The 142,295-nt window shown below is 39.3% G+C and overlaps 10 protein-coding genes and 1 long non-coding RNA gene across 21 annotated transcripts in view; 6 read left to right on the top strand and 5 right to left on the bottom strand.

Annotated features, from left to right (window-relative positions):
• Positions 1–5,145, bottom strand: part of LOC120426016 (spastin) — a 74,051-nt gene extending 68,906 nt beyond the window's left edge. The window contains exon 1 of one of the 2 annotated variants that reach the window (XM_039590690.2): positions 3,943–5,145. In XM_039590690.2, the coding sequence (XP_039446624.1) occupies positions 3,943–4,567 (625 nt within the window). In that variant the 5' untranslated portion in view covers positions 4,568–5,145. The remainder of the gene's footprint in view (positions 1–3,942) is intronic. The other variant, XM_039590691.2, reaches the window with a different exon arrangement.
• A 5,279-nt stretch (positions 5,146–10,424) lies between these two features.
• On the top strand, positions 10,425–11,301 carry LOC120426015 (39S ribosomal protein L11, mitochondrial). 3 transcript variants are annotated; one of them, XM_039590689.2, is made up of 2 exons: positions 10,425–10,560; positions 10,627–11,301. In XM_039590689.2, exon 2 carries the CDS (start codon positions 10,642–10,644, stop codon positions 11,230–11,232), a length of 591 nt encoding a protein of 196 aa, XP_039446623.1. In that variant the 5' UTR covers positions 10,425–10,560; positions 10,627–10,641; the 3' UTR covers positions 11,233–11,301. The 3 variants fall into 3 exon arrangements, with proteins under 3 accessions (XP_039446623.1, XP_039446620.1, XP_039446621.1); XM_039590686.2 differs by having other exon boundaries at positions 10,618–11,301; XM_039590687.1 differs by having other exon boundaries at positions 10,435–10,560; positions 10,613–11,301.
• Positions 11,298–12,459, bottom strand: LOC120426014 (ribosomal RNA processing protein 36 homolog). Its single transcript, XM_039590685.1, has 2 exons — positions 12,143–12,459; positions 11,298–12,083 (listed from the first exon to the last, which is right to left on the bottom strand). The coding sequence occupies exons 1-2, from the start codon at positions 12,305–12,307 to the stop codon at positions 11,379–11,381; spliced, it is 870 nt and encodes a 289-aa protein (XP_039446619.1). The 5' UTR covers positions 12,308–12,459; the 3' UTR covers positions 11,298–11,378.
• Positions 12,460–13,078: 619 nt separating this feature from the next.
• LOC120426010 (mediator of RNA polymerase II transcription subunit 27) lies at positions 13,079–19,481 on the top strand. The gene is made up of 5 exons (XM_039590682.2): positions 13,079–13,358; positions 13,416–13,679; positions 13,741–13,828; positions 13,883–14,104; positions 19,223–19,481. Exons 1-5 carry the CDS (start codon positions 13,180–13,182, stop codon positions 19,355–19,357), a joined length of 888 nt encoding a protein of 295 aa, XP_039446616.1. The 5' UTR covers positions 13,079–13,179; the 3' UTR covers positions 19,358–19,481.
• On the bottom strand, positions 19,460–36,843 carry LOC120426009 (retinaldehyde-binding protein 1-like). Of its 2 annotated transcripts, none has more exons than XM_039590681.2 (3): positions 36,586–36,843; positions 20,380–20,584; positions 19,460–20,318 (listed from the first exon to the last, which is right to left on the bottom strand). In XM_039590681.2, exons 2-3 carry the CDS (start codon positions 20,555–20,557, stop codon positions 19,489–19,491), a joined length of 1,008 nt encoding a protein of 335 aa, XP_039446615.1. In that variant the 5' UTR covers positions 20,558–20,584; positions 36,586–36,843; the 3' UTR covers positions 19,460–19,488. The 2 variants fall into 2 exon arrangements, with proteins under 2 accessions (XP_039446615.1, XP_052564042.1); XM_052708082.1 differs by having other exon boundaries at positions 20,380–20,579.
• Positions 36,844–42,112: 5,269 nt separating this feature from the next.
• Positions 42,113–43,497, top strand: LOC120426022 (formylglycine-generating enzyme). The gene is made up of 2 exons (XM_039590696.2): positions 42,113–42,263; positions 42,330–43,497. Exon 2 carries the CDS (start codon positions 42,334–42,336, stop codon positions 43,345–43,347), a length of 1,014 nt encoding a protein of 337 aa, XP_039446630.1. The 5' UTR covers positions 42,113–42,263; positions 42,330–42,333; the 3' UTR covers positions 43,348–43,497.
• Positions 43,498–53,865: 10,368 nt separating this feature from the next.
• Positions 53,866–55,062, bottom strand: LOC120426002 (uncharacterized). Its single transcript, XM_039590668.1, has 2 exons — positions 54,912–55,062; positions 53,866–54,853 (listed from the first exon to the last, which is right to left on the bottom strand). The coding sequence occupies exons 1-2, from the start codon at positions 54,958–54,960 to the stop codon at positions 53,913–53,915; spliced, it is 990 nt and encodes a 329-aa protein (XP_039446602.1). The 5' UTR covers positions 54,961–55,062; the 3' UTR covers positions 53,866–53,912.
• Positions 55,063–65,387: 10,325 nt separating this feature from the next.
• On the top strand, positions 65,388–118,807 carry LOC120426000 (juvenile hormone esterase-like). Of its 5 annotated transcripts, XM_039590666.2 has the most exons (9): positions 91,410–91,959; positions 92,021–92,577; positions 92,643–92,837; positions 100,825–100,947; positions 101,002–101,303; positions 101,755–102,464; positions 102,522–102,700; positions 102,756–103,039; positions 118,215–118,807. In XM_039590666.2, the coding sequence occupies exons 4-9, from the start codon at positions 100,912–100,914 to the stop codon at positions 118,414–118,416; spliced, it is 1,713 nt and encodes a 570-aa protein (XP_039446600.1). In that variant the 5' UTR covers positions 91,410–91,959; positions 92,021–92,577; positions 92,643–92,837; positions 100,825–100,911; the 3' UTR covers positions 118,417–118,807. The 5 variants fall into 5 exon arrangements, with proteins under 5 accessions (XP_039446593.1, XP_039446594.1, XP_039446595.1 ...); XM_039590659.2 differs by lacking the exons at positions 91,410–91,959; positions 92,021–92,577; positions 92,643–92,837 and adding exons at positions 65,388–65,544; positions 76,643–76,908; XM_039590660.2 differs by lacking the exons at positions 91,410–91,959; positions 92,021–92,577; positions 92,643–92,837 and adding exons at positions 65,414–65,544; positions 76,749–76,908.
• On the bottom strand, positions 70,536–88,031 carry LOC120426003 (uncharacterized). 2 transcript variants are annotated; one of them, XR_005606629.2, is made up of 3 exons: positions 87,893–88,031; positions 87,639–87,829; positions 70,536–70,967 (listed from the first exon to the last, which is right to left on the bottom strand). It is a non-coding gene; the product is annotated as an uncharacterized LOC120426003 (long non-coding RNA). The 2 variants fall into 2 exon arrangements; XR_005606628.2 differs by lacking the exon at positions 70,536–70,967 and adding an exon at positions 87,182–87,581.
• A 1,772-nt stretch (positions 118,808–120,579) lies between the features above and the next one.
• Positions 120,580–123,350, top strand: LOC120426013 (zinc finger protein 225-like). The gene is made up of 6 exons (XM_039590684.2): positions 120,580–120,736; positions 121,013–122,102; positions 122,161–122,436; positions 122,493–122,864; positions 122,917–123,124; positions 123,185–123,350. Exons 2-6 carry the CDS (start codon positions 121,031–121,033, stop codon positions 123,270–123,272), a joined length of 2,016 nt encoding a protein of 671 aa, XP_039446618.1. The 5' UTR covers positions 120,580–120,736; positions 121,013–121,030; the 3' UTR covers positions 123,273–123,350.
• A 1,997-nt stretch (positions 123,351–125,347) lies between these two features.
• LOC120426006 (uncharacterized) lies at positions 125,348–140,841 on the top strand. 2 transcript variants are annotated; one of them, XM_039590672.2, is made up of 6 exons: positions 125,348–125,713; positions 125,820–126,295; positions 126,780–127,820; positions 127,878–128,199; positions 131,883–132,461; positions 138,632–140,841. In XM_039590672.2, exons 2-6 carry the CDS (start codon positions 125,852–125,854, stop codon positions 140,053–140,055), a joined length of 3,810 nt encoding a protein of 1,269 aa, XP_039446606.1. In that variant the 5' UTR covers positions 125,348–125,713; positions 125,820–125,851; the 3' UTR covers positions 140,056–140,841. The 2 variants fall into 2 exon arrangements, with proteins under 2 accessions (XP_039446606.1, XP_039446607.1); XM_039590673.2 differs by lacking the exon at positions 131,883–132,461 and having other exon boundaries at positions 125,352–126,295.
• Positions 140,842–142,295: the final 1,454 nt, after the last annotated feature.

Below are 142,295 nucleotides of genomic sequence, written 5' to 3'. Positions count from 1 at the left end.
ATCGGTCAACGCTTAAGCCCTGGGGCTGCGGCAAAGCGAGTTCTCGTAGCATGAAGTGGTGTCCATAGTGCTTATAAAAAGGAATGTATACCCAAATTTTAACTAATGCACTAGGATCAAATCATGCCCCTTGACTTTACAAGGCCCAGGGAGTTACATACAATTATTTTTGAAACACAAATAAAAATACTAATTTTATTATATAAGAATTTTAAAACATCAGAATTGTTTGGTCTTGAAATCTAAGAGATTTCAATGTATAGAATTTTAAGAATTCCTAATTCTCGATTTTTTTAATTTTAGAATCATGAAATTTCCGATTGCTTACTAGAATTTTTGAATATTAATATTTTAAATTTTCAAATCTGATTTTTTTTTTAATTTTGGAGTCTAAAAAATACAAATGTACAAAATATGTGAAAATTTTGGAATTTTGAAATATTTAAATTTCAGATTTTCAAAATTTAAGTATTTTATTATTTAAGAATTTAAAAATTTCAGAATCCCAGAATTTTTCAAATTTGGATATATGACCCCTAGAGCAAAATCAAGATTTTTTACGGTTTTCCTTGCCATTTTCTACAGAATTGACCAAATTGGATGGAATTTGAATTGGAGGCAGTAAACAGCTTAAATAACACTGTGCAGGAAGAATGAGATCATTTCATTCATTTGATTTCGAGAAATTTCAATTTGAAGTGAAAAACTAGTGATGCTCTGGTGCAACCATGGGCGTTAGAGAGTTAAAATGTTAGAATCTCTGAATTTAGGAATAGGGTATATGGCCCTATTTTGGACCTACTATGCAAAGCGTCAACACATTTCGCATGGTTCTCAGGAACGGTCTAACTAATTTGGCTCGTTTCAGGATTGTTTTGTGCCTTAATTTATGCTTAACAAAGTGTACTATTGTAAATTGAAAATAATTTAACCATTTCATTGTAATAAGCATTTCAAGTAAAACATTTTTTGGATGCTTTTTGGACTTATTGAATGTATTTTGGAGACATCGCTGAACCTATTTTGGACCCACACTCTGATTGGTTGAAATTTGGACAACTCGAATTGCGGCGTGCGGCGGCAACACGCACACTTACAAAAAACTCGGTTTGATAAACCAAAGGGCCTATCCACGATTGTAATTTGGAAAATATTTATTTCAGAAATTAAATAATTATGATAAAACAATGGATTTTAATTTGAAAACGTGTTTTAATTATATTGAATGGAATCTCACGCATCTTTAGCAGGTCTCTGTCCTATTTACAATTTGCGTATTCTTACGACCTAGTTGTTCAAGCATTAGAACATAAAAGACAACCCGTTATTAGTCGCAATAAAAACACCTTAACATAAAATTAAATGAATGACAGAGATACATAACAAGTTACAATGAAAAAAGGTTCTAAATTTTACGCAGAGTTTAAGTTCAAATATGATTAAACAATGAAGAAATTTTAAAGGGAGATTATAGCTTGTAACTTGTTGTGAAACTTTCTCATCTGTCATGTTAAACTTTACAGTTGCTTGACAAGAAGTTTAACTAAATGTTGCACTTTTAAAAACAATGTAATATTTGAAAAAATCTTTGTTTGAATACCAGGGTGCCTTTGATAGTCATAGTTTGTCTTGTTAAAAGCAGATTTGAGGTGTTCAAACATTATTTTTACTTCGAACTTACCATCACTTAGGTTGCTGATATAATTTTTAAGAAAATCATTTATGTCAATATTTAGTTAACTATGTTTATAAGCTTTTTAATATAATAAATATAAATATAATAAATTTTAGGTAAAATTGTTAAATATTCAGAACTTTGCCTGAAATTCGTTAAAACTAGTTTTGTTTATTAAAATATAGATTTATATTACATGTTTATCTAAATTCAAAGAACGAATCAAAAGTTATTACATTTTATATTCATTTTGTTTAAATGAAAATGCCTTTAAATTAGGAGATTTTTTTTGAATTATGTTTCAAAAACAAATAATATTTAATAATATTTATTATTTACAAACTTATTTTACCTTTTCCTAGTAGAAGATTGTCCGAAGAATCCGAAAATGCATTCCGTTTTACGATTCAAAATCATGTTCATAATGCTATTTATCAACATTTTCTTAATTATAGTTAACTAACTTTTCAAACATTTTCTTGAAAAGATCTTCATGAGGTACTTTGAGCACTTCTCTACCAAGGTCAGTATGATTCCATACCATTCCGTACGTATTTAATTTGTACTCTTCATTTTGCGGAAAAATCTCAAACCTAACAAAGTCACCCCGGCTATCAAAGTCACCCAGATTTACGGTAATCAGATATGTCTTAAACCATAAAATTCATAAAGTTAACATCGAAGATTTTTATTTTTCTAGCTGGTTCAATTGTTTTTCTAACATGATTGACACGGTAAAATCTAAAAGTGTAATTTATTATAAGCCAACGCTGGCAATTGTGGAAAAATACGTTGTACCTGTATTTAAAAAAATATATATATTGAAAAAAATTTAAAAATATATGCAGCTAAATTGGTGATAATGATGTTAAGACAAAAATAAATCAACATCAGTTTAAATTTTGGGATACTTTGCAATCGGTCCTTAGAATTATCTAAATCTCTATCATCAATTTGCATTTTTATCGTTTAAAAAACATATTTTCATTGTTTCTGTTAATCATTTGCTTTTTAAAGCTTAGATTTATTTCAAATAATTACAGTAAAGGAATGCAATTCAAAATATTAAATTAAAAAATTTCAATTAATGTCAATGAAATATCGAAATAAATTGATAAACAAAACTGGCAACACCTCTTTATACATGTGTTGGTGATAGCCTTGAACCGACGGCAAAATAGCTCCAAAAACTGATCCAACGTGGCTGATTTGAAAAAATATTTTGAATTGAGTTTTTTTTCGATAATAGAATAGTTATTTCAATGGTTTAGTGACGAAAAACATAAAAGCATTAAATAGACAACAGTTACATTGCTCGGAAACCGGATGAAATTGCTTGGTTTCAGTGCAAAACAGAAAAAATCATCAAGGTGTCGCGAGCCAAATCCGATAAGCAACGATGCCGGAATATTTGGACCTAATCGATGTGCTAGGAAAATGGTAGGAAATAAAATTGGCATTGGAAAAAGTGGCTGAAAAAGCGGAAATAATCAAAAATGTTAACATTTTTGGAAGAGGTAAGCTACAAAACGATCCTGCTTACACTTTCTGTTGGTTGGATTCAGTGAATTCGTACTTTAAAAGCCTGAACTACCTCGATTAATAAAAATAGGTCCAAAATAGGTACTAGGTCCAAAAAAGGGTCATATACCCTATTAAAATTCAAAGTTCTACAGTTATAGAATTTTGGAACTCCAATTTGGAATTTGAAGAACTTTATGATATCCAAATCTGAGGTATCAGAAATGAAAAAAAAAACATGATTTCATAATTGAGATTGAAGATGAGATTTACAAAATTTTAGAATGTTTCAATTTTAGAAATTTTGGATTTAAGAATTTTATTGTTTTCAATGTGAAACGTATGGCTTGTCTCGAGTCGAGTAAATATTAAATAAATAACAAAAGTTATATTTGTCGCAGACGCAAGCAGCAAGCGAGCGATCTGTTGAGCCCAAAAATGGATTCTAGTGGACAGGAGATTTGCTGTTAACAAAAGTTCCCGAAGAGTATGCAGCGATTTGGTATTTTGGGATTTTTTTCCCGCAATTCATAGAGTCTGAGGATCTGATAATACTGTCATGAGATTTTGAGGCACAAATATATATATTTTTAAAGTTATTCTGGCCCTTTTTCGAAGCAACATAGGTTGTCGAAAGTAATTTTTATGATCTGAGTACAATTACATGAACGTGAAATAGGTTCCAACAACTTTCAACTGGATTAAGTTAAGTCAATTTGAGATACGACTTGACATTAGCAACTCACCCTCATTCTCCTCGTCGATCTTGAGCGCCTTCGAGATGTACTCGAACGCTCGCCGGTGGTGGTGCTTCTGCTTGGCCAGCAGCGGATCGCCCGGTCCCACCTGACTTCCACTCGCAGACCGCTGGACGCCACTCATGTCCCGGCCCTCGGAGTTCACCAACACCCCACTGGACGAATACTGGAGCGGGTGGTGCTGCTGGGGATCGTACTGATGCACCAGCGGATTGTTGAGCTGTGGATCGAGCTGGTGCTGGTGACTTTCCTGCTGCTGCTGCTGGTGGTTGATGACGATTTCCAGACCGCAATCCTTCTTCACCGGCCGGTACACCACTTTGGTGGTAAAATTATAAATGTAACGGAAAATGATAAACAGCTGATAGAGCAGCGAGCGCACTACGTTGAACACGAAAATAACTGGAAACGAAATAATGTAAAGGTTCTGCTTGTGGACGGTGTCACATCGCATCGGGGCACCGGACTCGGTTCCGGTCAGGGTTCCCGATCCGGACGAGCCTTCACCGCCGCCTTCGTTATCACTGGCGTCGTGCTGTTTGGCGCTGTTGGTGCGGGATTTCTTACTCGGCGACTTGCCAGCATTGCTCAGCGAGTATTTGTTGCGAACCATCAGAGCTCGGAGTTCGGTTCCGCGGTCGCTCCTGGACGGGGTGGCGTTTGTTGTTGTTGTTGTTGGTAGAATCCGATACACCCCACAGCCTACTGCTGCTGATCCTGCAGGCGACGCACACCCAAGAGAAAACCTCTTCCTTCTTTCCCTTTTCCCCCAGCAGAACACAATCTTAGCAGGCGCAGGACGACCACGACGATGACAGGCAAGGATGAAAATTCTTTATCCTTGACGACGGAAGCCTTTCCCAGACACACACTACAGCTCTTTACATTATCACTAAACTCTTGCACTACACTACAATCACTTCCTTTTCTCACAGAGAAAAATCAACCAACAAAACAATTTTCTTCCTTTTTTCCCTACAAAATTTACAAAAAAAATTTTCTCCCCCAAAAAAACGCCTACTGCGACGAGGAGGAGGACCGCGACGGCGGAAGGGACATAATTCTACGAACGTGTGTGACAGGACACCACAGAACCAAGGAGCAAAAAATCGAACCCCGTTGCTTCCTAATAAATCCGGGTGGCGCGGGGGGAACACTCCGGAACCGAAAATGAAAAATCTCGCCCGCCTGACCGTCGTGATTGACTGCTCGGACACTAATGACGAAACGAAGCGACGACGACGACGACGGTTGACGTTGGGAAGTGTCTCTCTGGAAGACTGCTGTTGCAGGAAGGGGATGGAATGCTGAATCGAAGGAGAGTGAACGGGAAAGCGAGTGAAAAAGTTTGAATGTTTTGTTTCGGTTGCGCAAGTTGTTTACCTGTGTGGGGTGGGGTGGGGTTTGGTTGGGGGGTGGAACTGTCAGAATGGGAGTCACAGTTGATTTTACACTCTCATCAAAAATAGTTCAAAGTCAGCAACAAAAATATTGCGTTAATTTTGGGATCATCTAATCTCGGTTGAGTTTTCACCCTTTTTGTATGCTATAAAGACAAACAACACACAAAACCAAGCCTGCTCCGGTGGAATCGCTGGTGGCGGTTGGACTCGCAATCTAAAGGTCGTCAGTTTGAATCCTGGGGTTGAATTCTTGGGCTAGTTTGGGTGCTCTCCCCATTTCAGCCTTCGGACTCCTTGGTTCCATAAAATACGCATGCGTTTTCTAGTCGTTCTTCCTGTAAGCCATCCGCAACCTCTTGACAAAAGCCTGGGGGTCGTGTTAAAGTGAGTGGTTTGTTTTTGGCTTCGTAATAGTAATAGTAATTTTATTTGGCAACGATAGTAAGACTTTTTATCAGGGCTTCGTCCGCTTTCTTAACAACAGCAGAACTCACCAATATCCATCCATCCAGCTGGAAGTAGGCAAAAAACCGAAGCAAAAACTTCTTGCCTATTCATAACCTGGAACGGATCTCGTCTCCCACGCACTTACCATTTTGGAAACTGGCGATGATCCGATGATTCCTTTGGCAGGCATTGAAGCATTGACTCTAAATATTGCCACCGGCACTGCATCCTCACCCGATTAACACTTGTCCCGGCCATCTGCTTCTAGCTTCAACCGTTTGGCCACCATCTCATTCCGGGTGCAGCCTTCGAGAACAAGCTGAGCTCTTTGATTTCCTGACGGCGCTCATCTTCCTCACTGTTTCTGGATTGCTGTCGAAGACTTTTTCTTGCCTCGGTTTGTTCTGTACATATACATTTTGAATTTTTGATTTTTTTTCCCCACACATTTACTACCCCTGATCGCATAAATGTCCCATATGCATTTTCATCACTTTTGAGTTATTGATGCAGTTTGGTTTAAAATCGTGTGCACTTTCAGAGAAGCCTAAAACATCCAGTACTTTGTTCTAGAAATCAGGAGGAAATCCAGTTTTTTCCTTATGAGTGCAGTGTGAGACAAACTTGCAGTGCGTTTTTCTCAGCTTGCTGTGCTTGCACATGGGGCATTTATGCCAACATGGGCAGTTTCGCAAAGAAGAATGAACAAAATTTATTGTATTTTTACGTATTTCTTTTATTCCAGCTAGAGTCTGATCAGTCTGATGAGCATTGGTGTGTTGGCAAGAAAGAGAAAGCAGTTTTAGCGTTTGCTCTGATGCGAAGATGACTGAAGTGAGGAAGAAAAAGTTTTTTTTTGTTTTGATCGGTTTAAAAAAAAATTTGAAGGTAAACGGCAAAATCTAAAAACTGGGTGTCAATTCCGGTGTCCGAGAATTGGGTACTAAAGCCCTATGTCAATTTTTATGTAGAACGGTAAAAAACACGATTAAAAACCATTTCTGATCACTTTTTTTCATTTTAATGCAAAAAAAATAATGACAAGACAACATTTTTTCGATGGATCAACTATGGTCCCCTTGGAACGAGCTGTCAAGTAGGAACTTTTCTGTCAAGAAGGACCGTGAGGTTATTTTTTCCAAATTGATTTAAAAATCCATTTTAAACTCTTTGTGGTCGTACAAAGGGTCATTGTACTCAGAAAAATAAGCTTTATCGCTGTAAACAATAATATCAGCAATCTAAGCTTCATTTTAGGACCCAATTCACGGAAATATTAACCTCCGGTTCGAAAATTTGGAAAAAATGTTCGTTTTTTCGTGTTCTTCGTGAGTGGCAAGGGTTTAAGTGCGCGCGCTTTCACTATTTTCTTTTGAACTAAAGTGCTTGGTGCGGTTGTGGTGGGTTCCTGCGATGTTCCTGCAGATTTTATGATGACCTGTAACATCCGACGGGAGTCATCAATTGGGTACTAAAGTCCTATGTCAATTTTTATGTACAACGGTAAAAAACACGATTAAAAACCATTTCTGATCACTTTTTTTCATTTTAATGCAAAAAAAATATTGACAAGACAACATTTTTTCGATGGATCAACTATGGTCCCCTTGGAACGAGCTGTCAAGTAGGAACTTTTCTGTCAAGAAGGACCGCGAGGTTGATTTTTCCAAATTGATTTAAAATTCCATTTTAAACTCGTTGTGGTCGTACAAAGGGTCATTGTACTCAGAAAAATAAGCTTTATCGCTGTAAACAATAATATCAGCAATCTAAGCTTCATTTTAGGACCCAATTGCGGCTGAACGCCAACGCCATGATCGATTTGGTCAAGCCCAATGCAAGTGCAATCGCTGCCGGTGCTGCTTTTCGGGTGAGAAACTTCCAATTGGAAATATGGAGCAGCCGTTGCTGACTGGCTACGCTGTTCGCTTTGTAAGCGAATGATGCTGGGTTCGATTCCCATCTGCTCCAAACGATAAAGTTAAGGAAATATGAATTTTTGAAATTCTAAACATGAACGAAACATCAAAGTCGCTCTAACCGGGGTTCGATCCCCCGTTCTTTCGATTGGTGAATTAGGAATACTACACACAAAAAAATATTACCGTAATGACAAAAGTAACTAATTTTTGATTTAAAAAGTTGCTAAAATTAGTTTGAGGGAAAGTTTTTTTCTTGTTTAAAAAATGAAAACTTTTACTGGTAAAGTTTTGGAAAATCTCCTTACTAACTGATTTAAAAGTCTTAACTTTTAATACGATTGTAAAATTTCTTTCATTTCGACGTTCTCGTGTAACCGTGTATGACTAAGTTTCAAATGTACACAAACACTTTGGTGGGTCTGGTGGTGCTGGTGATTCTGGGACGCAAAGCAAAGCCGACCGCGGCAGCAGCCAGGAATCGGACGCGGAAACCTTCGTGAGTCAAACAGCAGCAGCGGAACGCCTTCGAAGGAGGGTGGTGCGGGTACGGGATGAGGTCAAGTGCTCAAAAAGGACAAGGCGAGCTTCCTGCAGGAACTGCAGCTGTTCCACGACCGGAATGGGTAAGAAGGAAGCTTGGGTGTTTTTGTGGGGTTTGTGATTGATTTTGTTTGTTTTTTGTAGGATGGGAGGTTGGAATGTGGATTCGCATCGGTTGTATCCGGTGGTGGTGCCTCAGAATTGGTGATTGAAGGTCAATTCCCGCAAGGGCTGGAACGAGATCATCGAGGAGATGGCGCTGCCGAAGCGTTGCGTGAACAACGAGATTGCGTTGAAGAAGATAAACATCCGGGTTTTGGACAAGTACGAGACAGGTGATTTTCACGGTGAGGAGAAGGAGCCGACGAAGAGGAGGACGACGAGAAGCGGGATAATCGGAGGTGGCCAGAGCGGATGTTGCACTCGGTGCCGGCGGTTTACAACACCGGTGAGTAATGATAATGTGTGCAGTGGCTTGCCAACTTCACTAACTTCCATCTCTTTTAGCAACTAACCGCCCACAAATGCTCATCTCGCGACGGCGCAGCTCCAGCCGAATGAACCTGGACAGCGTGCCGAAAAAATCTGTGTCATTCTCGAAGGAGGATGAAGTGCTCGAAATCGAATTCCGTTCCGAGGGCCTCATCAACCCAATGTTCCGGATGCGCTTCCAGAATCTGGAACTCCCCGTTCAGGCACTTCACTTTCTAGCCGCGAAACGTCGATGTCGCGCGTCGAAACGTCCATCCGGAACTGTCCAGCTTGGGGTCTTCGGAAGTTACCGGTGGCGTACCATAAGAATCGGTACAGCTTGGACTCGGATTTTGGCCAGAAACTTTAAATACAATAACAAAATGTCTTTTTTAACATACTGTTTAAAACTTTTAAAAATAAACATAAAATCAAGCCAAGAATCAAGCCCATTTTTCTGAAACTATCACTGTAGTATTAAATGTTGTTTATTCTTGCTATAAAAGGTTTCTTTTCAAATTAAAAGTAAAACACTTTTACCGATACAACGATTTTGTTCCATAAATGCATGGTAGTATCAAAAACTTTCCAACTTTTAAATTGAAAAGTTTGAACTTTCTACGAATATTCACCAACGCAAACTTTTAATCCAACGAACGATCTTTTTAAATTTAGAGTATTTTTTCTTTGTGTGTATTACTACAAACTATATACGCGCTGGGTCTTTGTCCAGTTGACAAGGGTTCAGAAGTTCTAAATAACGTTTGAATCTGATTGATGCAAACGTTCTTTAGGGCGGGGCTTGTCGATTCAAGCTGAGGTACCTCGCGCACGGCAAGCCTGCGTAGAAATGGGTCACCGAAGCTCGGCAGAGCTAACACCTTCCAAATGCCTATGCGAGTTATTTGCATGTATAGGATGTCAAATCTAAAATACATGGAAACAACTCAATTTGTAAGAGGCGGCCGCGTGGTCCCGTTTGGTTGATTGCACACACACACTCACATTACTTTTATTCCAGCTAGTTTTTGAAAACCAATTAAAGGCTGAAGAAAACCGAGCGAGAAGTGAAGGCAAATAAAGAACAAAAGGTGGCCACCAACACCACCAGCAGCGCCTGTTGGAGTGAGCCAGTGATGCCAGGAAATTTTCTCTATAAATGCTACTTTTCGTGAGTGTTTGCTTAAAATTTCATCAATTTTGGCAGCACTAAGCAGACCCAAAAGAGCGCTGGAAGAAAAAAAAGAACTAAGCTGAAAATAGGAAAATGGGCGCGGCCCAATGCACTTGACTGATTAGAATGCGTTTGGGAAATATTTTTTTTAAATGCTTGTAAAAGGAACAGCATAACTTTAAAAAAAGTGAAAATAAAGAGAAATGTCCACAAAAAGTTGCTCTACTCGTTGGTGTACTTGGTTTTAGTAAATTTCAAGGAACACTCCAGATTATCCAGCATCATTCAAACACGACCGCTTATTAGGCTTAAAATGGGTATATTTCCCTTATTTCTGCCAAGCGATCAGTTTTTTTTCCGAATTTGTTAGCATTATGCTAATGATCTGCATATAAATCTTAGTGTGTAGCTTGAAACTCAGGTTTTGTTGAATTTTGCCCGCTCAGAGTGTAAACATTTTAAAATGAGTTAATTGGTTTAGATTGGTTTAAACGTGTGAAAGATCAGCTGTGGGCTCGAATAAAATTTTAGAAGTTTTACGCATTCTTGTGTAAGCGTGTAGATTGACAGTTCTTAAGTAAATCAAAACAGATATCGTGTTGGTTACACAATTTTCTGGGAGCGAAATAAATTTTCCTTAAACTTATCGGTAATTATCAAAGAATTGAGCTACAAATCTCTTTCATAAATACATTTATTAGCGCAGCTTTTCCAGCCCCATCGCCTCACAATGTCCAAAGCAGCGGGTCGCCTGAAAACGCTCAAGAAAGCCGTCGACAAAATCAACCACACGAGCAAGCTTCGCACTAACATCCCGGCCGGAATGGCCGTCGCCGGTCCCCCGCTCGGGCCAATGCTCGGCCAACGGGGCATCAACATCGCTGCCTTTTGCAAGGACTTTAACGAGCGAACCAAAGATTACAAGGAGGGCATTCCACTTCCGTGCCGGGTGGCGGTCACTTCCGACCGGGCGTACGAACTCACCATCCATTCGCCACCGGCGACATTCCTGCTCAAACAGGCCGCCGGAATCCAGCGCGGTGCGATGAATCCGGGCCGGGAGACGGCCGGTCGGATTACACGCAAGCATTTGTACGAAATTGCCCAGATTAAGGCGCAGGATCCGCCGAACGCGCTGCTCACGCTGGAGCAGATGTGCAAGGCCCTGGTGGGAGTGGCCAGGACGTGTGGGATCGAGATCGTGAACGAGCTGGACCCAGTCGAGTATGGGAAGTTCTTGGAGGAGCGCAAACAGGTCGTGGAGGACCAGCGGAGGGAACTGCAGGAGAAACGAGAGGCGAGAATGCTGCGAATGGGTTGAGGTTCTGGTTGCGAGGTATGTTCCGGGGACATGTTTGTTAGAGTAGCGGAAATAGAGTGCGAAAATTTAGTTTGGCTCTGTTTATGATTGTGAGAAATTTCCAAATTCAGGGCTTTCAGGGAAAGTAATTACAATTTATTCCGATTCTACGTTTCAAAATCCAGCTTCTTCCTGTCCTTGGCGGTAATCTTCCTTCTTCTCTTATCAATGTGCTTGCCCAATTTGCCAGTTTCCTTGAGTTGATCGTACTTTTCGACCAACTCGCGCGCCTTCTTAACGTTCTTCTTCTCGTAGAACGGCCGCTTGCCCTCGTCCAACGCCTTCCTCGCCTCCTGCTTCTCCTGCATGCGCTTCTGGTCCAGTCCCTTTTGTTTCTCAAACTCTCGAATCTGGTTCGACGTCCTTTGAATGGCAATCTTTAACCGTTTCTCCTCGGCCGGATCTTGCGTCTTTTCCAGCTGCTTCTTCAAGGTCTCCAACTCGGTGCCCCTCATTTCGTTGATAAACCCGTACTCCGATCGGAACTTCCTTCCACTGAAGTATCCCTGCTTCGAGTCGAACCGGGGATCCCGCGGGCGTTGTTCATCTGCGCCGTTCTTCACCTTCCTCTGCATTCCCAACGCTGGAACCTTCCGCTTTGCACTGACCTCTTCCGGAGGGCCATCGGAGTCACTATCTGGTCGAGGTTCCTGTTTTCGCTTCTTTTGCTTTTTGTCCTTCGACTCTTCCGGTTGCTTTCCTTTTGTCTTTCCGAAAACGGCCTCGTTGTAAAGTTTGGAACCGATTCGACGTTTCAGCTGAAGCAGGTCCTCGAACGGCATCTGCCGGTAGTCTTTGTCGGCCAAGCGGGGCTGCAACGTTAAAAGTTGTATTAAAACATTCTTAAATTAGGACTAAATGAGCTCCTAACCTTTGATTCATCGCCACTTTCTTCGTCCGATTCGGAATTTTCGTCGGATGAAGCTTCCTCCGCACTTTCATCATCCGATTGGTTCTGCTCCTCTTCCAAATCGCTAGGATCCTCTTCAATTTCGCTTTGTTCGTCCACAGATGATTCATTTTCAGAGGAGGACATCGTAATCTATGTTTTATTTCACAAAATTGATTAAATTTAACAAAAACTTTGCAGGTAAATCAATCTCATCAGAAATCCAAACAAAAGCACCGCGCGATCAAACTATTTTGTAAACAGAACCACGCTGGGAGGACCTTTCACATTTCCACAGTTTATTCGAACTGTCTCGTATGCACGTTAAATTCATATAAGGCACTTTATAATACAATTCGATAGTAATGCTACCGGTTGTTTGCATCAGGACACTGTGACGAGAAGTTCATCATTTTAGGGTTAAATTATATTTTTTCACTGGGCCAAGAAAGCCTTATACCTTTTTAAAAATATATAACATGACGGGTTTCCTTACTACCCTTTTTACAATGTTCCGGACTTAAGCCAAAATTGTTTTTTAAGCACTACTTTTGAAGTACTTATATAAACTTCACCATTTATAGAATGTGACTTAGGCGACCCCAAAACGGATCCAACGAGGCCAGACCGACAAAATCGGTTCAGACAGCCCCGAGATAATCGAGTGCAATTATTTCGATCAACATCCAACCACACACACAGAAATTTGCTCATAATTTCATTCTGAGTCGATCTGTATGTACATGAAGGTGATTCTACAGCTTTTGTACATGAAGGTTCTATAGCTTTTGCTCATTATGAAAATGAGTAAAAGTTACCCAGTTGGTTTGCATAGCATTTCACCCTATTCCATGCATGTTCGTTTCCCCGTGCAAGTCAACTGTGGCAGACAAGAAAAGTTTGACATTTTGCCGGCTTGCAGTTTGTTTATTTACTTCCCTGCAAAAAAGCATCATTCAAACTAGTTTCCCAAATATTTTCACCGCTTTCTGAACCAAAACTGCCTCAAAATTGCGAAAATGAACCTGGAACCCATCAACGGCGCCCTGTCCCACCTGCGGGTGCTCCGCTCCAGCGTCGGCCAGGTGTTCGAGACGCTGGGAAATGGCGTTCGGGCTGAACACGGCGAGGAGGGCAAGGAGCAGAAGTTTCTCCACGAGCTGCAGGAACTGCTGAATGCGGTCAACTCTAATTTGAGGTAAAGTTGGTAAATTACTTTCAGGATTGTTATAATCAACTAATGTGTTGTCTACAGAGAGTTCGAAACGTGCATCAGCGATTTGACGCCGCCGCAGGCACCGCTGAATCTGGCCAACACGGCGTACCTCTCGCTGGAGACCAACCTGGAGCGGCAGGCCCTTTATCCGCACCTGGTCCAAAGCTACAAGTGGCACGACAAGCTGCACGAGTACAGCACTTTTGCGTCGACGTTGTTGCAGCAGAATGCACTTAAAAGATCTTATTATACGAATACTAAGCGACGGAGATCGCTTCCGTCGAGCCATTTGGCCACTCCTCAGTTAGTATTACAATTGATTGGTTTGAAAAGTACAATTTCTTCAAGATATGATTAATTTTAGAACCGTGGACAACCTCATCGGCAGTATTCATTACAACAACATGAACTTGAAGATTGTTCGTCCCTTCATGACTAATGCAATTCTTCACGTAGGTCGTCTCAACTGCTGTTTCATAGCCCGAAATAATCACAATTCAATCTAGGTTACAATCGCTCGGGTTCTCCGGGCGGCAGTCATTCTGAAGGGCCTGCTAATCGAGTGGGTCACCGTGAAGGGGTACGACGAGTCGCTGCTGGACGGGGTGGACGAGCACTGGACGGAATCGCGGCACCAGGTGTTCCGGAAGGTGCAAGACCACGCCCACTCGGCGATGTTGCACTTCTTTTCGCCGACGCTGCCCGAGCTGGCGATCAGAAGCTTTGTGGTGAGTGGGAAACTAAGAAATCGAGTTACATTTTCATTTTGTGGATTATGATATTTTATTTTTAAAATCAATGTTGATTTATAAAGTTATCATTATTTTACCGTTTAAAAATTTAGAATTGACCGGTTAGAATTTTTCAATAAAAAAAAATCAATTTTTTATGCATTAATATTATTTTTAGCGATTTTTTTAAGGACAAATCTTTTTGACATTTTTCCATATTTTTTTTTAAATTAAAATGTTTTTAATTTGTTTTCATTTAACACAGAAATGTCGAATTTGATTTGATAGTTAAGTTTTCCGATTTATAAAAATCAAACTTTATCTTCATTTTTTCCCTAAAAACGAGAATTAAACTAATAGAAAAAAAAATATTTTCTAGGTTGTTAACGATAAAATTATCTAAGCTTGATAACGATAACGATAGTTCAATCGCTATCGTTATTTCGATAATTCTATTGACGATAATCTTATCGCCGATAATAGACGATAGCTCATTTTTTAAATCTTTCTTAAGTCGATTAATTCAGCCATATCATGTTAAATTTTCAATGCTTTTTTTATGTACAAAAAAAAATCACAAAATGCCGTATTTTTTCGAAAGTACTCAAATTTTCATAATTTGCAATATGGACCATCCACAAACCAGGTTGACACTTATGGAAATCTCACCCCCGAACACTCAAAGCGTGTTCTAGCGTGTTGCTCGTACTGACTCAGAGCAAGGGTGAGATGTAGGTGTAAGGGCAGTGCGTGTTCGTCGGGAACCTGGTGCATAAGATCGGTCAAGGGCCGTTCTTACACTGAAAATTGCGAAATTGCGAATTGCGAAAAATCCATTTTAATGCATTAACATTATTTTCTTCGTTTTTTTTTTGAGAAGCAAATCTTTTTGACATTTTTCCATATTTTTGAAAAGTATAAACGATTTTAGTTTGCTTTCACACAAAAAATGTCGAATTTGATTTGATGGTTAATTTTTCCGATTTATATTAAACTAATAGAAACACAAATAAATATTTACGATGACTTAAGGAGCTATTAGACTATGGCAAATAAGCAAACAACCGAACTCGCACTTTTTTTGTGACAATTCTGCAAGCATACAGAGCAGGCAAACTGCCAAACTGTAAAAAATGTTTTTGAGTTTGTTTGTTTGTCGAAGTCTTAATCTTCCTTTAATACTTTTAGTTTACTATTTCTCCACGAAATCAGCCGATTTTGACCATTTTTTTTTGTTCCTTTTTTTATTTGGCTCAAACTTTGTGAGGGCCTTCTCTCTATGACCAAAGTCTCCTTACAATTTTGGCAGCTGGTCTTCGGCAAAGTCGTTGGTACACGAAAACGTTCAATATGTTTTATTATATAACTATTCTAGCTTGTTTGTCCTGTCCCATATTTCACAACTTCGGTTGTTTTCTTGTAAACTTCTCGTTACAAGTTGGTAATTCTGTCTAGTTGCAAAATAAGGTTTCTTTATTCTTTCTTTCTGTGTTAGTATGTTATTCAATGTTCGATTTTATTACATTGTACTTATTCCATTTTTTCTCTTTTTCTCTTTCATGTACCTTGCGAGCATACGATGACCGAAAAAGTCATTGTATCAGCCAACACACGTGTATTTTTCACAAAGCCGCGAAACAGAACAAGTATTTTTATAAGTGCGTGAATAACAATCGGTCGCTGAAGCTCAAAAAAATGTGAGAACAATATCGCGCCGTGGTTTAGTGATAATAAGGCGAAGAAAGTAGACGACGATTCCGCATGAAGAATATAGCGGAAATTATGTGTTAATCGCACAATGGATGAAGGTTTGAAGTTGACACTATCAAAAGGGAATGGTAAGATGCAATAGTAATATTGCTAGGTTTGATAGTGTCAAAAGGTAAGATCAAGGAATAAGGATTATATGAACCTATATTGTCATAATTATTGTATTCACTGAAAATTCTATCCGCTTTCTACCCCCAATGTGTCCTGCACTGGGGTTGCCTGGGGTAACTTCGAGTTGACCTGGGCCGCCCGAGGAATTATGTCGTAGGTGGCTCGTGTACAGGTTCACTCACCTCTCCTCGCGGCAAGGTTTTCCGTAGGTCTACACTCGAACATGCAACATGGGACAGCATAAATCTTCAGCTGAAGCCGGACGAATGTATTCCGAAATTACAGAAATTACAGAAAAAAATCTCGTTTTTTATGATTGATTATTCCTAAAAATATTTTTTTATCGAAAAGTTCACACAATGTTCAATAATATTGGCTAAGCGTCTTTGAATATTGGACCTATGGTTGCTGAAATATAGTCGACTTAAAAAAAAACAGGAGAATTGAAGTTTTACAAGTCTTATCAAAACTGCCTTTTATATCACAGAAACTAATGATCCTATTTTCAATGTTTATAAAATGAAACATTTGTCAAGCTTTCAGATTTTTTCGAAAACGCATTTTTTAAACTTTGGAATTCACATTAATATTTCAAAAAGGTCAAATATTCCTTTTGAAATGTTAGAATTGATTTAAAAATTTAAAAAATATTTTTTTCGAAGAAATCAGAAAATTTCACAAATGTTTATTTTTTTACATTGAAAAAAGAACCATTAGTTTCTGAGATAATAACAATTTTATTGAAAATTGTATGAACTATTTGAACAAAATAGTTCAGGAATGTACAGTCATGGACACTATTTAAAAAAAAAGTTATTTAATCCACCTTTAGGTGGTTTTTTCGTGGCGATCAGACCCGGCCATTTGAGGTTATGTTGAAAATCAACCTTTTTTGTATTCTTCTAAATAACTTTTTTATCATAACTTTTAAATGATAAAATGAAACTGTACAATTTTCCATACCAGGCTGTAGGACCTGAAAGTGAACCGAATGGACCACATCCGGACAAAATTCACTCAGCCAAAGCCGAGAAAATCAAGTACATATTTCGATGCCAACATTTCAAAAAGCATCATGTACACACCATCCTTTTTGAGAAAAACGCATTCAAATGTTGAGCATCCATTTTCAATTCCCATTTTAATATTAAGGCAAAATATGATTTTCTAATGATAACTAACGATGAAAAACGTTGCCTTTATTGATACTTGATCATCCAAATTCAATAAAACATTATTTCCGAAATTTTATTTGAGAAAAACAAACATAACTTCTTTTGAAATCACCAACGTCTCTATCACCCTGCTGTCATTGAGGGGGGCGCTTTGTTATGATTCGTTTTTCTTCGCCGAATGTACATGGCGCTTTTTTCATGTTGCTTTTATTTCGTCACGAGGTTCATGTAGTCTTTTATTTGACAGGTTGACAGGGCTATATAAACAGGGACTGCTAATGGCAGAGATTTTGTTTATGTTACTTTATTTAAAATCATGATTAAACAGACTTTACTGAAGTAACTTTTGCTCATTTTTGGTGGAGAGGTAGCTTATTAGGAGTACTTTCAGAATATGCAATAACCCAGAAAGTGTCAAAATGTACATGATGCCTTTTGAAATGTTACCGTCGATTTTTGATCAACATCCCCACACACGCACAGACATTTGTTCAGAATTTGATTCTGAGTCGATAAGTATAAATGAAGGTGGGTCTAGGAGGTCAAATTAAAATGTTCATTTTCCGAGTGATTTTATAGCCTTTCCTCAGTGAGGAAGGCAAAAATCCAAAACAGGGAATTTTTCAGTTTAAATAAAATTTCATGTTGCTATATCTTGAAAACGGTGCACTTTAAAATCTATAAAGTACTTTTTGATAACGGATGTTTAGAAATTGGATAGAAATTTGTAAAAAAGGTAATATAAAAATCGGCAAAAAAAATCCATTTCATTATTCGAGAGTCAGAACACGTTTTTCAAACGAGCAAATTTATGATGTTTTGACAAAAAATCACAAATTCCCGACATATTCCGATTTGGTGCGGCTTATTTCCCGATTTTTCGATTTGAGTTTGGGTGGCCACCCTGTGTTCCATAAACCATGAAGATTTTTTTTTAAACATCAGACACCCCTCCTTTCCCAATTTGTAAATTGTCTATTCAAAAAAATCTTTTCTGAAAGATGCTATTTTCGAAATTTCAGAATTTTACAAAAAAAGTTCTAATACAGTCCAGTCGATTATCCGATGGTTTGTATAGGACTTCGGATAATCGATTCACGAACAATTTTATTCTATTTTTTTTAATTTTCTTGTTTTTATCATCAAATTCTAGTTCTGCGATCCCATTTTAGTCACCGCCATTTTGGCCGTCATCTTGGATTGAAAAATTCTAAATCACTTTAGCGTAGTTTAAGCTCGACAATCAAAAACATGACAACATTTTTTTTTTTCATGATTCGATTATCCGAAGTGAAAATTTTCCGAGGCCTTCGGATAATCGAGTCTGGACTGTACACTGGCATCGTTTGATACCCATATTGCAATTTATGAAAATTTGGGCATTTAAAAAAAAAAACGTTATTTTGTGAGTACAGTACTAGTTCGGTGACTGCGCTGAGAACGTAGCCAAGTTACCGAATGCAGCTCGCTAATTGGGCTGACCGTAAAATGCATTATATAAGTTGGGTCTTTCAATTTCGGAAATTTCAGCGACGCGTAGCGCGTCGAAAACCCCGTTTTTTTATTTTCTGAAAATCCCATCGCGGATTTTTTTTTAGAATTTCCCTTTTTTTTGTAAATCTTTCCGAGGAATCCGAATAAAATAATTTTCAGACATAGGCGTTATAATTTTTTGAAAAATGTTTTTTGCGAAAATCGTCCGCTTTTTGGACCACCCTAACACGGTAGGTAGATCGCCGTAATGGCCAAACAAAAAATAACGGGTCTAATTATTTCGGGCAAGGAACACCCTGAAAAAAAAAATGCTTTTTAACTGGGTTACAGCCCCGTTATCGAGCGCCCAGTTGAAAAGCAGCCCAGCTAAACAACTTCCAGTTACCGAACGAGTCCTTTAAATACAACTTTGTCGAAGACACGAAATCGATCAGCCAAATTCGTTGTAAAGGTACAGTTTTCTTTTTTTCGAGAAATGGACAAAGTTTCGTTAAAATTAAAAAAATATATAACAAAGGAAATTTTGTAAAAAAAAACTAGTAAAATACTTTATTGCTACTTCCAGACCTGGTTCCGCAGCTACGTGACGCTGTTCGTGGATCCGTGCAAAAAGTGCGGCAAACATCTTCACAACACACTTCCCCCGACGTGGCGCGACCTCCGCACCCTCGAACCCTTCCACGAGGAGTGCAAACAGTGACGAAGAAACAACCTTGGCGCGGGCTATCGGTAAGATGATAAGCACACTAATCCCTTTTTATTTCTCTTAATAATGATTATGAAACTTAACCTAAGGAATACAATTTGAAGAAAGAGAGAGACGATCCAGTTTTAATCGACTTCTAGCTTCCGAAAACTTCCCGCCAACCCGTAACTTCCGTTCTTCTCGGTAGCTTCGAGACATCCGTTAAGATTCTGCTTCAGCGCGCTCACCGCCCCTGCTTTGGCCGCCTCCGAGTACATGTGCAGATTGACGGCCATCTGGTCCTCGTGCAGCAGCGTTGACCGATAGCCCTCCAACTCCTTCTTCCACAGCTTGATCATCTCCGCCATCGGCATCTCGCCGCCGTACTCCTTCGGCAGCAGACTCCGGTCCATGTCGATGTCCTTGATGTCCGTGTAGACCCGGGTTCGCTTCTGTAGCTTCTCCGAAATCAGCGACAAACCCCACTCCATGGCCACTTTGAGCGCCGGGTTGATGTTGCAGCCGTGCATCTCCCGATGTCTCATCGGAATGATCCTCTCTCCGTTCTTCGCGATCCTCACCGCTTCCTTGATCGAGAACAACGTCAAGTACTGCAACCCGATCCCCGTCCCAACCCCGGCATGCACAACCCCACGAATCTGATTCTCCTCGTCGTGCGCCAAAGTCTCATAACAAATTCCGTGAATGCGCAGCATGTCCTCGTTGATGAACTCGTTCAGGTCGAACACGCCCGGTCGGTAGAAGATCACCCTCCGCCCATTGCGATCCCGCTTCGGCAGCGCAAACATGTACCCCAAATCCAGCAGCTTGGCCACCTTCGGATCGCGACAGTCCAGCCGCGTAAACAACTGCCCGTCCCTCGTACGCCTCAGCAAAATGTACCGCTCGATCGTGTCCTGCACGATCGGAATGCTGAACTTTTTCGCCCGCAAAAACTTCAGGAAGAAGTTGGAATCTGAAATCGAAGCACCTCAAATTAGTCTTCTTAAAAAAAAGACAAGTTTAGTGAAACTAACCCATCCGGATCTTGGCGATGCGCGGGTTCTTCTCGGCCCACTCGCGCAGCATCTGGAGGGCGTGATCGCGGCGGGCGTCCGTTTCGCCTAGTTCCTCCTCGGCCAGCTTGCGGAGCTCCTCGCCGAACGGGAACTTGTAGTCTTCGTCGGCGGGCGTGAGCGCTTTGGTGTACTTCATTGTGATGGTGATTCGGTATGAACTGGTCTGTAGAATAACAAAACATTAGAAAAGTAAGTAAAAATTGTCTTTTAAATTGCTCTGTTCAGATTTCTTAAATCTGATAATTTTCATCTCAAACTGTGGGATGATGCTTATTCAAAATAATCAATGCACATCTCAAACTAAACCAAAACATTGCCGAGAAACAGCCCTTCAAAAAACTCTGAATTTACTATACGAAATTCCAAATCGGTGAAGGTCGAGTCCAAAAGTTTACCCAGTTGACAACAATTTGGTAAAAATTCATATGGCAGTGTTGCCAATAGGGAAATATACCCATTTTAAGCCAAATAAGCGGTCGTGTTTGAATGATGCTGGATAATCTGGAGTGTTCCTTGAAATTTACTAAAACCAAGTACACCAACGAGTAGATCAACTTTTTGTGAACATTTCCTTTTACAAGCATTTAAATAAAACATTTCCCAAATGTATTCTAATCAGACGAGAATACATTGGGCCACGCCCATTTTTCTATTTTCAGCTTAGTTCTTTTTTCTTCCAGCGCTCTTTTGGGTCTGCTTAGTGCTGCCAATTGTAATGAAATTTTAAGCGAACACTCACGAAAAGTAGCATTTATAGATAAAGTTTCCTGGCATCACTGGCTCACTCCAACGGGCGCTGCTGGTGGTGTTGGTGGCCACCCTTTGTTCTTTGCCTTCGCTTCTCGCTCGGTTTTCTTCAGCCTTCGATTGTAATGGGTCGTCAATAGTCAAACGTCAAAAGACTTGGCGCGTTTGTTTTTTTGATGGCGCATGCTAATTATTTACATGTTTCTGGTTTATTTTTCAAGCGATATTGATGGTGACTTTCGTGAAGCAGTTAAGCTCTCATCTTGCGTGTGGATGTGTGTGCCAACAAAATGATGAGAAATGGTCTCGCAAAGAGAAATTATGATCAAAAGTTGATCTTTTTGGCCAGTAAGTGGCATACATTTGCGTGCTTACTCGAGGCGGTGCTGTTGCTGGTAAGTTTAAAGCCTAAACAGTATTTTTGGAGCTTTAATCGAGCATCAAACTCTTCATATGACGAAGATAGGTTTTTGATTAGAAAGGGTTTATCCAAAATGGCGGCCAATATGGCGGTGACGAAATATTGAAAAAAATGCATTTTATTATTTAATAGGCAATCAACTATTCAAATTTGACTAAAATGGGGTCGCAGAACTCGAATTTGATGTTTAAAACAAGAAACATGATTCGTGATTCGATTATCCGAAGTCCCACACAATCCTTCGGATAATCGAAACTGGACTGTATCATCAAATTTGCATTAAGAAAGGCTCTAAATCACGTAATGGTTGGTTTAAAAAATTTAAAAGGTATTTATTTTCGAAAGTACGGAAAATTTTACGATAGTTTAAATTTTTTATATTGAAAATTGGACGCATATTTGCTGATTTTTGGGCACTTTTAGAGCTTGAAAAAACCTTTTTTTCAAAGGTCAACTTCACAGAAAAAAAATCATGGTATTGAGCAATTCCAGCTCAAATCAGGAATTTTTCTGGTACTTTTGTACCCGACCCTCTCCGATTTCAATGAAACTTTTTAGACATGTTATCCTAGGCCTATATAAGCCATTTTTGTGTATATGGAGCCAATAGTACTCGAAAATAACATTTGAGAAGGGCGTAAGGTATTTAAATATTTTTGTATTTTGCAATTTAAAAATTACTGTATGAGTGAGCATCCCTACTTGGATGACAACAAACAAGCATTCTCGCGCTGCGCTGTTTTTTTGCGAATTCTCGACGCGATCGCTGCTAAATTCCGCGATTCGTCATCCTGGGGAAACCTAAAGTTACGCTAAACCAGGGCACACAGGATGCGTCCACCCGGACCACGGTAGGATCCATCCAGAAGAATTCCACCCGAGGAGGAGTGAACTTAACCTCACAAAAACTGAGCCTGTACGACGAAGGTCTGCTCAAAGACATACCGCTGAACCCGATCTCAACAAGACTGCCCGCCGTACCGGGCGGTGGCGGAGGAGTTCCGATCGTCGACACGATGAACACCAGCAACAACAGAATTCCACCATTCATTCCCCTGCGGAATGATTTCGATATACTCGACGACGACGACAACGGTGACGGGCAAAACGGAGTGGAACAAGCAAAGAAAGCTCCCAAGGTCAGACTCCCCCCAATCCACGTGATGGACCTCTCGGTGGGCGATGTCTTCAAGCTGCTGAACGATAACGGTTTGCCAAGGAGCGAGGCATTTCTACTCAAGCACACCCGGACGTCTGTGCAGTTTTTGACTAAGTCGAAAGAGGTGTTCGACAAAGCAGTGTCGGTACTGAAGAGTAAGAACGTGAAGTTTTTCACCCACGACTCTTCTGGAAAAGCTCCGTCCAAATTTGTGCTCTCTGGGCTACCACTCGCAGAGGTTGAGGATGTCAAGGAAGATCTGGCCAGAGTCAACATACTCCCACGAGGCATAAAAGTGCTGTCATCGTCTAAGTCTGCTGTTGACCAACATGCACTCTACTTGCTGTATTTTGATCGCGGGTCGACGAAGCTGCAGGATCTGCGAAAACGAAGGCGTTGTTCAACGTGGTTGTTTCGTGGAGGTACTACTCCCGGAGGCCGAATGAGGTGGCCCAGTGCCACCGATGTCAGCGCTTCGGCCATGGGTCAACCCACTGCTACCTCTCGCCTAAATGTGTCAAATGCGGCGGCCAGCATCTCACCGACGTGTGTAGCCTGCCAAGGAAGATGGAGTTGAACGACCAGAACAACTCGAAGTCCAAGCTGAAGTGTGCCAACTGTGGAGGCAGTCATACTGCCAACTTCCAAGGCTGCCCTTCCAGGAAAAAGTTTCTGGATGAGTTGGAGAAGAGGAAGAAGAAACCGGTTCGTCAACCTGCACAAAATCATACGTCTCGGGAAACTTTTCCGAGCCTGGGTCAACAAAGGTCCGGTCCAAGAACCAGCAATTTCCCAGCAGGCCATCGGACCTATGCCCAAGTGTCTGCCACAAGCTTGCCTCCTGCACCAGATGTCGACGCTGAAGGTGAAGGTCTTTTCTCCATCTCCGAGTTCCTGGCTCTCGCCCGGGACATGTTCGCCCGCTTGAGTGGATGTCGCTCAAAGCTGCAGCAGTTCAACGCTCTTACAGAGCTGATGGTCAAGTATATTTACCATGGCTAATCTCAACCAACTTAAAATTGTTAACTGGAACGGCAGGTCGGTCCTGCCGAAGAAACTCGAGTTCTTTGACTTTCTCTCCCGACACCACATCGACATAGCAACCGTGTCGGAGACGTGGCTTAAACCACAACAATCTTTCTTCCATCCTGACTATCGATGCGTCCGAGCTGACCGAGAAAATCAGGACGACGAGCGTGGCGGTGGTGTTTTGATTGCCATCAGGAAAGACATCCACTTCAAGATTCTTGACATCAACACTTCAGCTATCGAGACAGTCGGGATCGAGATACTAAACGCAGCCCAACCGGTCCACATCATCGCGGTCTACTTTCCGGGAGTTCACCGTGGCTCAACGTGGACGACTTTCAAGCGGGACATCAACACACTGGTGAGGAGAACGGTTCCATTCTTTGTAGCGGGGGACCTGAACGCTCGCCATCGCCAGTGGAATTGCCTCAGAGCAAACAAAGCCGGAAACATCCTCGCCTCCCGGGCGAGCTCATCCGACTTCTTCATCCACGCCCCTCTGACCCACTCCTACCATCCCAAAGGAGGTCGTCGGCCTTCCACGCTGGATCTTGTCCTGTCCAACAACTTCGTGGACATGTCTTCGCTGACCGTTGTCAACGATTTGTCGTCGGATCACCTACCGGTGCGCTTTGATGTAAACATCAGTGTACCTTTCAACCAAACGCGCCCTGCTACGCGTTGCTATTCTCGCGCAAACTGGCAGGTGTTCCAAAGAGTGCTGAATGAGAAAATCGACTTGACTTCCCCGCTGGACACGAATCTGGAGAGCCCTGAAGCGATAGACAGGTGCATTGCGATGTTCACCTCGTTTATTATCGAAGCTGAATCAACTGCTGTTCCGACCGCTCATGTGCGATCGTACAAGGAGGCCGAGTTTGCCGAGTCCACTCGACGATTGGTGCAGCTGAGGAATACCCGACGACGGCAATGGTTCCGCACTCGTGATCCGCTTCTCGCGGACATCGTCGAGGCACTTAACGTGCGGATCCGCAACGAATGTACTATAGCCAGGAACCAGCACTTCAGCAACAGCATCCGGCACCTGGAAAACGGCGCAAAGGACATGTGGAGAATCAGCAAGGCTCTTCGCAACAGTGTGAAATACACTCCCCCGTTGAAGAATGGCGACTCCCTTGTTGCTGCTCCGTCGGAAAAGGCAAACTTGCTGGCGGTTAGCTTCGCCAACGCTCACCGTAACACCTTACCCAGCGAACCATCAGTCATAGCCCAAGTTGAAGAATCAGTAGCTCACATCACCGCTACGGACAGCACGACGGCCGCTGCGCCTGTCGTCCGCCCGAAAGAACTACAACGGATAATCCAGTCGCTAAAACCAAAGAAAGCGCCTGGTCTGGACAAGGTGGGGAACATCGTATTAAAGCGCCTGCCACGGAAAGGGATTGTGGTGCTTACAAAAATCGTCAACGCTTGTCTTGCGCTCTCCTATTTTCCGAGTAGCTGGAAGCATGCGATTGTCAGAGGAATTCCAAAGGCGGGCAAGGACGTAACGCTCCCTTCGAACTATCGCCCAATCAGCCTTCTGCCAACGATGAGTAAAATCCTCGAGCGTGTTATTCTGTCCCGTATCGAGAGCCACCTTGAAAGTCGTACTGTCATTCCCCGACAACAGTTCGGCTTCAAACGAGGGCACTCGACAAATCACCAACTCGTGCGTCTTACGCAGAGCATCCAGCAGTCCTTCGCTCGTGGCCAATCAGTGGGCATGATACTCTTGGACGTTGAGAAGGCGTACGATTCCGTCTGGCAGGACGCCATTCTGCACAAAATGAAGCTAGCTGGATTTCCGCAATATATCCTCAAACTTTTGCACTCCTTCTTGAAAAACCGAAGCTTCCAAGTGATCGTCGACGGTGAACTATCACGTCCCCAGCTGATTCCGTTCGGGGTCCCCCAAGGTGCTGTACTCAGCCCGATCCTGTACAACATCTTCACGTCGGACGTGGTGATGGTGAACGGCGTCGAGTACTACATGTTCGCGGATGACACGGGATTCGCCTCCGCCGACAAGCATCCAGAAATCATCATCGAGAAGCTGCAATCGGCCCAGAACAAGCTAGAAGACTACCAGCGGCGCTGGAAGATCAAGATCAATCCTGCAAAAACGCAAGCCATCTTTTTTACCCGGAGGCGAAGTGAACGCTTTCTTCCACAGTCGCAGGTCGTGTCGATGGGCCACGCCGTCCCCTGGTCGGAACAAGTCAAATATCTTGGACTAGAGTTTGACCCCAAACTTAAGTTTGACAAGCACGTCGCAGCATCTCTGGAGAAATGTAGCAAACTCACCAGAATGCTGTACCCTCTCGTCAGCCGACGATCGCGACTCAGCAGCAGAAACAAGATCCTGCTGTACAAATTGATCTTCCGCCCAACCCTTTCGTACGGCTTCCCAGCATGGCACGGCTGTGCTCAATCTCGGCGAAAGAAACTCCAAGTTCGACAAAACAAGCTGCTCAAAATGATGCTGGATCTCCCATTCAACTTCCCAACTGCCGAGCTGGAGGACGCTTCGGGAGTCGAAGAGCTGGACTCGTGGACTTCTCGCCTACTTCGCAATTTCTGGACAAGATGCTCAATGTCAGAAAATGACTTGATCGTCAACCTTGTGCCGTAATCTCTGTGATCTAGTTTGTAAGAAACCCCAATTTTCCTCTAACTATCCCCCTTCTATCAGCAAGAGAAACAGGTTTTTTGTTTGATGTGTTTTCCTGTTGAAAGCTTACTTTGTAACATAAAATTAATGGCATCTAAAGATACATGACTATTAGACATAGCTGCAAGGATCCTCCAAAACTCTATTTAGATCTTAAACTAACTTGATGTTCAAAGCTAAACCTGAAAAATAAACTGAATTGAAATTGAAAAATTACTGTATCTCGAAGCCATTGCGTCGTATCAAAAAGTGGTCAAAGACAAACTTGTAGGAAATTGGACGGGATTTTTTGATTTTTAAGTCTAAAAATTAAATTTAAAGGTGTTGTCACGATTTTTTTTCGTTCAAAATTTTTGAGGAAATAGCCTAAGATGTTACCAAAAGACTGACGAAAAATGCAGGATGGTATGTCTCTCCTAAAAAAATACAAACATCATTTACTAAAACTGTTTTTTTGAAAAGTGGTCTAAACGTCAAAATTTTAAAAAACTAATAGTGGGAATCGATTTCCTAGACAATTTTACATAAAAGTCTCCATATTGACCATTGTCCTATGTCCAATCCTTGGGAAGATACAGCGGTTTTAAAAATAAAATTGATGAAAAAATGGGTTTTTTTGGTGGTTTTTGGCAATTTCTATATGACAGACTTGGTTTTTCAGTCTCGTAAATATTTTTACCGGAAAGCTCGTCCAATTTCCCATAAGTTTGCCTTTGACAGCATTTCAATTGGATGTAAGGGCTTACAGTTATAAGCTTAATTACATTGTTAATAACTGAAAAGAGAATATTTTTTTCAGTGTGGTAGAAACCTGGATAGTAAATTAGCTTACGTAAATATCAAAACGAGTCAAATCAAAAAGCTGTCAAAGGCAAACTTATGGGAAATTGGACGAGCTTTCCGGTAAAAATATTTACGAGACTGAAAAACCAAGTCTGTCATATAGAAATTGCCAAAAACCACCAAAAAACCAATTTTTTCATCATTTTTATTTTTAAAACCGCTGTATCTTCCCAAGGATTGGACATAGGACAATGGTCAATATGGAGACTTTTATGTAAAATTGTCTGGGGAATCGATTCCCACTATGGGTTTTTTAAAATGTTGACGTTTAGACCACTTTTCAAAAAAACAGTTTTAGTAAATGATTTTTGTATTTTTTTAGGAGAGACATACCATCCTGCATTTTTCGTCAGTCTTTTGGTAACATCTTAGGCTATTTCCTCAAAAATTTTGAACGAAAAAAATCGTGACAACACCTTTAAATTTAAGTTTTAGACTTAAAAATCAAAAAATCTCATAGAAGTGGCGTGTATTTTTGTTTCAGTGTATTTTTTTCAGAAAGCCCGTCCAATTTCCTACAAGTTTGTCTTTGACCACTTTTTGATACGACGCAATGGCTTCGAGATACAGTAATTTTTAAATTGCAAAATACAAAAATATTTAAATACCTTACGCCCTTCTCAAATGTTATTTTCGAGTACTATTGGCTCCATATACACAAAAATGGCTTATATAGGCCTAGGATAACATGTCTAAAAAGTTTCATTGAAATCGGAGAGGGTCGGGTACAAAGGTATCAGAAAAATTCCTGATTTGAGCTGGAATTGCTCTATTACATCTGGGAAGGGGTACATCTTTTATGTCAGAAAAAAGGTGTAATTTTACTTCTAGAAATGTGTAATTTTACCACTTTTCTGGTGTAATGCCATTTTTTCAGTCTAAATTGAGGTAAAATTACATCATAAAAGAGGTAATATTCAACCTTCCAAAATTACAGCTTCCAGATTTACATTATTTTTACTGTGTTGGACTTAAGGGTCAAAAGTTAAAGCCATTTTAAGGTTAAAAAGATGCGATTTTGCAATTTTGTTATATTCGTGAATAATCAAGATACAATAAGTTCTTTAGAAGTATATAACAATGTTTTGGAGCTAGGAAAAAAATCATGAACTCAAATATCTCGAAAAAGCGCAGGCCAAATTTGAAGCGGCAATGTTAAAAAAAATTAAACATTTGTGAAATTTCCTGATCTTTAAAAAATATTTGGAAAATTTTGGAATCAAGACTAACATTTCGAAAAGGTCAAATATTCAAAATTACGCCATTTTAAAATGTTAGGGATGATTCCAAAATTTAAACAAAAATTTTTGCCGAAGACACCAAAATCGATCAGAAAATCCGTTCTCAAGATAGGTACCGATTTTTGGATATTTTAATTGCATTTGTATGGACAGCTGCCGAAATGGTATTAAAACTTGTATGGAAGAACAAATTATGCAACATAATTTCTATGATCATAGAAAAAGTACACAAAAAGTTTCATTCAAATAAAAAAATACGAAAAATTAATCGTTGTTTGAAATTTCAGATAATTGCTCAATAGACCTTATATAAAAAAGCAGTTGAAGATTTTTATTTATTTATCGTGATTTTATTCACTTATTCTTGCTAATGGCATTTCCATTTCGAATAGAGAATCGGTTGTACCGGACCCTCTCCGATTTCAATGAAACTTTATAGACATGTTATCCTACGATAAGGTAAGCCATTTTTGTATATATGGAGCCAGTTTCTCTCGATAATGATATTTGAGAAGGGCGTAAGTGTTTTAAATATTTTTGTATTTCGTAATTTAAATATTGCTGTATTTCGAAGCTCGTCCAATTTCCCATAAGATTATTATTATTATTATTATTATTATTATTATTATTTTTACAGCAATATTTAAATTACGAAATACAAAAATATTTAAAACACTTACGCCCTTCTCAAATGTCATTATCGAGTGAAACTGGCTTCATATACACAAAAATAGCTTACCTTAAGCGTCAGATAACATGTCTACAACGTTCCATTGAAATCTGAGAGGGTCAAGAAAAAGTACCTAAAAAATTCCTGTTTTGGGCTGGAATTGCTCTATAGTGAATAATATTAAAATATAACATGACATGACTATTAGCCAACGAAGCCAACAATTTCCTCACCGGAATGCAATTTCCCAACCGACACCCTGACAAATCAATTCCACAATCATTAGAAGTAACCCCACAGCACATTTCATCACCTTTTGCCAAGATTTATGATCCGACTCAAGTGGAAGCTGCCACATTACATTGCCCAACTTCATCGCCACGCTGCAAGGTAGATAGGTAGTACACCTCTAGCGTGAAAGAACTTCTTTTGTTGTCCTGATGATTGACACTGAGCAAGCGCAATCCCCCGCGCTCAATGTCGAAGTCCTCCAAGAACTGCAACGAATGCACCTTTTCGCGCTTGCGCCGCAAATGGTTGCGCAAGAACTCACAGTCGGTCTGTAAACAGTGACTTTGTCATCACCGGGTCACGGACAAGTAGACTTAAGAACTTTGAGTAAGTTTTATCGCAATAAGTAACGGTCATTTGGAATTGAAATTTGAAAAAGTTGTAGTTTCACGACAAGCCGACTCTGGCGCCACAAACGCTTGAAGTGACATTTCAAGCTTCTACACGCTAAACTTTATTCAATCAAATTGAAAGCAAATTTTATTTGCGCGACAGAACAACAGATTGCGCTAGTGATTCCGCTTATCTGTGATCGCGGCTTCACCTGGCCTGTCTCCGGTTCTGGCATTGAAGCCCTTTCTGGGGACCTTCGCGGCACAGGTGACCCATTTTCCCTTTGGTCTTTTCTGCTGAATAATTACTACTCTTGAAACGTGAAGCTTGTTTTCTTTTGCACCGTTGAACTTCAACAGCTTTGCAGACGCATGGGTTTGCAGAAAAAAGTGAAGGTCGCCGGTTTGCAAAAAAGAAAAAGAAAGACACCGTGGATCCGCGATAAAGCCACTTTACGAAAGGGTCATCTGCGCAAGTCGACAAGGTTCCTTGAGGCACGACGACAAAATTGGCATGATCAGGTCTGATAGCCCTTTTTTTCTTTCTTCTCGAAGCTTGAATGAAACAGTTCGGTGGTCATTAAACCGGTTTAAGCGGCTTTTTGGTGGCACGTGTATTTAGTTTTTGATTTTGTTGTTGCTTTTTGGTTTATGCCTATGGAATTGAGAAAACTTGTTCAAGATTGTGACCTTGAGCTTAACCAAAAAATGAAACAAACAAAAAAATGTCTCACGTTTCAACCAACAAAAAAATTATACTCTGTTCCAGTTTGCTGACCTGTTCAGTTTTTTAAGGAGCTTGTGCGTAATAGATAGGAATTGAGCTTTTGGCAGCTGTTTATTATATATCCATACCGATTGGGGTTTAGGCACACTAAACAACAGACTGGTCAGTATATAGGTCAACAGTGACCAAGAGGCAAAAGAGTAGTTAAGCTCGTTTTGTGTAGGTCAATAATTCAAGTTCCGTCAATAAAACGCGATGCTGAAGTTTTCGTTTGCACTTTTCTTTGTTTTAAAGCAAAATTAATTAAATATTACTTCTACAGAAAGAAAAACAGTCCCACCTCGTTTTTAACACAGTAATATCTTCGTTTAAACCCGTTACGTTGTGTTTAAAAAACTTTAACCTAATACCACTTTTTTTTTAAATAAGATACTTGCTCAATCCAGACAGGTTATTTTACCAATTTAGACCAACAATTTTCATTTAAGAATTACGTGTTTTCACTTACTTTGCAATTTTGCTTAAGGAGGTATTCGACTATGCAATTTAGCTTAAGGAGGTATTCGACTATGACAAACAAACAAACTCGACTTTGCAATTTTGCTTAAGGAGGTATTCGACTATGACAAACAAACAAACTCGCACTTTTTGACAGTTTGCCTGCTTTGCTTATCTGCCTGCCTTTGCTTGAAGAAACATCGGCCTACATATTATTTTGCTTTGTTTATGAGTTTGTTGCAAACAAATTTGCGAGTTTGGCAACATGTCAAACACGTAATAGTGCGAGTTTGTTTGTCATAGTCTAATACCTCCTTTAGAGTGTACCAATGTTTTACAAAGTTTTGAAAGCCGACAATAATAAATATTTTGATGGATAAACATAAGGGATGCATGCTTGGATGCATGTGTCTTTCACGAGTTATCTGAATTTCACAAAACATAATTTGAGAAGGTGATAATTTTGACCTTTTCACAAGTTTTTCTTTGTATTCACCCCTAAATCTCAATCGTGTGCTTTTGAAAGTATTTTTTCGGAAAGTTCAGTCAAATTTTGGTTAAGAAGTGTGCCTAAACCACAAAAAAACGTGGGTTTTATAGAAAACCCAGATGTTTGGGTATCAAAAGATCGGAAATGCCCTTTCCGATGCCACATAGATTGACTTGTGAATCGTGGACCAGTACGGATGCCGGCGGATTTTCCGACGACGTAATTCCGGGTTGGTACGAAATTCCAACGAAAAATCTATTCTATCGATACAATGACCCCCAAAACGGTGTAATACTCACTCCAAAATGTTTATTTAGCAATTCTATGGTAATATATTAACATTTAGTTGAATTAAAGTTTGCAAAATTAAGTTTAGATAAGTTTTATATAGAATTTCCAGAGTTATATAAACTTTTATACTAAGTAGTTAGTAAACTTTATATTCAATCCAAATTATTTTTTAAATTAGTCAACGATGCCTATTTGGAGTTGGGAGACTGGATATATGGTGATTTGTCAACAAATAACTTTATTTATGTTAAGGTGTACAAACTTTTTTTGCACCTTTTTTGATTTTTGTAATAGTATTTGTTATATAACTTTTTATAGAAATCATCTTTTCATGAGATTTTTGTAGCAAAATGTTTGGTATGAGTTTCTGAACAAAACGTAGTACTAGGTTTCTGTCAACATTCAGTTGTTTAGATGTTTCATCACAATATGTGCATAGTGCCCAAGGGGTGTAAATACTTTTTTTACATACTGTACAACATTGTACGATCAGTTCCTTACTGGACTCGGTCGTTGGAAACGAACGACGAAATAGGCGGCGCGTCAGATGCGGGATTACAAATGTCAAAATCTCTCCTTCCCTCACTTCGTCTCACCATCCAGCTGCAGCTTTGTTGACAAACAAGCGGAGCTTGTGGTCACATAATGGTGGCATCGAGCCAGAACTAGGGTTGATCACACGATAAAAATCGACACTTTTTCCAAGAAAAATATTATTTTGCCAACATGATAAAATTTAGCTGGAATGAGTTCCGCCGGTGCGCTTGCCCTCGCAAGGCTTGCTTCGATCGGCAGGCTGTTTCGTGCTCGGTTTTGGCGAAAAAGGAAAAAAAGAAGTGAAAAATTGAAAGAAAACCGGCCAGTTCCGCCGGTGCGCTTGCCCTTGCAAGGCTTGCTTCGATCGGCAGGCTGTTTCGTGCTCGGTTTTGGCGAAAAAGGAAAAAAAGAAGTGAAAAATGAAAGAAAACCGGCCAGTTCCGCCGTTGCGCTTGCCCTCGCAAGGCTTGCTTCGATCGGCAGGCTGTTTCGTGCTCGGTTTTGGCGAAAAAAAGAAGTGAAAAATAAAAGAAAACCGGCCAGTTCCGCCGGTGCGCTTGTCCTCGCAAGGCTTGCTTCGATCGGCAGGCTGTTTCGTGCTCGGTTTTGGCGAAAAAGGAAAAAAAGAAGTGAAAAATGAAAGAAAACCGGCCAGTTCCGCCGGTGCGCTTGCCCTCGCAAGGCTTGCTTCGATCGGCAGGCTGTTTCGTGCTCGGTTTTGGCGAAAAAGGAAAAAAAGAAGTGAAAATGAAAGAAAACCGGCCAGTTCCGCCGGTGCGCTTGCCCTCGCAAGGCTTGCTTCGATCGGCAGGCTGTTTCGTGCTCGGTTTTGGCGAAAAAGGAAAAAAAGAAGTGAAAAATGAAAGAAAACCGGCCAGTTCCGCCGGTGCGCTTGCCCTTGCAAGGCTTGCTTCGATCGGCAGGCTGCTTCGTGCTCGGTTTTGGCGAAAAACGAAGTGAAAAGAGTTCAGCGAAAAATATCGTCGCAACGAGTTTAACTTTTTTGCTGGTTGATATTAATAACATTTCTTTTCCGCGTTTTATTTAATGATGTAACACTTAATTCGAGTATAAAATGAAAGATTTTTGTTATTTGCTGTATCGATTCCTGTTTGCTTATATAATTTAGCAGTAGCATTTTTCAAAAAATGGTAGATAGCAAGTAGATTTTCTGTTCGGTCGGCTGTTTGAGTTTAAATTTCTTTCATCTTTTAAATTATGTTTAATTCGCATTCCACACAAAATAAGACAATAACTAGGCGAGTTGCATCCCCAAACACCCGATCGTTTGTTTTTATTATTGAAATAAAATATATATCATTATAAATCCTATTCTTTTCCTCGGTACAGCCGGCTGTGCGAGTTTAACCAAAAACAAAATTTAAACCACTTTTTATCAACCCGCAATACTTTTCGAGGTATATCCTAGGGTCCTACCTTTCTACTAACATTGAGTCCAAAACCTCCCTACAAACAACTATACCCCTAAGGTGTCGTAGGGATCCTTGCGCACTTTAGATAGGTGTTTACTAATATTCCTTCCGCTCCCCAAAGGATAGCTTAGACCCGGCAAGGACCCCCTTATGCCCTGGGCTGTATTACACACTCATCAAAAGATGAAGACATGGTATCTCCCATGTTGGATTATTGTTCCGGATGAGGGTCTAACACAACCAGACCAAACAGTGGGATAAGCGTTGTGGAGCCATCCGTGGATAGAGCGTCCTAAAATGCTAATGCTAATGCTAATGCTAATGATAAAATTTAGCTGGAATGTATTTTTGATGGAATGTATTTTTGATTGTCAGCTATAACTTTTATTTAAATTGAACTTTTCACACCAATTGGGCAACCCTAGGCCTATCCACGAACGTTTCCAAAGACCGTTAAAAGATGCTAGAAAATCCAGCTATCAGCTAAATCCACAACACTAAAATTGTCACAAAATACAGTCATTTTCATAATTTGAAATATATTGAGTGATAAAGATGGAAAATGTTGTATAAAATTTCGCTTCATTCGATGTTTTAGTCTAAAATACACAAGTTTTGCCAGTAGGTATATCTTATAATTAATTACTATTATTTGCAAAATAAGTAAATAAAAAAAACAGTATACCGTTCTATTTTTCTATTATATTTATATTTATCTATTGGTATCAAATTCGCGTTCTTTTATACTTATGTTGCAAATGATGAAAATATGAGTATTTTCAAGAATATCATAACTTTAATTTTGTGAATAATGTAGTGAAAACCTATACAAAATTTGGCGTCGTTTGATCCTATATTGAAAATTGAGAAAATTTTAGTATTTTCATACCGATAATCTTATCGTTAATGCTAGACATGGCCAGACGATACAATAATCGACGCTAATCTTGTCGGTCGGTAGCAAAAATTGTTCAAATAAATTCATGAAAACAATGAAAAATGCAAATGTGGATTTGTAAACAAATAATTTCTTTTACGGCAGTGAATGTTTAGAGTGAGAATGAGCAGAATTGATCTTCAATGGCCTATTCCTTTTACAATGTTTTTTTTTTAGTTTGGCAGTACAGGGGTAATTTCCTCATATCTTTTATTCTTTCCTGATCGTCACAGGCAAATGATAGAAAGAATTCAAAAAATGACTTAAACAAACAATAATTTAAAAAAAATCAATTAGTGCATTTGTTCAGGGTTAATCAGTTAACCTTTGACACCTGCTCACACCGATTCCACAAACATCTCTCGAAGCCCACACGCAAGGAAGACGACTCCGGTCATATTTTACAATTGTTTAGTAGTTAAACACCGACCAGATTAGTGGTTTAGCCGGCGCATTGCACTTGGGTCATAAAACATCTCCCCGAGCCGATCTTCGCGCTTAGCTTACACCTTTTTTATCCTGTTTTATGGGTGTTTGTGTGAAAATTGTCTGTGTTTGCGTGTATGGTGTGAGTTAAGTACAGTTTAATAACAGCGAAAAGGGCGCGGACAAGGCGACGGCGATATTTGCACATATTTTGCCGCGACCAGGCAAGGTTAAGAGGAAGCGCCTCTAGTCGGTTCTAACAAACTAGCGAAAACCTTGGGAAAAAAAAAGTTGGAGAAGAATAACAAACCGATGATATCTTCTTGAAGCCCGGTGAGGTGTTTCAAATAGTGTTCAAAGTTAGTGACACTTTTTCTTGGAAAATGTCCCGAAAACGTAAATAACTTTAAAATTTATCAAACAACAATTTAACAGTAAATTTTAATAAATAAGAAATCACCACGACAATTTCGAATTCTCCACAGCTCGTTTACACGTGATTTACATCTGTTTGTCTGTGGTTATAACATATCCAGCGAAAATGGCGTTCGAATGGTGAACGCCCGAAATGTCAAAATCACGCAGTGGTACCAACATTACGATAAAAGTGTGCCATGGCATGACAGCCACATTTTTTTTCTAATGTTGGTGCTACTGCGCGATTTTGACATATCGGACGTTCAACATTCGAACGCCATTTTCGCTTAAAAAGCTGGATAGGATGCCTTTATCATTGTATTTATTTTTCAAAGTAGTAAAAACAAAGGATTTCGGTTAGGAATTTGTTCTTGTTAAAACACTAAGTTACACATGTCAAGGGGCTCAAAAGATACAAGATTGGCAAAAAAAAAACTAAATTGAAGTAAATGCTACTTTAAGTATGATTTGATAGGTTTTCATCAATCCAAGTTTGAACAAATATATTTTATCATTTTTTTTTTATTTTTTTTTATTTTTTATATTTTAATTTAGACTTCAATTACTGATTTTGTTTTTTTGCTTATGAGCATTTTACTTCAAATTTTTGTATCGTCCCTCCCTTTAAATAAAAAAAAAGAGGTGACAAATAATGAATATTTTTATTGGAGAAAAACTTATAACTGTTTGTAAACTAGAAGAAATACATTTTAATGTTTATTTTTGCATTTTTTTCATAAGGGGCTTTTACAAATTTTGATTTTTTTGCGGACCACAGATCAGTTAAATCGTTAAATTTTAATATTTTCCATGAACAATGTTTTTTCAAGCATATAATTTTTATAATGTGAATACTTTTTGTTTAAATATTTTGCAAAATAAGCTTGTAATTATTTAAAAACGCGAAAATTCGTAAAAAAAAGAGATTTGGCACTCAAGGGTTGCAATGGGTAATGAGTTATGATTATGACATAAAAGTTCCCAGGAGATCTTGAACTTACCCTTTCTCTATCAAGATGATCTTCCTTGTTAGATTCAATTATCCTTCTGCTGATAAATCACTAATTTCTTGAGTCACGAACTAATCAACTACAAATTGCATCCGTGTTGATTTTTACTGCTCACAAAATTCTTCCAGGAGGTCGTCTCTGTTGCACTTATAACTTATTCACGTCTTTGGGCGTATACCAGAACTATAATCCTATGTTTAGTCGCGATCCGGCTGGAAGCGCGTCCACGGCAAGACTGGCGCGACGATCGTCGAATGATCTCACTCAAAGCCTCCTCGACCAAGTGCGGCCCATACTAACTGTATTGTTGTGTTGTATACTATGCGACTTTAGCATACGTTTTACAGTCATACTAAGAGACAACAAAAAACTTAAAAAAACGACCAACTGGTAGACCCTGGTCCGGTGGATTCACGACGGTACCAGTTGTACGTCAATCAGTGGCAGTTTTGTTTTTTTGGACACGAAACAAGAGTGACAGAAATGGCCGATTTTTCTTTTTTATTGCTAGTTTATATTGTTGCAATGATTTGCAAAAATAAGTGGTAAGCTACTTTTGGATAATTTTAGGAAAAAACATGAATTGAGATTTAGGAACAAACTTTCATGAGATGAACTAATGATAAATACGACAAAAAAGTGGGAAAAACGGACACCGATTTTCGAGATCCAAAGACATAAAATCTTAAAACTGCTTGCATTTTCGTAAAACTGGATGGAATCCAATTCTCTTTATTGCATTTGTAAGACTTTTGAAGCGCTTCTAAATGAGATATGAAGATCCTGGAATGCTTTCACTTTTTCACATAACTTGTGCAAATTATTTTTATTACCGTTTAGAGTTTAAAACAATCATCTAAAATCGATAACTCTTTACACCTCATTCGAAAAAATTTTCCGTTATCTTTCGGTTTATGCATAAATCTGCAAAATATGCCTTTTACATATTGTTGACTTTTGAAGAAAAAATCAAATAATCTGTGTGTTACATCTTCATCCATTTTTGAAAAATTATTGCTATTAGTTAAGGGATTACCAAGAGTAAGAAAAAGTTGAGAAAAAACTTTCTAAAATTGCAAAAGAAAGGGATAGAAAGAAAGCAAGCTTATAACTAGATCACAGTATTTTTTATCTTTTGTAGATGTGCTTAATCATTAGATCCCCGAGGACTACGCCTCCCCCACAATAATATTTTACTTCACTATAATTGTAAATTTAGAGTAAGGCCGTGGCAAATATTTTTCAAAGTATATGTCGCCCCCTCCTTCAAAATCGGTTCGAAAAATCAGGGGGCAAAAAAATATTTTTGCAAAAAACTTCAAAATTTCAAAGGAAATAGAAGTCTAACCAACTGAAAACAATTAGAATTGCATTTCCCTGCGTTTTAAATCATATTCAGCATGTCTGGGAACGATTAAAAATATTTTCTATTTTTGTGAAATTCCAATGTACAGCACCCCGACCAGAGTCGAGGGACATAAACTTCAAAAAATATTTGCAACGACCTAATATTAAAAAAAAAACAATGAAATCGATAAAAAAAACAAAACAATCATAAAAAATAGAAAAAAAAACCAAAAAAATTGTAAACAACAGGTAAATTTTAAAATAAAAAAATGGGTGGATTTATATTTAAATATTATAAAAGTCTAAAACTTTAAAAAAAATATTAAAAAATATCAACATTTTTAACAGCCAACATTTTTAACGTATTTGAATCAAAAAAGGACTCAAACGTAAAAATTTAGTTCTCAAACTAATGTTCATTTCGACACCTTATTCACCGATTTCCGAGCACTTGGTTTCGTGCTTTTGACAGCTGTCAGTCGTTCCAATGGAATACCCGATTCGAGTGGTAGTTTGACAGTTCGCTCCATAAGAAATACATTGCTCACTACCAATCGCGTCGGGTACTCCATTAGCGAATTTGGATTCTCCAATTCGAATGCAGTTCCATTCAAATTGATGAATTCGCTTTGTATTTCCATGAAAAAAATGTTTTTTTTTGGAAAAGTTGTTTATGGCCCTTAATTAAAGAATTTTATAATCTTAGAATTTTGGGATTCCAGAATTTTAAAATCGTAGAATCTAAAAAAATACGGTTTTAGAATTTTAGAATCTAGGGGTAATATACCCATTTTAATCACTCTAAGCCGTTCGACCAATTCTCATCACTTTTTGCCGTTTTCCACTATTAAATCAACATTTTCAGATGTATCAACAATGGAAAGTTGCTTGCTCACTTTTATTTGAGTCATTTAGTACTTTGGAACAGTCAAAAACATTTTATGAAAGCTGTAATTCATGATCAAAGTGCTGATAGGCCGATAATAGAAGTAGGCTGAAAAAGGGTATGGTTCCCCTATAAATTTTACAATTTTAGAGTTTTATTATTTGGAATTTTAGAATATAGGGTAATTCTCTACCAACTCACACGAAATCGGGAAAAGTTGCCCCGACCCCTCTTCGATTTGCGTGAAACATTGTCCTAAAGCGATTTCGTAAAATTGCGATAACTCGTGATGTGACGCCCGATTTGATGTCGTACTCAGAATTCCGGAAAAACGTATTTTTCATCGAAAAAAACACTAAAAAAGTTTTAAAAACTCTGCCATTTTTCGTTACTCAACTGTTAAAAATTTTGAAACATGTCATTTTAAGGGAAATTGAATGTTCTTTTCGAATCTACATTGATCCAGAAAGGTAATTTTTCATTTAGATTTTATTTTTCATTTTAAAATTTCGTGTTGTTCCTAACTTTGCAGGGTTATTTTTAGAGTGTAATAATGTTGCACAAAGTTGTAGAGCAGACAATTACAAAAAAAAAGATATATAAACATAAGGAATTTGCTAATAAACATCACGAGTTATCACGATTTTACGAAAAAAAAGTTTTGAAAAAGTTGGTCGTCGTTGATCATGGCCGTTCATCGTCACCCGCGTTAGACACGGACGACGAAACAAAGAAAAACGCAAAAAGTAACTTTTTAAAAACATTTTTTCGTAAAATCGCGATAACTCGTGATGTTTATAAGCAAACCCCTTATGTTTATATATCAAAATTTTTGTAATTGTCTGCTCTACAACATTGTAGAACATTTTAACACTCTAAAAAATAACCCTGCAAAGTTAGAAAAAACACGAAATTTTAAAATGAAAAATTTTGTTCTAAATGAAAAAATGACCCTTCTGGGTCAATGTTGATTCGAAAAGTACATTAAATTTCCCATAAAATGACATGTTCCAAAAAAATTTACAGTCGAGTAACGGAAAATGGCAGAGTTTTAAAAACTTTTTTAGTGTCTTTTTCGTTGAAAAATACGTTTCTCCGGAATTCTGAGTACGACATCAAATAGGGCGTATAATTTTACATAAAAGTCTTTTTGACACCAAATTTCTATCTCATCACCGTTTGCAGCCTGAAATTATTGAAAAACACCTCTTTTTCGCATGTTCAAACATTGAAGGGGTCGTACCGCCCCTCCATCGCGAGGTATCAAAAAACGGACCTCGGATTCGTGATCAGGGACAAAAGTTACCCTTTAGGACAAAGTTTCACGCAAATCGAAGAGGGGTCGGGGAACCTGCTGTGTGAGTTGGCGGAGAATTACACTATAAGAATTTAAGAAATTAGTATTCAACAATTTTAGAATTTAAGATTTTTTTTATTTCAGAATTCTGTTTTAATGTTTAAGAATTTGAGAATTTAAGAATGATTAAATATAATAATTTCTAAATTTTTGGATTTTAAAATAACAGAATGGAGCACTTCCATTGAAGCAGTTCATGCTTTTTTCTACAATGTATTCCTTAGGGACCATCCATAAACCACGTGGACACTTTTTTGGAATCTTAGAACCCCCCCTTCCCCCCCCTCGTGGACAATTTCCATACAAAACATTTTTTTTGTATGGGGCGTGGACAATCGCTGACCCCCCCCCCCCCCTAAGTTATCCACGTGGTTTATGAATGGTCTCTTATTGGAGAACTGTCATTTCTACCACTCGAATCCGATGATCCATTGCAAAATTTTGGAATTTTAGAATCATCGAATTTTAGAATTTTACAGTTTAATATTTTTTAATTTCAGAGTTTTAAATCTATGGGTTTAAGGGTTCAAGAATTTAGAAAAGTAAAATTTAAAAAAAAAATCTGAATTTTTATTTTAATAATTGTATAATTTTTAGATTTTGAAAAATAAGAATCTTTGAATTTTAGAGTTTTGTGAGTTCATTATTATTTTTGTTCATATTCAAAGTTTGGATTCCTAAATCCACATTTCGAGGGTACCGACCGGGATTTGATCACTGAACCTTCGGCTTGTAAGAAAGAAGCCGCAACCATTAAGCCACCAGTCCGCTTAATTAGCAGGATAGGTTCTATTTCACGAAAAAAAATAGTATTGAGCTACTTTTCTTGACCGTGGTCTTTCCAGCTTCATAATCTATTTTTTTGCTATGTCCCATTAGAGTGAAATATCAAAATCGATCAATACAGCAGTTTTTCGGTTCCTTTTGGGGTCCTAAATAACTCCCCAAAGTTTGGGAACGATTTCTTTAGTCCTCACTTTGCGCAAAGCGAATCAATTTTCTTTGGGAATTTGTGTGGGAAATTTTTTTTTTTTTTATTTTGATTTTTATAAAATTCACGTTTCACGCTGTAATAAAACCGGATTCATTTTCGGATGCTCTGGAAGGTGCTCTACACTTTTGCCGAAGAGAGTATGTTGCTACCCTGACCCTAAAAAAAGATACAGCGTGTTCAAAACTGGTCTAAAACGTGATTTCAGAGCAAAACACGTTTTAGACTAGATTTGAGGACGCCGTGTCATTTTTTAGGGGCAAGCTAGCACCATACTCTCTTCGCAAGTGCAACATGGAGTTAAACTTTCTTTCAAGCTTTTGTGACAGCTGGGAAAGTTTCACTCCATGTTACCGGCTCACATCTCTCTTTTTAATTTCTCGATAGAAAATTGAATCGCTTTGCGCAAAGTGAGGACTAAACCAATCGTTCCCAAACATTGGGGAGCTATTTAGGACCCCAAAAAGGAACCGAAAAAGTGCTGTGCTCACAAAATTTTGACAACTTTATTTTTTTCCATGCAACCATATTACACCCTTATGTCCCATTTTCATGATTTTCATGTTTTAATTATATTTGAGTACCAGAAACAATGAAGCCCCTGATTCGAGTGGTAGAAATAACAGTTCTCTCATGCGGAATACATTGTAGAAAAAAAAACAAAAACTGCTCGAATGCATGTGTTTCCTTTCACTGACAAATTCAAGTTCGAAATCTTCAGTAAATTTAACTTAAGTTAACCCTGATAGACGGACAGGGCCGACAACGGTCCGAAAATCGCCCGACGGACCGAAAGCCGACAGTTTGTCTGACGTTTTTTTTTTTTTGCATTTTTGTTGTTTTCTGGTCCTTACATAATCTGTATCAGGTTTTAAAAGTCTGCGCATAACACACAGTTTGCCTGCACGTAAAGGTTACGTGGTTCGGTGGACCCCCCGTTTCTTTTTCTTATCAGTTTGTTAACGCTTGCAGATTAAGGTTTGTTGTCATTTCTTATCACAGTCTGGTATCCAGTTATTTGCATTGAGATTTATGTTAAATCCCATGCCATCCCATAAACGGCACGCGTCCTTTGGAAAATAATTGTGGTAATTTTGTTTAAAAAAGTGCCACCTTTTTCAAACAAGTGACTTAGTTCTGATTTTCATTTTAAGTAAGATGAATTTCCTCTGGCTAATTCCGCTATTCGCCTTCGCCGACCCGGTCGTTCCGGACTGCGGATGCAACAAGGCAAAACGCTCCCCCGTCGAAAGCGAGAAACAACCCACGGAGCAGGTCATTTTCCCAAAACTCACCAAGAAACAGTACGGCGAACGGTTGGTGGATCTGATCCAACACTCGGAAAAGTTTGACGCCATGAGTTTGATTCCGGGTGGAAAGTACGTCATCGGAACGCGGGAACCAATTTTCCCCGAAGATCGAGAGCATGAGCGGAAGGTGGCGATAAACGCGTTCTATATGGACAAGTACGAGGTTTCGAACGGGGACTTTCGGGAGTTTGTCGAGGCGACCTCGTACGAAAGTGAAGCCGAGCGGTTCGGGGACAGTTTCGTGTTTCATGGGTTCTTGGATGAGGAGGTGAGGAAGAAGTTCCACGATTTAAGGGTGGCGGCCGCTCCCTGGTGGTACAAGGTGACCGGAGCTAGCTGGCGCCACCCGGAAGGCGATCCGTCTCGGGACATTGAAGATAGGCTGGACCATCCGGTTGTGCACGTGTCCTGGAACGATGCCGTGGCGTACTGTGACTGGGCTGGGAAGAGACTTCCCACGGAGGCGGAGTGGGAAGTGGCGTGTCGCGGAGGTCGCAAGCAGAAATTGTTTCCGTGGGGCAACAAGCTGATGCCAAACGACAAACATTACATGAACATCTGGCAGGGAGAGTTCCCCGAAGCTGACCTAGCGGAAGACGACTGCAAGGGCACCTGTCCGGTGGATCGGTTCCCGCAGAACACCTTCGGGCTGCACAGCATGGTCGGGAACGTGTGGGAGTGGACGGCGGATCGGTGGGACGAGGAGGAAAAGGTAAGTCCGCCGAACAGGGTGAAGAAGGGAGGTTCGTACCTCTGTCACGAGTCGTACTGCTACCGGTATCGGTGTGCGGCGCGGTCGCAGAACACCGAGGATAGTTCGGCAGGGAATCTTGGCTTCCGGTGCGCGGCGGATCCGGAGTAGATTCGAGGGTGATTCTGTACCGGTAAAGTATTTTTATGTTTTTATACATAACCTGGGGAAATCTCTAGATAAGTACACAAGTTCTCTCTTATTCTGCTATTCGTAGCTCGTCAAAACTCAAATACGAATATATTCCAAATAATTAAATAATATTGTATAAAATGCTTGAGAAATCCCTGATAACCTAGATTAAATTTTACAAGAAAGAAGGACGTTGCGAAAGGAGTTTTAAATGGAATAAATACTTAAATTTCAAAAGGACCAAATACTCAAATATTTTGAAATTTTGGGCTTGACTTCAAAATTTTTAGAAATATTTTTTTTGTACAGATAAGAAAATTTAACAAATGTTTCATTTGATAACATTGAAAATTTTACCATAAGTTGCTATTTTGGTGCGACTTAAAAAACCTTAGAATAGTAGAGCGTTATAAAAGTACGCACTAGCCATTTTGTTACTTAATTTAAACCTACAAGCTCATTTTCGGGGTTTCGATTTGTTTTGGGGTCAATTTTATGTGTTTACAAAAGTTAAGTGAAAAATTGAACTTTGTGTAAGCTACGGACAAAAGTCACTTTTTGGCCATTTTGATCTAATATTTGAAGTTTACAAAAAAAGCTTTACAAAACATCAGGTTCATGAAATCATTGAAATCTTTTAACTAGTGTTTAGTCTATCCAATTAGCTTGCTAATCATTTTTGAAATGCCTCTTTTTCTTATTTTTTATTAAGTGCCTTCCAAAAAAATATTGCGGGTCAAATGTACGCAAAATTTCCATTTATTTTTCTATGAAAAAATATCAAACACATTGAAATAATTTTTATTTCTGATAGTATTGATTCAAAATCACAGAAAAATAGAATTATTGTTAAAATCGGACCAAAAGAATGAAACTTTAGTAATATAAGAGCAGCTTTGTTTAAATAAGTCAGTTTACCTAAAATTTATCTTTATTTGGGGTAAAAAACCAACTCCATTTGAATGGTCACCGGTGACAGAATGATTGTCACTAGGTGCGTACCTTTGCCCCGCTCTACTCTAATTTGCTTGTTCCTTTTTCTTTTATCTGTTGTATCTCAGCAATCATAAGTCCATCTTCAACGTTTTTTGGAAATTTTCAGAACTTTTGGACGACATATTTTACGAAAAAGACTATTTTTAAAGGTTGGGAAACTAGTTTTAAAGTAAAAAACAAACTTCAAGTGGATATATCTTAGAACAGTGATTTTTTAAAAGTACTTTTCGATTGCAAATTTGATTTTACAGCAAAAACTGTTTTTTTTTTCATAAAGCGTAATCTGAAAAAAAAATCGCCGTCAACGTATGGCTCGAATGCTGCGGGTGTTTTTCTCTTACAATAAAAAAAAGAAAAGAATACTGGGTTTGACATATTGATTTTTTGCTAAAAAACAAATTAAAAATCAGCATATTTTCCGTTTATATTTTGTCTGAATACACTGAAACCCCGATGGTTTGACATCAATTGGTGTCAAACCATCGGGGTCCATTTTTAGTTTGAAACCCTCTTCACACGGAGTTCACACTCTACCGTAATCTGGGGTGAATCGGGACTACAGTCTGAATAGGGACAGCAGTTTCTAGAGCACTTAAAGCTTTTAAATTTGGAAATGGATGTACACATTTTGTTGACCTGAGTCTGTTCTAACCAAAACCAACCAGAAAAATCAAAATATTGTGCTCCAACATGGTTAAAACTGCTGTCCCAATTCGCCCCATGTGTCCCGATTGACCCCAGTTTACGGTACCAACATTTGTTTTGATAGTGTGAGTGAGCGCTGTTTAAATAGTGACAGTTCATCACTTTTAAGTTTAACTTTGTCAAACGAACGGGGTATAAACTAAAAATTTACCATCCACCTGCAACCAGATACCAAATCCATCCGAAAATTCTTCCTAAAGATACAAATTTTCGAACATATACTTACTAATTTGTATGGACAGCTGCCAAAATTTATGGTCATAGAAAAGACACCCTAAAAGTTTCAGCCAAATAAAAAAAAAACACAAAAAAATAAAATACCCAAAATCAGCTGACCGCGACCAATGAGTTGTCATCGAAGGCCTGATTGCTCAGCAGTACGAGATCCTCGTTGGTTGAAAGATAGAGAAATGGTACGAAACTCGCGCTAGTTCCGCACGAGTTTCACCGCCATGTTGGAACTGAAACTCTAGTGCCGCACTCGATATTTTTCAGTTTCATGCGAGTTTCACGCACACTGACAAATGACGTTCGATTTAAGGAGTCTGCGATCAGCAGAGAAGCGAGTCAGACGTGCGTCCCTCACAAACCAAAAAAGTGCTTAAAAAGTGCAAAAATGCCTCACGGCAAGAAAAAGAGGCGGTCCTCACCAGCAGGATCGGCAGATTTGAAGAAGCTAAAGAATGCCGAAGCGCTACCTGCAAAGCCAGGCAGTTTGAGCAAGGACGCTCAAAAGTTGTCTGGAAACCAGTTCGCTACCCTCCCTGTGGACGTGAGCGAGAAGGAAGAATTTGAACGACGGGAAAAGTTGCCACCCATTTTTGTGAAAACATCGTCATCGGATTCGGTGCGAAAGTGGCTGGCCGGGTTTATCAAATCTGGTGCTTTACGAGCTTCCATTCGCTTGTGTGCTGATGGACTCAAAATTCTGCTACCTACCAGAAAGGATTACAACTACGTTCGGGATTTCCTGAACAACACAAAGATTGAATACTACAGCCATGACGATCCAGGTAAACGCCCCATGAAACAGGTCCTCCGTGGCCTGTACGACATGGATGTAAGTGTGCTGAAAGAAGAGCTCAAAACTCTTAAGTTGAACGTGATCGAAGTCTTCAAGATGACGAGACACAACAAGGACATCAAGTATCGTGATCAACTGTAACTGGTTCATCTCGAGAGAGGATCGACAACGCCGTCTGAGCTGAAAGCAGTTCGGGCAATTTTCAACATCATCGTGACTTGGGAACGTTATCGTCCAGTGCACCGTGACGTGACACACGGTGGAAGGAACTGTTTCATCAAGAGTCGTTGTGCAACCTGCGGAGGTGAGCACAAAACTCAAGCTTGCGAAACAATCAACGAGAACATTGAAGCCAAATGCTTCAATTGCGGCGGCGACCATTCGACCAAGAATCGGAGCTGCCCAAAACGAGCTGAGTTTGTAAAAATTCGGCAGCAAGCGACGACGAGGCACCAACCAAATCGTCGCAAAACACCACCAGCATACACGGACGTGGATTTTCCTGCTTTGGCGTCACCAGGAGCAGGATCTGTTCGAGTGGTTCCAAATCTGCAGCCATTGCCGTTGAATCAGCGGCAAAGAGTTGCAGAGCATACAACACCTCCAGGCTTCAGTCAGCAACCGAGGGAAAACCAACCAGCATCAACGGGCGAAGGCAGTAGTGACCTGTTTTCACCACAAGAACTTCTGAACATTTTCATCGAGATGACAACAACACTGCGTGGGTGCAAAACTCGCCAGGAACAAGTAAGAACTCTTGGAGCATTCATCTTAAAATACAGTTCGTAGTTTACTCGTTCTCGTGATTTTGAGTATTTCAATGAATTTTTTATTTTTTTTTAGTTTTAAGTTAGGATTAGTTGTTAAAGTGATTTTTTTTTCTTTTTTACCCAAATGTATTCGATTCAATGCAATAATGTAAAACAATTTGAAGTAAATAAAATAAATGTGATCAGTTAATAATAAAACGAAAAATACAACAAAGATGAAGAGCATTTGGTCATACCACTTAGCATGTAAAAGAAATGTAATTATTATAGGAATATTCAATAAAGACATATTTAATTTCAAAAAAAAAAAAAAAGTTCGATTTAACCAAAACTGGCACCGACGAGTGCGGCACTCAGTGCCACACCGGCTGTTCAAACGAACGTACCAAAAGTATGCGGTCTATGCAGGCATAGCGACAGGGATGATCTTATCGATAAAGGATATGTATCAAAAGGTTTCGGAAGATAACGTCGATCTCAAGAAAAAATAAAAACATCTTGACAAAAGAGCTGCGAAAGGTTAATCTTGGTAAATCGGTAAAGTACTTGGCGGTTCAAATCAATGAACAACAAAACTTCTCAAATGAAAATAATTCAAATAAACAGTGGATTTGGAATGCTATGAAACTACCTGATCCTTGACCTCATCGAAGATAGCTGGCAAGGTTAAAAATGAACCCAGTTCTAACAAACAGTTAAGAGAATTCGATGCGGAAACCCAAGATACTACAAGTACCAAAAAAAAAAAAAAAAAAAAAGGTGCAGTGGTAATGCTACAGGCATAACCATCATGACGAAGAACTTCGGACACAAAATTAAATGAATTTTTTTATAGTTTTATTATTTGCGTTTCTTGGCCACAAAATCAATCACGAAACGGTTATTTCTTAAGATCTATTTATTTCTGCTCTAAGATCTTATGGTATTTTGACATTGGATAACGTCTAAAGTTTTGAAACGCTTCACAGCTAATCGTAATGTCAAGATTTTCGTGCCAGTTGATTTAAAATCATTTCATCAATTACCTTTTAAACTTTTGGCATTGAACAATTTTTTAGAAATATTTTGAAATAATAAAAAGCCATTATCAGGACTCCAGTTCATTACAAAGAGCCAGTCTGAACCATGTGTGAAAGATTTTCTTTGCGTCACAACAAATTTGAATCACATTAAACGATTTATTCCCACACATTACAAGACTTTTTTCTCGTTTTGACATTTCTACAGCGTTCTCTCTGCCTTCCTACGGCATTCGCCACCTAGATTTCTTCTGACCCGGCTGTGCATCCCGGGGCCGTGACCAATTACACGAGCTCGTAGTAGATTCGTTGTACTAACCCATAGGGCTACAACACAGTCTACTAGGTTAAGCGATTTTACTCCACTGCCTAAAAGTTGCCTCCGCTGGCGGTTTTGCTCGTCCCCGGGTGTATCTGTAGTTGGTCGCAGTCTTTGATGGCCTTTTCAGGTGACGAATTTAGATACATCAATCGAACATCCGTGGAAGGGAAACTCGACGCATCGAACCCAATCAGCGTGTACCATGAAACGGGAGTGTGTGTGTATGTGTGTGTGAACGCGCATTTGGCAATTTTCTTGAATCTGCCAACCTACGGCATTCGCACACAATTTTCCCTCTTCGGTGCTGCTCTCCGATTCTCTCTCTCTCTCTCTCTCTCTCTCTCTCTCTCTCTCTCTCTCTCTCTATCTCTCTCTAGAAAATAAAGGTAATTTTTCAGAAGAAATCCTTCTCCGGAAGAGAGAATTTGCGTTGCTAGGGCTCTCTCTCTCCCTGCTGCTGTTGCTTCACCCGTCTGCGGCTCAGATATTATGAGCCGACCCGACTTGTTCAGCATCTCGGTGGCAACTAAGTGGAGTGGAAAGGGTAGAACGCATTTTTATACTTCTACTTCGCTATTACTTCCCCTATTTTCACGATCGTCGACGACCAGTTCTGCTGCGGCGGTTTTCCCCTCAAAAGCTATTCTGCCAATACTGAAAATTTTATAGAAAATTGCTGAAGGTTTTCCGTATCGAATGGTCCAAAAATTATGTAATTCCAATGTGTCTGGATAAAGATTTTACCGTTTGAAATAACGTTCCTCGAAATGCCAAAACAAAAATCTATAAATATAGGTCGATTTGTCATTTTCGCAATTATTTCACTCTCGACTTTCAACGAGGAAGGGACGACGCGTCAGCAAATGAGGAAAGGTGAAGGCGAGAAACAGACACGGTAGTCTCGAGCTAGGCCGCAGTTCCCAGTCGGACGAGTCAACCAAACCGGGAATACCTGACTTGTGCATTTTTGCAGCAGGCGATTTTTCCCTCTCCGTGCTCACACACACACACACACACACACACACACACACACACACACACACACACACACACACAAGCGCGTATGACATTCTACCACACAGAAACAGTGGTTTTATGCTAACTCTGTGGTGAAATGATTTTTATTCGATCTTTTTTTAAATTTTTAGGGAACATTCTTAGAGGGAAATTTTGAAGGAACAACTCTTTCGTGAGATATTTGGTGGCCCTGAAAAGGGCCGTTTGTTTAGTGCTTCATTCGGGCCGCTTCTCCGGTCAACGTTGAGGAAGATGTCCATAGCTTTGGTCTGGGTCAACCTGCATCAGCACCACGTTCCTAAGTGCTACTTGCGGCGGGGCTTTTGCTTCTTGTCCGTTACACTTGCGATGGTGGAGGAGCTGCTCTTCTTCTTTCCCGATGGTCTGCAGTGGCGATTCGTTCCGAAGTTCCGATCCTTCAGGGTGATGGCGGCCAGATTCGTTTCGTCAACCAGCGGACGGGCCGCGGGCTTGGCCGGTTTCCTCTCTTTTCGGAACCTTGGCCTGTGGTTTGCTTCTCCTGCGGTGCAGCGGTTGTTCTTCGTTGTTTGTCCGTTGGGCTGCCTAGGGAAATTTTCGCCTTCTGCGCCCTCTTCTGCTGCAGCTGATGTGGCCTCGACGACGATCCAAAAATTATGAGCTGAAGTGGGGGTGATTTTAGATACATCAATCTCACGTCTCCTGATTGAGTGATTGGGAAACGTTTATTCAACCAACCAGCGTGCACCGAAAAGAGGGGAAATTCGCAAAGAGGAGAATTCGTCACGTAACGATTTCGCATCGCGAAATTTTGTGTTCAATTTCATTAAGATTTCACAACTCGAGCAGCGAACAACGACGAGAAGGACTTAACCACTGGCTTGGCTTGGCCACATCGTGTGGTCAACACAAATGTTCCTGATCCGGATTCGAGCGGAACGACGCCTACACGGCGTTGGTTCATGATCCGCATTCGGGCGAAAAAACGATTTTTGGTCCAGCTGCTGACAGTCAGGAAACGTCCAGCGAAAATTCAAGAATTTTAATCAACCCTGTTCAGGGCTAACGACTGTTGAAAGCTAGGTTGAAAGAGTAATTTTTGCTAAAATCTTGATTTCAATAATTTTGCCACGCAGTTTGCTGCGAATTTTCAGTTCTTCTTTATGAGCATTGCATTTTTCATGTTTGTTGTTTTTGTGCTGTGGGAGTGGATTTTTGACAACGGCTGGGCAACGCAGTAGGCGCAGATTTTTGTCACTGCGCGCGCCCTCGTACATACACACGTATTTGCTTTCGTATCGAAGGGTAAATCTGCTGATGTGGTTGTATTCATCTGGATTCGGACGAAACGACACCAACACGGTGATTCTTGTTTTGCGTTTGGCGCATCGGCCAACAATTTGGCAGCGCAGCAGGCTGAGATTTTTGGACTGCACGCGCTTACACTCACACACACATATGTAATCGCTCGTAAATTTCGAGGTGATTCTGATTCCGAGGCTGGATTTAATTTCATTTCCGTTTTGCGTAACCGTGCAGCAACATCACAGAAGAGCAGCTACATTTTGATACCTTTATTGCCCCAACTCTTATGGTTCCGCCAATTTCAAATTTCATGTCCAGTATCAAAAACCCTGAAGTTTGATACTTATATTGCCCCAACTCTTATGGTTCCGCAAATGTCCCCTTATCGGAACATCCCCGGGGCCTCCGGCCACTCCAGGTGGTGGCCACTACTGTCAAAATGTCAAATTGCATGTCCTCAGCAATCCTTATTGTTTGATACCCATATTCCCCCAACTTTTATGGTTCCGCAAATGTCCCCCTATCGGAACACCCCCGGGGCCTCCGGCCACTCCAGGTGGTGGCCACTATTGCCGAAATGTCAAATTTCATGTCCAGTATCCAAATCCCTTAAGTTTGATACCCATATTGCCCCAACTCTTATGGTTCCGCAAATGTCCCCTTATCGGAACATCCCAGGGGCCTCCGGCCACTCCCGGTTATGGCCACTACTGCCAAAATGTCAAATTTCATGTCCAATATCAAAATCCCTAAAGTTTGATACCCATATTCCCCCAAATTTTATGGTTCCGCAAATGTCCCCCTATCGGAACACCCCTGAGGCCTCCGGCCACTCCAGGTGGTGGCCACTACTGCCGAAATGTCAAATTTCATGTCCAGTATCCAAATCCCTTAAGTTTGATACCCATATTGCCCCAACTCTTATGGTTCCGCAAATGTCCCCTTATCGGAACATCCCAGGGGCCTCCAGCCACGCCCGGTTATGGCCACTACTGCCAAAATGTCAAATTTCATGTCCAGTATCCAAATCCCTTAAGTTTGATACCCATATTCCCCCAAATTTTATGGTTCCGCAAATGTCTCCCTATCGGAACACCCCCGGGGCCTCCAGCCACTCCAGGTGGTGGCCACTATTGCCGAAATGTCAAATTTCATGTCCAGTATCAAAAACGCTAAAGTTTGATACCCATATTCCCCCAAATTTTATGGTTCCGCAAATGTCCCCCTATCGGAACACCCCCGGGCCTCCGGCCACTCCAGGTGGTGGCCACTACTGCCGAAATGTAAAATTTCATGTCCAGTATCAAAAACCCTAAAGTTTGATACCCATATTGCCCCAACTCTTATGGTTCCCCAAATGTCCCCTTATCGGAACATCCCCGGGGCCTCCGGCCACTCCAGGTAGTGGCCACTACTGTCAAAATGTAAAATTTAATGTCCAGTATCAAAATCCTTATTGTTTGATACCCATATTGCCCCAACTTTTATGGTTCCGCAAATGTCCCCTTATAGGAACATCCCCGGGGCCTCCGGCCACTCCAGGTAGTGGCCACTACTGCCAAAATGTAAAATTTCATGTCCAGTATCAAAATCCTTATTGTTTGATACCCATATTGCCCCAACTTTTATGGTTCCGCAAATGTCCCCTTATAGGAACATCCCCGGGGCCTCCGGCCATTCTTGGTTGCGGCCACTACTGCCAAATTGTCTAATTTCATGTCCAGTATCAAAATCCCTTAAGTTTGATACCCATATTCCCCCAACTTTTATGGTTCCGCAAATGTCCCCCTATCGGAACACCCCCGGGGCCTCCGGCCACTCCAGGTCGTGGCCACTACTGCCGAAATGTCAAATTTCATGTCCAATATCAAAAACCCTAAAGTTTGATACCCATATTGCCCCAACTCTTATGGTTCCGCAAATGTCCCCTTATCGGAACATCCCCGGGGCCTCCGGCCACTCCAGGTGGTGGCCACTACTGCCAAAATGTAAAATTTCATGTCCAGTATCAAAATCCTTATTGTTTGATACCCATATTGCCCCAACTTTTATGGTTCCGCAAATGTCCCCTTATAGGAACATCCCCGGCCATTCTTGGTTGCGGCCACTACTGCCAAATTGTCTAATTTTATGTCCAGTATCAAAATCCCTTAAGTTTGATACCCATATTCCCCCAACTTTTATGGTTCCCCAAATGTCCCCTTATCGGAACATCCCCGGGGCCTCCGGCCACTCCAGGTGGTGGCCATTACTGCCAAGCGCTTGCGAGAGGAGCTGAGCTCCTCTCGCTTCGGTGGTAGACCACCGACTGAAGCCAACCTTCCGATTTCCCATGGTTTTGTAGGGAAGCGGGAAGGCTAGTTCCTGAAGACGCCACCTAGTGGCGCTTGCGAGAGGAGCTGAGCTCCTCTCGCTTCGGTGGCAGACCACCGACTGAAGCCAGCCTTCAAATTTCCCGTGGTTTTGTAGGGAAGAGAGAAGGCTGGCGCTCGCGAGAAGAGCTGAGCTCCTCTCGCTTCGGTGGTAGACCACCGACTAAACTAATGCGGTGGAGGGGGTGCCGTTTATATTTATATCAAAACCGTCGGCCGCGCTGCTTCTGTGATTTTCCCCTCTGCTTGGGGAAGGCGTTTCATTTTTCGGTTTCATTTCGCTTCGCGAAATTTTGGATTGCTACCCTGTATAGAGCCCTAAGACGAAGTTCTTCGACAAAAAAAAAAAAAACGCATAGACGGCCTACTTGGCAGAACCGGCTGGTTACAGGCATCCGACGAGGTCAAACATTCTCGTTCTGCCCGGGGAAAAAAAGCACAATAAGCCTCTCGAAACTGAGTGTTGTTTTAAGTACGTGAGCTTGCAGTTAGATCCCAGGATGACCAGATCAAAATGATAGTCTCGTCATACTTAGGTATTTTGGGGAGAGTGGGAATGTTTGTTTCGGGTAAACTCCTTTTAAGATACTATTTTGCATATATTCACTCACAATCAAATTTATTTCTGTGATAATCATACTCTGCTTTTCGTTCATGACTTTCTTTATAATCCAAAATTTAGAACACGTTGTCAAAGCAGGATAATGACCGAAACTTAATAATTTGCAGCTGGATAATCTTAAGTTAATAGAAATCCACACTATCTTGCTTTGGTGCATTCTAGGTACTTGATGTCCACATCCGTGTTAGGGAAGCGCTTTTTTGAAGGTAAATTTTATGCTTTATAGGTACTTGACCTTGGGAACTTATTCTACCCGCCAACATTTTAAATTTGATATTGATCAAAACTTTTAATTTTTTTTGAAAAAAACTAATCACCTACATTTTAAAGTTTCTTTCTAATACGACATAAAACAAAACACCAAAATTCAATAAATTTCTTTTGTATTGATAAAGTTCAACCCATTGACAAGCTCAGATGTTGTGCAACCAGGACAAATCGTCCTCTACCGCCGGCTCCCCCTTAACCTTCTTCTCCTTCTTGACCTTTTTCCTCGCGGGCGACGGCACCAAATCGACCTCTTGCTTGATCTGCTCCACCGGGATCATTTCGTCACCGGAATGGTCCGAGGCCTTGCGTTTCCTCTTCTTCTTGGACGGTGAACTGCTGCTTTTCGGTTCTTTGACCGCTTTTTCTTCCTGCTGCAGATAGCACGCCTCGACACGTTGCTGGGCCAACGATAGGGATTTCTTGACCTTTTTCGGCAGTTTGAGGGCTGTTTTGTAGTTTAGTCCGAGGAGGGGATGGCGATCGCGAAGGTTTTCCGGGTAAGGAACGGAATCGTCTTCATCTTCTGGGAGTGGAGCGCCTTCTTCTTTGATTGAGGCTGGGTTGCTTTTGAGCACGTCGCGAATTTGAATTGTTCCCACGGGGATGAATGATTTGAATTCGTTCCCGGACAGAACTACAACCGGCTTCCGGCTAGTGTTTTCAACGGCGAAGCCCTCCATTGGTGGTTGACCTTTGAGCATAGATTTAATTTTACCAGCATGACCAAACCGACATTCCTCAAATTTAGCGCCGAGCAGCAACTTTTTCGCGTCCACCGAAGCCGGACAGCGAACAATCCAGACCTCGTCATCCGGGTCGGTCAGATCCACATCGACGCAGTACTTTTTCTTGCTTGGCCGGACGTACGGAAATTTGGAAAAGTACCTGTCCATTGTGGCGCCGGACCGTTCCGGATCGACGGGACTGGCGATGCGTTCCTGGGAGGCCGGTTGGTAGTCTTCGGAGTCGTCGTCGCCGGAGGTCGACCCACTGCTGCTGTTGCTATCAGGATGGCGTTCGGTTTTCAGCGGTGATCGCTGGGTGGACGCGGCCAGAGGAGTCGACGGAACGTCGCTGTCGGAGCCTGCAAAGTTGGATGGTTGATGAATTACCAGCTAAGTAGTTTGTTGTAGTTTTCTTACCTGTATCATCATCGGTGGACGGTCTCTCTACTTTGATTTTCTGTACCATTTTATGGTATTTTTAAATATTGATCTAACGCAGCGTGTTCGAGCTCCTCTTCAGAAAATTCCAACACATGTGTTTATTATGATTTAAAATATTCAGCTGTCACTGCAAAAACAACAACATTAGTACGAGGGGTCACACAAAGAAGTAGAGGTTACAGCCTGTAACCTACAATCCTTGATGCAACTTGCATACAATTTTGAAATTTAAAGGCAGTCGTTTAACCCTCTACAACCCAACTCCAAAATCAATATTTAAAATCAAAGATTTACATCAAAAACATTGATCATCTCTCAACTTGTCGAAAATGACGAGTTTGATGGTCTGTCCGACAGTTCAGCCCTGGTTAAACTGATAAAAGATGCTCCGACTAAAAAATGTACAAGACTGCTAGAAAGTCTACCCTCTGCGAAATGTAACGCCCCGATAATTCCGATGGTTGTTCAAAAACGGGCTGACGATGGCCGATCAGGGTGTTAAATTTCTCAGCGGGTATGGTCTATGAATTAACTTAAACTTTAAAGTTTAAGCGATGACCTACACTTCATTTTGATACCAAGTGTTACGTCATTCAACTCGTTGTGATCGTGCTATCTTGTCGCACGTCGATTTTGGGCCAAAGTGAGTTAAGGACGCTATTTGGTGCAGCTTTCAATGTTTGCCTTTTAACTTTCACAGATCCGCAAATTCGATTTCAATCCTTAGATGTTCAACAAAAACCGGAAAAACTCCGTGCATTATTGTCACTCTTCATATCAAAGAAGTTTCGATCTGATCGTGCTATCTTGACACACCCAGAAAATTGCTGTAAAGCGACAACTAGCCAGAAGGAAATTTATCCAGAACGCGTTTGATACACGTACAAAGTACTGTAAACATTTTCAATTATAACTCGAGACTCCGGCAACCTAACTTCTGAACAATTTTCGACACTTTTGTTTTTGGCCGTGCTGTTTTCGTATATCGAGTTTTTTAAGCGAAGATGGCGTTCGAATGGTGAACGCCCGAAATGTCAAAATCACGCAGTGGTACCAACATTACGGAACAAGTGTGCCATGGCATGACAGCCACATTTTTTTTTTCTAATGTTGGTGCTACTGCGCGATTTTGACATTTCGGGCGTTCACCATTCGAACGCCATCTTCGCTTAAAAACCTGGATAGATTTGCTCTATACATAAATTTTATTATATATTATTTTAGCAAAAGGGAAAAACCTTGTTTGTTCTTCTTTGGCCCGTAAATTGTTGACATCTTTGTTTTGAGTGGGAAGGTTCTGTGGGTTGTAATACCTGTTTTTTCAAAAGAGCATAAGGTCGTTGCGAACAGGCCCGTGATACTGACGTAGCTTGCTGAAGCCGCCACCAAATGTTTGGTGGCGCTGATTCGGGAATAACATTTCAGAGGGTCACAAATCAAAATATAATAAGTCTCATTTAATTTTTTGGAAAATAATCCTGTAGCTGCTCATATTGATTCTTTTCATTAAAATAAACCAAAAATGCCGCCAACAACAATATATGTTTAGCATCAGGTCTCAAGCAAAGCTTCCCAGCAGGTGTCTTTTTCAAATCCTCTGAAATGTCTTCCGCAAATTTTTATTTGGCCAATGAACTTACAGATCATCATAATGTTAATTTAAATCTACAATTTGAGGCGGTTGAGCTCAACCATGTTGTTGGGAAACCTTAAGAGCGAGTCCACGAACAGGGCATAGCCCATTGTTAGGGACGTTGTGGGGCTCACGTTGTGGGGCTTTACAAAAAAGCATGTTTTTGAGTCAAACAAACCAACTTCTATGATACCTCGTGGTTTGAATGTGTTGGTAAATTTTCGACAAGAAAGCCAGAACAGCTGTTTTTAGACATAAAAGTTCAAATTTAGAAACTAATTTTGTTGTTTTGTGTCTATTCCTACTGAAACAAATTAAAAAATATTCAAATATTGTGCAAAAACATTGCTAAAATCACTTCTTAATTCACCCCACGTGTCTCGATTTGCCCCGGATAATGGTACACATTTAATTTCGTTTTAACTAACGAAACAAAAATAAAGAAAAAAAAAATATTTTCGTCCTGTCGATTTTGCGCCCTTTTCGTCATGTTACTCCCCATAATTTTGACACTAGACACCAAAACTTTGGTACTTTTTAGGCTTCATTGTATGCAGATGACAGCCGAAGCATCCCCGTGGTTGCGAATAGTTTTTTCCGCAATTTTTTTTTTACCAAAAAATATGTTACTGCCCCTGATCGCATAAATGTCCCATATGCATTTTCATCGATTTCGAGTTAATGATGCAGTTTGGTTCAAAATTGTGTGCTCTTTCGAAAGAGCCTATAACATCCAGTACTTTGTTCTAGAAATCAGGAGGAAATCCAGTTTTTTCGCGAAAACTTAACACGTAGCCTTATGTATGGGACAAACTTCAAATTCGTTTTTCTCGGTTTGCTGTTTTTGCATATGGGACATTTATGCGAACATGGGCAGGTTAGCTTTAAAACTAGGATTTTTCAAAACCAATGATTGTATAACAACCTGTACTGGTGTGTTATGCATTTTACATTTTTTTTTATTGAGATCTTGATTTTTTGGCTTGCAATATTTTTTTTTTCTCTCCTCCTCGACTTTGCTCAGAGTGAAGGTACGTAAACTTTAAAAATATTTGCAACGGCCCAATTACATTTTCTCATTTTTTGTCAGCTAAATCTGCCGTTCTACGGATAAATGTTCCATGTCATTTTTAGACTATTCTGACTTTTTAGCATTTTTAAGTATATTTCATCGTATACTTCTAGAAAACCACATAAAATCTAGCACGTAGTTCGGAAACTCATGAAAAAAAAATCATCCAATCACGAGGGGCGAATGTAGTGTTTTCTGCAAGTTCCGACGTATATTTAGAAACACTAATTTTTCGTTATAATTTAGTGAATTTCAACCTGACTATCCTCAAAATTGATCAAAATGTATGTTTCTGGTGTCTGTGATCACAATTCCACAACGAACGCAGATTTGTATGAACCTAAATATATAACCTTTTAAAATCTGGTCTGGTTTCACAATCTAGACATGAAGGTCCATAATTTACCGGTTCTTGGGACATCCGGGGATTCTGAGTCGAGCAGTTGCAGGACAAAAAGTTAGCGTAGGGAGGTTTAGGAGGAATGCCGTACAAAATCATCGCCTCCGTAACCGTTGAAGCTATGCAAAGATTGAGAAGGCGGGATGGCGTCGCGGGGTAGTCTAGACGTCAGCTGCCTTGTCTCCCACTTCCGACAAGGAACGTCACTTCAATATAGCCCACATCGTCAAACCAACTTGCTACTTACTGTGTATCATAGCCGTGATCCTTGCTCAACGATTCTTGGCCTGAATCGGACTCCTTCTGAAGACTTTCTAGACCCATTTTTTTTATCACTGAGGTCGCAAATATCACTGTATTATCACTGACTGGAACGTTTCACATTGATAAAATAGTTTTTCAACCACTTTTTTCCCTAAAAACCCGAAAAATGAAAAATAAAAACACAAAAGGGCGAATCGGTTGTTTACTTCTTATTTGTGGCGTTGTTTTGGTTGGGTGGGTGGCGAATACGGTGGGGCGAAAACGCTCTTCAAAAGGGCGTAATTTCTTTTTCTCAATTTCAATAGCAAAAATACCATAATTAATTGCTCTGTTTGATGATATTATTGCTAGTTTCTATTACGTTTTTACAAAATTGATGGTTTTCATGCATTGTTGTGGAAATAGGAATTGATCGAAATTGCAAAATTTTGAATGTTGATTTTCCCGAAACGGCAGGATTGTAGGTTTCGCCCTTTTGAAATGTTGTTACTGAATTTTCTGCTTTCGCAAAAAAAAATATATATATCCGGACATTTCATCAGGGCATGTCGATGATTCTATAAGTGATGATCCAAACAAAATTCTACGAAATATAAAATTTGTGTTGACAAGAAAAGTAGAACATTAGTCATATGATCGCAACGCCACTAGCCGTGCTAAGGGCATTCACATTTTCCACTTTTTTTGCCGGGCCAATAACCCAAACCCCTTGAACCACGCACACATGGCGCTCACTTAAAATTCACCCAAATTGCCATACATGAATCCACTTCATATGTTTTGCAACAACTATTTATGAGACACCGCACGATCTGAAGGGGGATTTCCTTTCACCTTAAAAAATATAACCAAAAATAAAGGTTCGTCGTCTGAACCCCCCCCCCCCCCCCTTGTTTTAAATATTATGATCAACCAGCTGATCCAGGGTCAGTCAGTTTGCCGGATTGCACATGGTCCGGTTCACAAGACAGTTCAATTACGTGAATGCTTAAACCATTCCATTCAGCTCGACAAACACTGTTCGGAAACCAGAACGCTACTCTCTGAAAAGCTTCAATTAAAGCAGTTATCTCCTGAGCGCCAGATCAAATCATACGAATGGAGATCGTGGAATGTTAAAGTTTGGTGCGTTTCTTTGTCCGCACGAAGAATCAGCACGTGTGTGATGGTCAAGATGCAGTTTGGAGGATAATTGATCTCGGAAGATTTTTTTGTTGCTTCTGAATCAACTAGAATCGGACGAGCACAAGCGGCTCTGTACGCTGCACGCATGGTCAAGGTTAAGCGAAGGAAGTAGTTGTGCTTTGAGTATTGATCTTTCATTGAACGAAATATCTGCAGGGTATAATTTGTGGAACAAGCATTTTTTTGTGGTTCGGACTTGAAGTATTTGTTTGTACTGCATTTGGCCAAGGTAACGCTCACATTCTTATGTCCCATGAAAGGTTATTAGATATCAAAGTGTTTTAACAAAATAACAAAAATTTACTGAAATGAATTAAGGCCGTTGCAAATATTTCAAAGTTTATGTCCCTCCCCTTCAAAATTGGTCCAAAAAATCAAGGGGCAAAAATGTATATTTTTTCAAAAAATATGAAAATACCAATGGAAATAGAAGTCTAATCAACTGAAAACAATCTAAAATGCCCTATTCTGCATTGATAATCATATTTAGCATGTTTGGGCTCGTTTAAAAATATTTTGGGAAAGTGATTTTGAAGGTATGACCCTGGGCTTTGTCATAATGAGTGTCATAGGTTTGATGCTTGTTTGGCAAAGAGTATGAATTGATCCGATGTGGAATTAAAATCGAAGTGTTCAGTATATTGCTGAAGCTTCCATTTTTACACATGGACACCACTTCATGCTGCGAGAACCCACTTTGGCGTAGTCTCAGGGCTTAATCGATGGCCGGTAAGCTGTCATCGAGACAAGGAGGTTCTCCGATAGTGGAAATATCACATTTGTACAATGAACCGCTACATATGTGATTTTTCCCTATCTTAATGTGGGTGTCAGGTTAGGATGCGGGTTTAAAAAAATAGTGATTGTAGAATTTAGGATTTTAACTATAAATATCAACTTTTTATACTTTGCCTTCAGTTATTTAGGGACAAAATTAGTAACAGTGAATTTAGTAATTCTATCAGAATCGGTGATTTTCATTCAAGTAGCATAAAAACCATTCTAATTTGTCAAAATTTTCATAGAGTCTCGATCAATCAATAGTGAAATGATATCGGACTAAATTCGTTGATCTGTTGAACTAACGGTTGTCGGATTATGATTGTATCGACCATTGTTGCGAATCGAGGATCTACTGGAATTCTGACGAACAAATGGTCGTCTCTTTTTCAATTCACGACTTGTAAAATATCAACTGTTATTTTTTTTTGTTTTTTTTTTTAAAAGAAGCCAGACAGGTTTTAAAAGAAACGTTTTTTTTGGTTAATAATTAAAATGTCGGGGATTTGAGATAAGAGTAGCTTTCGGATAGGTTGCTTTAAATCTTGTATTCAATTCAAGTTAGGTAGTTATCCGCAAATGAATATTTGGACTTATATGAATAATTGAACATTTTGGACTTATGAATAACACACAACTGTGCATTTATTCTAGAGTCAGATCCATACAGCGTCAGTGTTTATTTGGTCGAAGTGTACTAATTCATTGGCAGATCTGATTCTAGTTGTAATGTACGACAAGACTACTGACGGACGTGACAGGACGAGGGCCCAGTTTAGAGGTTTCGACATCAACGATGTGCGGCTGGATCACCCTCCCAAAAAAAAAAAAAAAAAAAAAAGTGATTTTGAAGGTATGAGAAAAAATAGAAAAATACTAACACTACTGAAATTCAACTTTCATTTTTTAATTTTTTAAACCTGGATCCACTGTGTGCCAGTTTAAATTCTTGAGAGTGTTTGAATTAAAAAAAAAACAAGTTTAAAAACACTGAACACTAATCTAATTTCTCGGCCAAGGGCAAATTTCACTAATTATGCGGATTGCGCGATAAGTCGATAGCTCTACTAATAACTAATAACTAATAAGGCCGATGCAAATATATAAAAAAGTTTTTGTCCCTCGGCCCTGGCCGAGGTCAAGCGGGGGGCAAAAAAATAAAAAAATATAAAAATTTAAATAACAAGCCATAGTCTTCACATTTAAATGAAAAAAGTGTTTTAAAATGCATTTTACACTAGTTCAGATGTTTTGCAATCATTAGTTTTCAAAAAATCTAAGATCTGACAAAAACAAAAATTATATCGAAAAAAAAGATTTTGCATCGAAAATTTTCAAAAAATTTTAAGCAGTCATGCTTTTGAACGGGTTCTCCGTTCGTTCAAGTTCACACAGCAACACGAAAAATAACAGCTCTGAGAACGAACGCTCGTCTCTAAGAAACGTTCGTTCAGTAGGCTTTTTTGAAACGAACGGAGAACCCAGTTCAGAACTTCAACATTTTCCTTTGATAAGACCTCAGTAGACTAGCTAAACTTCATTGACTGTTAATCATCCGTTTACATATCAGTACTGCTAGCTTAGTGGTAACAATTAGGTTTAGTAATCAGAGGTAGTGAGTTCGAATCTCTTTTTTCCTGAACTAGAAAAGCATTGATTTTTTTTAAATCACGGTGGCAATAAATTTTCGTTTCCATTTTAGTTGGGGTGCTTTTTGCTTTTTAACCGTTTCATTTAGTCTCCCTATCCTCCCAGCTGGAGTGTCCCTTGATTTGAATAAAATGTAATTTCAGTCGTCGTCAAAAAGTTGGTACCCAACCACAAAAAAAAATATTTCAAAAAATTGAGATTCGAACTCGCTTCCTTTGAATACTGTTCTTGCATGTTCATTCTACTGAATGTTTATTTAAGTTTAACAGTTGCCATAGAGAGCCTCTGGCTACAGGCGGGTTCACAGAACGCGTTCCAAACTTTGAAGAGAACGGCACGAAAAAGTGACGTTCTGTTTTTGGAACGAAAACCAATGGCTCCTGCGCGGTGGGTTCAGTTCGTTTTGAAGAAAGAGAACGAACGCAGAACGGGTTCCGTTCAAATTGCATGACTGATTTTAAGATTTTTTTATAAACCCAAACATGCTAAAAATGATTTTAAACGCAGGAGAATGTTTTTTAATTTGATTTCAGCTGGTTGCACTTGAATTTTCATTGAAATTTTTAAGTTTATTGTAAAAATATTTTTTTTGCCCCCTGATTTTTCAGGCCAATTTTGAAGGGGGGGGTGACAAAAACTTTTAAAAATATTTGTACCAGCCTAACTAATAACTAATAACTAATAACTAATAACTAATAACTAATAACTAATAACTAATAACTAATAACTAATAACTAATAACTAATAACTAATAACTAATAACTAATAACTAATAACTAATAACTAATAACTAATAACTAATAACTAATAACTAATAACTAATAACTAATAACTAATAACTAATAACTAATAACTAATAACTAATAACTAATAACTAATAACTAATAACTAATAACTAATAACTAATAACTAATAACTAATAACTAATAACTAATAACTAATAACTAATAACTAATAACTAATAACTAATAACTAATAACTAATAACTAATAACTAATAACTAATAACTAATAACTAATAACTAATAACTAATAACTAATAACTAATAACTAATAACTAATAACTAATAACTAATAACTAATAACTAATAACTAATAACTAATAACTAATAACTAATAACTAATAACTAATAACTAATAACTAATAACTAATAACTAATAACTAATAACTAATAACCAATAACTAATAACTAATAACTAATAACTAATAACTAATAACTAATAATTAATAAATAATAACAAATAACTAATAAGAGCAATTTCATGAGCAGGCATTTTTCTGGTACTTTTGTACCCGACCCTCTTCGATTTCAATGAATCTTGGTAGACATGTTATCCTAGGCTTATATAAGCCATTTTTGTGTATATCGAGCCAATAGAGATATCCACGCGCGAGAGTGTGTTAGTTTGGTGTTTAGTTACACGCATGCATAGGCAAATCGAGTAGAATAACTCGTCTGTCAAAATCAGCTGTGTCCTTTGTTATACCACGAGCACGTGGTAAACAGCTGGTTTTTACAGGCGATTGATCTACTCGATTTGCCTATGTATGTGTAAAAATAGTATAAACACAATCAGCTGCTTGGAATTCAGCCAATCACAATCGATCAAAACCAAAACATTACTTTAAATACAAATACTAACACAGAATCATGGTGTGCGTGAGAGAAACCGTGGAGATATCCACGGTTTCTGACATGCACACTATGATGCTGTGTTTATACTACTTTTACGCAGACACAGGCAAATCGAGTAGCCAAACTCGCCTTAAAAACCAGCTGTTTACCACGTGCTCGTGGTATAACAAAGGACACAGCTGATTTTGACAGACGAATCATTCTACTCGACTTGCCTATGTCTGCGTGTAAATTTTGTTACAAACTAACACACTCTTGCGCGTGGATATCTCTATAGCAGCGATTCTCAACCTTCTTCTAGGCCGGTACCCCCTACCATGTAAATCAAGTAGGCCCGGTACCCCTGTTGAGAATCGCTGCTCTATAGAGTTGTCTACGTGCGCATGTATTGCGTGTACGTACACGAAGGGTTTATAGGTTAAAATTTGAACCCGCCAGCAAAAACAAATGGTAAGCTAGTGTGCGTGAGATCGGGCTTAGATAACTCTATTGCACTCAAAAATGTCATTTGAGATGATATTATTATTATTAGTTTTATTAAAGACACTTTACCATTGCAATGGCATTCGTTTGAGAAGTTATTTAAATATTTTGTAATTTAAAAATTACTGTATCTCGAAGCCGTTACATCGTATAAAAAAATGGTCAAAGACAAACTTTTTGGAAATTGGACGGGCTTTCTGAAAAAAATACACTGAAAGAAACATACACGTCACTTTTAAGAGATTTTTCAATTTTTAAGTTTAAAAGTTAAATTTTAAGGTGATGTCACGATTTTTTTTTCGTTCATTTTTTTGAGTAAATAGCCTAAGATGTTACAAAAAGACTCACGAAAAATGCAGGAGCAAACCATTCTAAGAAAATACAAAAATCATTGACTAAAACTGTGTTTTAGAAAAGTGGTCTAAACGTCAACATTTTCAAAACCGATACAGGGGTTTGAGTGTAGTGGGAATCGATTCTCGAGACAATTTTACATAAGAGTCTCTATATTGACCATTGTCCTATGTCCAATCCTCGTGAAGATATAGCGGTTTAAAAAATAAAAATGTTGAAAAATTAGGTTTTGTGGTGGTTTTTTGCAATTTCTATATGACGGACTTGATTTTTCAGTCTCGAAAATATTTTCGAATTTATCGGAAAGCTCGTGCAATTTCCCATAAGTTTGTCGGATTATCAACGCAGGAAAATGCATTTCAAACGGTTTTCAGTTTATTAGACTTATATTTCGATTAAAATTTTGAAGGTTTTTTTTTGCTACTTATGCAGTATATTGTTTATTTTTTTTTTGTAAAATTAATTTCTTATTTGTATAGCACTCACGTACGAAAACAGCAAGGACAAATACAAAAGCGCCTCGATTTTTTTTTTCAGAGAAATACGTTCTATTGTTTGAATTCGAAATTGCTGTTTGAATTTTCTTAACTATTGACTATTTTTATTTTGACATTGGAAATATAGTATGTTAACTTCCTCTCCTTCGACTCAATTCGGAACCAAGGAAAAAATATTGTTTTGGCCTTTAATTTAATATAAACATTAATTCCACTTTAATTTCAGATTTGTGTCACAAACGCGTTCTAGCGCAACCAAAGCTTGTTCCTCATTCCGCAAATACTTATTTATCCAAATTGAGTCGGTCCAAACGCGCTCTCGCAGAGCAAAACTCCAACATTTTTCTCTCACTGCATTGCAAGCCTCAAACTTCACACGCCATGCACGCACGTGGCCGGTTTTGCGCCAAATCTTAACGCCCCGAGAGTTGCGCCGTCAAACATAAGCCAGCTTGCCTTGCCGGTCAGTTCTGCTGAGCTGAGTAGTAGTATACTATGCTACTCCGTGCTTGATGTGTTGTATATACTAAACTCGTGCATCGAGACAACTTTCCGTCAGTTACTCGCCAGCAGTCAGCTGGGACGGTCGTGGTTTTTTGTTGTTGTTGCAAAGTTCGGTTCTTCGGAGTTTCGGCGTTTCGGAGTGTTGAATTGGGTAATTTGAGCAGAAGTGATTTTTTTTTTGGAAATGATTTCAAAATATTGCTTTTCATTAGTTTTCGTAGAAAAGGAAGTTAAACGAGGAAGAAGTCTTTCATAATAGCATTCAATTTGGAGCGTGAACTTTTGAAGATGACGAACAAAACTGAAAACGCTTTTTTTGGGGTTCCAAATCGTGAGACCGAATTAGTGGTCAGCAAGATTGCCAAATTTGAAGCGTTTGGCAGGTCCGTGTACTACCCAAAAGTGTGACTAAAGAGGCAGACAAAACTTCGAAGAAGAAGAAGACGAGAAGAAGGAAATTTTAGCAAAGCAAATGGCAACGGAGACGAAGAACAGACGGAAAACTGTGTTAATAACAGAGTCAGAGCCGGGCCAGGATTAAGTAATAGTGTGTTCAAGAAAAAAAAAAAGCAAAAAACGAACAAGTAAACAGAAGTAAACAAGCAAAGTACAAGAAGCGAAGAAAGAGTGTGGTCGAAGTCGAAAACTAAATTGCTGCACGAGAGTGAGAGTGAGAGAATGAGCAAGTCGAAAAGCGAAGATTTGCGGCGAAGAAATGGCGCGAAAAATGAACGGATTTTGAGTGGATGCAGGCAAGAGCTAGTGGAGCCAGTGTTAATTTCGTTTAGTAAAGTTTGCCTTTGAAGCGTTGTGAAGGAGAGAGAGAAATAAAAGGTGCTGGAATTGCCTAAATCGATATTTCGATGGTTGATTTTGTACTGTTGCACCCTAAACATGAATTGAAAGATGGTCAAATTTAAGAAACGGAGGCCAGTTTTTCCATTAAGCTGATTTTGGTTGCAATTGGGTACTAAACCCCTATGTCAATTTTTATATACAACGGTAAAAAACACGATAAAAAAACATTTTTGATCACTTTTTTTCATTTTAATGCAAAAAAAAATAAAATTGGCAAGACAACATTTTTTCGATGGATCAACTATGGTCCCCTTGGAATGAGCTGTCAAGTAGGAGCTTTTCTGTCAAGAAGGACCGCGAGGTTAATTTTTCAAAATTGATTTAAAAATCCATTTTAAACTCTTTGCGGTCGTACAAAGGGACATTGTACTCAGAAAAATTAGCTTTATCGCTGTAAACAATAATATCAGCAATCTATGCTTCATTTTAGGACCCAATTTAATTGTAGAAGTGGCAACATACATGATTTATGTTTAATTTATGATTTTTTTATTGATTCTGGATGAGTTAAAGTTAAAGTTTAGAACGAAAAACTTTCGTATTGATTAGAGAAGCAAAACATAAGAGTTGTAAATTTTTCAAAAGTTAACGCATGAACCAAGTTTTTGCCATAAATTTATGGTGGTTTCTCCCAAAAGGTTATTATTCAATACCAGCAGCAAATAATGAATTTCTTACATTTTGTTTATCTGTTTCTTTTAAAAAACCGAGATGATTTGATTCAAGAAATGCTTATCTCCTTAAAACCAAATCGCAAGTTTCAAATTTATTATTAACCATTGACGAGTCGCGTGTTTTGGCCTTGCTAACAATTTAAATAAAGTTTTTCTTATTCATATTTTCTAGTCGCTGTGTGTGTGTTGTTCTTTTTTATCTTAAAATAGCTTCTAAATTGCAACAAAAAGCGATTAGACAAAGCTTGAGATAAAAAAAATCACTGCATACTTATTTTCTCATAAACTAAAGTGGATGATAGTAAAAAAAACACAGCCATAGTAGGCCTCACAAAATATTTTGTTTTGTTAACAATCACCAAACACACTATTTCTTTTGAAAAATAACAGTTTTACTTTCCAACTAATCGAGATAAAAAAAAAAATGGAAATAGATAGAAGCCCGTCTGAGGGCGGTAACGTTACTAACAGATATCTTCAAACTGACATGGTGGGTGCCGTTGGTGGCAGCGTTGTCAGATAGAGTTATGGGAAGTTTCCTTATTCCCTTTTTAAAAATGTGTTAGGTTTGTATCATGTCAAATTTGGAGCAAAAAAGAAACTCCTCAACTTTAACAGCTATTTTAAGCTTTCTTACCGTTTTCAAGTAAAATTAAATTCTAAAATTGTTAATTTTTTTAAGTTTAAACATTTTTAAAAAATCTGTTCATACTTGTACTTTTACTGTTTGGTATTTATCTGGGTAATGAATCGAGAAATTAAAAGTAAGAGTGTGTGCGTGGAACATGGAGTTAAACTTTTCGCCATGGGTACCTTCACAGAAACAGCACAGAAAGTTTAACTCCATGTTGCACACACTCTCACTTTTAACTTCTCGATAGAGAGAATGCGTAACTTGATTTTCGAATGATCCCACTTTGTTTACATCTACAAGGTAGGAGGCTGTTCAAGCACAAGCATGCCTTTTTTCTTACTGATAAATAAGGCTTTCTAGGCCCAGTGAAAAAAATATAATTTAACCCAAAAATGACGAACTTCTCGTCACAGTGCCCTGATGCAAACAAAGACCGAGCTCGAGCTGTCACAGCCCTGCGAAGTATGTTTGCTGACATATCGGGCGGCCAGTCAAAAAAACCAGCTAGAAGTCGCCTGACAAAAAAAAATTGCTAGAAAGAGATAGGAAACCTGATGCAAACAAACGTCCAGCTGTAATGTAAACATACTTTGAATGTGTTGGTAAATTTCTGACTAGAAAGCCTTATGAGCTGTTTTATAATCAGTAGTATATGTTTTATTTTGTCTAGTTTTTGACATTTTTTGCTGGAAAATTGTGTGTGTTTTCAAGTTTCGATAGGTTAGAAGAGGTTTTTCATTTTTACGGGTGACGAAGAACTGCGGCGAGAGTGTCATTCTGCGATGTCGCAGATAAATTCCCTGGCTGATTTTGGAATCCTGCAGCTCTTCCTGGTCCAGCAAATAAACATTGCTAATTCTAGCGAAGCTGATCCAACAAACAGAGAAGATTTTCACTAAACCAGTAGGTTTTCAAACGAAACCAAACGATAAAGACAGCTTCTGGATGGATAGGGGAAAGTGGGGCAAGACGACCATATGGGGCAAGAGGAACAATCGCTCGTAAGATCGTTATTCTTACAATTTCCAATATGAGGAATTGTTACTAGCAATGCAATTAGTTAATTCTACTACCACATAACCGCCAAAACGACGTAAACGCCACGAGACACAAGGTTGAATGGTGTTTTTTTCAAATCCTTGGTTTTCTTATAACATTTGGAAAGCCCAAAATAAGACTCGTTTTTAAGTTCATTTTATCAAAATGCCATTTTTCCTAGATCATTAGTGTCCATACCAATGACTTGCACCTATTATAATGTATGATTTAACTTTTGGTTATTTTTTTTGAAAGCTTTTCAAAAATCTTGTTCAGATGGGGCAAGTGTACCATATGGATTTTAGGTATGGACAAAATTACGAATTGCTGCAGCAACATATTTTATTGCGAAATAAATACATAAAAGTACTTTAAAAACTGATTAGCAATTGTTAAAACAAATTGTCTGTACAAAATATAGTAATGTAATGAAAATTTACTTTTTATCATCTAAGAAATTTATTTTTTCGTCAAAACGATCTAAATATTAGTAAAATATTGTTATTTGATCTAAAAATGAAAGAAACGTTGCAAATACATTCTAATCGGATGTGTCTAAGTGATAACAGTTCAATTGTTAGCAAATTAACATATTGTTCCATGTATTGTTCGTCTTGCCCCACTAGTTGAGTAGAACCAGACATGCATCGGCACTAAGAGCTCTTCTTAAAGGCACTCAGCTTGTTCTGGTTGGCATTTAAGTTTAAAGTAATGTTGTGCTTGTTGGCAGTCAAAAACGTCTTGTTTTTAGCATGAATAATGTGTAGAAAACATTGGTTCATTGGAAAAACCGACACCAGGTATATTTTCATGTGACTGTTCTCATTAGCTCTATATATCTCATCTATCTATATCTCACTTGGTTTATAATATAGCCTCTCAGGGTCTTCGGGAGCCTTAAAGATTAGCGTAATTAGTGTACTTTAAACACTGGCACAACATGCTGGGAATCATCTACGCCAAATGCCAAACAAGTTCTTCTAAAAGAGGAGTTAGAGCGGATGCACGTCTGAGTAGAACGCACGAAAAATCAATAATTTTACAATTAATTTTTTATTGTAAAAAAATGGAATTTTTAGAAACCTATTCTATCGAAGTCTTAGTCAAGACCTGGAATTAGATGATTATCAAAAAATCCGACTGATTTATTTAAGTTTTCAATGAATTTCAACGAGCATTTCCTTAGCTTGTTACACTTCCCCCACCTTCCCCTAATGGTTTTCACAAGTTTTTTTTCAATGAAAATTAAATTTTTATGCAATAATTATCTTGTTTTTCCGCTATGTTTTGAGAAAAATTTAAAGGTGAGAGTAAACTACAAATAAAATATCCATTGGCCTAGCTGATTTTTTTTGGAAAACGGCCATTTAAAGATTGAATAACAATATTAAAATCATGTTTGAGTAATACATGGAAAAATAAGAAAATTTCGCCCATCTATAAAAAAAAACCGTACAGTGTTTTTACAAATTTAACTCTTTGTTTTCAATCTTAGAAGTAAAAATCGATAGTTTTAGTATCCAAACAATAACAGAGTTTTTAAGGATCTTTCCAAAGAGGTTTCACAGTTTTAAGTGCTTAGGTGAATTTGCATAGCTTTTGAAAGCCAAATTTTGTTATTTTAAAAGAAAAAAATATTTTTTTGGGTAAATAATGGTAGATACACCTGTTCGATGTGCAGTAAACTTTGAAGATTTGACAAAACTTCCAAGAAATATTGTCACTTAAAATTTGTCGGAGAAGACATCGAGATCTTAATATAAATTGGAAGATGAATACTTGAATGTTTCTTTTGAAGCTTCGGTACACTGTCAAAAGAGTTACTGTGAACTCAGCTACCATCTATAAGTGGATTAGTAAAGTAAAATGAAGTATTCATAATAAAAAATTTAGACTTTAGGTCCGATACACCCCAGTTTGATGTATAAAGAAAATTTATGTTTTGGCTTACAATTTAATAATGATTTTTTTTAATACTAGAACAGAACTAAGAATCATAACAGACAACAAGAATAAAAATAATAAAAAGCAAAAACAATATAAGTCTGAATGCAAAACTGAAAAATTTGCTTAAAAAGCATTCTGTTTAGCGTGGCCTTAATCAACTTGAAATTTAAAAAAAACCCTAAAATCATATTTTAACACACTTTCAATTACAACAGCAAGTGCTCTCAGTACATCCGATCGCTTACAGCAAATTACGCAAAAAAAAGTGATTCAAATTTAATATTTTCAATGCCACCACCACAGGCCGGCTTCGTCAATTCAAGGTTTCCAGTCAGTGCAGTCAGTGGTTGTCTCTCTTGGGCTATACGTCGCGTCGTCGTTGTCGGTGCGGGTGTCAAAACATCACGATGAATCAGTCTGTGGCTGCGGGTTGTAAACGTTAATGAAAAGAAGATGTTGATAGTGTGGTTTCGAGCGAAGAGTTAATTTGTGAAGAAGATTATTTGCTTTTTTTCTTATTTCTTTTGCGTTCAAATTTGAGTTATTCAGCTGAACACGTTTACTTGATTTAGAATTGATTGTTTTGTTAACTTATTTTTGTAGGTGTAAACTTTTCAATTAAAAAAACACAAGTTCATCCTTGGGCATTAATTTTCAGCAGCATAAATCATTCAAAGGGCACCGCCTAACCGACTCTTAGTCTACCGGCGGCGGTACGACTGGAAAAGCTGCCTATTCATGTTCTTGAAGAGCGACTTAGTCCAACAACCGCACAAAAGATTTTAAGTCTTTTGTAGCGTTTATTGTGGTGTTCCGTGCTCAAGTTCAAATTTTACCCCAAAACCATGAGGCGTGCATTTTTGCGTGAGGAAGTGTGTTCGTGTGCATGACTGAATGACACTGACTTGACTTGTCGTGGACCAAATTTGACATTGGGCTTAACGAAGTTAAATTCAATAATAACACCCTTGTACGTTTTGTAACTTTCACTGCTGGAATCAATTTGGCAAATTTACGACCAGTTTGACAGTTCGCTCAGTGGGATACTATCATAATATTGACTCCTTATAAATTTCAAGGCATACCAAAAAGTTCTACTTTATGGTCCATCATTGTGTAATAATTATTTGTTTGTTTGTGTTCTTAAGTTCTGCTTTATTATTTGTTTATGGATAAGTAAATGCTGTTACTAAGTGGATTCGTTGATTCCATTTTCGTTACTTGGAATGTCCACTAATGGAGCACCGGATTCGAGTGGTAGAAATGACAGTTCTCCCATAAGGAATACATTGCAGAAATAAGCAAAAACTGCTCGATGGAAGTGCTCCATTGGTGAATTCGGATTCGCTGATTCGAATGCAGTTTCGTTCGAATTAACGAATCCGCTCTGTTTTTTTCCCCCATTAGCAATGCCCAATAATCATCGAATCAGAGAAAATGACACAACATTTTTTTACAGCAAATAAAAGTTGGAAAATATTATCTTTTGTTTTGGGTTTCACATCTCGTATTTTTTAAATATATTTTTTTTAATATTGTAGATTGGAGACTTAAAGAAGAATATTTTTAACGTCTTTTTGCATTGTAAATCAAATAGATTTTTTTTTCGCTTGGATCATTCAAAAAAGAACAAATTATTTAACAATCATGCTTTTTAATTTATGTTTTAAATCATTGAAAAAAAAAAAACACGTTTTCTAAAAAAATATCTATTTTTATTGCATTTAAATCATTGCAAATAGGTATTTTTTTAAAAACTTGATTTACATTTTTTCAAGATAGTTCACCAAAGTGGCTCTGGTATCTTTAAATTAGTCTGATTCTAAATTATGTTTTTTCATGACACTTAATGGAAAGCGCATTAAATTCTATACAAATCAACACCAATAGAAAACAATTTGAAGATCAACAAATGGTTTTTCAGTGCTTTTTCTCTGTAACTTTACAACATTTTGAATTTTTTTTTCCTGTAACGGTACAAAACATTATATTTCGGTTCTGATAATTTTATATTTCAAGCCAAACCAACCAGATTTTGAAACAAAAAGAACCACCTCAAGAAACACATTTATAATGGATAAAATTTTGCACTGATGAACAAATTTTAACTTGATTCTTCACAAATAAATCTTAGTTGAATAATAACTAGAATTAATTTAAACTTTTTTTTAAATTTTACACACCAAAGAATTCGATGATAAATCGCATGCAAAAGCATGCACATCACCTTTGTGAAAAATGGTATTGATATTACACACTGAATGTAAAATTTTTTTGAACACAAACAAAAAATGCAATCTAAGGGATTCAAACCCAGCACCAACAGTAAAGACTGGCGCCTTAGCCCACTCGGCTGTCATACCGATGCAGACTGGAAAGGATAAACGTATATATGGGCTGCATATTTCAGGGTATAATATTACATAGATTTTCACAATATAGTGCAGGGGTGCTCAAAGTTTTTGGAGGCCGGGCCAAATTTAAAGCTCAAATGAGCTTGCGGGCCAAATTTACAAAAAAGGTTGTTAAAAAAAAAATTTCGTTATTTTAATGTAAAAGATTACATTTCTGTTATTTAAAAAAAAATGTGTATTCAAAATAATAGAAACCACAAAATAACTGGTTTCTATCGGTATTGTTGATTTTGTTGTTTCTGGTATTTAAAAAAAAGTTTTTAGCTTAATGTACTTGTGTTCTCAAAAAAAAAAATATATATATATATATATATATATATTTCGAAAATGGTGGTGACATTACATGTTGAACAATTCATCTATAAGTTAAGTGTGGCTAATGAAAAATCGTTGAGATCCAGAATTTCAATGAAAAAAAATCGATGCAGTGTGATTTTTTGGCGATTTTTCCGATAAAAATTCATGCTGAATCGACATATTTACGAAGATGAAAATGACGTCCAGCCTTAAAGTAAAACCTATACCTTTCTTTAGTAAGAAAGGCAAAACTTTTGGAAAATGATTTAAGCTTCCGTATAGTTAACCTGCAATCATTATTTTCAAAAAAAAAAGCATTTATTTATTTCATCGAAAATTTACAAAAATTCAAATTATTTTTAATAAACCCAAACATGCTCAAATGATTTTAAATGCAAAGGAATGCATATTTAATTAATTTCAGCTAAATGCACTTAAATTTCATTTTGTTAAATTTTTTGAAAATATATTTTTGCTCCTGGTTTTCGAGCCAATTTTTTAATAATGGTGGAGGGGTGGGTTGATCGACGAAAGCTTTGTAAAATATTTGCTGCAAACTTGATTCTCAGATTTCCACATTTTGTCTGTCTGAATCAGTTGATAGTCAATCAGATTCGTTATCTAACTGTAATGAGTTCGAATCCCTAAGGAAGTACAATGTAAGTTTGAGGGTCAGTTCATAAAAGGGCTTTTAATAAAGAAAACTTTTATTTTTGCAGCTATTACAGAATTCTACCTAAGCCAAACTTGAACGTTTTTTTGATATTTCTAAAAATGGTTGATAAAAGTTTTGACGATATTTACTAGTTTCACTCACATTGAAACGTGTGAAATTGTTTTAATTACAAAATATTTTGAACAAATTATTTCCTAAATAATATAACTATAATCCTAAAGTGAGGATCAAAATATTGATAAATTGATAAATTTGATAATTTACATCCAGGCCTTTTTTACTTTTTTTGCTGGGTATTTTTCTAGTTATTCACTTATTAATTTTATCTGGCCCACGACAGTGTTTGAAAATTGCTGAATAATGTTTGCTTTTGTCTTTTTATAAATTAAAATTAAAAAAAAATTATTGTTGGTTTCTAAGGAAAAAGTAAATAAAATTTAAAATACGATGTATCAGGAAAAAATAAAAACCATTGTAACTTTTTTTTAATAGATAAAAATTAAAAGAAATAGAGCAGAAAAACACTTTAAAAAAAGACTTAAAAATTTTAAATAATTGAAGAGCTGTAATCTGAAAACCATTCAAAATATACATCAATACAATTTTCTGAATATTTGTGTTTTTTTTTCGTAAACAAAGTAAAATCCAATTTTTTTTTTGCAATTTTATGCTGAATTTTTATTTTTTTAAATGTTATGTTCAAACTTTAAACTTTGAGTTCAAAAATAATTGCCAAGATTAATATTTTTTATGGTCAGTTTAAAAGGGTATTTCATTGTTTTCAGAATCGTTTTGAGAATCCTCACTAGGGTAAACACAACGCAGTAGGGCTGGCCGATTTTATTACATTTTCGGTTGTTCTCGGATGTACTGCAATAATTAATAATGACAAGAAAGGAGCTTGGAGCGTATCTAATCACAAGACTTTCCAGCATGCTTTCATCGGACTGGCTGCGGTTAGATTAGCTTAGACAAACATGTTTTACGGCCCACCACTGCTTCTGAAAAGTCAAATCTGGCCCGGAGGTCTAAAAGGTTGGGCACCTCTGACTTAACATCACCAAAAATAACAGTCCTGACAAGTTCATTGTAGCTCTCATTTGGGTGCTGGAAACTTTTTAGCACTGGTATTTTAAAGTAATACTTTTTGGCATTTTTTTAACTGTTTGTGTTTTTCACATGACCAAACAAGTGTGTTTTTCAGAATAGGGTCCTTTTTTTAAAGCCCTAAGTAATTTTTTATATACATCGATTAAAACGCGCTTAAAAACCATTTCTGATCACTTTTTGTTATTTTAACGCAAAAAAAAAGTTGACAAGACAACATTTTTTCAATGGATCAACTATGGTCCCCTTGGAAAGAGCTGTCAAGTAGGACTTTTTCTGTCAAAAAGGACCGCGAGGTTAATTTTTCACAATTGATCTAAAAATCCATTTTAAACTCTTTGTGGTCGTATAAAGGGTAATAATTACGGATTAGTTTTCAAAAAACCGTAAGAGCCATTGGTAAACAAATTCCTTTTTGCGTCGGTATTCGACCTACTTACGAAAAACCGATATCAAAAATGCTCGAGATTGTTCATTTACACGTCCTTCAAGTGCTTAAAATAAATGAAATTTTGTTTTATTTTCGAGAAAAACGAAAATTAGTGTCAGAGGTCACGGTGGCTCTTACGGCTTTTTGAAAACTCACCCGAGAATTGTACTCAGAAAAATAAGCTTTATCGCTGTAAACAATAATATTTTTCTTCAAATTGAAACAACATTTCATTTGGTTTAAGATTAGGGCAATTGGGTCCTAAAATGAAGCTTAGATTGCTGATATTATTGTTTACAGCGATAAAGCTTATATTTCTGAGTACAATGACCCTTTGTACGACCACAAAGAGTTTAAAATGGATTTTTAAATCAATTTTGAAAAATTAACCTCGCGGTCCTGCTTGACAGAAAAGCTCCTACTTGACAGCTCGTTCCAAACGGACCATAGTTGATCCATCGAAAAAATGTTGTCTCGTCAAAAAAAAAATCTGCATTAAAATGAAAAAAAGTGATCAGAAATGGTTTTTAATCGTGTTTTTTACCGTTGTACATAAAAATTGACATAGGGCTTTAGTACCCAATTGAAGGACGTGTTGATGAACAATCTCAAGCCTTTTTGAAATTGGTTTTTCATAAGTACGTCGAATACCGATGCAAAAAGGGCTTTGTTTACCAACGGCTTTTACGTCTTTTTGAAAACGAATCCGAGATATCAGCAATCCAAGCTTCATTTTAGGACCCAATTGCAAAAAATGTTGTATGCATTCGGCATATTTATCCAACTCATTCGATAAATTTACGATTCTTGCTGAATAATTTTTTTTATACTGAAAAATCGGAAAACGGTTATTATAACCATATAAAAACTGATTTGACATAGTATTTTAGAAACTAAATTATACTGTGGAAATGCTGGTTACAAGAAAAATAACTTATATTGCAACTTGTCTAGTTGGAAAAGTAAATAATATAATTAAGAAAACAAGTGAAAAGCAAACACGGATCAAAAGTATAGGAAAACATAGCTGAACCAAAATGAAAAAAAACCAAAGAAAAGTGAAAAGCTCTCGTGTCAGCAAGAAGAAGCAAAAACACAAGCAAAAAACGGTTTAGCCAATTTCTTCGCTGAGGTTTCTTTCGTTCAACCATTTCTTGCTTCGCCCCTTTCTCAGATATCTGACCATCAATCAGCGGCAGAGTTCTCTAGAAAAAAAAGTGTCGCAAACACGAGTATTTTTTTTTTTTTTTGGTTGTGTCTAACTGGCCCATGTTCGGCAGAACGGTATGCAGCTTTAGGGGTGAAAAACTCTCCATAATGATGAAGCTGCTAATACTGTCACTGCTGTCGGTTGGGGCTGCCCACTCGAGCTACGCACTGCCACCGTCCACGTTCGGCGATGCCCTGGCCAGTGCCGGCCAGCTGTCCAACAAGTTGAAGGTAAGTTTGTCGTTAAATCTATCACGCCTCTTGGAAGTCTTGACTCTTGGGACAAGCCAAATTTTATCATCTTCGCGCATGCAATCGCCAAGGTTCGTCGTCTGCGCAGCGACTCCCAGAGTAAGGCGTTGAGGTCTTTTGTTTGTTTGCATGCTGATGAACGCTATCTCAGTGGCAATCGGGTCTTTGGATTGCGCCAAACAACTGATTAGTGTAAAAATGTGTTGTGTGGTTTGTCTCTAGTGAAGGGACTATCATTTGCATTTTATTTTTTTTCGATGGAAGATTCAAGGTGTTGTATAGAAATATTGATCTTTCGAAACTTTAATTTCTATTATCGACTGTATCACATGCAAATCAAGAAATGCAATCTTTGGAGCGTGTTTGGAACGAATAAAAAAATCTAGTTTTGAGTTGTTTAAAAGTAAGACGAATAGATCACGGGAATTATTAATTGTTTTCTATTCCAAAATTACTGCATCCTGTAATCCATTGCAAAAAATGATCGAAAATACATTTCATATGAAGAGTGTCAACATTACACGGATTTTTTACAGTTGATTTCATAAATTTAACCCAGAATGATCGTGCGGCAAGCTAGCACGATTACAATGATATAAGCCGGTTCGTCTGATTTTGTAAACTCCTCTAAGGGGTCGTGCATAAACCACGTGGTCTCCTTAGGGGGGGGGAGGGGGTCCAAAATCCGACCGAAAAAAACCATGAAAAGCCATGGGGGGGAGGGGGGGGGGTCGACGGCTGACCACGTGGCCTTTAAAAAAAATCTTTTCTATACAAAAAAATACGCGCATTATGTTTACTTATATGCATACATTTTTTGTTACACTTTAAAATCATACAACTATTGTGTTTAGAATTATTGCTTATATTTCAATGTCACAATATTTTCCAATTCAATATTAAATTATGTATATCAGCAGATTCATATCAATACTTTGAGCCTGTTATTGAATGAACACTTTTTAATACTCATGTAATTCCTTCTTACAAAAGATTAAAAGCTTAAAAAGCTTAAAAAATAAAGTGACAGTATCCAAAGTTAATATACTTTAAAAATGCATACCAAAATGCAAACAAAATTTCTTTTTTATGTTGATGGTATCTTGTAGCTAAAAATGTGCTTGCAAATTTGCATTGAAAGTAGATGTAGAAATATATTTTCAAAATCTTAGATCTTAGCTACGGTGATTATTGGTCCTATAAGTGATCGAAGAATCTTTATCGAAAGATTTCCTTTTGACACTTAAAACAAACTCAAGATATCTTGTCTCTCCTCTCACATGTCTCTCCTCTCTCATATTTTTTTTTATGTAAAAAGAAACTAAAAACCCCAATTTCAGGATTATCGCGCAGTTCCAGTTTCACTACCTTATTTGCAAGTGAAACGTCTAACATTAAAAAATACCCAGTCACGGAAAAAACGTACGATACATACTTTAAGATTCACCAAAAAATTGGATGAATATTTTGGTCTAAAAGGTATTCCTTATTCCATGGGTTACACAATTCGGATTGTTATATTACATAACATTTCATAAAATACACGTAGTACTATCCATCGTCAAAGTTGTAGGTATTTTTTTTGTTTTTTTTTATGTTAATAGGGACCATCTCTTGAGCCAAAGAGAAACATGGGCAAACATTTTAGATTTTTAGAAAAAAAAAAAACAAACTTCAAGCAAACATTGTTTTTTTTTCTTAATTAATTTAAAGATTAAAAAAAAAGGGGCCAAAGGTGCACTTTCCTGAAAATATTTGTTTTTCTTTAACCCTCCACAACCCAACCCCGCCTTTAGACGGGATTCGATTTAAAAAATCGCCAAACATCCATTTTTAACCAATTTTTGATCTTTAAAAAACATTGGAAAGAAGAACTCTTAAAATTTTAGGAAATTTATAGGTTGGAAGTTTTACTTGTTTTATGTAACTTTGCCAATGTTTTTTGATATGTCATTATTTTGGGGGTCAACTTTGGCTGTGTTTTTTTACTAACTTTTCCTATATTTCAAGTAAAAAGAAGTATGCTATGATTTTTCTAGTGTCCCAGACATGCCTCTACGCATTTTTGTTACAATTTTAATGAAAATGGTGCTATTTTGTAGCAGAAAATGTGAAAAACAAGCAAAAAATGAAAAAGTGACTGTAAAAACAAGAAAAATTTAGATAGGCAAAATGTAATGATAATGATAGGAGGTGGTAGAATAGGCCAAATACTACCAAAAACAAACATAAACTAAACAAGATAAATGCAAACTAAAATACTTAAAATTAAACAAGCAAAACATAAAACAATAGAAGTAAAGTTTTTTGTAGAACAAAAGTTGCTCAAAACAACTTCCTGAACACGGGAAAAATAAAAAATTTCGAAAAAAAATTTGAGTATTAGAGGTTAAGCTGGGAAAGTGTCCTATAACTTCAACTTCATACCTCAAATAAAACCACTCAAATATATAGACACATTAAAATAATTTGAATTACATAATTTTCAAATGCCGATATCAATATGTGAAATAAATTTCAATACAATGCCGTTAAAGATCAACATAAATAAAACTCCTTAAAAAGATGGAACGGTTTTTTCAACTCGTTGGTTCTCTGGCATTACTCAACCAACCGGGACAATTTTTTTTGAGTGAATTATAAGGATGTCTAGATGATCTTAAAACTTTGCATAGCTCGATTTGATCAAATCTGTAATTTTTGCGATCAAAAATGTCGTTCCAACTGTTGTTTGCTCTTGTAAAAAAAAATCGCCCGAAATTCCGCGGAGACAAGCCCGAAAACCTGCGAGTTGAAGTTACCGTTCCAACGTTTTAGGGAGACTTGGGCATCCGTGTATATTGGACATACGTTGGGCGTCCCAGTGTTAATAATTTCAAAGATATTGAAAAGATTGAAAAAATAACTTATATTTAATTATTTTTTTGTATATATTTTGAGGTAATATCTCAGCAACCAAAAGTTGGATCAAAAATCTTAAATCGTAGATAATTTCCTAATCATTCAGATAGCCTATTTAAACAACTAAAAATATATTGTAAAATCAATTCCAAATTTAAGCTCAATCTTTTTTTAAATTTATCAAAACACGTAGTCGACAGCAAATTCAATTTAAAGTAAGAGTAAGACTTAAACAATTTGGCGGTCCATGATTAAAAGAATGGTTTTAAGCGCGATCGATTTTTTCGATTATTTTCACATGACTTTTGTTTGTACAGCCGAGCAATTCTCTACAAAATTGGTCTTTATTCTTTAATTTTAATTTTTGAGTTTTTTAATCCGTCTGAAACTTTTTTGGTGCCTTCGGTATGCTCAAAGAAGCCATTTTGCATCATTAGTTTGTCCATATAGTTTTCCATACAAATTGAAATATGAAAATTCAAAAATCTGTATCTTTTGAAGGAATTTTTTGATCGATTAAGTGTCTTCGGCAAAGTTGTAGGTATGGATATGGACTACACTGAAAAAAATGATAAATGGTTATTTATTTTGCTGATTTTTAGTTTCACATTTTGTCACTAAAACAGGTTTTTGTATTTTTTTAATTTTGTCAACTTTTCAGAAATTTCCTGAACGGGCAAAAAATCTTTGTTTGAGTTATTTATTTTTAAATCAATACTGATTTAAAAAATCGAAATATTCATCGCAAAAAAATTTCAACTTTATTTTTCGATGTAAAATCGAATTACAGTGAAATTTTCATAAAGTGCACTGTTTTCAATTTATAGCAATTTTTAGGTACCTTTTTAAGAATAGTTGCAGAAATAAATTACACAACTCGACTTTTTTTGACACACTGAATCATTGGAATCAATCATGCTTAATTAAAAAGAAAAGTAGCTTTAGATTGGATTTTTATGAATGTTAGGAATAAAATTAATATTAACATAAATATAAGCTTTCATAATTAGATAATTTCCTTAAAATAATATAAAAATATTTTTTCCTGAAACAAAACTTTTTTTTTATTTAATAATTTTGATTTAATGAAAATATTTAAAAGCGCATTTTAATTAAATCATGAATGCTGATTATTAGGATGTAACAAAAATGACTTTTTGGCGGGCATTCAAGGGTTTGTTCCGGTGGACATACTAAGCCCAAATCCAAAATATGAGCTTGATTGGACGTAACAGGAGCTGGCGCTCCGCCCTTCAATTTTAAATGGGATTTAACCCGTATAAAAAGATTTTTTCAAAAATGTCACTTTTTGAGGCATTTTGGCCACTGAAGCGTTTATTTTCAACATCATTGGCGTGTAGGCCAGATCCTTGCACATCTTTTGATGTATATAACATTGAAATTTGGAGCACCCTGGAGCTCGGTACAGACCTTCAAAGTTTGGCATTTTTTCGAAAAATTGGTCCCAGCAAAATCAAATGGCGTCTCGGGCTCTGTTTTTTATATTATTAAATTAGTTTAAATGGTTTTACAGCACATACACAAATTAAAATGTTTTCTTTTTGAACCAATGTCACCCCCTCTAAGGGGTGAGATTGGCTAAATTTTAAAACGATTTGCATTTATGAACGGTGTGATTATACTCAACTTCTGGGAAAATGTTGGTAAATCATTTAAGAACTTTCCCCAACATTGTTTATTTCGATATAATTTGGTTTTATTGTGGTTAAAATAACAACAGTAATATCGTTTTTTGACCCAAAGTCACCCCCACTGACAGCATATAATTTGTGGATAAACATTTTTGAAATCTAAACTAATTTTGTTTTTTTTTAGATTTTTCGCCTGGGAGGAAAAAGCCACGTGGTCATATAGGGGGGGGGGGGGGTTTGGCATGAAACCACGAAAAACCATGAGGGGGGAGGGGGGGGTCAAAAATGCTCCAAAAAAAGGCCACGTGGTTTATGCACGACCCCTAAATTTGTTTCTGGTGCTTCAATTGAACGATACATTATGCATACCCCCTGGTTATTCTTTTTTTTCGAACGTTATAGGAAGTAAAAGAAGTAGACCCCGTTCACTGCCATGGCCACTAACACGGATCGTTTGCCAGCCAGCACCGTTCTTTGCAGCTTGCAGAGTTAATTCATAAATTGCACTCGATATGTTTTCCCCAGGCAACGTTTTTACGATCACTACTTTAAGGCACTTGCCGGCGTTAGTGGTGGTCACCAGTTGTTTGGTTTTTAATTTGATTATTACTATTTATCGCGATTTGTTTTTGCTCGAACGGAATTCAACCCCTTCACAGTGGGCAAAAACGGGTAAAAAAACGGATCTTTTGACGCCGTCAGTTTCGGCCTATCGAAAGTATCATTTTTAATGTAAAAAATTACGAGGAATCGATTGGTGGTACTCTCATTAGCGGCAAATGACGGGAAGTGGTCCATTTTACCCCATTTAGCCATTTTTAGCGTGTTTTTTCTCGAATATCTTCTACTGCCGTAGTTTGCCGCACTTCTAAAGTATCTTTTCTTATGTTAAAAATCACGAGAAATCGATTGGTGACACTCTCAATAACGGCAAAAGACGGCAAGGGCCCATTTTTCCCCATTTACCCCCTTTTATGTGTTTTTCTTTAATATCTTGAATTGCTGTAGTTTCCTACAGTTTTAAAGTATGTTATTTTATGTAGAAAATCGCGAGGTATCGATTTGTGACATTTTCATTGGCGGCAAATGACAGCAAGGACCCATTTTTCCCCAGTTACCCTATTTTATGTGTTTTTCGTCAATATCTTTAATTGCCGTTGTTTTTCCCCTTTGAAAGTATAATATTTAAAAAATCATTAAAAATCGATAGGTGACACTCTCATTGGTGGCAAATGACGCCAAGGGCCTATTTTGCCCCATTTAACCCCTTTTAATGTGTTTTTCATCAAGATCTTGAAATGACATTATTTCCTACAGTTTGAACGTATATTATTTTATGAAGGAAATCATGAGGAAACGAAAGGCCCGTTTTCTTCATGTAACCCATTTTATGTGTTTATTTTAATATCTTGAATTGCCGTGGTTTCCCAAAGTTATAAAAAAGTTATTTCATACAAAAAATCGCGTGGGATCGATTGGGGATTTAATCCCACCTGGGGTGAGAAAGAGCCTTTCTTACTAAAGAATATAACAATGGTAGAACTTCTTTCAATTAATAACATCGACTTTGTTTATTTATAACGTCAGCACAAAAGAAAGTCTTATGATGAAAACAAAGTATTATGATGATATTTTTCTGTAAGTTTTTTGAAAACTTTTTCTTACTCTTGTCTATTCCATAGTTATTAGTAATAATTTTTCGATTGAATTACGATGTAAAACACAGCTGAAAGGAACACCAAAACTCTGTTGCGTACCTAAATGAACTCATTGTAACTTGATTATTCACAAATAAAACCGAATTGAAAAAATTATGATGATATTATGAGTATTATGAATGATATGATTTCCAAAAGAAATAAAAAACGCAATTTTCACCAAAAGAATATTTTTAATCGTACAATATGTTTGTACGTTTCTAATCAAACAAGCGTTTATGACAAACGCGATCATAGCAAGCTTCCCAACAACGCACACCGCGGTTTTGGTTTTCTAGTTTCGGTACGAGCCCTTTTGTGTGACTGTGTTGGTGTTTTGGTTCATCGTACCAGCGCACCAAGACAAGCAAAACCGAGGTACAAGTGAACCGCGTGTGCCGCACGGTGCAGGGAAGCTAGCCATTCAGCTTCTACGAGAGTGACAGAGTCAGAGAAAGCTATTTTTAACAACCGCACCACTACACACTCAATCGCGAGAACCTTAGGAAGAAAGCAATTGGAGTCGCCAGCATTGAACACTTTGAAAACGATATAAACGATGAAAAGCTTAGAAAGCTCCTATCCAGATTTTTAAGCGAAGATGGCGCTACGAATGGTGAACGCCCGAAATGTCAAAATCACGCAGTGGTACCAACATTACAAAAAAGTGTGCCATGGCATGACAGCCAAACTTTTTTTCTAATGTTGGTACCACTGCGCGAATTTGACATTTCGGGCGTGCACCATTCGTAACGCCATCTTCGCTTAAAAAACTGGATTGGAATCCAATGAACCCTGTTAAATAAACTTACGAAATCACGAAAAAATAAGTCTACATTTAGGGCGATTTTAGGAGCGCACGGGAAACGAAATGATTGTAGCCGGATGAATGTCCTATGTCACAAAGGTTTTTGCATAAACATTGGACAGTTGAGCATGAGCATGAGCATGAGCATGGTTGACTGCCAATGAGCTGCTACTCCGTTATTGACAGATCAGCTGAAGTTAAACAATGAATCAAAAATGATCAGTGGGAGCCAACCATCCGTTCACTGTTTAACCTCTGAAGATCCCTACTTTATTAGTCAATACCGGCGCCCTCCCAAGAAGCCTGCAGTTCAACGAAAGGGAGGAATGTTAGTCCGATAGTTGAAGTTGCAGACTCATCAAGCACATAGTTTTTCGCTATATACTTGTTGATACCGCTTGAGACCGTTGAATCCACAGCATCTCCTTCAAGCATCACGTGATTAATATTTTTTTTGGGTTAGTAGGATAAGGTATTGGCTTTTTGATGCCTCCCGAGCTACGACGCTATGGGGAGGACTTTCATAATAGACCCGTCGGTGAGCCTTCCGAGCAACGATGCTATGGGAAGGTCTTTCTGGTTAACACATAAAATCACTCACACACAGTTATTTTGCTCCACTATTAACTCGACGATCCAAATTGTCAGTGCGTCTTTCAATCTTTATATAGAAACGGCTTTTTCACCGCAAACAAACTAAAACCTTATTCGAAAAATTTAAACACAATCCACCCGACGCCGTGCCTTCTGATCAACGATGATATAGGAAGGGCTTTGAAAATCACAAAAATATCACTTTTCACTCCGAATATTTTTTACGACCACGCGCTCCCTTTGCCAATTATGCACTGATGACGCTGCATTTTCAGAGGGTAATCTTCTCCTCGCAGCACACAATTCACGACAAAAATGCGAAACAAAAGGCACAAAAAAAAAATCACTTTTCACTCCGAATATTTTTTACGACCACGCGCTTCCTTTGCCAATTATGCACTCTACGAACATCGACACAAAAGCACATTAAAAAAATAATCTGAATAATCACGACTTCGCGTCCCCACTTCTAGCGCACCAATGATGCTATTATTCGATTAACACAATCACTCACCCCATACGAATAGCGACACAAAAGCACAAAAAAAAAACCTGAATAATCACGACTTCGCGTCCCCACTTCCAGCGCACCAATGATGCTATTATTCGATTAACACAATCACTCACCCCATACGAATAGCGACACAAAAGCACATAAAAAAAAACCTGAATAATCACGATTTCGCGTCACCACTTCCAGCGCACCAATGATGCTATTATTCGATTACCACAATCACTCACCCCATACGAACAGCGACACAAAAGCACATAAAAAAAATTAACCTGAATAATCACGACTTCGCGTCCCCACTCTTAGCGCACCAATGATGCTATTATTCGATTAACACAATCACTCACCCCATACGAATAGCGACACAAAAGCACAAAAAAAACCTGAATAATCACGACTTCGCGTCCCCACTTCCAGCGCACCAATGATACTATTATTCAATAAACACAATCACTCACCCCATACGAACAGCGACACAAAAGCACATAAAAAAAATTAACCTGAATAATCACGACTTCGCGTCCCCACTCTTAGCGCACCAATGATGCTATTATTCGATTAACACAATCACTCACCCCATACGAATAGCGACACAAAAGCACAAAAAAAAACCTGAATAATCACGACTTCGCGTCCCCACTTCCAGCGCACCAATCTTTTGCATAAACATTGGACAGTTATGCAAAAACGGACAGGGCAAAAGAAACTGAAAAGCTACGATATCTTACATAATGAAGGAAACATCGGTAGACAAGCTACTACAAAACGAGTATAAGTCGAGCCACAAAATATATGCGCCAGCATTCTCGCGCCAGTATTCGAAGCTCAACTTGACAACTTGTCGACTTGGCGACGAAGCGTCAAAAATCGATGCAGTGTGATTTTTTGACGATTTTTCCGATTAAAATTCATGCTGAATCGACATATTTACGAAGATGGAAATGACGTCCTGCCTTAAAGTAAAACCTATACCTTTCTTTAGTAAGAAAGGCAAAAAGTAAATCGTTCTAAAAATTGATCGGGATTGCCGATTGATGTCGAATTTGTTTCAGATGCTCACTCATGGTCTGTACTATGAATGTAGAAAGAAATTTCGGATAAAATCGGAAATGAAAAGTGTTGGCGAAGGTCACCAGGTGGGCTTTTACCTTTTTTTAGGGATTTTTTTTCTTATGGTAGGTCAATCAAACGGCTCTAACTCCAGAACCATATTATGAATCTGGATGAAAATTTGGGAGGTTGTAGGGCTCAAAAAATGCAATTTTTGAGATAAATAAAAGATATGAAAATGAAAAAATTTGACCATATTTTCATTTGAAAACTGTGTATTTTGTTGAAAATACACACGCATCCGAAAACAGATGGATATTTCGAAATTTGCGCGGCAACTCGCCCAGGTTCAGCACACTAGCTTTCATCTGCATTAAGAAGAATCGAAATCGGATATATGGGAGCTGAGAACGGCGCGACACAAAATTTTACCACATACGAACATCACTCGACCTCCACGGAATTTATTTTCTCAAAATTCGAGGGTTGGAGATAGACGAGTTCTGTCAAGGTGAATCGATAGAGCGTCGAAAATCGATGCAGTGTGATTTTTTTTGTCGATTTTTCCGATTAAAATTCATGCTGAATCGACATATTTACGAAGATGGAAATAACGTCCTGCCTTAAAGTAAAACCTATACCTTTCTTTAGTAAGAAAGGCAAAAAAAGATACTTTAGAAGTGCGGCAAACTACGGCAGTAGAAGATATTCGAGAAAAACACCCCAAAAATGGCTAAATAGGGTACACAGAAAAAAAATTGTAAAATTACACGACACGGAAACTTTGTTTTAAACGTAAACTCGCTTCATGTAAATTTGAAATCTGATGTAAATGGTTGAATGCCACTCAAACACTCGTCATGTAAAATGAGATTGCACGTAATTGGTAAATCTCGTGTAAATGACAAAAATGTTCACGAAAACAACCAAATTTGAAAGGATGAAAAACATGTAAACTGTGAAAAACATTTAAAATCGTTCAATGTAAATGCTAAAAGAGTGTAAAATCCAAATTTTTTTGCCTGCTGTTGTGATTGACAGCAAGCAAAATCAAAACAATTTTGTGCAGCCGCGGGTCAGTTCGGTTGCTCGGAAATGTAAGTGTCTTTCCGGCGGACCACTGTCATCGTAAAATTGGCAATATTTATCGATGGTGGGGACATTTTTGGTCGGTGTTCAACAAACCGGTGCCCGGAGAACGGAGAACGGGAGAAAATCGGAAGAAAACAATCTAATAGGGTCAATGTTAAAGTGTTAACAAAGAGTCAACTTACTTACATGAAAGGGATAGACTCTTTGTTTACACTTCGACATTGGCAAATCTACATTGTTTTGCAACAAATATGGTTCCAATCTTTTTAAAGCATTGATAAGGATGTTGCTGCATTAGCTTTGTCAGCACAAAACCAGAAGTCTCCAGAAAACGATTTTGCATCTGCCTGTTTCAAAAGGTAAGTTCAAAAATAAAGCCTGACAAAAATATTTGGTGTATTTACCATTCTATTTTGAAATGGGTTCCGGAAGCTGAAGTGCACTTGCTTGTGGCTTAGCGCCGGGATCCAGGATGTTGCCCGTTAGCTGCTGATCCTGCTCTACTAGGAAGCGGGTCGTCGAAATTTTTGTAGATGGTAGTTTGCTTTGCCATTGCGAACGAGCGTTCTCAACTTCAACAGTTTGTATCAGTTTCCTGCGTAAGATTCCCAGTTATTGTTATGCAATACAGGTAACTTATTTAAAAAAAAATACAAACCAATGTTACATATAATGCCAAAAATCACAGTCAATTTGAGAAAATTTACTCGACACTTTTTGAAAGTCTAACATAAAATGGTAAAAACAGCCAATAAAATGCAGAACGAAATATTCTGAACAGTTGACAGTTTAGAAAGCAAAACAAACAAATATTTTTTTGTCAGAGTTCCATTGCACGAAAAACTTGGCATGCCTATAAAATTGAAATTGAACTCCTACAAAAAGTACTCAAAATTGAGTAAATCTAATCATGTTTTTTTTTTTATTTTCATTTAAAATTAACAATTGTTTTGCGTTGTGGAAAAGTTGTTCAATCAATAATGTTTTTGTTGTTGTTCCTTTTTACAAATTTATTTTTAAATTGTCAGGACAATCTATTTTTTCCATGTTTCTTTTTATTATTCAGTTTGCATAGTTGAGTCGAGTCGCTAAAAGCTGTCAGACTCTAGTAAAAAGCTTGGGAAAAGATTTTTTTATAAAACGCAAATATAAAATGCTTTTTGCCTTCCTCACCTCACTGAGGCAAGGCTATAAAATCACTCGAAAAATGAACTTCTTAAATACACCTCCTAGATATACCTTCACGTATACCTATCGACTCAGAATCAAATTCTCTACAAATGTCTGTGGGGATGTGTGTAGACATGATTTTTTTTCCACACGATTATCTCAGAACTGGCTGAACCGATTTTGGCCGGATCCGCCTTATTCTGTTTGTTTTGGGGTCCCCCAAGACCCTATTAAATTTTATTCTGTTTAGTGAAGTACTTATAAAGTTATGACACGAAAAAGTTTTTTTGTAGCTACAAAAAAGGGTGATTTTTGCATAACCTCAAAGGCCGGATTTTTTTGCTTACGCGCGAGAGTCGCGCAGCATGCGTATCGCCCGGTTGCCACATTTTTTCAAATGAGAGTCTGCATCTCTTCTTGAAAAAGTCTGTATAGATTATGAAACAAATCGTCGTCATATCTCGATTACATGAACTTTTATGTAAATAAAAAACTAATAAGACACTTAACACTTAGACTTATTAACTAAGTTGATAACTTAATAAAAGTAAAGATGTAAACTAATAATAATTACTCTCCGCACCATTTTTGGGTAAACGGTGTTTGTGGTGCTTGCGCTGTTCAATTTATGTTTGCGGAACTGGCATCACTGGCATTGAAATGTTTGTCAAAGTTTGTTTATATTTATCGCGTAAAAAAATCGTTCGACGACGGAGTTTTTCTTGATTTGGGCGCTGCCTGAGTTGGCCCGGGTTCGATTGTCGTGCGTGCGCATCGTAGAACTTTTGTATTTCCTCAGCTGACCCAGCTTCGCGAATCGCCAGGTAGGTCAAATCTGTCCCAATTTAAAGCTTTTTGACCAGCTCGGGGCGGCCCCCAGGACTCGCTGCTCGGGCTGTTTGATGCGCTGACGCAGTTTCAACGTGGTATTGTGGAATTGAGGCGACGGATGCGGTGCTACTAGGAATGAGCTGTGCCAATTTGGTCGAAATCTGACGTCCCTGACCGTTACGGTTAGACTAGCGGAAGAGGAGGATGCCCTCGGTGGAGATTTTTTCGGTGCATCACGCGGAACGGCTCACCCGGATCGACTTTGGCCAGTTGACCAACACGCGGCTGAAGCACATCAGTCTGAACGACATCCACGATTGGGTCCGGCTGAAAGGCAGATGCGGCACAGTTGAGCGGAAGTCATTGGCGCGGTTTAGCAGGCAACGGTGTTGCTGTTTTTGCCCATGAGCAGCATCCGGGTTGAGTTTGGCTGCGATTGTCTGTCGGCGCGGGTCTTGAACCTGCAGTATTTGATGCTGAGGGCGTGCGACGTGATCAAGGGTATGCTGCTGCACCTGAATGTGGTGTGCCCGGTTTTGAGGCAGGTCCAGCTGGGCCTGATGGCGACCGTCGACGATGCCATCCTGATGACGCTCTGTCTCAGTCTACTCCGACTGGCGCTGTTGATCGTGTTCCGATGTCCCGTTACTGACGAATCAAATGTAAATGTGAATAAATTTCCGGCTAGTACCTTCCTTGACTTTCAGTTCCTCTCAGATTCCAAAATATCCATTTAGTTTTTGTTCAGTTAGTATAACTCGTCGTGAAGCCGTCGTTTCTGGTTTGCACCAGAAGCAGCGCAAGATCGCGCCCCAGCAACTGGACACCGAGTTGCGGCTGAGGACAAAAACAATGGCCAGCAGAGCCAACCAAGACCCCTACATAATCCTCTTCCCTTCCCACGCCTCGTCTTTTAACATGAATCCCTTCCCTACTAATCCCGAGTAGGCCGCGGGCAATCGGATCCCCTCCCACTAACATTTATACACATGATCCTCTGTAATTACTCTTAGCTTTAGAGCAATTCTCTACGAAATCGGCCTTTTTGCCTTCCTCACCTTACTGAGGAAAGGCTATAAAATCACTTGAAAAATGAACTTCTTTATTCGACCTCGTAGACCCACCTTCACGTATACATATCGACTCAGAATCATGTTCTGAGCAAATGTCTGTGTGGATGTGTGTAGGTGGGTGGACAAAAAAATTTTCACTAGATTATCTCCGGACTGGATGAACGGATTTTGATCGTATACGTCTCATTCGATCCGTCTTGGGGTCCCATATGTCTCTATTTTAAATTAGCATGTTTAGTTAAGTACTTCAAAAGTTATGTTAAAAAAAACGATTTTGGCGTATGTCCGGAAGATTTAAAAAGGGTGGTTTTAACAAGAAAACCTATCATGATATAAATTTTCAGAAAGGTATTAAAAATACCTTTCCAAAACATTGGAGATCTGACAACCCTATCAAAAGTTATTAGCACTTAAGTGTTATTTATACACTTTTTGGAGGCCGGATCTCAGATATTTCAATGAAAATGATTTCCGGGTCCCTTATGCAACCCGTCGTTAGTTAGATAATTGAAATTCCTTTCAAATGAGCCTAACACATCGAAGATCTGACAACCCTATCAAAAGTTATTAGCACTTAAGTGTTATTTATACACTTTTTGGAGGCCGGATTTCAGATATGGTGATAGAAATATTGTCTGAATCTTCCATGCGAACTGTCGTTGAATAGGTTTTTTATCAGACCTTGCCGATGAGCCAGAAATATTGAAGGTCTGCGAACCCTATCAAAAGAAATGAGTAATAAAGTTGATTTGTTAAACATGTTAAGGGGGAATGTTGCTATTTTACTGAATGTATTAACTTTGTTAATGTGAGGAAGGCACCAACCACCTAAAGGTGGATTAAGTAACGTTTTTTTAATCAATCTAGGAAACTTCCTAGTACTTCCTAGATTTTATTACATTTTAAAGTTAAGTTTGGTTTTCTTCCGGAAACGTGCATTGAAATTGAAAGTTTCGTCTTAGCAAAGACACCCACCATATACACACTAAATTAAACTGGTAAATGAATTTCAAGGAATCATGAATTTAGATAAATATTGCTCATTGCTTTTTAATAGTGCAATATTTATTTTGATTCCTTTCTTTGCAGTTTTTTCACCACTTGCTAAGATGAGGATTGTGTTGAGTGGATCGGCGGATCTCCGTTGTCAGCGGTCATCATCTGGTAGCGGTAACTGTTGTGTCCCGGGTTGGCGTTCAGTTCCAGAACCGGTGAAGGAAATCTGTGAGTCGCGGGAATATCCCGCTGATAATCAGGTCATGCAACATGTCCGGTGTGTGCTGGTGTACTTATTAGTGCTGCTTGTAGGTGTACTCGATGTCCGGCAGACACTATCCGTTGAAGACCGATGAGTTGACCTCGGCCGGGCAGGAACGCTTCTTGATGCGATAAATAATTCCCGAGTGCACGCTACGGTCCAGAACGACACCATCATCAGTCGAGAATGCTGGATTATCATCCGCAGCTGGAAACTGGACACGTTTCAGACATCAGGAACTTGTCCTCGTCAAAGCCATGCGTGCCAAGCTGCGAGGTAAAAGCTGTGCAAGCCGGCACCGTTCCCGTACACGGAGAAGGAAGACTCGGTTCTGCAGACTTTCAAGGACATCGTGTTCAGACCACCACCAATTAGTAAAATCAAAATACCAAGGTGAGTCTTTATTGGTACGAGATTATAAGTTATTGAATTGACTCATTCGGATTGGTTTCAGATCGTTGCCCTCGATGGACTAATTGATACTGGCGGCAAGTTAGCCGAATTATGAGCTGATGAAAAACTCTTCCCAGCGTTGTGGACTCCGCTTTACTAAATCAACTCGTTCGTGTACGACCTGCGTAAGCTTAGCAAGCGGACATGTTTCTGATGTCTGAAACGTATCCACTTTTTAGCTGCGGATGAAAATATAGCATTCTCGACTCATTAAGGTACGACACTGGACCGCAGCGTGCACTTAGACATCATTTAGCGGCAATGTTGACCGTGGAGGATCGCATCAAGAAGTGTTCCAGCCCGGCCGAGGTCAACTCACCGGTCTTCATCGGGCAGTATCTGCCGAACATTGAGTACATCTACAAGCAACATTTTCTAAAAATACATCATCACACACCGGTACTGCTCGTTTACGACTGATTGTGAGCCCAGAGGACCGACAACGAAAAAATGCCGTCAGTGGTGGTTGGTTCAGGCCTGAGTTCAGGGACAAAGCACGCTCATACGATGAACTGGCTTCCTATTTCGACCCGTGACAGTGTTCTCCAAATACGACAGGTAAGCTGAACCGTAGAATTTCCTCGGGCCTCTATTTAAAACTTGTTATTTCTTTTTTTTTTTAGAATCGCAAAGATTGTCAACAGACTTAAATTTCCAGGATGCTGTCAAAATGCCACAAGCCTATTGCCGGCAGTGCCTTCTGCTTGAATAGTTCCGGCCACCTGTGCCGGTTGAAGCGAAGTCAACTGACGGCATGATTGTCACGTGAATCTTGACAGGTTTAACTATGGTCGAATGATGACGTTTCAAATTATATAGTAAGTAGAAACGCTTCAGACTTTTCTGAAACAAGATGCTATTTTTTATTTAAATACATTTCCCGTTTCGACATCCCCGTTGGATTTAGATTTTGATGTATTTTCTCATAAGCTTCAACTTGTATTGATTTTAAACTCTTTGAATTGCACGCTTTTGGTTTGTACTGATCTAAAATAGATTCAATACACAACCGTAAGAATGCGTTTCAAAAATACATGCCGTAATGCTTTTGAAATTTACATCAGATTCTAAATTCAACGGGGTAAAAAAATTTCGGCTTGGGTAAATTTACGTATATTTCATCGGAAATTTACATGTTTTCGAAGTGTTGTTTGTTCGGCTGGATTACATCGGATGACATTTAAATTTAAAATGAAGTTGATGTAAATTCGCATCATTAATGACGTGCACTTTTGGTACATCATAAATGATGTAAATTTACCCGAATTTTTTTTTCTGTGTAAAATGGACCACTTCCCGTCATTTGCCGCTAATGAGAGTGCCACCAATCGATTCCTCGTAATTCTTTACTTTAAATATGATACTTTCGATAGGCAGAAACTGACGGCATCATAAGATCCGTTTTTTCACCCGTTTTTGCCCGCTGTGCCTTGGGGTGTTGATCTCTTATGATCCATGATCTTGATTACACGCCGGTGAGGAATGCAGACTTGGCCTCGACTTGATCAGTGTTGATAAGTACCCACTTGCAACTTCCACTTCTATTCTTAAGATCCGATTAGCAGGTTGTTGAAGGTCCATGGGCAAAATAATAATAGAAGTTTGAATTTATAAGGAATGTGCAGTTGGAAGGGTTTGATAACCTTGACAATCGATAGCTGAATTTGCAGGTATAGAATGGAACGCCTGTGTGTAATTGTGAAAATTACCCATTGTTCAAGTGAGAGGAGTCGAGTCAAGGAGTTTGATGTTTTGACGAGTGATTGAATGTTTTTTTTTATATACTTGGGAACCCGGGATACCATTCTTGGCATCGACATTTTAAAAATAAAGAATTCCAGTAATTTTAAGTACTTTGGGTATTGAACATTAAGATATATGGGTGTTCTACAACATCCCCAAATTTGGGGGCGATTGATTTTGACCAGGTTTTCCGCAAAGCGAATCAAATTTGCATGGGAAACTCCTCTTTTTTTATTTTAATAATTTTATTTTCACTTACCGTCATCAGGGGTAACATTGGTTCTGAGGAGTGAAATTGGGTCATACAAAAATGCTTAAAATGTTATGACCCGATCTCACCCCAGACCCAATGTCACCCCTGATGACGGTAATTTACAAAAATAACACCTTAGAAGTCCTGAATGTCCTCCAAAACTATGAAATTTTTTATTCTATTTTAACTCTAAAAAAACCCGATTTAATATCACCAGAGGTGAAATAGAGCCTTTCTTACAAAATGTTGAAACTCCGAGATATATATTGGTGTAATTAATTTTTCAGAAACATAATGATACCCAGTGAGAATTTTACCTAAAGCTTTGAATCTTTTTAGGCTAAACCTCAAATGCAATTTTTTTTTTTAATTTCAGAGGTACATTATTTGTCGCAAGATATTTAAATTTAATTAAGAAAAACATATTGGATTGAAATTATTAGAAAAAAAATAAAGGGTACTCAGTAGGGTGCCCAGAATATGGGACTTTTTTTCAAAACCTCGCTCCACAAGCTGAATATTGTTCCATGACCTATTGTAGGACTCTGAGCCAAATATGAGCAAAATCGGTCATCATTTACCCATTGATACTCGTAGGTGAATTTTGTATGGAAAAAATCGAAAAAATGTATGGAAAACCCAAGTTTCTTACGGTTTGGTCTGCACGTTGCGCTGCTTCCATCCAAATATTACCAAAAGTGAGATTCTTATTGAAAATTCAATGCTCTACAACTTTGTAGAACATACCAAAGCTGTAAAACTTGATCCTGAAAAATTATTAGATATTTAAAAAAGTCATTTTTGTATGAAAAACATTTTTTTCGCCAACTTTAGGCTCGGGTATCAATGTGTTAATCCCATCCAATTACGCTCAAATTTTACACAGTTGCTTAAAATAACCCAAAAAACCGTTTTCCGCTTGTGGAGCAGGGGGTCATTTTTTCTGGGCACCCTAGTACTCAGTCTTTATTGTTAGTCTATGATTAACTTTAAAAAATATGTATCGCTATTGCACTTTGTCGATCTATTATGAGAAGCCAGAAAGAACACTTTCACGCGCAGCGTAAAACGCGCAAGCGTAAAAGCGCTGGCGTTGAAGCTTCGACTTGATTTGACTTGACTTGACTTGACTTGACTTGACTTGACTTGACTTGACTTGACTTGACTTGACTTGACTTGACTTGACTTGACTTGACTTGACTTGACTTGACTTGACTTGACTTGACTTGACTTGACTTGACTTGACTTGACTTGACTTGACTTGACTTGACTTGACTTGACTTGACTTGACTTGACTTGACTTGACTTGACTTGACTTGACTTGACTTGACTTGACTTGACTTGACTTGACTTGACTTGACTTGACTTGACTTGACTTGACTTGACTTGACTTGACTTGACTTGACTTGACTTGACTTGACTTGACTTGACTTGACTTGACTTGACTTGACTTGAGCTTTCGAGCGAGAACGAGCCGGGACTTCGAATTTGATGTTCAGTATATGATTTTGTATAAATCCAAAAATTAAATGGGAAAAAATAGGGTAAAAATAAGACGAAAAACACTAAAATGGCTATATCTCTGGAAATACATTTTGGAAAAGCTTTGAATTTGATGTTCAGTATATGATTTTGTATAAATCCAAAAGTTTAATAGGAAAAAATATCTCTGGAAATACATTTTGGAAAAGCTTCAAATTTTGGGCCCAATCAGTTTATGGCGCATGTTTTCGAATGGCTTTTTGTTTGAAACTGAATTCGTTTAATTTGATAGTTTTATCTGTAAAATAGTCCAAAAAATACCTCTAAAAATGGCTTTGACCACATTTACCGGTCGAAAATTGTGAATCGAAAAATAAAATGTTCGTCTCCGACTCCACGGCTACAGATCTGATTTATAAAAATTGTGGGTTTTACGAGCGGTTTTCCAGTGATGGAAGACACAAATTTTTAAGAGCGGATACAGACATCGCTCATGTATTTCAGAAAAAGAGCTCTCAAAAATCAGACTTTGAGTTCCGGGTTTCGGGCCAAAATTCAATCGAAAGAGCGCATCTAAACCTTCAATTTAGTAATAGGATTTTTTCCTGTGACGAATCCTCGCCGTGCACGATTTTTTTTAGATTTCTGAAAAAAGCGTTTTTCCAAAAGCAAACCTTAAACCTTTCTTTTGTAAGAAAGGCTTTTGCAGAGTTTTATACAAAGGTGCATTTGACAACAAGGGCTGAACATAATATTTCTTGCCAACACTGCCAGTACATACCGGATTCGTTATTTAGAATAGAACTGCATTCGAATTAGCGAATCCAAATTCGCTAATTTGAATGATTGACAGCTGTCAAAAGCACGAAACCACGTGCTCGGAAAATGATGAGCAAACGGGTCGAAATGTTAACATTAGTTTGACAATTCAATTTAGACATTTTTTTTTATTTGCCAGAAGAGCTTGAAGAATAAGTTGATGTTTTCAGCGGCGGTGTTATAAATTCTGTAACATTTTAAGTAGGGGACGAATCGTTTCGCACTCTTTGGCAAAAATGTTCCCTGGAACACGGACTATGAGCTCATGAGGTTTATGAAAAATGCAAAAATCGTTTAGGTGCTCAAAACTGGCAAAAACCAAAACGCATCGATTTTACGGGTTAAATCCCATTTAAAATTCAAAGTCAAAGCGCCAGGTCCTGTCGCAACCAGTCAAGTTCAGAATTGGGATTCGAGCTTAGTACACCTAGGGGATCATGCCCTGAAATGCCCACAAAAATGACCCATTTTGTTTCATCCTAATACCACTGACGAACTGACGTGCCACGAGCAAACCACTTTTGACCGCAGTTGTCTTTTACTTGTTTCGCGTTTTTCCTTCTAGCAAACAATCTGTCAACCGATTTTTCTCTCTTCCCTCTCGCTCCGCGCCAATGTTTACATGCAATGTATTGTTGAAGTCAGCTTAAACTTGCACGCGCTTTCAGCGAATCGAATAGCGCACTCCAAAAACGTTCTGAGCGCAGATTTTATTGAAACGACGCAGATTACAATTTGAAGCATAGTCGCAATATCGAAAACACGTGTGGGAGAGAGAATTAGTTCAGCGAACCTGAAGGTAGATGGAGTTGGTGTTCGCTGGAGAATTTGCGGTCAGAATTTTCTCAAAAATATGTATGGGGTGGCACGTCAGTTCGTCAGTGGTGCTAATGCTTAGTCTTAAATGCTGGCATAGAATAGGTATAGGTAGAATTACCACTCGTTGCTCGCCCCATATACTCGCTTGGCGACACTGCCGACAGCGCCATCATCAGGCCAAACGGGGAACTAAAAAGTCTGCAAACTAATTGAGGTGCGCATTTTTTGGCACGCTGTCATTCGCAGTGACAGATAGCGGGCGCGTTTTGATTTGACATTTCTCGGGTTGGTTTTCAAAAGGTCCTTAGCGCCAGTTGTTAACGAAGCGGGTTTTTAATCGGTTCTCTATCAATTTTAGAATAATCAATATCAAAAATGCTTTGAATTATTCATCTGCACGTACTTTAAATGCTCTTTACTGATTTTTTTTAAATGCGGAAGCTTGAGTGCTTCAGAGGTTCAGAGCTTTAAGAGCTTATCGGGATCGGGAGCTTATCGCTCGGTGGCCATCCCTAAACACGTGGCATTTTCCCTTTTTGTCATCGGTTCTTTTCGGTCGTTCCCCAGAGCCGCACCACAGCTAATAATTTGACAGTTGGAGAACCTACAAAACTTTCCTGTTGCCAAGTGTGTGTACCGGCGAAAAAATCGTTCCTGTGGCTGGGTTTGTGTGCTGGTGAAAGACCGATCCTAAGAACTTCGTAAGCTCTTGCAATTTTGAACCACTGGAACGTACGGAACGCAAAAGTTTAAATCTTGACTTTTTTTTGATAAGGTCCTATAAACAAATGTAAACATTGAGTGTATCCCTTTCACACCTTATGTCAAAGTCCATCGGAGTAAGCGGGATACACTCAATGTTTACATTTGTTTATAGGACCTTATCAAAAAAAAAGTCAAGAAATACAACAAATCGACCAGAGAATCCCTTTTATGATACAGGTTTTTGATAATAACGAGCCTTATCTTGTATTGGAAAATGATGCAAAATGTCTTTTTTTGACATAGGGAGTGCACGGACCAAGGCACGGACAAACTTTCATTAAAATAAAAAAATATCCAATATTAAAATCTTGATTTTTTTAGAGAATTACAATTATTGGAACCTGTAATTTAATACCAATGAGCTGGAAGGCGGAAAATAAAGATTTGCTTTACTGAACGAATATCAAACAATAGAATCAATGAATAAAAACCTAAAACTAAGTTTTAGAATATTAAAAACTATTTATATATAAAAAAAAGTTAAACTAAAACATTTATTTCAAAACGACCAAAAGTGAAGGCTTTCATAATTAAATTTACACTTAACTAGTCGAAAGCAACCTTTGAAAAAATCCCTAAAGAGCAAAACGTTAACTCAACTTAGGCGAGCTGAACTGCAAGTTACAGTTCATCGACAGCCGGCCTCATGTTGGGCAAAACAGGTGCTTAAACCGACAGCTTAAGCACGTTTGCGTTCTAAACCGCAAAAGTCGCGGGTGCTCGAAATGCCAGAAGCCAACGCGTAAAATTCTTAGCCAATTTGTTCAAGCATTAGAGGCGGGCACGAGCCAACCACGCTAAGCCGGCACCTTTTTTTTTCGTAATTTTTCTCACGCGCTTAGTAAGTACCTAATTACCGGCGATCGTTAAAACACGCTGCGTGTCGCGAATGTTGAGCTTTGAATTGACATCGCCGCCACACCGTCCATAAGATTTATGTATGGAGTGATTTGTTTTCTTTCTTGATTCCTTAGAGTGAAGCGAAAATCGAGTCTAGAGCGGATACACGCGGTGTAATTTGTCTTGTACTTGCTGCAAAGGTAGTGCCAGTGGAGGGTATACTTAGCATTTACACTGAACTAATAGAAAATCGTTGTGAGGGCTGAGGACAAAGTGTCTCTTGCCTTGGATTCTATTTTCGTTGAATAGGAGGTTAAGAGCAATTCGACGGTAACATTTCAAAAGGCATCATGTACATTTTGACACTTTCTGGGTTATTGCATATTCTAAAATCACTCCTAATAAGCTACCTCTCCACCAAAAATGAGCAAAAGTTACTTCAGTAAAGTCTGTTTAATCATGATTTTAAATAAAGTAACATAAACAAAATCTCTGCCATCAGCAGTCCCTGTTTATATAGCCCTGTCAACCTGTCAAATAAAAGACTACATGAACCTCGTGACGAAAAAAAAGCATCATGAAAAAAGCGCCATGTACATTCGGCGAAGAAAAACGAATCATAACAAAGCGTCCCATTCAATGACAGCAGGGTGATATAGACATTGGTGATTTCAAAAGAAGTTCTGTTTGTTTTTCTCAAATACAATTACGGAAATAATGTTTTATAGAATTTAGATGATCAAGTATCAATAAAAGCAACGTTTTTCATCGTTTGTTATCATTAGAACATCTTATTTTGCTTTTATATTAAAATGGGAATTGAAAATGGATGCTCAACATTCAAATGCGTTTTTCTCAAAAAGGATGGTGTGTACATGATGCTTTTTGAAATGTTGGCATCGAATTTATCATTCTGAATGTTGCTTTGAAGTTGATGACTTGCGATTTTGCTACTTTGTTATCTATCCACCGACGTTGCCTTCCCAACAGCGAAGATATTGGGAAGGCACATTCATTTTTTAAATCTTTAATTTCAAGAAAATTCTAGTTCAAGTATAATTATGTTTACACTTTTAATTGCTTGTAGTTCAACTTAAGTAAATCAAATTACGACCCTTTTTGTACAACGGAAGACGCCACCAGAAGGCGTCATTAAAAACCCACTTCCAATTTTTAAAACGTAGCCATCAAAAACCACTCACCCTTGTGTTGACACGGGCACGCGCGACCTGCCTTTCGCGCTTCTCAAAACCATAAACTTGAGATTCTATTAGCACCTTTCCGCTTTTGTTCGAGCTGGAAGTTGTGTATATTTGTAGAGGATCAATATTGATTCAAATCAAGACAAGGGCAGCTAAATACAACCTAGAAATGTGGCCAATGTTGGTCATGCGTTGTGCTAAGAGGCTCTCGTGACAATGGACGATTCTTATCGAGAGTTTATTGAGCAGAACTAATTGTCACGATAATTGCGTTTAGTGGCTGTTTAAAAGCGAACATGGCTAGTGCAAAAGTGCATGCATCTGATTAGAATCATGTTCGAATTACTTTCAGTTTGTTGTTCAGTTCCGCTTTTAAATTGATATCAACGTTTTTTATTCGTTTCCGAACAGCGGTTTTTTTTTTTACTTTTCTCAAATAGCAAATTCATAGGCCCTTTTACCGACGTGCATCAACTGACAGTTAACGAGTGAAATTTTACGTTACCTCAATGTTAATTGACCTTGAACCAGTTCAATGTTAATCCACTATGAGGTGAAGTTTCGCTTGAAAAATATCAAAAAACAAAAACGTTAAATCAGCTACATTTACTTGAACTTTCTGTTAAATTTTAAGGGAATTTAGTATAACGAGCTTCGGTATTGCGGTGTTCGATAAAATTTGCAGTTGATATCCCTTCCTGGAGAATTTTTTGTTTACATTTGAGTAAGGCAACGACACTTATCCCTATTTCACACATTTTATACAACAGTACTCAATTTCACGCAGGTGTGAAGTCACGCAACACCTCAAACATTACCCAAGAGCTTACTTTCCTTCGAATTCAATTAGCAACTTTTTTGCACTTCTCCGCTTACTTCCAGGAAACCGTCGCATGGAAGACTTTCGCCGGAATCGCACGCGAGTCGGACTCGCTCAACTCGCTGGTGAAATTCATCCCCCGGACAACGATGGGTTTCGTGCGGGAAGTGGTCAACACGTTCCGGGTAAGCCGAATCCACAGGGTCTTATATGAGATGTCACTAATCGATTCTGTTTAGCAAAAGGACACCCGCGCCATCGTCCTAACCCGGTTGGGTGCCCTCGAGGGTCGGATCCAGAAGGTAAAGGGCGGAGCCCGGGGTGAGTTTTTCGCCTTCAAGGGTATCCGCTACGGACAGGCCCCGGTTGGGGCGTTGCGTTTTAAAGCGCCCGTGGCGGAGCTGCCCTGGAAGGGCATCAAGGGTGCCCTGAGGGAGGCGTCCGTGTGTCCCCACCGGAGTATGCTGCTGGACAACTTCAAGGGCAGCGAGGACTGTCTGTTTCTGAACGTGTACACGCCGGACTTGCCCATCGGAGACTAGTGAGTTTAACGGTGGACGCATTTTGACAGTTTGAGAGTGACAGCTAACGTTACCTTACACCCTAACCAAAAATCATGATTTTCTGAGTTCAATATCCCACTTTTCATGCAAATTTGTCAGTTCAACCCATATAACCATTTTTATGGTTGTAGTACCTGAACTCAAAAAATCGTATGAAAAGTGGGATATTGAACTCAGAAAATCATGATTTTTGGTAAGGGTGTAGTGTTGATTGACATTGAATTGCCATTGTTCAAGGTACATCAACATTGAGGTAGCGTAGACGTTCGCAAACTGTCAAACTAGACATAAAGATGGCAGAATTCCGACAGAGCATTCTAACAGAATTCTGGTAGAAATGTTCGATGGATAGCTGAACATTACTGACGCCTGGTCAAAATGAAGATTTTTGTAAATTCCGACTAACCCAACTGTTTTGGCCACTTCCAGCAACCCCAACTTCCCAGTCATGGTCTGGGTCCACGGCGGCGCTTTCTCGTTCGGCTCCGGCAACGCTTTCCTGTACGGTCCGGACTACCTCGTCCCGGAGGGCGTGGTGCTGGTCACCTTCAACTACCGGTTGGGTCCGCTCGGGTTCCTGAGCGTCGGTCGTGACGCTCCTGGAAACGCCGGCCTCAAGGATCAGGTGCTGGCCCTCAAGTGGGTCCGGGATAACATTGCGGCGTTCGGGGGTAATCCGAAGGAGGTCACCATTTTCGGGCAATCGGCGGGGGCCGTTTCGGTGCACATGCTGATGATGTCCCCGCTGGCGAAGGGTCTGTTCCACAAGGCGATCGCCCAGAGTGGTTCCGCGCTGAATCCGTGGGCGATGGCTACAAATCCGAAGGAGAGGGCGTTCCGGCTGGGGGCGCTGATGGGTTGTTATACGAACGATACGGAGGAGTTGCTGTATTATCTGAGGAGGGCAAGCCCGCAGAAGATCGTTGATCTGGCTTCGCGTACGATCACGCAGGAGGACGTTAAGCGAAGTATAGGGTTGCCGTTTGTGCCATCGGTGGAGAACTGGACCGGCGAGGACGCTTCCGATGAGGCTCCGTTGATTTCGGAAGATCCGTTGACGATAATGAAGAGTGGAAAGTACAACAATGTTCCGCTGATTGTGGGCTTCAACTCGCACGAAGCTATGCTGTTCTTGAGACGTAATGCTCGTCAATTGCGATTTGAAGAACTTCATGTTCATGATAATTTTATTACAGGAGTCCACAAGGATCCAAACCTGCTGCAAAACATCGACGGTGACTTCCAGCGGTTGATCCCAGTTGATCTGGAAGTGAAACGTGATTCTGAAGAGGGAGCTCAGTTAGCGCGTTCAATGCGCAAGTTCTACATGAACGATGAGCACATTACCAACTCGACTGTTCAGAACCTGATGGACGTAAGTCTCCAGCTTTCCCTCGTAACATACATCTGCTAACACTAGAACTCCCCAGCTAATGTCGGACGTGATGTTCGAGCACGGGATCGCAGACATGGCCCGGCTGCACGCGGCCCACAACGGGCACGACTCGACCTGGCTGTACCGGTTCGCGTACGACGGTGCCCTCGGCATCTACAAGCGGATACTGGGCATCGAGTGGCCGGGGTCATGCCACGGCGACGAGCTGGGCTACCTGTTTCACTTTGGCGTGCTCAACATCCGGCTGGACAACTCGTCGCTGGAGCTGCAAACCATGACCAAGATGACGCGGATGTGGACCAACTTTGCCAAGTACAGGTGAGTGGGCGAGAAAAGACCGGTGAAGTTGCCGTCGGTGATGAAGATGTTGCATGAAGTTATTGCGAGTCATGACGACAAAAAAAAATCAGCGAGGCAAGACTTGCACTAAAAATAGTGTCTTCGAAGCGTGAAGTGCGTAGGTCATCGGAAGAAATTAATTTTCCCAATTGCAGAGAACTTTCAAAGTCAAGGTTTGGGAAGGTCATACCGAATTCGCCGACTAAACAACTTGATGACTTGAAGACTTGGTGACTTGACGACTTGGCGACTTGTCGATTTGACGACTTATCCATTTGAAGACTTGGTGACTTGACGACTTGGCGACTTGACGACTGGACGACTTGATGACTTGATGCTTGGCGACTTGATGACTTAAAGATTTGATGACTTAAAGACTTGACGACTTGGTGACTGGACGACTTGACGTCTGGACGACTTGACGACTGGATGACTTGAAGACTTGACGACTTGACGACTGAACGAATTGACGACTTGACAACTTGTAGACTTGGCGACTTGACGATTTGACTGTTGGACGACTTGACGACTGGACGACTTGAAGACTTGACGACTTGGCGACTTGACGACTTGACAACTTGATGACTTAACGACTGGCCGTCTGGCAACTTGACGACTTTTGACGTCTTGGCGATCAGACTACTTGAAATTTGAAGACTTGACGACTTGAAGACTTGACGACTTGAAGACTTGACGAATGGACGACTTATCGACTGGACGACGGGACGATTAGATGACTTGAATACTTGATGACTTGACGACTTGGCGACGACATAACAAAATGCTTAATAGTTGTTAACTGTTTTATAAGGGTACTTCAAGACAGCAGATCCATCTAGAAACTTCATTAAAGATCTAATTATTGTGAACAGTTATCGTTCGTGAATACCTACCCACTCCGTAGAAAGTGCAACCTACTAATTTTACTCGCGCTGAACCCGTTTGTCACTCAAGATACCCTTCGTAAACAACCAATTTTGCCAGCTTTAGTAGATTGAACATTTTTCTTTTGCCTTTTTCCATCAGAACCTCGACCATTTTCGACGAACCTGTCGAGCCAGAAGACAAAACGACCGATATTGCCTTCAGCGGCTTACTCATATGCGTGTGTTTCTGCTTTTAGTAATCAGCGCACAGGCGGTCCAATCCCCAACGGGGGTAGGTCGGTTACATCATCTTTTTGACTTGGTTGGGCCACGACCAAGTCTACTCGAAGATAAAAGGAGACATTTTTTCAAAAACAAGAGAGAATTGCAAGCACGATAAATTGAATGACCTTTTTTGTTGAAATTTAATCAATTTTCTATTAACATAATTAAACGTGTATTTTTGACATGTGTAAAATGTCAAAAAAACACGCTTGCTAGATATGCCTTAAATTCTTTGCAACCTTCACAGTATCATGAATAATTTTAAGAGCCCAACTTTTACCAAACCAAGCCGACTTTGCGCAACTTTGGTCGGTTGTAAATTAAACTCCAAACTGCAACACCCCCAGAAACAGCAGCACCCTGTAGTGGTGGCAGACAAATTATTGCAAAAGGGTTCGCCGCGATAAGCACAGTGACTTGAAATAAGTATTTGTACTCATATATGCTGATGATGGGCTCTTTTGTAAAAAGGTGGCTTTTTTGCTGTGACAAAAGAGCCTAATGTCGTAAAAAGAGGCACGTATATGGCATGCACCAAGCAGTATAACTCAAAAGTAGGAAATTTTGCGTACGACTCCGGTAATGGGCGGTTTTGTTCGAAAATGAGCGTAAATCACCATCTGGGGGATGCGCGCACGGCCCTAAAACGACCGTTTGGGGTTAAGTATGCGTCCCGACAATGGAGACATTACGTTGCATAATCGGCAGTTGTGACAAAAGTTTGTTATCCAGCTGCATGGTAATGTGAGGTTGTGTGTGTGCTTCCAAACCAATCGCTGCAGGCCGACAGCGAAAGTATGGAAAAATATTGTCTGTAGAGGGTGACGATTCTCGAGATTTAAAATCGAGAGTTGCAATTTTTTTTTGCAATTTCCCGGGAATACCCGGGACCCGGAAGTTTTATTTTTTTTGGCAAAATCATTGATTTGTTGACACAAATTTAAAAGAATGATTTTTCGCTATAAAAAAAGAAGAATCCTAAGCAACATTTCTGTTCTGTGTTGTTCAGTTTTTTGGTTCTCTACCGTTAATTAGCAGTAAAGGAACATGAGTCCTTTGTAAACATGATAAAAAGGTCAGAGTTTTAACAAAATAATAATTGTTTTTGGGTACCTTTTCAAAACTCAAAATTTAATGCCTCCAAATTTCGAAACAACCTTGAAGGAAAGAAGTCTACTTTTTTTGAATGCCTAAGTTTTTAATTTCTGGCCTGTGACTGCTAGTTTTTCTAGAAAAAAAAATTGTGCTTCCCAATTTAGTAGTCGTGTCACCAATTACACATGTTGTGGTTTTTTTTATCAGTTCTATTTAACACTATCCGAATTTGAAAATCAAAGAAAAAAGGAAGAATCGAATTTAAAAATGTCTATTTTTTTGTGTATGGAATTTAACTCTTCTTTTGTCGCTGATAGGATTTTTTATTTTTTGCCTTTAGAGTCTTGACCAAATTTCCCGGGAATCGAGAGGCTGAAAAATTGCCTATTTCACGGGAATTCCCGCTCGTCACCCTCTAATTGTCTGTATTAGCCTGGGATTATGCAAATACAACTTTTCTCAGAACTCGCGCTGCTTTGAAATATCGAAATCAACTGTGGTTCCATGAAAAGGGCTGTCAAACAAGATACTTTAGATAGAAAAAGATCGCGAATTTTTTTTGGCGCTTATCGCTTTTTGACGTTCTGAGAAAAACGCGTTTTAATGTTTGACCTTGCATAAACAAAAATTAGAGCACGCAATGTAAACAATAAATAACACGTTGTGTTTGGCTTACCATTCTGTGCATTGTCCCGAAGTTTTGTTAAATTTGGTCAGCGCAGATATCGTTAAAAATGTTTACAGGTGTCGGGCATGTACGTGTGTCAAACGCGTTCTGACTAAAACCCGTTAGACCATGTGTCGCACTTACAGCAATGTGCAGGGTGTTTCAAGATAGCACGATCAGATCGAAACTACTTTCATATGACGAGTGACAACAACGCACGGAGTTTTTCCGGTTTTCATTGAAAATCTCGGGATTGAAATCAAAATTTGGGGATCTGTGAAAGTAAAAAGGTGAGGCACTAAAAGCTGCTCAAAATGGCGTTGGGCATTTTGGTCCAAAATCGGGGGTGACTATGGGTCAAAAAACGATACACCTCTCGAAATTTCTTAATAACAAAAACAATTTAAATAACATCGAAAATCTTTCAACGTAGATTTGTTCTTAGATAGTTTACTAACATTTTCCCAAAATATGGTGGATTTTGATGAACACTACCTTAAATGTCAATAGTTTGAAAATTGACCCAATCTCACCCCTTAGAGGGGGTCAAATGAAACTAAAATGATGCTCAAATACAACGATATGGTAAAAACAAGTCATCCAACAGCGTTTCTTGTTCGAGGGAATCGTATTGACACGCTACAATGTTTGAAGTGGAGATTTTCAAACATTTGGGTAGTTTTCGAGCAATTCTAACAAAAATATTAGAAAAATGATTTTTCGAGAGGTCATTTTTGGCCAAACATGTACCCCAACTTTAGCCATCTGCCAAAATAACAGGATTTGTTCTAGGAACGAGATTTTTTCAGCGTAGTCATCTTAAGATGTCCCCTACACAACCCCTTTAACAGAATTCAGTTTCATTGAGAATAACCTGAAAAATGGTAAAATCCGTAAAAAATCACTTTGACCCAATCTCACCCCCCAGACCCAATGTCACCCCCACTGACGGTAGTATGATTACGACGAATTGGTCGAAATTACAAAAAGTTCAATTGAGGGTATCAATTATCCTCAAAAATATGTAAAATACTTTGTCATTTGGCTACTTGGCTTACTACAATAATTAAAAAAAAAGCTATTGCCACAAACTACCATTGTATGGATGACCGGTTTTGCGTGTGGGAGTTGCTTTGGCAACCACAGACTGAACCGCAAGCAATCGGAACTAACATTTATTTCCCAATAAATAAGTACCTGTCGGTGATTTTGCCCAACTCTGCTCAACCGATAAGCCCCCGAGGCGGGAAGTAAGTCAGATATGCCAATTACCCAAACCGAAAAACAAATGCAAGCTTACTTTTCTCAAGTCTGCTCATTGCATCGCATGACACGATTTCTCGTTAGATATGGAAAAATTGGCTACTGCTTCTGCTGCTACTGCTTAAGACTGCCTTAAGTCAGTCTAGGGTTAGCGCAAACAAAAGTATACTAGAGGGGTTTTAACCATCAGGCTAGCCGTTGCGACCATCAGAGCTTTCATCATCCCCGACAGCGATGTGAAGCGAACCTGAATCAACTGTACAAAAGCATCACGCGCAATTATAACACGTCGTTGTTGGTTAACCCCCTTGGGCAATGGTCAGTTACTTCATGGGTCTGATACAGTAACCGATTGCCATTAAGTTTAAATATAAGTAACTAATTTTTATGAAGTTCAAAACTAGTTTTATTTAAAATATAATATTTGTGGTAACGTGCTCTAATGCTAATGCTTTCTGTACTGCTGGTGTATACGGGACTGAATTGACGGGTTCAACGAGAGAGAGAATAAAGGCTCATTCTGTGAGAGTAACCAAGCGAGCTAGACGTGTTTGATTTTCATTATCACAAATTGGCGTTCGAGGACGGGATTTTTGCAAAAAATTTTGGCTGGACGATTGGCAAAAGACGGACAAATAGTGACCGCGGCACAGATGTGAAAGAGGTAGGTTTTTTGGAGTGGGAATATTGCGGGAAAAGTGGAAAAAACTTGTTCCGATTTTAGCGTCCCTTCAGACAAAAGATTGCTGCCGCGACAAGCAAGCGGTGAGTGAGAGAGGAACGAGGGGGAGAAAAGCTCCGTTGAGCGAGAGAAAAGATACGCGACAAGTAAGCGGAGAGCTACGCGGCGAGTGAGCGGAGAGCTTTTTGAGACGTGAGAAATGAGCTACGCGGCCTGACGCGGGATGTTTTGATTACGCAGCTTGTTTGCGGTTAGGTAAGAAAGCTACGCGACATGACGCGGTGAAAGGTTTGCTAATGGAAATATTTACAGATGTTCTATTCGGATTTCCGCGTGCAAGTTCATTATGGATAGCGGAAAAGGTTTCGGAAATTTGCCACAGTTCACATACGCGGAAGTTCCGCTCGCTGAGCGTCGGAGTAAATGGCACACCTGGAAAAGAGGATTCGAAATATGCTTGCGTGCGGCGAAAGTGACACAATCTACTGACAAGAAAGATTTGCTGTTGGCTCATGGTGGTTTTGAGCTGCAGGAGATATTTTTCAACATTCCGGGTGCTGACGTAGAGGAGGACAAAGATAAAGGAATCGATCCGTATGCGGTGGCGATCAGCAAGCTCGAGGATTATTTTGCACCGCAACGTCATGAGGCCCACGAAAGGTTCTTGTTCTGGGCTATGCGACCGGAAGATGGGGAGCCTATGAGCAAGTTTCTGATGCGTACCCAAACGCATGCCAGCAAGTGTGATTTCGGGAAATCCGGCCTTGAAAGCTCATGTGTTGCGGTTATCGACAAGATGCTTCAGTTTGTACCGGCCTCCCTTCGCGAGAGACTGCTTCAAGAAACGAAATTGACTGTGGATGAAGTGGTCAAACAAATCGGTGCGTACGAGGCAACTCGTTCCGCCAGTGATCAAATGAGCGGACATGCTGGTGGTTCTAGTGCGTTCAGGTCTCCAGAGGCCGTTCAGGGCATTCAAACTCCATGCCAGTTTTGTGGGCTAGAACACGGATCCGATCAACAGTGTCCAGCGTGGAACAGGACTTGTTCACTTTGTGGGATAAGAGGTCATTTCCGAGCTGTGTGCTTCCGGCGGCCCCAAAGTCAGTTCTCACACCGTCCTGTTCCAGTAAGGAATCAGCAAGCTATCAAGCGTAAGCCGATGCAGCCTCAAGGTGGTCCGGCTGCCAAGTCTTTCCGCGGGACGGGTAGATTCAGTTATCGACCACGACGCGTACATGCGATTGACGACACTGAGGGTAGCAACCCAGCCGAGGAACCAGTCGAGCTGGTCGAAATGGTTTCATCCGCGAACGACACAGATGAGTTGGTGTGGGCCAAAATCGGAGGAGTATTGGTGGAAATGCAAATTGACTCGGGCGTCCAATCGAACATAATCGATGATCGTACATGGAACATGATGATCCAGAATGGAGTAGACGTAATCGGGTCGGAACGCTGTCCGGACAGGAAGTTCAAGGCTTACGCGCAGAAAGATTGTCTGACAGTGAACAAGATGTTCGACGCAGAAATTTCTATTGCCGATGGGAGCAAGGTGCTTAAGGCTGTGGCGCGATTTTATGTTGTGGTAGGTGGCCCTCAGCCACTTCTAGGTAAGTTTTGCGGCTTTGTTTTAGGTTAGTTTTGGCAGTTAAGATGAATACATTGCTTTTCCGATAGGCAAGAAAACCGCGATCGAGTTAGGCGTTCTCATTGTGGGTTTACCGAGTCGACAGCAATTGGTTAACCAAGTCGATGTGGTCAGGCCGTTCCCATGCATACGCGGAGTTAAAATTCGTATTCCGATTGACAAGTCCGTCCAACCCGTAGCACAGCGACTACGAAGGCTTCCGTTTGCCACGCTGGAACGTGTGGAAGATAAGCTGAACGATCTCCTGGCCAAAGATATTATCGAGAGAGTGTCGGAACCGTGTACTTGGGTGTCTCCACTGGTGGTTGTACTCAAGGACAGTGGAGACATCAGACTGTGCATAGATATGCGCCAGGTAAACAAAGCAGTTCTTCGAGAAACACATCCTCTCCCGACGATTGAAGATATACGCTGGAAATTGAACGGTGCCACAGTTTTCTCCCGGTTGGACATCAAGGACGCTTTCCATCAGCTCTGTCTTGAGGACGAGAGCAAGCCGCTTACAACTTTCATCACGCACAAGGGGCTGTTCAGGTACAAGCGGTTGCTCTTCGGCATAAGCAGCGCATCGGAACAGTTTCAGAAGATCATCGAGCAGTTGTTCTCAAGTTGTGGCAACACGGTCAATTTCATTGACGACATCATCGTATTCGGTAAGACTGAACAGGAACATGACGTGGCGCTCCAAGAGGTACTTAAGGTGGTAAAAAGCAACGATATTCTCCTGAACAAGAACAAATGTGCGTTCAAGATGTACGAGATTGATTTCCTGGGACATCGATTCAACAAGAACGGCATGTCCCCAGCTCAGAGCAAAGTTAAAGCTATACGGAATTTCCGGACGCCGACCACTGGCGAGGAAGTGCGAAGTTTCCTCGGTCTCGTCAATTACGTTGGTGCGTTCATTCCAGACCTCGCGACAGTCAGTGCTCCGCTGAGAGAGTTAACCAAAAACAACGTGGCGTTTCAGTGGGGTTCAGCCGAGCAGGAAGCTTTCGATCGTCTGCTGCTACTCATTGGCAGACCGAGCAGTTTGTCCCATTTCGACGCAAAACTATCGACGCGGGTCATCGCAGATGCTTCTCCAGTTGGATTGGGAGCAGTTCTAATCCAATTTCTGGAAGGAGTACCGAAGGTGGTATCGTACGCCAGTAAAAGCTTAACCGAGACGGAACGGCGGTACGCACAAACGGAAAAGGAAGCGTTGGCGTTGGTTTGGTCCGTGGAGCGGTTTAAGATCTACCTACTGGGCATCCGGTTTGAACTGGAGACAGATCACAAGCCGCTTGAAGCCATATTTTCTCCAGATTCTTCTCCATGTCTCAGAATTGAGCGTTGGGTGTTGCGTCTGCAGGCGTTCAGCTACAAAGTAGTTTATCGTAAAGGTAAATCGAACATCGCAGATCCTTTGTCGAGGTTATCAGTACCAACGGAAACGGACCCTTTCGATTCTGACTCGGAGATTTATGTGCGAAATGTCTTGGAACTTGCTGCGATCGACCTGGGCGAAGTGGAGAAGGTCGCTACCGAGGATCTGGAGCTGATAGAACTGAGGGATTGCCTGGACCGAGGAATTTGGAACTATTCGTCCGAACATGTCAAACCGTATTATGCCTTTCGGCAGGAACTGGGCAAGGTTGGCGATCTAGTGGTGAGAGGCTCGCGACTGGTTGTTCCGAGAAGTTTACGACAACGAATGCTGCAACTAGGTCATGAAGGTCATCCGGGTCAAACGAAGATGCAGCAGAGGTTGAGGAACAATTGTTGGTGGCCCGGGATGGATCAGGACGTGGTGCGTTTTGTGGACCGTTGCGAAGGTTGTCGTTTAGTGAGTCAAAGCGAACGACCTGAACCGATGCAAAGAAGAAAACTCCCCGAAGCCCCCTGGCAGGAGTTAGGGATCGACTTTCTTGGACCGTTACCTTCCGGAGACTACCTCCTGGTGGTGGTCGATTATTTCAGCCGTTATAAGGAGGTTGAGATTCTAAGAAAGATCACTGCTGCAGAGACGGTCAACAAGTTGGAAGGTATATTCGTAAGGCTCGGCTATCCCAACAGTATAACTCTCGACAACGGTCGGCAATTCGTGAGTTCAGAATTCGACAACTACTGCAAGCAGCGCGGCATCACCCTCAACAGAACGACACCATACTGGCCTCAGGAAAATGGTCTTACTGAGCGCCAAAACAGATCTATGATGAAGCGGCTCAAAATCAGCCAAGGATTGAAGCAGGACTGGAAGGAGGAACTCAGAAAGTACTTGTTGATGTATTATTCCACCCCTCACAGCACTACCGGAAAAACTCCTTCCGAGCTGTTGTACGGTCGAACGATCCGTACGAAACTTCCATCGCTGCGAGATACGTCGGCTTCTGTCGTCCCTACAGACTACAGAGATCGAGATCAAAAAATGAAGGAAGATGGTAAGGAGAAAGAAGATCTGCGGCGAAAAGCAAAACCATCATCGCTAGCTGCTGGAGACCAGGTCCTGATGAAGAATTTACTACCGGGGAACAAACTTACTACGAACTTCAATCCGAGTCCAATGGTCGTGCTGAACAAACAAGGTCCTCGAGTTACGGTGCAGGATGCGACAACTGGCAGAGTTTACGATCGGAACTCCAGTCATCTTAAGAAGCTACCAGCCGACGAAAGGTCATCAGCGGTACCTCGAGGCGAGGTGGTTACGATCGATCCAGAGTTGGAGGTGGATCGAGATGTAGAGGAGCTGGATTCGGCAGATATGCAGCAGCCGGCGCAGAGAGATCCGGAGAACGAGGAACCAACACAGCAACTCCGAAACCAACGCCCACGAAAGTTGCCGAATAGGTTCAAGGACTGTGTTTTTGATTATTAATTTGGGAGGTGCTCTTTCTATTATTAGTTGTTAAAAAGGGGGAGATGTGGTAACGTGCTCTAATGCTAATGCTTCTGTACTGCTAGTGTATACGGGACTGAATTGACGGGTTCAACGAGAGAGAGAATAAAGGCTCATTCTGTGAGAGTAACCAAGCGAGCTAGACGTGTTTGATTTTCATTATCACAATATTGATTAAAAAGTTGTGATACACACCTAGTACATAGCCTAATTTGTCCCACTTTCAGGTAGGCATTGTACCAAACACCTGCAAATGGCGTGATTGTCTGCCTAATTTGATCCATCAAGTGGAACAATGACCATTGACACCTCTCAAGTAGCATTTTACACAACAATTTGTACAAATTTAGCACATTCACACTCAGTGAGTAATTTTTTAAATTGAGGCCAAATTTGGGCACGTGTGATTTACATAAGACCAGATGCACACGTGTTTTTTGTTCCATGGGAATCATCATCGCAATTGGGTCCTAAAATGAAGTTTAGATTGCTGATATTATTGTTTACAGCGATAAAGTTTTTTTTTCTGAGTACAATCACCCTTTGTACGACCACAATGAGTTTAAAATTGATTTTTAAATCAATTTTGAAAAATTATCCTCGCTGTCCTTCTTGACAGAAAAGCTCCTACTTGACAGTTCGTTCCAAGGGGACCATAGTTGATCCATCGAAAAAATGTTGTCTTGTCAATATTTTTTTTGCATTAAAATGAAAAAAAAGTGATCAGAAATGGTTTTAATCGTGTTTTTTACCGTTGTACATAAAAATTTACATAGGGCTTTAGTACCCAATTCTCGTCACAATAGGAAACCAGTCAGTGCTCAGTTGATGTTGAGCAAGCGAGCAAGCCAAACCATAAGCATGTCATAAAAACAAGTCACTTATGCACTCTGCTGATCGACATCGCGCAGTTGAGCGAGCTACTTGGCGTTTGTTTGTAATACTTTGACCCCGTGTAGACGTCAGATGGTTGAGCTTACGCAGAGTACCTACAATGGGTGTGCTCATTTGTTAATGTGCTTAATGTGTGATAAAATGTTGCTAAGTGAGTTTAGCATTACGAACATGAAGGGCAAAATTCTAGATTCAGTGCCTGTCAGTCAAATTTGAATTATCGTTGAATTTGAGACATTTTAAAACAATCAATTTGTTAATTTTGCTGAATTCTGAAGTGTTGTGATTTGAGGTTAGGAAAACACGCGTTAGACTTTGGTACAACACTTTATTAAAGACCGTCTGTTCCGGACGACGATCGGAAGACGAAAGAGAACGACAATTGTTCAACTGTGTGCACCTAGACTGATGCCATAATTTACAAAATAATGCTACCTATTTAATTGAGGCTGGCAATACTTTTATACCATCCGAGGGATACTACAAATTCTAGATTAAATTTTCAAAACAACCTATCCCTCATGGGTTTCCATTGCAGATAGGGCCTTTTGAAAATATAATCGAGAATTGTATTTTCGCTCCTGTTATTTTTGGTGGAGAAAAGTAGGCTGTTTAGAGAATGATAGAAAAAGTAAGCATTTTCACGTTGGAATTGCAAAACGTACATTCAAGTATAGTTATTTTTGAAGATAAACGCCGATTCGTGATTCAAGAATGGTCGGAAAAAGTAAATTATTCACCACCGGAATTGCAAAAACATTTATGAAATTCCAAAATCGGGCCTGCCATTAGAAAAGGTTCCAAATCAGTGTTTAAGGACCAATCCAGGTTTTTAAGCGAAGATGGCGTTCGAATGGTGAACGCCCGAAATGTCAAAATCGCGCAGTAGCACCAACGTTAGAAAAAACATGTGGCTGTCATGCCATGGCACACTTTTTTCGTAATGTTGGTACCACTGCGTGATTTTGACATTTCGGGCGTTCACCATTCGAACGCCATCTTCGCTTAAAAACCTCGATAGGGTCCTAAAGCCCTATAAGGCTTTCTAGGTCCAGTGAAAAAATATAATTTAACCCAAAAATTACGAACTTCTCGTCACAGTGTCTTGATGCAAACAATGATCGAGCTCGAGCTGTCTCAGCCCAGCGAAGTATGTTGGCTGGCATATCGGGCGGCCAGTAAAAAAAAACAGCTAGAAGTCGCCAGACAAAAAAAACTTTTGCTAGAAAGAGATGGGAAACCTGATGCAAACAAACGTCCAGCTGCCATGTAAACATAATTTGAATGTGTTGGTAAATTTCTGACTAGAAAGCCTTATGTAATTTTTTATGTACAACGGTTAAAAAACGATTTAAAACCGTTTCTGATCACTTTTTTTTATTTTAATGCAAAAAATTAAATTTACAAGACAACATTTTTTAGATGGATCAACTATGGTCCCCTTGGAACGAGCTATCAGGTTGGACCTTCCGCGAAGTTAATTTTTCAAAATTGATTCAAAAATCTATTTTAAATCCTTTGCGGTCGTATAAAAAAATAAGCTTTATCGTTGTGAGCAATAATATCAAAAATTTAAGCTTTATTTCAGGACCCAATTAACGATACTTACAAAAAATCATAATTATTTTGATTGACTTGCTTGATAGATAGAATTTTAGATAAAAATTGTTATTGTTAAAGAATGAAACATCTTTATTTGTTCCAAATAGTTGCTAAACGAGAGGGAAGTTCAACTCATATATAAAACTACGTGTTAAGTTTTTGCGAAAAAAACAGAATTTCCTCTGGTTTCGTAGAACAAATAATTTGATATTTTTAGTTTTTGTGCATAATTAACTCTACAGTGATGTATATGCGACATTTAGGCGAATAGGGGCAGTAAAGGCATCATGCTTAAAACGAAACGATCTCAATATATAGATTTTGGAAGAATGAAATTATTTGAAAAATTTTCCATCTTTTTCCGGTCTATGATACAAACATATTAAAAAAAATAAATAAAAAAATGGTCGATATTATTGTTCACAACGTTAAAGCTTATTTTTCTTAGTACAATGACCTAGGGGTTGATCACTTCGAGTATATCGCATACGGCGTAACATACGCGCATAATATCGTACCAAATATCCGCGTGAATAGCATACGCGCATAATATTCACGTAGTACGCCTAGGCTGCGTACCGTATGGACTCCAATATTGGCTTCATATTCCCTTTGTACGACCGCAAAGGATTTAAAATAGATTTTTTAACCAATTCAAAAAAAAAAAAAATAGTGGAAAACCAGAACTACGTCACAAGGGGGAAATAGTTTATTAATTGTAAAATTCTTAAGGATTGTCTAATTGATACATCTATTGACCTCTGTCAGTTTCCAGCTGTCTGCCGCGCCCTTTTAGGCCCCCAACAGGGTGCGAGCCCTGTTTTTAGCTTTGTCAGACTTTTTTTTCGGAGTTATCGGAGGTTACTGTCGGAAGGAGATTCTCTTCCCCTGAGGACACCGTGAGTGATTTTGCGTCCAACCATCCCCTTTTGACCCTTCATACGGCAGTAATTTGAACATGCTCTCTTTAAGTCTGAGCCACTGTAATTCTAAGCAACCGCTACATAGGTCATCCTTGTGGCCCTGTTGGTTATCACATCAAATCAAATCAAAATCAATTAAAAAAAAAAAATAAACTCGCGGCCCTTCTTGACAAAAAGCATCCTGCTGGACAGCTCGTTTCAACGGGTCCATATTTGATCCACCGTAAAATGTCGTCTTGCCAATATTTTTTTTTTGCATTTAAATGAAAAAAGTGATCAGAAATTGTTTTTTTATGTGTTTTTCCGTTGTACATAAACATTGGCTTTAGGACCCTATTGTAAGGATTTTAAAAATGAATTGTGAAAAGTGACATTCAAACAACCATAGAGTTATCTACGTGCGCATGTATTGCGTGTACGTATACGAAAAAGATTGAGGTTAAATTTTGTACCCGCCAGCAAAACAAATGGGGTGCTAGTGTGCGTGAGCTCGGGCTTAGATAACTCTATTCAGATTCTAATTTATGGTACGTTCGTTTGAAGAGCCGGTGCGGCACTGAGTGCCGCACTCGTCGGTGTCAGTTTTGGTTCAATCGAACGTCATTTGTCAGTGCGCGTGGAACTCGCATGAAACTGAAAAAATATCGAGTGCGGCACTAGAGTTTCAGTTCCAAGATGGCGGCGAAACTCGTGCGGAACTAGCGCGAGTTTCTTCAAAGAAACACTTTGAGAGCTCTGAGTGCGGCACTCAGTGTGGCACTAGCCATCAAACGAACGTACCATTAAAGTCCTACCAAATCAAGCGATAACATCAAATCGTTATGTCTCCAATGCCATTACCCTTCAACAAGCATTCAATTCTCGGTTCACCGGTTATAGCATAGAACTTCGGGTGCATTCCACCTTCAACAATGAGGGAGGGTCATTCGCTGGCAACCTTTGGCCACTCTGCAGAACCAGATGCAATTATGCTTTCGTCGCGTACGGTGCAACCCCCTAATTACCGATTTACCCACGCAAAACAGCTCGTTGATTAATGACCCTACATTACCTACCCCTACCTGTAGTGGAGCTCACTCGAGGGGGGAGTGTTGAGAAGTCTTCTTGTAACCAGATTTAATGCTAGGCAGGAGCTAAAGTGGCAAAAACTATACCCCTTGAAGCTTAACCGATCTGTCGTCGAGCGTAAAGTTTGCAATTTTTGCAGCCAACTTATGTCATAGACAAAAAGGGACAAAACTGTTGGCATTATGGGCTGTATCTCAACAATGTTTTCAAAGTGAAAGTTTAAAGTCTGATTGTCTGTGCTTCATCGGTTGATCATAGAGACGTTAAGTGGAGTTAAAGAAAAACCTAACTTGACATGATGAGGAAGATATAGCGATATAATCTGCAATGTATGTGAGACCATTCACCGGAGGGGTGAGAAGTCCTCACAACCTCGAGCTGTAGTAATTCACAGCTACGGCAAAAGCGGACCAGTCGGCGGTGTTAGAGGTCATACCATGGGCCAACTTCCCTGCAGCTATCAGGGCACAAAAATCGCAAGGACGAAGGAGTTTGTGACGAATCGATCGATTTTGCTTCTTGTAGGTATTGTATTGGTTGTTTCCAATTAAGTTGTAAAACGTGATTGGTATCTTTTAGTCGCTGTTCGCTGGAAACCTTGTACTCAACAGAAATGGGATCCTAAATCCTTGCTTATTTTGATTTGTCAAAATTCATGAAAGATAAATCGAAATTAAATTATCAATTTGGTTAAGTTATTGAAATACAACCATTCTAGTGAATTCAAGGCAAGATAAAAGTCTCGAAAAGTTGAATTTTTCAGATGAGTTATTCATCTTGACGGCCACCATGAAAACTTGGGTAGGGGAACTATACCCTTTTACAGCCTATTTCTATTATCGGCCAATCAGCACTTTGAACATGAATTGCAGCTTTCATAAAGTGTTTTTGACTGTTCCAAAGTAATAAATAGCTCAACTAAAAGTGAGCAAGCAACACTCCATTGTTGATACATCTGAAAATGTTGATTTAATAGCGGAAAACGGCAAAAGTGATGAGAATTAGATACCCTAAATAGGGAGACTGGTCTAAGATTGCTAAATCGATCTGGCAACGTATGTTTGAGCTTGGCAACACTGATAAGTTTTGCTGGGCGTAATGCTCGTTTGGATACGTCAAACTCGTGTCTGTTTGGGTACGTCAAATTCACTTCGACCAGTCTCCCTATTTAGGATCTCTAATGAGAATTGGTCAAACGGTTTAGTGTGATTAAAATGGGTATATTTCCCCTAATTCTCAAAAAACTAACCTCAAATTTCTCCCTCTTTTCACCCCGCCAGCAACCCCACGCCGTACGGCGCGAACGACGCCGTGGTCGGCCTGCGCTGGCCCTGCCTGATTCCGAACTCGATGACGGACCTGCCGTACCTGGACGTGACGAACAGTATGACGGCACGGCACAACCCGGACGCGGAACGGCTTCGCTTCTGGGATCGCACCTACGAGAAGTACAACGGCCCCATCCTGGAGGGGCGCAGCTAGACGCGGATTCCGAGAGTGTTTTTAAATTAGCGTTAAAAAAAAGAAGAAGAAAATAGCTATTATTTCCGCAAAACAAAACAAGATGGAACTATTTTTCCAGTGCTGCTATATTAGAAAACAGAATCATGTATTTTTAAACATTCCCTTTCTCGCGGTAGATAAAAGTATGAGTGAGATTGAGTGAGTCCGATGCCAGTTTTTTTAAGTGAGAGATTTTTGCGGAAACCTTTCTTGTATTTGAAAATTCTAGTTCCCTAGTTGTGTAAGCCTTTAGAAAACTAGTGAATTCGTTGCGTTTTTTTCGGATAGTTTTAGGTGAACCAGATTATTGACTGACTGACGAAAATGTGTTTTAAAAGAAGATGAAATAAACGATACCTGTTCTTTAAAATGTTTTTTTTTTTATTGTTCCGAAAACCCTGGGACAAAATAAAAACAAAACAATAACAACCAATTTTGACCCGATGATCTTCAGATATCGAAACAAAAGTGGAATTTATGGAAATTTGAAGGCCGATACACAAATTAGCATGATAATTCCTTCGGTGCACGAATTACAGTACATAGTTGGAACATTAATTTAAATGTTTAGTTAATTTAAAATAAGGCCATTGCAAATATGTTCAAAGTTTAAATCTTCAAAATAATAATCATTCATTTTTTTCAGTCTAATCAACTGAAAACAATCGAAAATACGTTTTTTTTCTGTTTCAAAATAACCGTCAGTTTTTCCTTCGCGAAAACATTTTTGCAAAACAACTGGACAGTAATAAACAGTAATTTCAATTTTTATCTTTTTTTTTTTTTATTTTTTGCCCCCTTCCCCTCGATTTTGTTCAGAGTCGAAGGACATAAACTTAAAAAATATTTGCATTTGCCACGGAGAGTAACAAAACGGAGGTCATTTCAATAACAAGTCCTGTTAAAAACTTTTTTTTTCGTAAAATCGCGATAACTCGTGATGTTTATAAGCAAACCCCTTATTTTTATACATCAAAATTATTGTAATTGTCTGTTCTAAATCTTTGTAGAACATTGTTACACTCTGAAAAATAACCCAGCAAAGTTAGAAAAAACACGAAATTTTAAAAAGAACAATTTTGTTCTAAATGAAGAAATGACCCTTCTGGGTTAATGTAGATTCGAAAAGTACATTAAATTTCCCTTAAAATGACATGTTCAATTTTTTTTTCACAGTTGAGTAACGGAAAATGACAGAGTTTTTAAAACTTTTTTAGTGTTTTTTTTCGATGAAAAATACGTTTTTTAGGAATTTTGAGTACGCCATCAAATCGGGCGTCCAATTTTACATAAAAGTCCCTTTGATACCAAATTTCTATCTCATCACCGTTTCAGGCTGCAAATTATTGAAAACACCTCTTTTTCGCATGTTCAAAAAAGAAAGGGGTCGTACCGCGCCTCCGTCACGAGATATCAAAAAACGGATCTCGGATTCGTGTTCAAGGACAAAAAAAAACAGCCCAGCCAGTTCCCCTAATTTATTGTAGATAACAGCACTAAGTTACGTACTTTTTCTAAACAACTAATCAATTCTACTTGACGTTTAATCTTAGTTAAGTGATTGTAGATAGCCGGATAAGTCCTGCGACCCATCGTTGGTTAGGTTATTGGGAGACCTTTCCAATGTGCTCTGAATTTGGAAGATCTGTCAACCCTATCTAATGGTATGAATAATTGAGTTAAATTGATTGAGCACTGAAAGGGCGGATGTTGCTGTTAGGAAGGCACCAACCACCTAACGTTGGATTATAAGTAACGTTTTACCTGTAGAAGTCATAATCAAGCTTCTATAAATTTGCTTCAAAACATTGAAATTTGGACCAAAAAATGCTGAGAAAAACATCTTTAGATAGGAAAACAAACAGGAAAATGAGGTGTATTCAGTGTTAACATGACCGGCCTCCAATGTTATCAATTGAACATCCGTGATATTTTCTAATCTTTCTGGTAAAAATATATTCAAAATTCAAAATCAAGCCTGATTTGTTACTAAAATGACAAAGTTGTTTGAAAACAATGATCTCCTAGATTTGCGAGCAGTTCCAAATAAACGTGCATTGCGGGAATTAAACTAAACTTCAACACGTCTGTGCCAAATCTGTGTGAACGTGCTGCAGCAATAACAACAACAATCCGAATACGTCAAATTTGTTTTGGTTTGTGTGGTGAAAATTTGCACAAAGTGTCAAGTGTTGCATCGGTTGCATCTTTGGTTTCATTCAAGTTTTGAACATAATTCACTTCTGTTTTTGTAATTTAACTGAAACTTGTAGCGTAATTTTTATGTAAAAACGTTGCAGTAAGTAGGGGAAAATCTCGTATCTTGAGCAGGTTGATGATTCGGTCCAACGAGAAGGGAAAGGGTGTTTCATCTTCAGGCGTTTCATTTCGCTTTACGAAACTTCGGATTGCTACCTCGTTTAGAGCCCTAAGACGAAGTTTTTATTCAAAAAAAATCTTTGAGACAATTAAGAATGAGCTAATTATTTTGTATGAAGGAACGTTAACAATATATTAAATATACATTTGATTACATTCAAACTTAATTTTTTTCAATATTGTATTGTTAATTCAGCTGTACTAATCGACCAAAATGGACGGCAAAGCAAAGATTAAACCAGAAATTGCAGTCATCAAAACCGAGCCTATCGAATTCGAAGAAGCTCAACATTTTGAAACCCCTCTCGAGCCAATGCAAGATCTAGAAACTCAACCGTTCCAACCGGAACCGTTCTGCTCGCTATGCCTCCGGGAACGCGTCACAAACACCGTCTTTTACACGTTCGACGTTGAGTGTTCCGGCTCACTGCGCGACACGCTCAAGGACACCTTCGGGCTGGAACTTGCCCCGAAGAGATGTCACATCTGCACACCCTGCCGGAAGCTGCTGAAGCTGGTGGAGAGCTTTCGGGATTGTTGCTTGAAGGCTCATAGTTGGGCCGAACAGCACATGCAGGTTGAGCAGAAAGCAGTAGCACCTCCTGGGAGTTTGAAGTTGGGTGGAGATTCGTGGTTTTCCGACGGGACTGTGCAGGCGATTGATTTGGTGAGGGAAGCGATTAAGGAGCGGACTACGTTGATTGTGGAGTACGATAAGGTGGAGGTCAAGATGGAACTTGGGGAGTCGATGGTGGATGATGGAAGCAACGCTGGATCAAAAAGTCGGATTAAGGAGTGTAGAAGGTGCCACCGGAAGTTTGATGGACCGAGGAGTTATACTTCGCATAAGAAGTGTTGCAAGGGTGTTGAGGAGGATGACAATCTACACTGCTGCAACATCTGCTCGGTGTCGTTCCGAAGGGAGCAGGACTTGGAGACTCACGTCAACATGCACGAGGGGAATAAGCCTTACGAATGTCGTGTCACGTGTGGTGAACGGTTCTACGGGAAGAACCAGCGCTTTCGACACGAGAAACTTTGCCGGAAGCAGCTTGGCATGGAGAGGGAACCTTCGGAATGTTCAGATCCAGAGACGGACCATGAACCGATGGAGATCAACGAGTGTGAGCGGTGTAAGAGAAGGTTTGACGGCAAGCAGAGCTTGATATCACACATTACGCATTGCCAGAAGGAAGGTGACGCTAGAAGACTGTTCAACTGCGATATTTGTTCGATTTCGTTCTCTACAAATCAAATGCTTAAGGCACATTTGAACAAGCATAAAGGTTTGACTAGCTGTGGTTTCGGGTTTGCAAAATTGGTCTAAGCTTGATATATTTTAAGGTATTAAGCCGTACAAATGCCGCAAGTTCTGCGACAAGAAATTCTACGGTGGAGTTTTCCGATACCGGCACGAGAAGGTCTGTCGCGAGCTGGAGGTGAAAGCGGTCGAGTGTGCGGAGTGTCATCGATTCTTTTCGGGCCATCGGGGACTGCTGATGCACGTGAAGACATGCCGGAAGGATCAGCAAGACGACCGCTTGATGTACACGTGCGACATCTGCAAGATATCGTTCACCAACAAACTACAGCTGGATCAGCATCGTAACAAGCATAAAGGTTGTGATGAATTTATTTTGAGGTTAAAATTATCTTAAAAATAACATTTATTCCAGGAATCAAACCATTTGAGTGCGAGTTCAACTGCGGAAAAAGTTTCTTCGGTCCAGGGCCTATGAGAACACACGCAAAAATCTGCAGCCGAAAACCGGCACTTTTGCACCCAGAACCATCCGTCGAGGAAGTGCCTCCAGCAAAGCCGGAACCCGAATCGGACCGAGAAGATCCCAACGCACCGTTGGAAGTGATCCGGTGTGAAAACTGTGACCGGCTATTCGACAGCAAAGGTGCCCTCATGGGTCACCTGAACTTCTGTCGACCTGGAAGCACGCCGATGAACAATGACCAGCTCTTCTACAGCTGCCCAATCTGCTCGGTATCGTTTACGCGGAAACCACGACTGGAAGCCCACCTCAACAAGCATAATGGTGAGTTGTGCTCCGAGTTACTGCATCGATTCTATTCAGAATTCCGTTTTAGGCATCAAAGCTTTCAAGTGCGGCAAGTGCGGTCTAGAGTTTTTCAACTTGAAGCCGAAAAACAAACACGAGAAAAACTGCAACGTGCATCGGTGCAAAACGTGCAAGGTCGGATATTCTTCCAGTCAAGAGCTGGTAGACCATGTGAAGGAAGCTCATGCACAGGGGAAACTGACGTGCGAAACGTGCGGAGCACAGTTTTTGAGGAAGTTAGTTACTAGATGATGCAAGTTGAGTTTTTTTTTCTAACTAACAATCTTAAATTTCAGCTTCAACTTTATGCGACATCGACGGCAGAAACATCCGGAAGAATTTGCCTCAGTCGTAGAGGAAACTCCGGAGCAAGCAGCTCTATAATCTTGCGGTCTTAGCGAAAAACAGCACCAAATTATCCCGAAAAGAAAAAAAATTGAATCCTGAAATGTATTAAACTAATCCGTTTTTCTTTTCGGTGTATCACATAAAGTCCTTAAGTCCTACAGTAACGCCACTCTGAAGTCTCATCGTCCGGTAAGTTCGTCAAGTCGTCTAGTGAGTCGTTACTCGCGCGTTTAAGTACCTTTCCATAGCTTCGCAGCTCGGGAGGCATCGAAAACTAGTGTTTTTTAACACTCTGACAAAACCGAGGATTGGGCAGTTGTAGAAGGGCTTTGCAAACAATAACGGCTGAACATTTTGACTGGTATGGTTCGTAGAACCTTCCGTTAGAACACTTCAAGGGCTCGTTCGTCCTTTTTTCGCAGCGTCATGACCGTAGAGGGCAACCGGTCTGATCAATGTCTTGTCTCTTAAGATAGGAATCCCACCAAGCTTATTGCAAGCGAGTTAAACTTAGAATGAACTTTGTCTTAGGCGTCATCCATAAAGTATGTCACGCAAAAATCGGCCAAAATTAACCCCCCTCCCCCCCTATGTCACACTTTGTCACACTAGGTTGAACCCCCCCTCAAAAAGTACGTCACATTTTGCCAGACCCCCCCCCTTGTTTTCAATGGGATTTTTTTTATAGTTTTTAAATCTTTAAACTCTCATAATTTTGGTATTTTTGCCAATTTTAATATGAAAAAAACAATAAATTGTCTAATTATTAATTTTTTAGAATAAACATTACGAAACAAAAAAAAAAAAATAGTTTTGTATCTTTTAAAAATTAGAAGACCTGGTATAACATTCAAGTATTAAAAATCTTGAAAACTGTTTTACACAGCTTTGAATCTAATAATATAAAACCATTTATAGCAGTTTTCTTATGAACACCCTGCTTTCAAAGCATTTATTTTAATCAAGCAAGAATTTGCTGAAAAAAACTTTGACTATATAATAAATTATAATGTGATACCGTCATCAGGGGTAACATTGAGTCTGGGGGTGAGTTTGGATCCTACAAAAATACAGAAATTTGTACTTCTAAATAAAAGTAAGCAAACAATTTTAGAAAAGAGGATTTAATTTAATTGTGTACATTTCGAATTAATATTATGCAATCATAAAAAAACAACCCAGCGTGACGTCACAGTCTCGCAAACCCCCCCTCCCCCCTTGGTCACATCTTGTCACACCTACGGTAACCCCCCCTCCCCCCCTAAGAGCGTACGTACTTTATGGATGACGCCTTATCTGTCGTCCTCGCATTATGGGGTCGTGTGTCAATTTATAAATCCAAAAATCTGATAATGTTGATGATCATGATGGTTGGTGAAGATCTTCTGGTGACCTTGTTGTCCTTCACTTTCACAGTTTATTTCGATAGTGACTTTGGGGTTTCCCACGTGATTTCCTCTTTACACTGTGTTTGGTAATTAATTACTGAGGATTTAGCTGCCACCGAAAAACACAATGGCAAGGTGACCGGCGGGAGAACCTAACCAAGATCTTCTGCTTGAAAATCAGATTGCTTAACCTTACGGCTTGCCAACCTCCTGAAGCCTAGTGGTTACGGCTATCAACTCATAACGGCGGCAGCCTTAGTATTAAGTTCGTAGGTAGCAGCACCCGTATGAGTATAAAACGGCTGATTCACGTTTTCTTCTAGCATGTGATCAAACTTGGGATATTCCTTTGCGCCTCTTTCCCAAAACTGTCAAAAAAAATAAATAAAAAGTAAACCTAACAACTAAAAGCACAGAAACTTTAAAGTTAAAACACTTGGAGGCAAAAGGGTCGATGTTTTGTTGTGAAACGTCAAACGCAAACTGACAGTCACGTGCGCGCTTGCTGTGGTCATACCTCGCCATCTTTTTACACACCAAACAGCATTAAGTATCTCTTGCTCTCTCGCCAAACAAAGTTCTCTCTCTCAAAACTGCGTTCATTCAATATGATTCAACAACACAAAGCAGAGAGGCACAGGAGGCACAGAACATTACATACCATCACACGTTTTAACTCACACAGTGTTGGTCTTTCAGTACTAGCAGCAGCACAGGTGTGTTTGTTGCAGTCACACACAGTCGTCAGTGCGCGAGGAGAAGAAGGCAAGGTTTGCTGCGATAATTTTTTCCTCCAACACAATTCGTCGACGGACAATTTGGAACGGAACTTTTTTTTGTTTCTAATTGGCCGTGGCCAAACGGAACGCAACGGACCTAGGCCAGGTGTTTCGCGCTCGCGGCGAGATCGGAAGTAGCGCGACTTGGTCGTGGCTTGGAGTGTGTGAAGTGGCTCGGAAACAGGAAACCCCCGTCTTCGTCACGTCTATCGATTTTGGCTGGTTGGCAGCTGCTCTGCTGGAAAAATTCCTCTGAGCTGGTGAAACGTCATATGACAGCAGCAAAAAGTTGGATCTAATTTGCGCACAGGTACCCAGCTGCAGGTTGCTTTGTTTTCAAGGGTTACTTTGATAACAGCTCGCTAGTAACACTTGCCCGTTTCTTGCTGGTTCCTGCGATTCATTGAGGAAATTAGTATCGTTCAAGGTCACCTGCACGAAGACGACCATGTCTAGCCAAATTCCGCCGCTTGTTTGTCACACTCCGCCCCCGGATTTCGGGGATGAGGAGGACGACCTGCCGGACGATGATGACGAGCAGGACGAGTTTGATGATTACGGATCGACGGGGCTGCCCGCGGTGGCCAGTACGTCCAACCTGCCGACGCCCATTCCTCCGGCCTTTTCCGACTGCGAATCGGCTCCGGTAACGCCCGCAAAAGTGCCAGCACCGCGGTTAGAGTACGTTCCGGATGATGACGAGGGTGAGGAGGTCGGCAATGACAGTCACAGCTTGGATCTTCCGGTGGTGGTTACGGCGACGGTGACGGCAGCAGCACCAACAGCTACGCCCAGGATGGAAAGTCCGCCGTCGTTGATCCTATCGCAGCACAACTTTTCCGAGAATGATCTGCCGAGCGAGGACGACCAGGATGACGACGAGGAGTTCCAGGTAAGTGGCGGCACTGGGATTTGGGTTGAACTTGTTAACCGTGTAAGGTTGACAGCAGCATTGGCTGAAGCACACGCATTCGTCAAACCATACGAAATTGCTGCGGAGTCTTTTCCGGGAGAGATCCGGAAAAATGTGACTAACCGACCACTGACCTTACGTAAATTTCTTCGTGTAGACAATCTGGACTCCGACAGTCGACTCCAGCTAAACTTTATCATTTACTCGCTTTCACAGCTAAAATATATCTGTTCAAAAGTGTCAACATGCACGCTTATTGCGGCATATTTTATTTCTTTACACAACCAGCCGAAATTACGTAATGTTTGTATGGTTTTCAACCCTCTAATTTCTATTGTTTTTCACTCACTGACATTCATGCACGCTCTCTGAGGACTACTTTGTTTTGGGTTACTTTACACGGTTAACACAAATAGCACATTCTGGAACAAACTTCAAGCAAAATCCAATCGCAAATTTCCAGGACTTTGCCTTCCACCCGCACGTGGCACCGGAAGAGGACGCCGCGCCGACCGGTGCCGAGGACAACCTAAGCATTCCGTCGCTGCACCTGGACACCGAGCTGTCCAAATCCACCACGCCGGTGCAGCTGTCTGAAAACGAGGCCAGCGAGCGGAACCTCTCACCGCAGGAGGACCCCGCCGAGCATCCGCAAATCGAAGACGACGACGACGACGAGGACGTTCCGGCCGAACTGACCACGCCGGTCGTGGCGGAAGAGCTGGGCTGTCGGTTCGACGACAACACCGAGAACGATTTCACCGACTTTACGACGGCGTCGAACGACGCGCGGTCCTCGGCGGTGCTGGAGATCCCAACGGCCAACGATGTGTCGTTCGACGATGACTTTGCTCAGCTGGAGTCGACGCCGTCGGCGGACAGCAACTTTGTGTCCGGGAGTCGAACGACGGACTTTGCCACGTTCGACGCGGATTTCAGCAAGTTTGACTCATTCCAGGCGTCGTTTCCGGCCACGTTCGACGAACCGGTGGCGGCCGCGGCTACCGCGGTTGTCGTCAAAGAGGAAACGATCGCCGCGGAAGATCCCGCTCAGGATGATTTCGATGATTTCCAGGAGTTTGCCAAATTTCCCACCGGTGCTAGCGCCGGTGTCGCTCAACCAACTGCCACGGAGGAAGCTCCCGTTGAAGATGCGGATGACGACGATTTCGGCGAGTTCAGCGACTTTAAGCAGTCGGAAGTGATGGCTACGCCGGTGGTCGCTGCTCCGGCCGTAAGCATTCCAACGTCACGATCGGCACTGTTTCGATCGGACAGCATTTTGGCCGTCATTACCGGGATGTTCCCGTCGGTGGCGACTCCGGAGGAGGAGCAGAGTGATACCGGACAGAAGGATGGCGGAGGAGGACCTGCTTTGGAAGAGGACAAAGTCTGTCGCGAGCTGCGGGATATGGACTCGACGCAGGCGCTGAGCTACCTGTACAACAGCTCGGAGAGCAACAAGGCCTTGGTGAGGGCGCTCGGGATCGACTCCAGGAATATCGTAAGTTCTACGCATCCGGAAGTCATTTCAAACAACTTAAATCCGTATTTTTTGCAGCTCTTTGGTCCCAAATGGAACAGCTCAATGCCGCGTTTCGCAGCGAATCTCAGCTTTAGCCCGCTGGAACCGATCAAGCCAACGTCACAGGCTCCGCCGGGTTCCAGCGCTCCTCCACCAACGATCGCTGCCGCAAGCAACATCAGCAACAGCAATGCCTCCGTAATCCCGATGACCGGCAAGCAGGAAGCGGCCACCGTCCGACACCACGCGTTCGGGCTGGACCCGCTGCAGCCGCCCATCAGTTCGGGCGCTGTGCCGGGAACCGTTCCGGCCGTGCAGTTCGACTGGAACAGCTCGGGGCTGGTGAACCCGCTCGAAGGTAATTATTGTCGGCCCCCTTTTCGATCTCTACCTCTCTCTCTCTCTCTCATTGTCATCATTCGACCCACTTTATCCATGGTCTGATTTCATTTCCCGTTCACTTGGTTTGGCGCTGAAGGAAGACACTGAATGCAGAAATTAGCGTTGAGACTGTTGGCCGTCGATGTGCCTTCCGAGCAGCGATGTTAAACTTATCTGATCGTTGTCGTGATCGTGATATTAATAAATGTTGTAAAGCTCGTTAAGTTCTCAACAATAAACTCCTTGTAAATACCAAATTCTGAATTGATACCTAATAATATTGACGAGGTGCCTTCCGAGTTGTGAAGCTACGAAACGAACTTACACAATCTCGATACTGTGGAAGAAAAGCACAAATCGTGCCTTCCATTGCATTAGAGTACATAAATTTTGTAAAAAAGAGTGTATCCCTCTCACACCTTATGTAAACTGTCATTTGAGTGAGAGGGAGACACTCTTGCGAACAAAAGTTATGTGTCCTTCTGAAATGTTAAGCTCCAAATCTTGTATAAAAGTATCAAAATTTCGTCGATCACTCAAATATTGTTGATATCCTGCCGCTTAAATTTCTTTCTGCTATCCTGCCGCTTAAATTTCTAACTCAAATAAGATTGAATGAAAATTAGTGTGTCATGTGTCAAATTTAATTAACTGTCAAATGAAATCTAAATTTGTCAATCGATTATTTTCAAATGATGAGAATTAATGTAGATTTTTTTTTTTATAAAATTGACCTTATGACTAGACGAAGTTAGACAAAAATAAAAACTAGTAAGTTGTTTCTTGAAAAATACCAAAACAAATCAGAATTTTATAAAAGAAAAAAATCATGATTTGACAATATTTTAGTTTCATTACGTAAAATCATGATTATTTTCTTTCATAAAATTCTGATTTGTGTTGGTACTTTTATATATTTTTTTTTTGTATATTTTATATATTATATAATTTTGAAAATGTTGACATGTCACTTGATAAAATATTTGACAATTTTAGACCCTTTCTAGACCCATTTCGGTTTGATCGGAACTGCTCACTTTTGCCAGATGGTCGTAAATTGATATAATGTAATTTTTTTTACAATTTAGAATTCTAACTGCAAGTGTTTTGACACGCCGCTTTACAGATTTGACCATTTTCGAAAAGTATCTCTGTTGGGACCGATTCCGGATTGACCGTAAATTGGTCACCACCTGGTAACTGGAGCATTACAAGAGTTAAGAAACTTAATAATAAAGAAAAACCAAACTTGGTTTACTGAAGAGCAATTCCATGTCAAATAGGGAATTGGTTGTACCCGACCCTCTCCGATTTCAATGAAACTTTGTAGACATGTTATCCTAGGCATATATAAGCCATTTTTGTGTACATGGCGCCAGTTAAACTTGATAATAACATTTGAGAAGGGCGTAAGTGTTTTAAATATTTTTGTATTTCGTAATTTAAATATTGCTGTATCTCGAAGCCGTTGCATCGTATCAAAAAGTGGTCAGAGACAAACTTGTAGGAAATTTGACGGGCTTTCCGAAAAAAATACACTGAAAGAAAAAAACACTCCACTTTTATGAGATTTTTTGATTTTTAAGTTTAAAAGTCAAATTTGAAGGTGAGCCCACGATTTTTTTTCGTTAAATTTTTTTGTGAAAATAGCCTAAGATATTACAAAAAGACTCACGAAAAATGCAGGATGGAGCAACTCACCTAAAAAAATACAAAAATCATTTACTGAAACTATTTTTTAGAAAAGTGCTCTAAACGTCAAAATTTTCGAAAGCCAAATACGGGAATCGATTTTCCAGACAATTTTACATAAAAGTCTCTATATTGACCATTGTCCTAAGTCCAATCCTTGTGAAGTTACAGCGATTTTAAAAATAAAAATGTTGAAAAAATAGGTTTTTTGATGGTTTTTGGCAATTTCTATATGACAGACTTGATTTTTCAGTCTCGAAAATATTTTTACCGAAAAGCTCGTCCAATTTCCCATAAGTTTGTCTTTGACCACATTTCAATTGGATGTATGGGCTTACAGATATAAGCTAATTTACTATCCAGGTTACTATACTGCCCATGATTGCATAAATGTCCCATATGCATTTTCATCGATTTCGAGTTATTGATGCAGTTTGGTTCAAAATCGTATGCTCTTTCGAAAGAGCCTTTAACATCCAGTACTTTATTCTAGAAATCTGGAGGAAATCCAGTTTTTTCGCGAAAACTTAACACGTAGCCTTATGTATGGTACAAACTTCAAATGCGTTTTTCTCAGCTTGCTGTTTTTGCATATGGGACATTTATGCGAACATGGGCAGTATACTACACTGAAAAAATATTATGTTTTCAGTTATGAGCAATGTAATTAGCTTATATCTGTAAGCCCATACATCCAATTGAAATGTTGTCTAAGACAAACTTATGGGAAATTGGACGAGCTTTATGGCAAAAATATTTTCGAGCCTGAAAAATCAAGTCTGTCACATAAAAATTGCCAAAAACCTTCAAAAAACCTATTTTTTCAACATTTTTATTTTTAAAACCTCTGTAACTTTACAAGGATTGGACTTAGGACAATGGTCAATATGGAGACTTTTATATAAAATTGTCTGGAGAATCGATTCCCGTACTCGGATTTTGATAATTTTGACGTTTAGAGCACCTTTCAAAAAAGCAGTTTCAGTAAATGATTTTTGTATTTTTTTAGGTGAGTTGCTCCATCCTGCATTTTTCGTGAGTCTTTTTGTAACATCTTAGGCTATCTTCACAAAAAATTTGAACGAAAAAAAATCGTGGGCTCACCTTCAAATTTGACTTTTAAACTTAAAAATTGAAAAATCTCATAGAATTGGCGTGTATTTTTCTTTCAGTGTATTTTTTTTCGGAAAGCCCGTCAAATTTCCTACAAGTTTGTCTTTGACCACTTTTTGATACGATGCAACGGCTTCGAGATACAGCAATATTTAAATTACGAAATACAAACATATTTGAAACACTTGTGCCCTTCTCAAATGTCATTATCGAGTGTAACTGGCTCCATATACACAAAAATGGCTTATATATGCCTAGGATAACATGTCTACAAAGTTTCATTGAAATCGGAGAGGGTCGAGAAAAAAGTACCTAAAAATTCCTGTTTTGGGCTGGAATTGCTCTGAAACAGACGATGTGCCTCCCAAGTTATAATGTTACGGAAAGGACTTAAATCTGAGTTTTTGTTGTCACTGCATTCAATGTTTTCCTTAAGACTTAGCCATTTAATTCCACTTGCTTAAAATGAATTGAACCAATTCGACAATTCATTTCAAGTTCCCTCTACTCCACCTCCGTAATAGATGCAAATCCTACTAGAGAATAGAAAACAAAACAAATCCAAAGCTTGGAATAGTCCTCCCTCTGTTTTAGAAATTTCTTATATTGTGTGTTTGGCCAAATAACAACTCAAAAAACTCACGCAAAACGCTTGATTCGCTAGTTGGATTTGTGAAATGTCTCCACCTAAAACAATTCGTTTCCGTTTGTCCTCGTTTCAACCAAACTAATATCATCATCTCTTGTGTTCTGTTCTATCTCATCGCATCACACATCCATACTTTAACTATCTTTAAAACCATGTTTGAATAATTTTTATTGAAATGAGTATAAATTACTGTAAACATATCCCAGCATCACACGCACACACATTATTATTGGACCTAGAACAGCTAGAGGTGATGGCTAATCTAAAAGATAAAATAAATATTGATTCCTCCTCCTCCTCATGTAACGCTAAAATTGTGCAAACGTTACCGCCATTAACCTCCTCGACAATAACGAACGCAACGATGGCTATCAACAACAACTACAACAACACTTGCAATGCTACCAACTACCCTACCAATACCACTACTACCACCACAAACCAAAATGGCGACCGGTCTCTGTTGGATGAAATGAACTTGTTTTGCACTACTACCAAAACCAATACCGATACTACCACGCCCAATCCGCCATTACCGCTCAAACCCACCACCACCTCCTATTGCTACCACCAATCCTTTGTGTTTGCTACCAACACCACAACCACCACCTCTTCATCGCCATCTACACAACAACAAAACGAACTAACAACAACAACAATGGTAACGGCTTTGGCCACGGTACCGCCGGTGGCCGTTGGTGGCGGACCATTCATCACCACTAACAACTACTCCAACTCGAACAACAACAACCTGCAACAATCGTTTGATGATTATTTGGATCTTAGTAAGTCCCGTGTTTCTTGCAGCGCACCACGCTTGTGTAACATAGTTGTTGTATTTAAAGGTGTAGAGAATTAAGTTTATGTTTATCAACCTGCATGTGGGAAGTAATTTCAAGGTTTTGATAAATGCTTTTTTTTTTGTCTTTGCATGAATGATTTTCATTTGTTTTTATTTACATGCTTACTATTTTATTTTTATGGCAAAATTTTTATCGATTTTCTTATAATCTGGTTACTTTGCTGTCCATACAAAAGTGCTTCGAAAATATTCAAATAATTGTATCTTGAGAAGCGATTCTCTGATCGATTTGGTGTCTTCGGCAATGTTTTGTGTCCAGCAAAAATAAGGTTACATTCAAAATGGTGTACGGAAAATTTTATTTTTGACCAATTCGCTTTTTTTTATTTTGATTTTTGGATAGTTATCAACAATTTTCACAAAGAAATCCGTAATAATTTTTCAAATATAATTTGCAATCGAAAAATAATTCGTTAAAATCTGGATTATATTACGAATAACAGTAATTTTGTGATGCGTTGTGTTTAATAAGTCTCGATTTTCACATGTTGAATGTGGTATCCATATTTGTGTATCTCTTTATTTTGGAAAAGTTCTGCAAATTTACTTTTAATTTTTTAACATTTTTATCCGTCTTGAAATGAATAAAAAGTGATGCAAAAATATGTTTGAAGTTACCTAGCTCTCCATGATTTGGAAAATTGACTTTTATTTTTTAATTCGATGAAAATTTGTCCAAACATTCCCTATGTCAAAAAAGCAATTTGCATCATAAGTCAAGTCTTCATACAATTTTGCGGGCTGGTCATACAAAACGGGTACGTACATAAAAAAAAAACTGTAGGACTTTCGCAAAAATGGGTACACAAGACTTTTTATCACTAAAATTTGAACTACAAAAAAAAAAGTATTTTTTTATTCGAAATTTTTTGATATGTTTTAGGGGGTTAAACTTACATCTTTTTACCCATAGTGCATGATGGAGCAAAATCTGTTCTTGATTGTGGTTTTGGACACAATCGACAGAATTACAGTGATTACCTACATGAACTTCTGAACTTTTTCTTGTAATCGTTCGCTTGAACAACATTCTTATTTATTCAAAACGCTTTTTCATTTTTCGTTTCACTTTTACACTTCATTGTTTTTCAAAATTGAGTTTTTATGAAAACTTTGCTGAAGTCACCAAACCAATCAGAAAATCGAGATTTTTAAATGTTTTCATAGCGCGAATAATTAGGCGATATTGGAGGTCAGTATTTGGTATTAAAACACCCAAATTAGCTGTTTTAATAACACAAAACAATAACAGAGAAAAATAGTTCGGGAAATAATTCACTCTGTTATCAAAAAGTTATACATGAAAAAAAAAATGTTCCCGAAAACTCAATGATAGGTTTTTTTTGCAACGGTTAATACCTGATTTAGATAAAAACATTTCTAATGATTTGCTTAGTATAATTTTTTTTAATTTGCTTGGTTCCAATTAAATATTACATATTTGCAAATGCGGAATAAAATTAGTAAACATTGGCTGTTCAACATTTGAAAAAATGTTAAATTTAACAAAAAAGCCATATTAATTGAAATAAATAATAATAACAAATTGGGTTATGGACACTGAGAAAATTTTCGAACGAATAGTTCATTTCCTTGGGGGGTATACCAACAATTTAAAAATCAACTTTCAAATTTTTAACTTTTTACAAAAGTACCAAAACTTTTATTATTATTTTATTAAGTTATTTTATTAGAAACCCCATATTTCATTGGAAAAAATAATGTCCTGGATAAAATTGGTCAAAGTTTTTCCATGGTTCTAGCCACATTAATCGAAATAAAAATAATAACAAATTTGGTTATAGACATTGCAAAATTTTCGAACAAATTGTTGATTTCCTTTGAGGGTATTTCAATTATTAAATAAAAGCTTTCAGATTTTTACATTTTTAAATTTTTTTTTTCTTTTCTACATTTTGATTTTTTTTATTTTTAGTTTCCACTAAATTTTTCAAACCACAATAGCGTTGAAATTGAGAAAATTCCCTAAAACTTTTCCAAAGAAAGTATTGTGCTATCTTACTCCTGTAAAAAGATACAGCGTGCTCAAAACTGGTCTAAAACGTGATTTCCGAGAAAAAAAAAACGATACTTAAACCACCTCAGTGATTGGTGCCTTCACAGCAAAAAATCCGATGGTAAAATCGCATGCACATCACCTTCGTAAAAAAAAAACGCTTAATATTACACACTGCATGTACAATTTTTGTAAACAAAAAAAAAAAGTTGCAACCGACGGGATTCAAACCCAGCACCAATAGTAAGGACTGGCGCCTTGGCCCGCTCGGCCATCAGACCGATGAAGAATGGAAAGGATAAACGCATATATGAGCTTGACATTACGATCAAGTAGGTTTTTTATACTGATCGGGCTACATATGTCACATAAAATTTCATAAAATAATGCAAAATTTATTTTACACCCAGGCCTTTTTCACGCAGCTGGATGACTACCTTTTTTGCTGTGTACTTATGTTGCTGTCAAAAAAAGCTTAGACTAACGAGCTTTTTGCTGCCACCTATTGGAAATTTGAAGGATCATCTCAAAAAGCACTGCGGTGAAAGATCCGTCATAATTTTTAATAGAGTCTTAGGGGACCACAAAAAGGACCGAATAAGGCTAACCCGGCCAAAATCTTTGCAGCCAGTTCTGAGATAATCGTGTGGACAAAAAATCATTTCTACACTCATCCCAACAGACATTTGCTCAGAAAATGATTCTGAGTCGATATGTATACGTGATGGTATATCTAGGAGGTGTATCGAGAAATTAAAAGTGAGAGTGTGTGCGTGCAACATGGAGTTAAACTTTTCAAAGAGCCATGGTAATCTTCACAGCAACTTCACAGAAAGTTTAACTCCATGCTGCACACACTCTCACTTTTAATTTCTCGATAAGGCTTTCTAGTCAGAAATTTACCAACACATTCAAAGTATGTTTATATTACAGCTGGACGTTTGTTTGCATCAGATTTCCTATCTCTTTCTAGCAAAAGTTTTTTGTCAGGCGACTTCTAGCTGTTTTTTTTTGACTCACCGCCCGATATGTCAGCAAACATATTTCGCAGGGCTGTGACAGCTCCAGCTCGATCATTGTTTGCATCAGGACACTGTGACGAGGAGTTCATCATTTTTGGGTTAAACTATATTTTTTTCACTGGGGCTAGAAAGCCTTATTTAAGAAGTTCAATTTTCGAGTGATTTTATAGCCTTTCCTCAAGTGAGGAAGGCAAAAACACGTTTTAGACCAGTTTTGAGGACGCTGTATCTTTTCTCAAGGCATCAAAAAACTTTGTTCTGGTTTGATTTGATCATTTTTTTTTAATTTTCCATAAAACAACGAGCCAGTCTAGTGTTTATATAAGACCTTTTCCCCAAAAATAAAAATAAAAAAAATCTCTAGAATTCGTCTTTTATGACTTAGTTAATCGGACTGCTGTTTGCTGAGGTATACACGGTATGGCGGAAGCAAAATATTATAAATCGAGATAACCATGGGAGATTTGTACGTATAAAGTTGTGTTTCACCTTCCTGATTAGGAATATGAACGATTCAAAATATTCTATCGGTGAAAATTTCGTTTTCAGAAAAATCGTGTTTTTCGATATAAAGTACTTTGGGCGGAGGCGCATGGTGATTCTAGTAAATTTTAAAAACTAGTAATAAGCCGTATGATAGGTCGTATTTCAAAATGTATTACATTTATTTAACTTTTTAATGCAATAAAGTTTTGAAAAAAGTATTTTTAATCATTATTTTTAATTTTTATTTAGTACCAGACGTCTCCATTAGTATTATAAAACACATTTTTACTTTAAAATGCAATTTTCCCAGATAGAATATTTTGAAGCAAACATATTCTTAATCAGGCAGGTGAAACAGAATTTTCGACGAATAAATCTCCCATGGGTCATCTCGATTTATAATATTTTGCTTCCGCCATACCGTGATATAGCCATTTAAACTATACAAATTTGAGAAAAACGACTTTTTTTCAGTATCATCTAATTAGCTCTAATTCTTCAACAGACGATGAAACCATAAGATCGATTTTCAATATTAAACAATGAAATCTGCTCTTCTCATAAAAAAAAAACATTAAATTTTAGTTTCATAGCTTGCATTTGGAAATGCCCAAAATAATCGCTTTTTTGATCGCCTCGTTTGACTTTTTCAGACTGTAGTTCCAATTCACCCCAGTTGACGGTTCTATTTATTGTACCAATACCAGATGAATTTTGTAATGATTCTTATTTGATGATATTTGACCCTTTATCTAAACCATCCAATATTTTCGCTGTAATTAAAACATTAAAACCAGCGAAGGTTATGTCACAGAGTAATCGTTATGTGTTGACAGGTTGATAGAGCGTCCAATTTCCCGTCCCGGGAAAAAATCCCGGGAATTCCCGGAAAAAAATACATCCCGTTTCCCGGGAAATTTGTAAATTTTCCGGGAATTCCCGAAATTCAAGCGGAAGCATAAATTTTCTTAACTTTTTGGAACCAATATTTTGAAAACGCTCTGAAAAAAAAATATATTAAATGAAAAAACTCAACATTATTTTGTTCAATTATATTCATTGTAAAGTTCATACATGTATCAGATTATCAGAAATTTTTATATCAACATTTATTTCTGATGATATTAATTTCTGAAGCAACTGGAAAAAGGTTTTGCATAATGAAAATGATTTACTACAATGTAGGTATGATTTTTATAGAATTACTGGTGTTATTTCGTCTTAAAAATTTATAAACCCCTTACTGCCAAAGTAATGTAGAGAGTTTGTTTTACATTATTGTTTTTAAACAAATAATTAAAAAAACTACTTTGAATGGTTTGAGAGGTGCTCAAAAAATGAGTAAAACAAACACGAGAAGTATGGATTTAATGAAATAATAAAAAGCTGTACCAGTTTTTTCAAGTGCTGAAACCAGTTTGACTTGTTTTAGAAAAGATATTTTTTATGAAAAACATAATTTCTGCATGGTTTATTTTTTTTTTATTTCAAATGAATGGGTCAAATCACACTCTCTCAAACTGGTCACAGAGGCAAGTTCAAAGAATTGTGATTTTGGATCAGAACCAAGTTCAGAAACAATTTTCAATATATTTAAAATTTCCCGGGAATTCCTGGGATTTCCCGGGAAATTGGTTGAAAATTTCCCGTTTCCCGGGAAATTCGTAACCCCGGGAAATTGGACGCTCTACAGGTTGACCATTCAAGGCAAAAAAAAAAGCAAAGCAAAGGGAAACGGTCAGGCCTAATACTGCGTAAAGTTTACAGCAGATAATTTTACCATGGAATATTGAAGCAACAACGGAATTCTAAAACTAATTCGGTGGGCTTCAGATCGCTATTCGCTTTTATTTCTAGATTACTTTTTCAAAACAATCAATGTGCCATGGGTTTACTATGTACATAGGACCTTTTGAAAAAGTAAGCGAGATTTGTTCTTTGCTTTTATTTATGTTCAGCTCTGAGGATATTTAGGGGAAATATGCCCATTTTAATCACTCTAAGCCGTTCGACCAATTCTCATCACTTTTGCCATTTTCCGCTATTAAATCAACATTTTCAGATGTATCAACTATGGATAGTTGCTTGCTCACTTTTGTTTGAGCTATTTATTACTCTGGAACAGTCAAAAACACTTTATAAAAGCTGTAATTCATGATCAAAGTGCTGATAGGCCGATAATAGAAATAAGCTGACAAAGGGTATAGTTCCCCTACTTAGATCTGATTGAAAGACATCAATGCAAGGCCGTTTAAGAACCTTTTCTGAGTTTGATGTAATTTGATGTATTATTGAGCTTTTTTGAGGTATTTATCGGTTTTGGTGTAGTTAGGCAATATAACAATCATTTGCATGCTCATTTTCCGTATTCCTGCACGTTAATCCGCTTACAGCTGCCACCCACGCCGCTTCGCAGCACCATTTTCCGTTTGCACCAATTCCGCGCGTTCATGTAGCGTTGTCTGTTTAGATGTGTCTCGAAGCGATCCCGAAACACCCCCAAGTAACACTACTTTTCCTGTTTCTATCGCCCACCTCGATGACCCGATCAATCAACGGCAAACGCAGGTGTACAAGAGATCCTCCAAGAGGGTAACAGCGGCCAACAGCAGCAACAGCCCGACAAGAATGGGCCAAAGGGCCAAGTTCTGGATCCGAAAGTCGCAGAAGACGCAGGCCCGACTGCTGCAGATGAAGTAGAGGTGGGACCTCCGGAGGAGGTCGTCGTAGACGAAGACGGTGAGGAGGACGACTTTGAGTTTGTCGCAGCAGTTAGTAGCAGTAGCAGTAGTAGCGTAGTGGATCCACCAGCGTCAATTCCTTCCGTGGTGCGGACAATCAAGCTGCCGGAGACACACATCTTTACGCCGAGCAAGGGAGTTAGTCCGGTGTCGCGGGATTCGACGGATCGGATGGGGCCGGAGGTGCGGGAGTACCACGACGTGGAGTACAGTTTGGAGAAGACGACCGGTTCGAGGGCTGGGGTGGAGAAGGTGGTGGACGAGGAGGAGTTTAGCGAATTTCAGGCTGTGAAGAGTGAGGGAGGGCACTTGGCGATCGGGAGTGAGTTCAACTTCCAGCGGGAGGGGAAGGAGAAGGTTAGCAGCTATTCGAAGCCGGTGTTTGGGCGGTCGCCGACGGAGGAGTTGGAGCAGATGGACGATGAGTTTAGTGATTTTCAGGCAGCGGTTCCGGCGCCGCAAGTCGTGAACAAGCCGTTGAGCCAGGTTCAGGACCAGCAGGTCAACCGATCCGCGACCAGTTCTCCGCTGTTGTTGAGTCCGTCGATCTTGTTGCCGCAGCAGGCGCAACCGGCGCAGTCGTCCTTCAACTCGAACCGCATTACGCAGATCAACTGGCCCGATCCGGGCGTTGACGCCGACGAGCTGGCCCGGTTCGAGGCCGCGTTCCCCACGCCAAAGGTCTCCTCGGTTCCGACGATCTCGTCCAACCATTCTTCACCAAAGCATTCCCAGTCGGCGTCGGCGAGTTCCGCCGCAGCTCCGCAGGATGACGACGAGTGGACCGACTTTGTCTACTCGAAACCCGCCCCGGAGAGGCCCTCCCCGACCAACAGCAGCAAATCCAGCGGCCAGCAGGAGGAATGGACCGACTTCATCTACAGTACCCCGCCGTCCCAGCAGAGTCTATCGTCTAGTCAGAACAAGTTCAACTTCCAGAACTCGTTCGCGAGCGGGCCCAAGTTCAGCTCCTGGAACTCGCCCCAACTCCCGCCACCCCAGTTCAACTCCTGGAACAGCAACAGCAGCAGCGCCACCCCCCACTACTACGGTCAACCCCCGAAAGTGCCAACATTCCCTCCAACTTCAGCGTCTTCAGCACATCCTCCCCCATCCCAGCAACGCCTCCCAGAGCTGTCCTTCATCACGCCGAACTCGACGCCGTCGGCGATGCCCACCGCCGGAACGAAGCCGATGACCCACTCGTTCCTCAGCAACGTCATATCGAGCAGCAGCTTCACGAAGAAATGATTATTGCTGTACGGGAGTGGCGAGACCACTGGAGGAGGAGGAGGAGGATTGCGGCGCGCCCGAAACGTGGAGGAACCGGCAAAGCAGCGATCCGGACGGGTCACCCTAGCCGGGGTCACCGTTGGGGACGTTATCATGTAAATAGCGAGCGAGTTTCCCGGGCAAATGCATCACAAAAATTTGCGAACAAGAGATGTGCTAATATATGTATGCAAAGATTGTATATTTAGGCGAAATTTCCTGTAAACAGCTAGTGAAGAAAAAAAAGACATCCACTAAAATTTAATTTGTTAGTGAAAAGTAAAATGTGATTTTTTTGATTCCACCGTGAAATTTAATTGCGATTTGTTCATCTTTTAAATGTTTTCTTCTCACAAACAACTGTAGCTGGACTGCGCCCCCCTTAACTATTGTATTAGTTTATGTACTTAAACAAAAATCAATTTCTTTCCTCGTGTCGGCGTACCTACTTATCTAAATAAAATTAGGGAAAAACAATTACCAATTTGTTTTTCGAAAAAGAGAAAATAGTTCGAAAATAGCAAGCAAATTACCGAGCGTAGAGTTATGTGTATAGAGATCTAGCAGCAGCAGTTAAGGCAGGAAAATGAGTAATTAATTAGCGGTTATATTTAACAAAACAAATATTTATGTGTAAACGCGTGGCGCTTTGCTAGTTTGAATGCAAGCAGATTACACACAACACACACATTTTTAATCAAGTATAAAAAATGGGGTAAAATATTATTTATTTAGCGAAAAATACACAGGAACATTAAACTTTAATGGCGTGAATTGTTAATTACGGCTTCCGAAAATTCCATTTTTCGTTTTGAGTATCACAAATCTTTTTGGTACTAATTTTATGTAGCGTCTCAAACAATAACCAAAGACAGCGAGCAAGAAAGCAACTCTCTTTCGCTTCACCTTAATGAAATAAACAACAAAAACTTTCTCGCAGATTGCTTCCGTAGCGCAATGGACGCCGCAAAGGAGACGGTAGGAATCAAAAGGAAAGAGAGCTGCGCTCTTGCTCACTGTCTTCCATCGAGAGATACACGAGAGTTTGTCGCGTGCTATAGATAAGAAAATCGTGACGTAGTAAATGAACTCAAAGAACTCAGTGATCATATTGTGAGTCACTTTTGAGTAGTTTGACAGTTGACATTGCCTTTCTCAGGAACTAGGGGAGTTTGGGGTAATATGGACAGGGGGGGTAATTTGGACACCCCTTTAAAAATCACGTTTTCTTCGGATATAAAGTGAAAACGGCAATTTAAGTGATAAGGCTAGTACTAGTTATGGCCTAGGAGTATGGACAAACCAAAAAAGTTGGAATAGGTTAAGTAGTTTTGGTATAATATGTAAAAGTTTCCAAAGGCCGGTTGGCACTGCCTTAAATTCTAATATTTGAAGGTTAGGAAATAAGGTTTTGCAGGAGTTATATGGCAAAAAAGTGGACATTTTTTGTTTAAGAGGGATGCTTGGACGATGCCTGAGATATGTAAGTATAAAAATTGTGCATTTTATCCATTTTTATCATCAAAAGTCAAAGTAGTTATGTCACAGACATAACCGGAATGGCGTAGACTTACGTAAAATTTAGATATGTGGACATGTGGGTTTTCCATATATTAATTTGAAGAATTAGCTATATTCTTTAAATAGATTTACGGAATATGATCATGAATGGGAGATGGAATTCAGCTAAGGGCGTTATTTCGGGGTGGTTTTCTTTCAAATTGTATGTAGTGTTTGGTGGGAATGATGAACAAGCAGAACTCTTTCGTGGGAAAAATGGTGGCCCTAAAAAGGACCGATTAGAGTTGAATGGTGGCGTTGGTCGCAAGGCTCGGTCTTGGCATCAGGCTCGATCTTGGCGTCAGGCTGCAACCGGGAGATGTTCTGTCCAGATGGGTGATAGGCCGCGGTGGATGCTGCAGGTGCTAGCGTTGTTGATGGATGCGAAACCGACAAAGTTGTTTAGGAAAGCGTGTAGTATTTGCGAATGATTGTGGTGCGAAATTTAGATTAGGCTGGTGTATCAACCAAAGTCAAAATCGGCCGATGATAACTAAAATACGAAACATACCTTCGTGACTGTGTTAGAACATTTCTACCAAAAACAAGGTCAAGGCATGTGCGCCCAAATGTCGTTGTCTGTAAAGGATCGGAAAGCAGATCAAGCTTGAGGTATTCTTTAATAAAATCAACAAATTACAAATTTTCCGGTTTGAGGA

The sequence above is a fragment of the Culex pipiens genome, chromosome 1, assembly GCF_016801865.2.
Source record: "Culex pipiens pallens isolate TS chromosome 1, TS_CPP_V2, whole genome shotgun sequence".
In the NCBI taxonomy this organism is placed as follows: Eukaryota; Metazoa; Arthropoda; class Insecta; order Diptera; family Culicidae; genus Culex; species Culex pipiens.
The sequence above is the reverse complement of the archived record's forward strand: the minus strand, read 5'-3'. Positions and strand labels throughout refer to the sequence as shown.

What these genes read in the sequence shown, in the direction of transcription:
- LOC120426015 (XM_039590689.2), top strand. Translation starts at nt 10,642, where the DNA reads ATGTCCAAAGCAGCGGGTCGCCTGAAAACGCTCAAGAAAGCCGTCGAC.
- LOC120426014 (XM_039590685.1), bottom strand. Translation starts at nt 12,307, where the DNA reads ATGTCCTCCTCTGAAAATGAATCATCTGTGGACGAACAAAGCGAAATT. An exon ending in AAAGTGGCGATGAATCAAAG is followed by an intron (nt 12,084 to 12,142) that starts GTTAGGAGCTCA and finishes TTAACGTTGCAG; the next exon opens with CCCCGCTTGGCCGACAAAGA.
- LOC120426010 (XM_039590682.2), top strand. Translation starts at nt 13,180, where the DNA reads ATGAACCTGGAACCCATCAACGGCGCCCTGTCCCACCTGCGGGTGCTC. An exon ending in TGACTAATGCAATTCTTCAC is followed by an intron (nt 13,829 to 13,882) that starts GTAGGTCGTCTC and finishes AATTCAATCTAG; the next exon opens with GTTACAATCGCTCGGGTTCT. An exon ending in TGGCGATCAGAAGCTTTGTG is followed by an intron (nt 14,105 to 19,222) that starts GTGAGTGGGAAA and finishes TGCTACTTCCAG; the next exon opens with ACCTGGTTCCGCAGCTACGT.
- LOC120426009 (XM_039590681.2), bottom strand. Translation starts at nt 20,557, where the DNA reads ATGAAGTACACCAAAGCGCTCACGCCCGCCGACGAAGACTACAAGTTC. An exon ending in CATCGCCAAGATCCGGATGG is followed by an intron (nt 20,319 to 20,379) that starts GTTAGTTTCACT and finishes CTTCGATTTCAG; the next exon opens with ATTCCAACTTCTTCCTGAAG.
- LOC120426022 (XM_039590696.2), top strand. Translation starts at nt 42,334, where the DNA reads ATGAATTTCCTCTGGCTAATTCCGCTATTCGCCTTCGCCGACCCGGTC.
- LOC120426002 (XM_039590668.1), bottom strand. Translation starts at nt 54,960, where the DNA reads ATGGTACAGAAAATCAAAGTAGAGAGACCGTCCACCGATGATGATACA. An exon ending in GTCCACCGATGATGATACAG is followed by an intron (nt 54,854 to 54,911) that starts GTAAGAAAACTA and finishes CCAACTTTGCAG; the next exon opens with GCTCCGACAGCGACGTTCCG.
- LOC120426000 (XM_039590659.2), top strand. Translation starts at nt 76,738, where the DNA reads ATGTTCGGCAGAACGGTATGCAGCTTTAGGGGTGAAAAACTCTCCATA. An exon ending in AGCTATGCTGTTCTTGAGAC is followed by an intron (nt 102,465 to 102,521) that starts GTAATGCTCGTC and finishes ATTTTATTACAG; the next exon opens with GAGTCCACAAGGATCCAAAC. An exon ending in ACCAACTTTGCCAAGTACAG is followed by an intron (nt 103,040 to 118,214) that starts GTGAGTGGGCGA and finishes TCACCCCGCCAG; the next exon opens with CAACCCCACGCCGTACGGCG.
- LOC120426013 (XM_039590684.2), top strand. Translation starts at nt 121,031, where the DNA reads ATGGACGGCAAAGCAAAGATTAAACCAGAAATTGCAGTCATCAAAACC. An exon ending in CCACCTCAACAAGCATAATG is followed by an intron (nt 122,865 to 122,916) that starts GTGAGTTGTGCT and finishes ATTCCGTTTTAG; the next exon opens with GCATCAAAGCTTTCAAGTGC. An exon ending in GGAGCACAGTTTTTGAGGAA is followed by an intron (nt 123,125 to 123,184) that starts GTTAGTTACTAG and finishes CTTAAATTTCAG; the next exon opens with CTTCAACTTTATGCGACATC.
- LOC120426006 (XM_039590672.2), top strand. Translation starts at nt 125,852, where the DNA reads ATGTCTAGCCAAATTCCGCCGCTTGTTTGTCACACTCCGCCCCCGGAT. An exon ending in GGATCGACTCCAGGAATATC is followed by an intron (nt 127,821 to 127,877) that starts GTAAGTTCTACG and finishes TATTTTTTGCAG; the next exon opens with CTCTTTGGTCCCAAATGGAA. An exon ending in GCTGGTGAACCCGCTCGAAG is followed by an intron (nt 128,200 to 131,882) that starts GTAATTATTGTC and finishes AACATATCCCAG; the next exon opens with CATCACACGCACACACATTA.